Below are 137,381 nucleotides of genomic sequence, written 5' to 3'. Positions count from 1 at the left end.
GTGGCACTCTACATTAAGGAGGAATACACATCCTCATCAAGCAGCACAGAGTCAGAGGAGGGGTGCTCTGAAGACCTCTGGGTTAGAATACAAGGCAGTTGAGGGGAAAGAGACTTAATGGTGGGGGTCGACTACAGACCTCCCAACCAAGGAGAAGAGCTTGACCAGGAATTCTTAAGTCAGCTCACGAAGGTAGTTGGGTCAAAGGACGTGGTCATCATGGGGGACCTAAACTTTCCAGACATCTGCTGGGAAGAGCAGTCAGCCAGGTCTGACTCCTCACATAGGTTCCTAGCCAGAGTGCAGGACCTCCATCTAACCCAGGGGGTGCACAGCCCCACCGAGGGAGATGCCTTGTTGACCTGGTGCTGGCCACGGGAGACGACCTGGTGCAGGGGCTGCGGGTGCTTGACCACCTGGGTGACAGCAATCATCGCCTGCTGGGAGTCACCATCCAGCGCAAGGTGGCAAAGGCCGGCAGCAAGGCAGCAGCCCTAGATTTCAAGAGGGCGGACTTCAATGAACTAAAGAGGATAGTCAGGGAGGCACTGAGGTCCCAGAGGGGAGGGGAGCCAGGTGTCCAAAGAGAGTGGTCGCCCCTTAAGGAGATGATCCTCCAAGCCCAAAGGGAGGTAATCCCAACATGTATCAAAGGGGGCAGGAGGGTGCAAAAGCCCCCATGGCTCACCAAAAGCATCCAGGAATGTCTCCTAGCTAAAAGGGAGACATACACCCAATGGAAGGGAGGGGCCATCACCAGGGAGGACTATACTCTGGTTGCTTGGGGATGCAGGGGGGCGGTCAGGAAGGCCAAGGTGGAGATGGAAGTGGGGCTAGCAACTGTGGCATTGTTGCCTACACAGTCAGACGGATTGCAGATTGGCTGAAGGGTCACACTCAGAGGGTGGTGGTGGACGGGTCATATTCGACCTGGGGGGAGGTGGGCAGCGGAGTCCCCCAGGGCTCGGTCCTTGGGCCCGCGCTGTTCCATTTCTTTATCAGCAATTTGGATGACAGGGTGAAAAAGCAACCTGTTCAAATTCGCTGATGATACAAAAATTTGGGGTGAGGTGAGCATGCTAGTAGGGAGGAAAGACTGCAGCAAGACCCAGACAGGTTGCAGGGGTGGCCTAGCAAAAAGAGGATGCACTTCAACACTGACAAGTGAAGGTGCTGCACTTGAGCAGTAGTAACCAGCAGCTCACTTATAATATGGGAAACTCCCTTCTTGAGAGCACGGAGGCAGAAAGGGATCTTGGGAGTCATTATTGACTCCAAGATGAACATGGGCAGACAATGTGAGGTCACAGCTGGCAGGGCTAACCGCACCTTGTCCTGCATCCACAGACGCATCTCGAGCAGGTCCAGGGAGGCGATCCTCCCCCTCTATGCGGCACTGGTCAGGCCGCAGCTGGAGGACTGCATCCTGTTCTGTGTGCTCCACTTCAGGAGGGATGTGGGCAACCTGGAGAGGGTCCAGAGGAGGGCCGCCCACATGATCCAGGGACTACAGGGCAGACCCTACAATGAGAGACTGTGGGACCTGAACCTGTTCAGCCTTCACAAGAGAAGGCTGAGGGGGGACCTGGTGACCGTCTATAAACTCACGAGGGGGGACCAGAAGGGTTTGGGGGAGACGCTGTTTCCCCTAGCGCCCCCTGGCATAACAAGGAATAACGGCCATAAATTGTTGGAGAGGAGGTTTAGATTAGACATCTGTAAGAAATACTTCCCACTCAGGGTGGCTAGGATCTGGAACCAACTTCCAAGGGAAGTGGTGCTGGCTCCTACCCTGGGGGTCTTGAAGAGGAGGCTTGATGCCTACCTAGCTGGCATCATTTGAGCCCAGTTTTTTTTCTCCTGCCCAGGCAGGGGGTCAGACTTGAAGATCTACAAGGTCCCTCTGACCCGACTTCTGTGATTCTATGAAATTATTTACACACTTGCACACGGTGTACTGGGGATCCCATGTACACTGCCCCTGGCGGGGTGTCTCAAGGAGCGGAACAGTCTGTGTCTCTGCACATGGTCTATGGACACTCCCTGGTGCTGGTATCCAGCTCCGTGCTCCTGGGGTCTCTGGGCATCAGGCAGCGGCTCCTTCTCTGCAGTCCTTGCAAAGACAGCCTTCCCCTGCCTTTCACCCCCTTCTCCAGCTCAGCAGGGAGCAGTGTCTGAGCTGCAGGCTGTAGCAACTCTCCTACCTCACAGCCTGGCAAACACAGCCCCTCCCTGGGCTTTTCCTGCCCCTGGAGCCCCTCACCCCTCAGGGAAAACAGGGAAAACTCTCTCTCGCTCTCGCTCTCTCTCCCTCCCGCAGGAAAACTGCTCCCCACTTTTATCCAAGCGTCTCAGCCAATCCCAGCCCAGAGCCCTTTCTGGGCTTTTGTTAATGGCTCTCTTTCAAAACTTTGCTAGGGTTACATCACCCCTCCCATTTCCAACCGGGCTGCCTCCAAAGAGCTTCACTTGCCCTGAGAGCCTACAGTGTCCCTGCTGGGACGAACTCTCTCTCTCGGCCAGGCAGCTCTCTCCAGTCTTTCAGGTGTGTCCATTTTTTAAATGCTGCTACATATTAAATAGAATATGGTTTATATGTTTGTACTGGATCCCAGAGAGTTTCACTTAGTGGCCCAAAGCTAAGAACAGGAGAGAAGAGCTGTATTTAAATTTTCTAACATGCAGCATCAAAGCCCAGGACAGAGAGGCATAAATGCACTTCAGTCCTAAAACCACTTCCTAATTACTTGCATTAGAAACACAAATGCTTTCTGGATCACTTCTAATACTGGCCCCCCTCCGTTTCTTTCCTGGCCTCTTCTAGATTCTTCCTATACTCCCTCTTCTACCTCCTCTTCCTATACTTCTTCTTCTACCTCCTGCTGCTGCTTTGGTTCCAGGCCTCTCAGCTCTTGCAAGGCTTCATTTTTAACACGCAATAGTTTGATTTCTCCTTCTTTTGCCTGGAGTTCTTCTTTTAGCATTTGCATTTCCTTTTGGTGATCCAACTGCATCTGTTTTATCTTCATTTCTTGCTCCTCTGCATACTTCCTCTTCAGATGTTTCATTTCCTCCTGAAGCTTTTTCTCAGCAAATTCATACTTCTCATTCATGAAGCACATGCCACCGTTCTCCCGCACTGTCTTCTCTATCAGCAGCAGCAGGTCACTGACCTGGGTCTCTTGCTCCTGTCCAGTGGCTCGGTTGTTGAATGCACACAAACTTTGTGAGCATCTCCTGAATGCCAGCCCCCCCGACTCCATTAAATATTCTTCCAGGCCAGCACCGTCCAGATTATCCTTGTGGGTGAACAGCAGGATCATGTATCTCAGGGCTTTGTCTCCAAAAATATTTTATATTCTTTGCACTGCTTCTCATTCTTCCATGGTGTAGCGGCGCAGTGGCACCACCAGCACTATAGCATGAGGGCCTGGGGAGGAAACCAAGATACAGTGGCTGATCTCACCATAAATTTCCTCTGCAGGTTTATCTGTGTCGAAAATGCCAGGGGTATCGACGACAACAACTTTCTTCTGTCTCCAGAGCCTTTCCTTCTTGCTGCATGCCTGGGTGACCGACTTTGCTGAAAGACCGGACTCAAACACTTTCTGACCTAGGATGGTGTTTCCTGTGGCACTTTAGCCTGCACCAGTTTTGCCAACTAGAACTAGCTCTGAGTCCACTGTGTATCATCCACCATTTCTTGGGTCTGTTGGAGACCAATTTAGCTGTCACATCAGTGCATGGCACAGGAAATACAGAGATGGGTGGCTTCTAATGTCTACACTTTATGGTAGTAAACATATTTTAATTAACTTGCTTTAAAATAACACACTTCAGGACTAAGGGGCACATTCAGTTACTAAATTTGGACTTATTTTGAAAGTGAAGTAAGGCTGTTGGCCTTGTCCAAGTCACAGCAAGATAGTTAGCAGTGGTTGTCAGCAGTGAGTCAAAGGTAAGGTAGATACACACCTTTATAAACTAATGTCACATGGCGGGGACCCAGGAGCAGCCGTGATCTCTCCTGGTGCCCACTACCGAGCCAAATGGGTGTCCTTGCACCCTCGTTATCTCCACCCGCCATGACTTTGATGGTGAAAGTATTATAATGGAGGCTGCCTCTTACCCCCTTGGACACGGTACCCCCTGGGCGTGTTCCCGCCGGTACCCTGTCTGCCGCTGATTCTGGGTACTCCCGTCATGGGCTACGTGTGGCTCCTACCACCCCTAATACCACTCCCCAAGCCTCTAGGATGGCCCGGACGTTGTTAAGTCTACTATCTCTTCTTGGTGGCCCTCTCCGGGCTTCTACCCATACGCTCGCCCTCTCCGGGCTCCTTGTTCCTGTGAGCCCTCCCTCAGGCTTCCCAATGCACTCACCCTCTCCAGGGGCTTCCCAATGTGTCCACTCGTGATTCCCGCGATTGAGGGTCAGGTGGCCTTAGCCATGCCTGGCCTCCAGACCCCCTTCCCGGGTCCTATGCCCACTGGGCTCCTCCCAATGCTGCCTCACTGGGGCTGGGATTGGGACACCCCCAAAACATGGCACCCTCTGTGGTGCCAGGAATCCCCCCATGCTACTGGGGAGCTCCCCTGAGGCCCCCTCCAACCCCTACAGCCTCACCCAGTCCTCTGGTTGTTACAATAACCAAAACCATAGGCTAATCAGCTGTGACACAAAAACCCAACTCAAACACTAGCCTCCTGGCTTAAAATGTAAACCCTAAGTTCTCTGGCTCATCATTATCTCCATCCCTGCCAGGGCTCCTCTGCCTGGTATCCTCACCCATGGAGCTGCTCAGGTCATCAGGCCTCCCACCTCTGCCTATTCCCGGCAGAGCTCTCTCCTTCATGGCTGCCAGAAGGGAACTGCCCCCTTGGCCTCAGCCTAGGCTGTTTATAAAGGCTAGGCCCTGCCCCCTTTCGGTCAGCTGACCTCCGGGGTTGCCCCGACAACCCACACCTCTCCTTCTTTAGGAGCAGGGCACTTCAATGCCCTGCAACAACTAACTAAATAAGAGAGAGATGGAGAGCACAAGCTGCCAGGGACTGAAGCTCTCTTCCAAGTCACCAGCACATGCTGTTCCCAAAACAGAGCCCCCAGGTTTGCATTTGCTGCAGTCTCCAGTCACCGGAGACCCAAGACTAGAACTGAAATGTGGTTCCACATAACACAGATAAACCTGCAGAGGAAATGTGGTTCCATCCTTAGCACTGTTCAACATCTTCATCAGTGATTTGGACAAGGGGGTAAAAAGCACCTGTTCAAATTTGCTGATGACACTAAGATGTGGGGGGACATGGGCACACTGGAAGGATGCAACAGGCTACAATCAGACCTAGACAGGTTACAAGGGTGGGCGGACGAGAATAGGATGGGCTTCAACACAGAAAAGTGCAAGGTGCTGCACCTGGGGAGGAACAACCGGGACCATACCTACAGGCTGGGGAACTCCCCTCTTGTCAGCACGGAGGCGGAAAGGGATCTTGGGGTCATCATTGACTCCAAGATTAACATGGGCCGGCAGTGTGGGGACGCGGTCAGGAAGGCCGACCGCACCTTGTCCTGCATCCACAGATGCATCTCGAGCAGGTTCAGAGAGGTGATCCTCCCCCTCTGTGCGGCACTGGTCAGGCCGCAGCTGGAGTACTGCGTCCAGTTCTGGGCACCGCACTTCAGGAGGGATGTGGACAGCATGGAGAGGGTCCGGAGGAGGCCACTCGTATGATCAGGGGACAGCAGGGCAGGCCCTATGAGGAGAGGCTACGGGACCTGAACCCTGAACCCCTCAGCCTCCACAAGAGAAGGCTGATGGGGATCTAGTGGCCTGTTACAGACTAGTCTGAGGGGACCAGCAGGCATTGGGGGAGTCCCTGTTCCCCCCGAGCACTGCCAGGAGTGACCAGGAATAGCGGTCACAAGCTGGCAGAGGGGAGGTTTAGGCTAGATATCAGGAGGCGCTACTTCACGGTCAGGGCGGCTAGAGTCTGGAACCAGCTTCCAAGAGAAGTGGTGCTGGTCCCTACCCTGGGGGTGTTTAAGAGGAGGTTAGATGCACACCTTGCTGGGGTCGTGTGACCCCAGTACTCTTTCCTGCCATGGCAGGGGGGTCAGACTGGATGATCTGCTCAGGTCCTTTCTGGCCCTAGAAACTATGAAACTATGAAACTATAACTGTGCACTGGCTGTGGGAAGATGGCCCAGAGAATACCTGGTTTATTCGTCCTGCCCCAGTACCCACCTACAGCCCTTAGAGTCCAAGGGACTAAGTAGTTAAAAAAGGCAAACCCAAACCTTTACCAAACCTCCTCCCTAATCCCATCATGTGAACATTGGCCCAGCCCTGCTCAGCTCAGCTCCCCCCAGCCCAGCACTACAGCTCTGCGGGCAGCTCCAGTGCAGTCTGAGGGGAGGTTGCGGTGGTGGCAATGGTGTGGGCCACGATCTAGGCAGCTCATGCTCAGTTATTATTTTGACAGGCTGCCCAAATCATCCTGGGAAATGTAATCAGGAGAGGGGCAGTGGTGGCTTCAATGGCTGATTTCACAACTGCACCTCAGGGAACTTGTATGGAAAGAAGAAAGAGTATTTCAGTTGTCTGAGCACTTTGCCATTGCCACATCAGCGACCTGATGCAAACCGTCATCGTACAAGAGCCAGCTGCCCCTCAAAATGATGTCACCTGATCAAAGTAGGAGATTAGATTGGTCAGGCCAGACCTGCCTGCAACAAACCTGTGCTGGCTGTTCCTCAGGATGTTGCCCTCGGCCAGCTTATCCAGAAGGGTCTCCTTGATAATTTAGGGGCCCCAAGGGCTGGATCCATCCTGTGGGCCATATTTTGCTCTAGGGTGTAATCTGTCAGGACCAGCTGACTTGAAGGTGTCCTGCCTCTCAAGGTGAACCTTTACTAAATCAGTGCCAATGCTCGGTATAAATATGCCCTCACCCTGCCCATCCCATGTCTTGCTAGTCAGGGCAGTCCCATTGGACTGATAAAAGACCATCATTAAGTACCCATTCAGCAGAGTGGACTTTTTATTAATTCGAATTAAAGGACCCGGATCCAGACCCGGACCTTACTTTTGTGTTTAATCTGGCAACAGAGATCCTGACCAGCCACAGCCTGTAGTTTTGTCTGTCTGGAAGCCAAATGGGCCCAAGTGTTGGGTAGCACAGTGAGTCATGACACCTGCACCTTAACTGAGTAGCCACAAAAGCGAAAGAGACTGTCATTTCTGGGAAATGGTCTGAAGAGAAAACACATGCTGCTTCTGCTGGCTGGGACTCAGCCGCTTCTACCACATGCCGCTTGGGTAAAACACAACAACGAGGTCACCAGCTGAAGAGAGTGCACTACCAGAAAACTTTACTAGGGGTTGCATGGTGATGATAAAGTGAATCTTTATTTTCTTGACCTAAAAACACTACTATAGATACCAGGGTCAGAGCACAGTGACTATTTACTGTGGTGCTACTGGTTTTATAGGAAAGCAAAGTTTATTGTGCTAAGAAATAGGCCGGAGGGGAATGTACGGTATAAATTTCCACCTATCCCCACGAACAATGTAAGGGTGTGTGGAGCAGAGCAGTGGGAAGTGTGGCACCATCAGCGAGGGCTAATGCAGGGCATGTCGAGACTGGAAAACCCAGGAGAGCTGCTGAGAAACATACCCCCCCCCCCCCCCCGCTGCTGCCTCTCAGCATGTCCTGGGACAAGGAACTAGGCAGGAACAGCTAAGGCAGAGACATGGCCAAGACAGCGGAGGGGTTTTGCAGGGTGATTTCTTTCACTGGACCACCTGCACAGCTGGAACAAGGCTGGACAAGCTTTTGAATGCAAGTCTTTCTTCATCAATCAGTTGCAATGCAGCACACGAGGTCTGTGTGAGTCAGCAGCGATCGGATCTGGCTTCAGATCCAGCCGTTTCAGATGGCCGTGATCCAATCCAGAGCTCCAGATCGAGGTGCCACTTCGAAGCCGCTTCAGAGATCTGGCTATATGTTATAATGGGGGATGAATTAAATATCTATAACTTTGTTATTTTAGCTCCAATTTGGGTGCCCCTTGTAGGGGTGGCAGCCCCTGCTGAGAGCAGGAAGCACGCCGTGTTTCCAGAAGATCGGTGCAGGGATTTGGGAGGAACTGCACCCCGAATTCTTGAAAGCAAAACTCCTGTCACGTCTATATGTTACACCACAGGGGGATGAAAACTGCAGGGGTAGTGGCCCCTGGGGAGGCCAAAAAGCCTGCCACGTTTCAAGAAGACCAGTGCAGGGGTTTGGGGAGAACAGCACCCCAAGCTGCTGGCAGGCAAAACTCGTCATGTGGGCGGATGCTTGGGCAACTGCGTCTGTCTTGGGGAACAGGGGGGTGAAATGTACTGCAGGCCTGGGCGCTGGGCCCTGCCAGGACGTGAAGCCTGCCAGCTGTGTGTGTCTCGCTGGGGGATCTGTCATCCGAGGCCCTGCACCCCAAGCTGCTGACAGGCAAAACCCGTGATGTGGGTAGGTGACACTGTGTGTGTGTTAAGGTGCGCCCTTTCTGGCACTGGGGCCTCTGTACAACACGGCAGTGTGCCCCAGTGAGGCCTCCTCCTCCCCTACAGCCCCATGCCCAGTCCTCCGCTTTACGTGACAACAGGTACAAGAACTTCGCTGGCTCAACACCAGTAGCATCAGCAGCAGCATCAAGGGCACCCACACGGAGCTGTCACAGAGCCTGTCGTTTTATAAAGGAATTGACAGCAAGACACAAAGATGTTGTGTTGTGTTGGACATATGATGTTATTCATGGAGTGTGAAGGCTTACCTTGTGTTTTTATGTCTGTATGTGTATTAGGAAAATAAAGGAGTACTTAAGAAAAATGTATCTTTGGAAGCTTTAGGGTTGAAAACCCCTTTGTGAGGCTGAGGCAGTACCTGCAGGTGGTCCTGGATGGAAGGAGTAGGAAAGAAGCCAGAGGCTGGCCCCCCGCAATGCTGGCAAGGAAGCCAGTCAGCAAAAATGGAAATGGAGGCGTCAGGGGGGAGGGACCGGCTAAGGTGGGGAATAGGGAGGAAAGGGGGTTGTAGCAGCGCAGGTGAAAGTGCAGAGGAGCCTGGGGTGTCAGAAGTCCAGCAGGCCGCAGTGTGCCAGATTTCCCTGTGTATATTGGGTCCATGAGTTTCTGGACCTCGGCGGCTGACGAAGTGCAGTTCACAGGCCCGGCTCTGAGAAGTGGCTTGTACATTCAGACAAGCACCTAACCTCATCACCAGAACTGAAGCCAACTTCCTACAGCTCACAGCACAAAACCTGCCAGCTATCTCCAGGACCCCAGAAACTGCACACCAGAACCTATCAAAGGCAACAAAACCCAACTACCTGTGGGGGCACATTCCCCACCAAAAAACCACTCTGTCTCCAGTCTCTCGGGCCTGATCCTGAAAGGGGACAAATTACGATGCAAACCAAGAGGAAATGGGTGCAGACGGAGTGAGGAGGGTGGCACTCAGTCCGTCTCAGGTGGAGCTTGGGGAAGCCCAGCAGCGGGAGTTCACCTTTAGGAACACCAACTGCTCCACCAACGTAGGATCCAGCAGCGGCGGTGTGGTGTGACAAGATCCCCAGAGATGCTGAGCACCCTCTCACTTGGAACACTGGGCGGTGGACAGGACACGTGTTGCTGAGCAACCGTGGCCAGATCCGACCACGTCTGCCTGCGGTAGCTCAGTGTGCCAAGGGGCGCAGTCCAGTGGCTCCGCCTCCTCAGTGAGATAGGTAGCCACCAAAGCCCGAGGCTGGGGTCTGGTGCGTTTGGACCTCAGCATTGAAGCCATGGCCATGACCCACATTGGCAGTGGCTGGTGTGGAAGAGGCTGGTTGGTGCTGGTGCCGGTGCTGGTGCTGGTGCTGGTGCTGGTGCTGGAATAGTGTATAGGTTCACCGATGGTTATACTATAACAGAGATGATGGTCTCTGTTATGGCTGCAGTTGGGATGTGGGTGTTGTGGGCTCAGTGTTTAGGGCCTGGACACAGCAACATGGAAGGTCAAGGGTGGAGAGTCAAGGGCTGGGGGTTATAGACCAGAGCTAGGAGCCAGGAGCTGATATCCTGGGACAAGGAACTGGAAACCAGAGCTAAAGGACTCAGTGTCAAGCAGGCAGCAGGGGCCAGGCTGCAAAGCAGAAACAAGGTGAAGTATAAGATGAAACACTAGGACACAGGGAGACAAGGAACCAGAAAGCCAGGGCTTTCGAGAGAGGAAGATCTGCTTTTTCGGGCAGCTTCCTGAGCACTAAAAGGGCTGCAGCTCATCTTTCAGCCACTGCACCCATGCACTTAGCTGCGGGCAGCGGAGGGGGAACTGGGCAGCGAGTGCCCATCTTCCCAGGGCGGTCAGGGGGGCTGAGCCCTCTGCTTGCTGCCCTGGCCACTAACAGTCTGCAAAGGCAGAAACAGGCAGGGTGGCACCTTGGGGACCAGCTGGCTGAGACAGGCACGACTACCCCTCTCTCCCCTCCAAAGGGGACATGGAGTCATGGCTCAGCTGTGAAAGAAGATGCAAGCACCTGGCATAAGTTCACGCAGGGGGTGGGATGACCAGAAGTGGGGTTCTGGCTGTCCAGCAGGGGTGTGATGCGTGGAGCTGTTTGCTGCCCCCAAGGTTTAGTCCTGAGTATTAAATCATAGCACATCTGCACCAATTACTAATAAAATATATCTTTGACTAAAATATTTTGAGGTTAAGAGGGAAATCGAGAAAACTTTTATTTTAAAAGTTCAAAGATTTCTTTTAAAATTGTGAAATAGGTGCCACTTCTGCAGACTACATGGTCTCTTGAGGTCCCTTTCATTTCTGTATGAAAAACTGAATTAAAGGGCATACATTACACACCTGTTGAATGTGAGGGGACATTTACACTGGGAAGGAAGGGGATTTTGATACACCAGATAAAACTGGAAATGAGTCTGAAGCAACGTGGGTTACTATGTTTTTAAATAAACTTGCCAAATAAGAAAGGACACGAGCTATTAATGTGGTACAAAACCAAAGCATAATAAAAATATGGGTAAATACAAACTTAGGATAAGCTTTAAACATTTCTATTTTGGTAGCAAGTTTTTAGTTTTGGATACCCACTGTTTTATGTTGTATAACTATTAGGTTTATATTCATTTTTACTGGTGTATATTGTATTATTATAATTTCTGTATTGATTTTTATTGTTTCATATGGATATTGTCTGGTTTAGGCCTGTGTTTGGAAGTGAACCAAAGCCATGTCAAGTATCCATTTTATAAGTTAAGCCTCCATCTTCTGTAGCAGGCCTCCACTGAATGGCCTGTAACAACTGGGCCATTACCTCGCATTGATTCATCCAGGAGCCATGGACCTCACCCAGGAACAGAGACAAGATGAGCCTTTGAAAGATAAAAGACCCTGCAGAACCAGCAGCTCTCACCATTACAGACACATCCCTGCATGGAGCACACATGCTCAGTATGCCAGGGGCTGACCCTTGTCTGGGCATGCCTCCTGTCACTAGGGTCACACAAGGTCTGCCCCTATAAAAAGGGGCAGTGAAGACAGACCCAGTGGGATGCTCTCTCCATCCGGACCAGCACCATGCCACACCACCTATCCACCCAGAGCCCCTGCCAGTGACCCCCCTCTGGACTACATCTACTGGACAAGGACCCCCGTTGTCCAAATTGCTGATAAAGAGATTGAACAGCATGGGCCCAAGGACCAAGCCCTGTGGGACTCCGCTGCCCACTTCCCCACAGGTCGAATATGACCAATCCACCACCACCCTCTGAGTGCAACCCTTCAGCCAATCTGCAATCCATCTGGCTGTGTAGGCATCAATGCCACAGTCCCCTAGTTTTTTAATGAGGATGGGGTGGGAGGTATGTGTGTAAATTAGTGACTACACATATAAATACATATATAGATGTCATTGTGTGTGTGTGGTATATGAATTAGTAATCCACGTATGTGTATTGGATGTGCAGGTGCTGGTAACTGGTAACTGATTCTGTCTCAATTTGGTGTGTGTAGCATGTACAGGCTTAAACTGGTGATAGGTGTGCATGAACCTAGACTAGTTATTTTGAATGTGTGTGTATCTGAGTTGCTAGTGTGCGTGGTGTGTGTCTGTGTGTATATATATGGCATTGTGTGCATGATATACAAATTAGTGATCTGTGTCTAACTTCTGGGGTGTATAGTGGATGAGCTTGAATTGGTAATAGGTATGCATGTGTCTGAGCTGGTAGTGTGTGTGTGTATGCACCTAATTGATTTGTGTGTTTGCATATGTGCAATTGTACACCACACCCTCCTGTCTAACAGCGCAATATTGAGAGTCTGAGTGTTGGCCTGACCCCTCAGGGCAACACCTTCATGCGACAATGAACAGCCTTCCTGCAACCTCAGCAAATATTTATGGTTGACCTAGGAGCTTAGGTGAATGGTGCATGATGTGCCTGGGGGGAGATAATGAAGGTATTAGTGAGGGTGTTAATCTGATGAGGGAGAAGGCAACACTACTGAATGATCCTCATGTCTTCCTTGTGCTTTCACATCAGCAGGCCTGTGAGCTGAAAACCAAACCATGGTGCTGGTTACAATGGCGAGTGCTTCTGCTTCTCTGCAAGGTACAGTCCTCACTGCCTTTGTGTAAAGTCTGTGTGCGGTGTCTGCAGATACTTGATTACATCCGTGATGCTGAGTTTATAAGATCCTGTGCATCCCTTTACTGAGCCACAGGCCTGGAATGACTAGCCAGGTGACAGTGGATTCTCTGAGAAAGTGCTAGGCCATAGGGACTTAGGGATTCTTGCCAGTGAAAGATCTGAGAAAACAATAATTTCTCATTCTTTTCATAATTTTCTATGGAAGGTCTTTAAATTAACTCTCTCCCCTCCAGTGCACATGTTTAGCACTTCCCTCTGAGAATGGGGCTCCCCCAAGTCCACATAGCCAGTGTTCCTGTGTGGAACAGATCCCCCGATAGCTGCTCAGCACAGAACAAGGATTCAGTATAGCCTGCTCCATGCCATGTCCTATAGCCAGAGAGCAGAGGCTGGTGCTGCTTTTCTGAATGGCACTGTGCCTAAAACGTGCATACAGTGGATGCGTCTACATGTGCATTAACGTGCTTTAGTTAGTTTGCATTAAATCTAGTACCTCTGGTGCCTGTACACGAGTGCCAAGGCTGCCCCCACATGCTGGCATTCTAGCGTGTTGGAGCAGACTTGATTAATCTGCTCTCCTGCCCCCTCCCCGAGCAAGCGTATAAATGCCCTACATTGTGAGGTACTAGGAAAATGCACATTAGCCTGTCTTAATGTACATTAACTAAAGAGCATGACTAAGTGACACTTAATGTGCATTGGCCTATTTTTATGTGCATTAACTAAATTGCATGGTTTCTAGTGATGGTTTAATGCGCGTCAAAATAGGAAAATGAGTATTAATGTCAGAGTTGATATTCAAGGGCGGTCTAAGAAGGCCAGAATAGAGACTGCTCTTTGAAACCAAGTTCTTTTATGAAAATGTCCACATGCATCTCAGATGCAGACTGCAGTAAGGACTGAGCACCCCCACAACCAGCCAGCTTTGGTAGAAGCTGAATATCAGGTCGCACACACTTCTCTAGTGGAGGGGGTGCAGTTAACCCAGGCTTTTTGACTTTGATGGTCACCATATGGGGCTAGGAAAGAAACGTAGCCCTTTTTATTGCTATGGGTGGCTTCTTTCCCCCTTCCTCATTAGCGTTAGGATCTTCTGCAGCATACACAGCATCTAAAAGCTCTCTAACCTGAATTAAATGTTTCACAGCAATTCTGAGACTGTTCCTGGCAAACCCAATGGTTATTACAGCATTGAAAATGCTATCAAGTCATATTTCCTGGCAAAGTTCCTGAATTCTTTCATTTATGTCTTCATCTAACCAAGTAAGACATTCGTGGGCTTCTTGACCCCCAAGTCTAATACGCACCCCCAGCAAAGGTCAAAAAGTCTCTTCCTCAAGCAGTGTTTCATTATGCCATAAGCAGAAACACAAACAAGAGACTTCCTAAAGACTTTGTGTTCACGCAATGTAACAGCTTGTGTTGCTTGAATGGATAGATGTCTTCTGAACTCTTCAGGTTCATCAGGTCTTTGTTCTCTGCAAAAGCATACACCTCCTTCTTGTGTACTGGTACGTAGGTTTTCTGGAGTCATTAAAAAAGCTTCATCTAACTGCAAACGAGTTCAAGTAAAGGACTTGGTTAGTTAGCTGCTGTTTAATCAGTCCTTAGCTACTTCCAAACACACACATGCCACGGAGTGAACCCACACTTGGACACCTTGTTGGACCTAGTGCTGGCCACGGGTGACGACCTGGTGAGGGGGCTGCGGGTGCTCGACCACCTCGGCGACAGCGATCGTCGCCTGCTGGAATTCACCATCCAGCGCAAGGTGGCAAAGGCCTGCAGCAAGGCAGCAGCCCTAGATTTTAGGAGGGCAAACTTCAATGAGCTAAGGAGGATATTTGGAGAAGCCCTGAGGTCCCAGAGGGGAGGGGAGCTGGGTGTCCAAGGAGAGTGGTCGCTCCTTAAGGAGACGATCCTCCAAGCCCAAAGGGAGGTAATCCCAACGAGGATCAAGGGGAGCAGGAGAGCACACGAGCCTCCATGGCTCACCAAAAGCATCCAGAAATGTCTCCTTGCTAAAAGGAGGCTTACACCCAGTGGAAAGAAGGGGTCATCACCAGGGAGGGCTATTCTGTAGTTGCTCGGGGATGTAGGGGGCAGTTAGGAAGGCCAAGGCAGAGATGGAGCTGGGACTGGCTTCCCAGATTAAGGACAATAAGAAGTCCTTCTTTAAATACATAGAGGGTAAAAAGAAGGTCCCGGGTAATGTGGGGCCCTTGCAGGACGACATGGGAAACTTGGTCGTCACACCAGACGGCAAAGCTAACATGTTTAACGATTTCTTTGCCTCCGTCTTCCTAAGTAGGGACCAGAACAGCCACCTCTCTGCTGGGCCCCCCTCAGGCCCCGGGGGACGCGCACCTGGGCCACGGGTTAGCGAGGATTTAGTTAGGGAGCTTCTGGAGGGGTTGGACGTATTCAAGTCAGCCGGTCCGGATGATCTCCACCCTAGAGTTCTAAAGGAACTGGCCGAGGTCATTGCAAGTCCCCTGGCACAACTTTATAAGCACTCGTGGTGCTCTGGTGAGGTACTGGAGGACTGGAAGAGGGCCAACGTGGTCCCCATCTTCAAAAAAGGCAGGAGGGAGGACCCGGGAAACTATAGGCTGGTTAGTCTTACCTCGATCCTAGGCAAGCTGTTTGAGAAAATTATGCTGGCACACATCCAGGAGGGGCCAGCGGGGGACTGCATGCTTCGGGGCAACCAACATGGGTTCATCAGTGGCAGGTCCTGTCAGACCAACCTGGTGGCCTTTTACGATCGGATCACCAGATCATTAGACGCAGGGGTAGCAGTGGATATAGTCTTCCTGGACTTCCGGAAGGCTTTCGACACTGTCTCTCACCCCATTCTCATTAAGAAAATGGGGGGCTGTGGTGTAGACACCCACACAGTCAAATGGGTCACCAGCTGGCTGGAGTGCCACACCCAGAGAGTGGTAGTGGATGGGTCCTTCTCAACCTGGAAGGACGTGGGCAGCAGGGTCCCCCAGGGCTCGGTCCTCGGGCCCGCACTGTTCAACATCTTCATCAGCGATTTGGACGAGGGGGTAAAAAGCACCCGTTCAAATTTGCTGATGACAGTAAGATATGGGGGGACGTGGGCACACTGGAAGGATGCAACAGGCTACAATCAGACCTGGACAGGTTACAAGGGTGGGCGGACGAGAATAGGATGGGATTCAACACAGACAAGTGCAAGGTGCTGCACCTGGGGAGGAACAACCGGGACCATGCCTACAGGTTGGGGAACTCCCCTCTTGTCAGCACGGAGGCGGAAATGGATCTGGGGGTCATCATTGACTCCAAGATTAACATGGGCCGGCAGTGTGGGGACACGGTCAGGAAGGCCAACCGCACCTTGTCCTGCACCCACAGATGCATCTCGAGCAGGTCCAAGGAGGTGATCCTCCCCCTCTATGCAGCACTGGTCAGGCCGCAGCTGGAGGACTGCGTCCAGTTCTGGGCGCCGCACTTCAGGAGAGATGTGGACAGCATGGAGAGGGTCCAGAGGAGGCCACTCACATGATCAGGGGGCAGCAGGGCAGGCCCTATGAGGAGAGGCTACGGGACCTGAACCTGTTTAGCCTCCACAAGAGAAGGCTGAGGGGGGATCTTGTGGCCTGTTATAAACTAGTCAGGGGGGATCAGCAGGCATTGGGGGAGCCACTGTTTCCCCGAGCACTGCCAGGAGTGACCAGGAATAACGGTCACAAGCTGGCAGAGGGTAGGTTTAGGTTAGATATCAGGAGGTGCGACTTCACGGTCAGGGGGGCTAGGGTCTGGATCCAGCTTCCAAGAGAAGTGGTGCAGGCTCCTACCCTGGGGGTGTTTAAGAGGAGGTTAGATGAACATCTTGCTGGGGTCATTTGACCCCAGTACTCTTTCCTGCCATGGCAGGGGGTCGGACTAGATGATCTGCTCAGGTCCCTTCCGACCCTAGAAACTATGAAACTATGAAACACTGAAAACCCAAGTGCCCCACAAACATGCTCCAAGTCTTTTACCGGTCTCTCCTCTGCAATGACCTCTACTTCGCATGCAGGCTCTTGCACAAAGACACCTTCTTCCAAATTTTCAGTGTCTGCTTCGAGGGTCTGGGCCTCCTCCATCTGCCTGCACATTCGATCTTCCCGAACAGGGTCAGGCATCTCAAAAAGTCTTTGGGCAAGGGGCCGTGTCTCCTCCTCAAAACTATTTCTATGGTAACACTTTCTATAAAGCCGTCTCGGGGTTGTAGTGAGTGGGCCTACAGGCATTGTGAAAGAATCCATATCTGCCCCTGCTTGCCTTAGCACGGTCTCAGATAAACAGAGTGGTCGTTTGGGAAAGCAGACAGACCTGGTGGGGTTCCTGCCCAAATCCCACCCCCCCAACTCATTCCAATTGGTTCAGCATCGTTCTTGGGAGGTCTGAGGCCTCTGAAACCTCTGCCAATTGGTTGGGGGTGGTGGGGCAGGTTGTTAGAGGGGTCACACCACCACCCTGCCACCCCATAGACCAGGCCTGTGCTCCGGCGGGGGGCTAGATCAGTCTGGGCCCTGATAGGCCATAACTACACCACACGATCTAGGGCGGTTCTTGCAGCCTGAGGGGTTGGGCCTTGGGGGTCTGCATGGGCTGTCCTTCTGATGTCATGGACCATGTGGTGCTGGTGTCACACACCACATGACTGGGGTTGAGATGGAGTTGTTGATGCCACACACCACTTGACTGGAGGTGGGGGCAGAGTTGCTGATGTCACATCCCATTCAGCTCTGTTCAGGGCGGCGCTGATCCCAATCTCCCCAAGCAAGGCCAGCTCATGGATGGCCTTCTGTTGCTCCACCACCCTCTCGAGCATCAGGTATGAGGACTCCCACCGAGTCTTCACATCCTGCATGATCCTGTGCTGCAGGATGCTCAGCTCTGCCTGTTTCTCCTGCAGCATCTTGCCCTGCTTGATGCTGCAGTGGAAGTAGCCCGCCTCCTTCCTGCATTTCTAAATCAGCTGGCTTGTAGCAGTAGTGGTGGCAGTGCCATCACCAGCAGCCCTGTCCCCCTCCAAGGCATCTCTCGCTATTAGATGCAGCCTGTGTGCCACACAGCGGATGCCAACAAAGTTGGCATCATGGACAGCCTTCACCATATTGGCCCCATTGTCGGTGACCGTGAGCCCGTGGGTGAGCTCAGTCCTGCCCAATGAGACACCCCTGCACCATACTGCTCATGGCCCCCATGATCTCCCTTGCCATGTGGGACTCATCCAGCACCTTGGCTTGCAGTAGAGCCCACCGATGCCCTGACTGAGTGCACCAGTGCCCCGTGAGGGAGAGGTAGGCATGATCGCCACCCCGGCTGCTCCAGATGTTGCAGGTGAAGTGCAAGGCTACCTGCAGCCCTGCCTCGTGCAGCTCCACCCTCAAGTACTCCCTGCACGCCTCGTACAGGGAGGGCACCACCGCCCTGCTAGAGGTGAAGTGTGCGGGCACTTTGTAAAATGGGGGAAGAATTGCTATGAACTGCCTGAACCCTGGTCGCTCAACTCGGGAAAAGGGCTGGGTACCCAGAGCAAGCATCTCCCCAGTGCTCTGGGTGATCTCACACAACTTGGAGACATGCCCCCCTTTCTGACCGCCTTTCCCCCACTGGTCCAGGGTGGCCTGCCTCTGCTTTGGGGAAAAGGGGGCTTTGGAGCGAGCGGGGGACGTCCCTTTTGGCACGCTCGCACTGCAGCCAGGCTGAGCAGGAAGAAGGGCAAGGGGATGGTGCGTCCTCAGATGCAGCAGCATGGCTGTGGTGGAGAAGGGCCTCACCTCCTTGCCACGGCTCATGTGCCTTTGACAGCGCTGGCAGATGGCAAACCTGGGATCATCCGCCACCTCAAAATGATCGCACACTACACTACTCCCCTGCTTCTGGGTTTGTTTGCGAGGATCCTGCCCTTTCCCCTTCTCAGCAGGCTGAGGCTCAACAGGAGGAGGAGCTGCCTCAGCCGAGCCACTTGCCTCCACAACCTCAGCCTCCTCCGAGGTGCTGCTTTCCGGAGGAGACCTGGGTCTAGGGGAAACGTGAGGGGTGTGGAGCACTAACTCTGATTCCCCCTCAGTCCCCAGAATTACCTGAGCCAGGACGCTCAGCATCCCTGGCTCCAGCTCCAGCTCCTCCTCCGGCAGGGGGAGGCTCACACTGAGAGCTGACGCTGGGGTGGAGGAGGCAGTGATGCCGCTGCTGGTGCCCACTTCTGGACTGAGCGGAGGTGGTGCAGGCGCAGGGACGTCAGGTGCAGACACTGCTCCCACCGCCTCGCTTCCGCTGGCAGCACCGGTGTCGGGGCTGCTCGGGAAGAGAATACGTCTGTGCTTGGGACGGGGGACTTGCAGCCTCCTCTCCCTCCTCTGCCAGAAGACCTGGCACCTGCCTTTCCAGCACGCTTCATATTGATCTTTCCTGGGCTGCAAAAGGTCTGTGTGTAGGTGTGAATGCTTTTGTATTGTGTGTTTTATTCCCTCTGTTGTGTGCGTGCACTGGCCTCTTCTTTGATTGTTTGCTTCAGTGTTAAGGCTTATGTAAAAAGTGTGCGCTCTCTGTCTGTCTGTCTGTCTTCTTCTGCTATGAATATCTGACTTTTTTCTATATTGTGGGTCTCTGTCTGTGTATGGATGTGTGTGCGTGCATGTGTGCAATTAATCTGTGTCTCCCTGCACAGTGATAGATCACACTGGCTGGGAAAACACACCTTTCTTTTTCAGTTTCCCCCCCAAAAAGAGCAAATATAAATTCAAGGAAATAAATTGAACTGTAATACTAATAATAATTGAATAGAAGAGCTAAACTAAGCTGAGCTAAATCCTACCCACTCCTTCATAACAAGGAAAAGGAGCAGGCAAGTCTCAGCCTGAGCGTCCTCGCTCACACAGCTGCCGACAGGGAACAAGCTGTGAAAAGGCACAGAAGGGCGCCAGACAAAGGCGTTTATGCTGTTTCTAGTCCCACCCCTCAGACGCTGTCATTGGAAAGGTAGCCCGGGAGAAAGCCTTCTCACTGGCTGCCTACAGATGCCAGTCTTCCCCCCCTTCTTTTCCCTCCCCCCTCCCACTCTCCACCCCTCCCAGGAAGTGCACCAGGCCCAACCCACGGGAACACAGCAAGGGGACTATCAGCAGTGGGTCTGCTCCCATTGCTCTGATAGACCTTATGGACTGATGCCCAGCAAAAGGAATGACAAGAGGCAATGTCTTCAGGCCTGCGGCACTAAATTCAGCGGACACAGTCAGCAGAAGAGTGTTGGTTTATTAATCAGGAGCAACTCCACAACAGAAAAAAAACCAGCACTGGGGAAGAGAACAGACACTACTAAGAGTAAGGACTGAGTACAACCGAATGAACAACATGCTAGTTACACGAAGGAAAGAAACCTTGGAAACGTGGTTTTTATTCTGGCAGCATCAATTTGTACAACTTTGTCCACATGAAACCAGGGAGATGCCAGAAAGTGAATGCTGCAAAACCCATTGCAAAATGGTTAAGGTGCAACAGAGAAGCAAAACCCTCTGATCCAGCTCCTCATCACCTACAGGATGTTGCACCATTTTTTCCAAAAGGGCTTCTCCCTGTCATACATAGCTTCAGTGTAACACGGTGTTGTGCCGTTTGCCTTCACAACATCGTCAAGCTTCTTAATCAGCTCAAAAACCTGATCTTCCCTTTCTTTTCCTTCTGCTTTATTGTTAAAGGCAATGCACCGGTTCTCATGATTTTCAACCAGAGGTTGAAATGCTTCATCACTCGTCTTTAAGAAATCTTCTAGTGATTCCTCTAGATCCTCTTTTCGAGTGAATAGGACTATCATGTAATTTTTTGCAACAAGGTGGAAAGTTTCTAGTATAATCTTAACTGCCTCCTTTTCCTCCCGGGTGAAACGATTCAGCTGCATAACAAAAATAAAGGCATGAATCCCTGGTGAGAGGAGAGTCACGCACTTTTCAATTTCATTGACAGTATTTTTATTGTCTTTGTCAGGGTTAAAAAGCCCAGGAGTATCAACAACTATGATGCGCCTCCCTTTAAACTCTGCCTCTCCTTTTTTACATTTTGTGGTTACTGCACGTGCCTGAAGTCTGGAATAAAACCACTTCTTGCCAAGGATGGTGTTTCCAGTGGCGCTCTTCCCATTCCCAGTTCTACCAACGAGGACAATTCTCAGTGGAGATTCTCCTAGGAACAAATTCAAGACAGGAGGCTCTGTTATACAGAGGGCTGCTGCAATAGTGAATGCATCCATTCATGAACACCTTGTCGCAATTCAACTCAGGACTGAGCCTGGCCTCATTTTCTACGCTGATTGCTTGTCATTCACAAACCAGATAAAGAAGAGCTCTAGAAAAGTTCAGAAATAGATTTGGAAACAGAAGCTGTGCAAGGGGCATGTGTAACATTCATAGGATTGCAGAATCATAGAAAAGTTGGGTTGAAAGGTTCCCGGGAGGTCATGGCTAGTCCAACCTCCTGTGAAGATAGAATCGCCCCTTCTTAAATCATCCTGCACAGGTGTCTGCATATCCTCTTCTTACAACTGCCTGAATAAACATCTCATGCAGCCACCAAGAGCCATGCCCCAGACTTCAAAAACACCCTTTCACTTGCCCCAGGTAAAGCACGGAGGCGAGGGCACTGCCGATGTCCTTGCATTGCAGAGACAGGAAGTAGAGAGATCCAAGGGAGAGGACAAGGATGCCACTACAAAGGCAGGCCAACCACCACCACCCCCACTCCGTCCATGCCAGTCTGACCAGGGGAGAACTCCCTTCCTGCCCCCAGTGCAGCATTGATCTGACCCTGAGCAGTGAGGCAAGACCCTCTAGCCAGGACCCTTTGCTCCAAGTAGGATCATTGGTACAGCCCAGTTGACATCCTCAGCCCTAGCTGCAGGCAACACCTAACAGTTCTGAGGAAGGGGGAAAGAAGACACCCATAGCAATAAAAAAGGATAAATTTATTTCCAAGCCCCGTATGGTGACCATCAAAGTCCAAAAGCCTGGGTTAACTGGACCCCCTCCAATAGAGAAGTGTGTGCGACCTGATATTCAGCTTCTACCGTTGCTGGCTGGTCATGGGGGTGCTCAGTCCCTACTGCAGTCTGCATCTGAGATGCATGTGGACATTGTCATAAAAGAGCTTGGTTTCAAAGAGCAGTCGCAATTCTGGTCTTCTTAGAGAGCCCTTGAATATCAACTCTGACATTCAGAGTGTACGTCTCCACGTGCACTTTAATACTCATTTGCCTCTTTTAATGCACATTAAACCATCACTAAAAAACATGCAATTTAGTTAATGCACATTAAAATAGGCCAATGCACATTAAGTGTCACTTAGTCATGCTCTTTAGTTAATGTACATTAAGACAGGCTAATGTGCATTTTCCTAGTACCTCACAATGTAGGGCATTTATACGCTTGCTCGGGGAGGGGGCAGGAGAGCAGATTAATCAAGTCTGCTCCAACACACTAGAATGCCAGCATGTGGGGGCAGCCTTGGCACTCGTGTACAGGCACCAGAGGTACTAGATTTAATGCAAACTAACTAAAGCACGTTAATGCACATGTAGACGCATCCACTGTATGCACGTTTTAGGCACAGTGCCATTCAGAAAAGCAGCACCAGCCTCTGCTCTCTGGCTATAGGACATGGCATGGAGCAGGCTATACTGAATCCTTGTTCTGTGCTGAGCAGCTATCGGGGGATCTGTTCCACGCAGGAACACTGGCTATGTGGACTTGGGGGAGCCCCATTCTCAGAGGGAAGTGCTAAGCATGTGCACCGGAGGGGAGAGAGTTAATTTAAAAACCTTCATAGAAAATTATGAAAAGAATGAGAAATTATTGTTTTCTCAGATCTTTCACTGGCAAGAGTCCCTATGTCCCTACGGCCTAGCACTTTCTCAGAGAATCCACTGTCACCTGGCTAGTCATTCCAGGCCTGTGGCTCAGTAAAGGGATGCACAGGATCTTATAAACTCAGCATCATGGATGTAATCAAGTATCTGTGAAGATACCGCATACAGACTTTACACAAAGCTGGTGAGGACTGTACCTTGCAGAGAAGCAGAAGCACTCCCCATTGTAACCAGCACCGTGGTTTGGTTTTCAGCTCACAGGCCTGCTGATGTGAAAGCACAAGGAAGACATGAGGATCATTCAGTAGTGTTGCCTTCTCCCTCATCAGATTAACACCCTCACTAATACCTTCATTATCTCCCCCCAAGCACATCGGGCACCAGTCACCTAAGCTCCTAGGTCAACCATAAATATTTGGTAAGTTGGCAGGAAGGCTGTTCATTGTCGCATGAAGGTGTTGCCCTGAGGGGTCAGGCCAACACTCAGACTCTCAATATTGTGCTGTTAGACAGCAGGGTGTGGTGTATAATTGCACATACACAAACACACAAATCAATTAGGTGCATACACACATACACTAACAGCTCGGGCACATACACATTCAAACCAGCCTAGGCACATGCATAGCTATTACCAATTCAAGCACATCCACTATACACCCCAGAAGTTAGACACAGCTCACTAGTTTGTATATCATGCGCACAATGCCATGCATATATACAGACAGACACACACCACTCACGCTAGCAACTCAGATACAGACACATTCAAAATAACTAGTCTAGGTTCATGCACACCTATCACCAGTTTAAGCCTGTACATGCTACACACACCAAATTGAGACAGAATCAGTTACCAGTTACCAGCACCTGCACATCCAATACACATACGTGGATTACTAATTCATATACCACACACACACAATGACATCTATATATGTATCTATATGTGTGTATTCACTAATTTACACACATACCTCCCACCCCATCCTCATTAAAAACTAGGCTACTGTGGCATTGATGCCTACACAGCCAGATGGATTGCAGATTGGCTGGAGGGTCATACTCAGAGGGTGGTGGTGGATGGGTCATATTCGACCTGTGGGGAAGTGGGCAGCAGAGTTCCCCAGGGCTCGGTCCTTGGGCCCGCGCTGTTCAATTTCGTTATCAGCGATATGGACAACAGGGTGAAAAGCAACCTGTTTAAATTTGCTGATAGTGGGTGCAGGAGCTGAAGTCCACTTGAAGTCCAGGAGGAGAGAGAAACAGAGACAGAGAGAGTCCAAATTGTAGGAGAAGGTATGCAGGTAATATCTAGCTATCCAGGCTGGAAAGGGGTCCTTGTCCAGTAGGTGTTGTCCAGAGGGGGGTCACTGGCAGGGGCTCTGGGTTGGATAGGTGGTGTGGCATGGTGCTGGTCCGGATGGAGAGAGCATCCCACTGGGTCTGTCTTCACTGCCCCTTTTTATAGGGGCAGACCTTGTGTGACCCTAGTGACAGGAGGCATGCTCAGGCAAGGGTCAGCCCCTGGCATACTGAGCATGTGTGCTCCATGCAGGGAAGTGTCTGTAATGGTGAGAGCTGCTGGTTCTGCAGGGTCTTTTGTCTTTCAAATGCTTGTCTTGTCTCTGTTCCTGGGTGAGGTCCATGGCTCCTGGATGAATCAATGCGAGGTAATGGCCCAGTTGTTACAGGCCATTCAGTAGAGGCCTGCTACCATTGTATTTCCATCATGCCCAATCATTCTCATTCATTGGGGAACCAATTTACATGGGAGGGGTATAATGAATCGTATTGTTGCAACATGGGATGCCCAGACAGAGGACAGAAGATGGAGGCTTGACATATAAAATGGAAACTTGACATGGCTTTGGTTCACTTACAAACACAGGCCTAAACCAGACAATTTCCGTATGAAACAATAAAAATCAATACAAAAATTATAATAATACAATATACAACAATAAAAATTAATAGAAACCTAATAATTATACAACATAAAACAATGGATATCCAAAACTAAAGACTTGCTACCAAAATAGAAATGTTTAAACCTTACTCTAAGTTTGTGCTCACTTATACTCATCTATAGGAAACAGAGAGGGAGAAAAAAGTCAGAAACGGTTGGGGAAGGGGAGGAAATGCAAAATAAAAAACTGGGGGTTTTGCTACACAGGACACTGTGTGCAACATATTTCTTTATCTGCCAGGGGAATATCTGTGTCCCAGGGTCATTGCACCTGGAAATGTGAGGGGCAGTGGTAAGGTTCCCCTTAGACATCCAATAACTTGTTCCCAATTTTCCTTCTTTTGCCCTGAGGGAAGTTTGTATTTACCCATATTTTTATTATGCTTTGGTTTTGTACCACATTAATAGCTCGTGTCCTTTCTTATTTGGCAAGTTTATTTAAAAACATAGTAACCCACGTTGCTTCAGACTCATTTCCAGTTTTATCTGGTGTATCAAAATCCCCTTCCTTCCCAGTGTAAACGTCCCTTCACATTCAACAGGTGTATAACGTATGCCCTTTAATTCAGTATTTCATACAGAAATGAAAGGGACCTCAAGAGACCATGCAGTCTGCAGAATTGGCACCTATTTCACAATTTTAAAAGAAATCTTTGAACTTTTAAAATAAAAGTTTTCTCGATTTCCCTCTTAACCTCAAAATATTTTAGTCAAAGATATATGTTATTAGTAATTGGTGCAGATGTGCTATGATTTAATACTCAGGACTAAACCTTGGGGGCAGCAAACAGCTCCACGCATCACACCCCTGCTGGACAGCCAGAACCCCACTTCTGGTCATCCCACCCCCTGCGTGAACTTATGCCAGGTGCTTGCATCTTCTTTCACAGCTGAGCCATGACTCCATGTCCCCTTTGGAGGGGAGAGAGGGGTAGTCGTGCCTGTCTCAGCCAGCTGGTCCCCAAGGTGCCACCCTGCCTGTTTCTGCCTTTGCAGACTGTTAGTGGCCAGGGCAGCAAGCAGAGGGCTCAGCCCCCCTGACCGCCCTGGGAAGATGGGCACTCGCTGCCCAGTTCCCCCTCCGCTGCCCGCAGCTAAGTGCATGGGTGCAGTGGCTGAAAGATGAGCTGCAGCCCTTTTAGTGCTCAGGAAGCTGCCCGAAAAAGCAGATCTTCCTCTCTCGACAGCCCTGGCTTTCTGGTTCCTTGTCTCCCTGTGTCCTAGTGTTTCATCTTGGATGCTTATCTTGCTGGGATCCTATGAGCCCAGCTGACTTCCTGCCCTTTGGGCAGGGGGCTGGACTCGATGATCTCCCGAGGTCGCTTCCAGCCCTAATGTCTATGAAATAATGTCTATGAAATCTTATACTTCACCTTGTTTCTGCTTTGCAGCCTGGCCCCTGCTGTCTGCTTGACACCGAGTCCTTTAGCTCTGGTTTCCAGTTCCTGGTCCCAGGATATCAGCTCCTGGCTCCTCGCTCTGGTCTGTAACCCCCAGCCCTTGACCCCCCACCCTTGACCTTCCATGTTCCTGTGTCCAGGCCCCTAAACACTGAGCCCACAACACCCACATCCCAACTGCAGCCATAACAGAGACCATCATCAGTGCCCAGAGGTGTTACACAGAGAAGGAAATCTGCCTGCTACGTGCCGTTTCCATCCATATCTCACTTGAGCATTAAATGGAGATGCTCTGTGCCACAGCTGAAGATGCATAAATGAACGATACCTTGGTGCTGCCTTCTCAGCTCGGAGGACAAGCACGTCTCCCCCCTGCAGCTTCCTCAGGTCCCCGCAAGGGCTGTCACCCTCACGAGTGATATATATTAGTGCTAATGCACACACTTTTTCCTCTGAGGTGTTTCTGTGTCCCTGCTGGGACACTGGCAGACAGTGAAACAGAAAGAAGGCTCTCAGCCTCTCAGCCCGTGTGCAGCTCTGTGCACGGGGTGGAGCAGTTCCTCACGCAGTGGGCCTTAGAAATGGTACAGATCATGGGTCCGTACCCATCCCCGATCAGCAGCTGCCGCCACAGAGGAAACCTTTTGTGTGTGAAAGTGCACAGCTGTGCTGCACATGCAGCTGTGCCCAGCTGCCCCCCACACTGCCTGCCCCCTCCCAGTCTCCCCTGGCCCCACAGTACCCGGCACATTCCTCTGCTCCACCCTATCTCCCTTCTTCCAGACAGCGGGGGCTGCTGTCTGCCCAGGCTTCTTGGCATGGCCCAAACAGAGCCCAGGAGAGCTGAAAGAAAAGATCTGCAAAATTAGCAACGCAGGAAGGAGGGGAGGATAAAGAGAGACCTGCTGGGGGAGGCAGGGGGAGGGGAACTACAGCTGAGTAAGGCATGAGCAAAGAGAGGCAAAGGGAGAAATGAAGTACTGGGGGCAGAATTCAGGGGTAGGCCTGCTGCCTCTGCCAATAGAGGGTGGGTGGGCAACATCCTGGCACCCCAACCCTAACCCTTCCCTGCCCCATGTTGACTTCAAGAGCAAATGGGATGCTTCTCTTGCTGGGATCCTAGGACCCCAGCTGACTTCCTGCTCTTTGGGCAGGGGGCTGGACTCGATGATCTCCCGAGGTCCCTTCCAGCCCTAATGTCTATGAAATCTATGAAATCTATGGCTCAGCCACCCCACTTCTCTTTGGCGTGCCCTGGGAGGCACAGCACCTTCACCCCCCATCTCTGTTATGAAGCAGAGTGGTACATGTCTTCAATTTCCCAGCATGTGTGCCTGCTTGCTGCATGCCTATGTCATACACAGTGGGCCTTGAAGGAAACTTTTTTCACAAACAGGCTTTTAGAAATCAGTTAACCCTTGCTGTTCCCCTGGACCATTATTCTAATGCACATCTACTTTACCTTCAAGCCAGTTCCCAAAAGAAAACCTCTAAATATCATTTTCTAGCCATCACCAGGCACTCCTTGCCCCTCCTCTCCTGTGAGCAATGGGTTTGAAGTAGCATAGGGGCATGAGAGAATGGGAGAAGGGAACAAAGCTGAGGGCTTTGGGGTCACATTCCATTCCCTTCTGGTCATCTAAAGGGATTTTGTGGGATCATCTCAGGGGTACATGCACACATACTAAGTTGACTTAAAATAAGGCGACTTAACTAAGTCATCTCAACTAAGTCAACTTAAGTTAAGCCACGTCGAAGCATATATATAGCTCCTTGACATGAAGGCAGCCATCTTGTGAGCTAAGTCAACTTAATACCCACACAGTCAATTGGGTCGCCAACTGGTTGGAGGGCTGCACATAGAGAGTGATGGTGGATGGGTCATTTTCAACCTGGAGGGAGGTGGGCAGTGGGGTCCCACAGGGCTCGGTCCTCGGGCCCGCACTGTTCAACATCTTCATCAGTGACCTGGACAAGGGGGTAAAAAGCACCTGCTCAAATTTGCTGATGACAGTAAGATGTGGGGGGACGTGGGCACACTAGAAGGGAGCAATAGGCTACAATCAGACCTAGACAGGTTACAAAGGCGGATGAGAATAGGATGGGTTTCAACACCGACAAGTGCAAAGTGATGCACCTCGGGAGGAACAACCGGCACCATACCTACAGCTTGGGGAGCTCCCTTCTTGTGAGCACAGAGGTGAAAAAGGATCTTGGATTCATCATTGACTCCAAGATGAACATGGGCCTGCAGTGTGGGGACGCGGTCAGGAAGGCCAACCGCACCTTGTCCTGCATCCACAGATGCATCTCGAGCAGGTCCAGGGAGGTGATCCTCCCCCTCTGTGCGGCACTGGTCAGGCCGCAGCTGGAGGACTGCGTCCAGTTCTGGGCGCCACACTAAACATGGAAAGGATCCAGAGGAGGCCACTCATATGATTAGGAGGCAGCAGGTCTCCAGCTGCGGCCTGACCAGTGCCGCATAGAGGGGGAGGATCACCTCTTTGGACCTGCTCGAGATGCATCTGTGGATGCACGCCAAGGTGCGGTTGGCCTTCCTGACCGCGTCCCCGCACTGCCGGCCCATGTTCATCTTGGAGTCAATGATGACCCCCAGATCCCTTTCCGCCTCCGTGCTGACAAGAGGGGAGTTCCCCAACCTGTAGGTATGGTGCTGGTTGTTCCTCCCTAGGTGCAGCACCTTGCACTTGTCTGTGTTGAAACCCATCCTATTCTCGTCCGCCCACCCTTGTAACCTGTCTAGGTCTGATTGTAGCCTGTTGCATCCTTCCAATGTGCCCACGTCCCCCCACATCTTAGTGTCATCAGCAAATTTGAACAGGGTGCTTTTTACCCCCTCGGCCAAATCGCTGATGAAGATGTTGAACAGTGCGGGCCCGAGGACCGAGCCCTGCGGGACCCCACTGCCCACGTCCTTCCAGGTTGAGAAGGACCCATCCACCACCACCCTCTGGGTGTGGCCCTCCAGCCGGTTGGTGACCCATTTGACTGTGTGGGTGTCTACACCACAGCCCCCAGTTTCTTCATGAGAACAGGGTGAGAGACAGTGTCTTAACTGTCAGAAAGTTAGTACATGTGTACGCACCCCCGCTCAGCATTTTGTCACTTACCACTGGGGGAATTCTGTCCCTGGATGTGTGGATGACAATGGGCAACTTTGGACACACAGACTAGGTATGCACAGTAGTAGCCAAGATACTTACACCTGCCCCTTAAGGGGACGCAGCAGCTATGGATGCTGAACAGGCACTCAAGGAAAACTCATGACTACCAACTTTAGACTCAGGAGTGGAGGAGGGCTGAAAGAGAGCCACCTCCTGTGTTCCCCCCTGCCAGTAGCTGGGGAACTAACTTGGAAAGAGAGAGGCCCTGACTTCTAGGTCCTCCCTTGCCCAGAGGAGTTTGAGCCTAGATCACTTTGGCTTCCCAGCCCAGCACTCAGACCCCTACACTGCTTTACCCAAGCCCTTCTCTGGCCGCACTTGGGACTGACTCCCTAGACAAACACAAGCCTGGGGCAATGTAGGAGATATGTTGGCATAGGTGGAAGAAAGCAAGCAAGAGGGGGAATGGTTATGTGGTGGCTACTGGTCTAGGATGACAGGGGCTCTGGGCTCTGACCTGCTGGCCTGTGAGGAGCTACCAAAGGGCTTGTGTCTGCTGGCAGCGTACGACAGGTTTTCTTTGAGTGGCTTCTCATTCGTAACTGAGGGAACTGTAGGAACGTCAGCTGGCAGCGTCCCCAGGAGACCACATCTAGTCCAGCCCGCAGCTCCAGGCAGGGTCCTCTTTATCTAAACCGTCCCAGCCAAGTTGTGTTTATCTAAACCTCTTTATCTAAACCATCCCAACCAAGCTGTCAAGGTTGTCTAACCTGCTCTCAAACATTTCTGAGCATGGAGATCCCGCAGCCTCGCTGCACCGCCTGTTCCGGTGCTGCACCCACCTCAGAAGGAGAAAATTCTTCATGCTATCCGATCTGCAGTTTCATGCCAATGCTCATAGCCAGAGAGACTAGTCTATCAGCATCCTTCATAAAACCACCTTCCAGGTATTTAAATACTTATTAAATCCACCCTCCAGCTTCCTTCTCCAAACTTACAGCCCAGGTCTTTCAATGTTTCCTCATCAGTCGTGTTTCCTAGACATGTAATCAGTTCTGTCACTCTCCTCCTGACTCTTTCCAATCTGTCCACGGCTTCCTGGAAATGCAGTGTCCAAAACTGGACACAGGACTCTGGACGATGGCTCCAGAGCTGAATAGAGCAGAAGAATCACTGCCCCTGAGCTGCAAGTCATGCTCCAGCTGACACAACCCCGGCTGAGAGAAGACCAAGATGGCTATACAGGAGACCAGAGGGCCCCTGGAGCAGAGGAGCCACGTGAGTTATCACAAGGATGCACCTAGCTCCCCTCCTTTGGACTGTGTAAATGAGGTTACTTGGGGCACAAGTATTTAGTGTTCTCATCGGTCCCAGAGACACCCCTCTTTTCCCCCAAGAATGGGGGAGTGCGCATTCCCAGTGGGCCCATGAAGGAGAGTGAAAATTTATTATACCACAAATGTTCTGGTTTGATACAAAAGCAGCAGCAAATTAACAAATGCTTCATGGTCTCTCTGGTGTGCTGTAAAAAGCAAAACAAAGGGATTGAATCCATTCACAGTGTTTTTATTTATCTTATCCAAATGTGAGGTTCAATGAGATGCTGTGATATAGGGCAGTGGGAGTCAGAGGGCTACAACGCAATGATATTCTGTGCATGAGTATGCATGAAGTACACACTGTTACAAGAATCCCATGAGCTAGGCTGATCACTCTTAGCTGAACCAGGCGTCATACCACGAAACAATCCCCCTCCATCCTCTCCTCACTGTATTGAACATATATTTTACAACTGTTATACATTTTATAAGGATCCATGTAAACATAAAACAGCAAGATGTCCACATACAACAGCACGCTGCCCTGAGTGCCCTGAATACCCGGTAGGGGAGAGCTGCTGCCCTGTCCCTTTGTTTTCTCAGGTGCTCTTTCACCTCTTCCCCAAGGATTCGGCACTTCTCCTCCTGGTCTCTCGTTTCAGAATGGAGGACCAGCTCTGCCCTGGCATACAGCTCGCTGGTGTAATGAGTGTTTCCGTTCTTCTGCACCATCCTCTCCACCACCTCGAGCAGCTCTCTCACCTGCGCGGCCTGCTCCGCTCCCACTGCTTTGTTGTTGAAAGCGCAGTATCGGTCTCCGCACTGTCGGATCAGGCTGCACAGGTCCCTGTTCTTCGAGTAGCGCACGTACTCTCTCAGGGAGCTGTCCCCTAAGTCCTCCTTCCGGGTGAAGAGGACAATCATGAACTTCATGGCCTGGCCCCCAAAAATCTCTTGCACTCGTCTTGCAGCCGCGTGGTCCTCCTCCGTGTAGCGGCCCAGCTGGGTCACCAGCACCAGGGCGTGGGGGCCCGGGGCGGAGAGCAGGAGGCAGCGAGCGATCTCTCTGGAGGCCTCTGCGCCGTGGCCGACTGGGTCGAAAATGGCCGCGGTGTCAGTGACAAGGAGACGCTTCCCGTTCCAGGCTGCTCTGCCGTTCCTGCACGTCCTGGTCACGGTCTGCGCTCCCAGCTTGGACTCGAACGCAGCCCGGCCCAGGAGGGTGTTGCCTGTGGCGCTTTTCCCTGCTCCGGTTTTGCCGACAAGGATGAACCTCAGCTCTGGCTGCTCACAGCTGCGCCAGCCTACATAGGGCAGGATTTGCAGCGTCACTTTGGGGATAACGGCATGAAACCGAGGGGAAGGGATGGCTGTCCCATGGCTGCGTCCAGGACAGGGATGCCTGGACTGCAATCCAGGTTCACTAAACCATCTCCCCTCCCCATTCCTCACTGCCTCTGTTACAACAGAGCTGCAACTTTTGCTGTCATTCAGGCAGAAAGTCCCTTACTATTTGAGAGGTGGCTCAGGTTACCTTCACTGGGCCTGACCGGAGTCATAGTCCCGCGGTCCCTGCCTGGGTCATTCGAGCTGGGCTCCCCTAGCTACAGTGCTATTCCTGGGGTGGCTGCAGGGCTGAGTCCAGCCTGACTGTTCTTGGCTTTCCCCAAGAGCCTCCCAATTTCACGTGTCTCCCTGGGCTCCTGAGTGGATGCCCGGGTCCCTGCAGACACACAAACCCCTCCTGGTTCCTCTGAGCTCAGCAAGCCCCAGTCTGGGCCCAGCTGAGACCACAGAGAACAGGCCTGTCTGGGACATCTCAGCCCAGTGTCCCTTTGAAGGCTGCATGTGTGGGAGAAGAGCGGCAGGGACGAGGCACAACAAGGTGCGTGTCATGAACAGAGTGAACGCAGCGTTTTCCTTGACTGCTGGATCCAGCACGTTGCTCCCACCCTCCCTGCTGTGTTGTTGCTCCCTTCTCCCTCCATCCCAGTGACTGGAGTCTCGACTGTTTAGAGAAGAAGGAGCACATGGACCTTTCCCTACGTCACAGGAAACCTGGAATGAGAACTGTGGCAGAAGGAAGGGTCGATAATCCCAGATTTGCGCCTTACCACAGAGGGCTTCTTCGTCTTCCATTTGGTCTCTGGGAGTATTTTGCTGAAATATTTGTAAAAAACAGGGAGAGATAATTAGCCAGGCTGTTTTGAAGTCAGGTGAAAGGCAAGGTGGATGCTTTGAAGTCAGGTGAAAGGAAAGTCAAGTGAAAGGCAAGAGTTGCAACTTATGTACTAACTGAATCAGAGATGCATAAGCTTGCATAACCAACCATTCGCTTTAACAGACTCTAGCTCGTGCATCACTGATTCAGTTAGAAAAACAGGATCAATTCTTCATCTAAAGGTACGAAGTGGAGAATATCAAAGACGATCTAAATCCAGCACACACCACCTTGAATACCTGTGTGCAGTATAGGCTGTCCTTCTGCTCAGACATCGAGGAGGATTTTGTGGGAAGATCTGAAGGAGTTCTCCATGAGCACGTCTACACGGGATGCGTACTGAGCACTGGCCTAGTAATACTGTGCAGTAGCGTGTCATGGCAAAAACCATGCTAATAGCCAACTGGGCAGTGTTATTAGGCTAATGCTCAGTAAGCACCACTGAATAACCATGTGCCAGTGCTAATGTGCAGTAACTTTAGGTACTGCACGTTTAGCGCTTTAGTAAGAAAGTACTAAACTAAATATGCAGTATCTAAGGCACATTAGTGAACGTGTAGATGTGCCCCATGTGTCTTTACCCTGGTTGCATGCTCAGCCTTCCTGCTTCATTGTTTAAATGTGGAAGGCTGCTGGCATGCAAATGCCTATTGAAGACCCAAAGAGGGCACTTGCCTGGCACTGGTAGATAAGGGTTGAAATCAGAGGTCCTGGATACATGGAGGGCCAAGGGCCTTGCCCCCCACCCCCCCTGCCACCCTTGGGAAGAGGGCTGTCACCTGAAATGCATAAAACTTTCCACGTGTCCATCATCTTGTGCCCCCCTTCTCCCCACCCCTCTCCAGGAAAAATAAGAGTCGGCACCTATGGTTGAAAAGGCCCCTGGCTCAGAAGGGCCTGGATAACTGCTCTAACTGCAAGGCAAAGGGTAGAAGGCAGCCGTCACCACCGCCTTGAGCTGAGCCGGATGACAGCAGCAGGAATACGGTATTTTCCAAGTAAAGTGAGAAGGGTGGGACCTAAAAAGCTATAGAAACATGTCTGCATGTATCTATTGGATGACTGCACAGTCCGGTGGGTGGAGAATTGGCTGGAGGGTCGCACCCAGAGAGTTGTGGTGGATGGGTCAGTTTCGACCTGGAGGGGTGTGGGCAGTGGGGTCCCGCAGGGCTCGGTCCTTGGACCGATACTCTTTAATGTCTTCATCAGCGACTTGGACGAGGGAGTGAAATGTACTCTGTCCAAGTTTGCAGATGACACTAAGCTATGGGGCGAAGTGGACACGCCAGAGGGCAGGGAGCAGCTGCACGCAGACCTGGACAGGTTAGACAAGTGGGCAGAAAACAACAGAATGCAGTTCAACAAGGAGAAATGCAAAGTGCTGCATCTAGGGAGGAAAAATGTCCAGCACACCTACAGCCTAGGAAATGACCTGCTGGGTGGCACGGAGGTGGAGAGGGATCTTGGAGTCCTAGTGGACTCCAAGATGAACATGAGTCGGCAGTGTGACGAAACCATCAGAAAAGCCAATGGCACTTTATCGTGCATCAGCAGATGCATGACAAATAGGTCCAAGGAGGTGATACTTCCCCTCTATCGGGCGCTGGTCAGACCGCAGCTGGAGTACTGCGTGCAATTCTGGGCGCCGCACTTCACGAAGGATGCGGATAACCTGGAGAGGGTCCAGAGAAGGGCCACTCGTATGGTTAAGGGCCTGCAGGCCAAGCCCTACGAGGAGAGACTAGAGGAACTGGACCTTTTCAGCCTCCGCAAGAGAAGGTTGAGAGGCGACCTGGTGGCTGCCTATAAGTTCATCAGGGGGGCACAGAAGGGAATTGGTGAGTATTTATTCACCAAGGCCCCCCCGGGGGTTACAAGAAATAATGGCCACAAGCTAGAAGAGAGCAGATTTAGATTGGATATTAGGAGGAACTTCTTCACAGTTCGAGTGGCCGAGGTCTGGAACGGGCTCCCAAGGGAGGTGGTGCTCTCCCCTACCCTGGGGGTCTTCAAGCGAAGGCTAGATGTGTATCTAGCTGGGGTAATGTAGGCCCAGCACTCTTTCCTGCTTATGCAGGGGGTCGGACTCGATGATCTATTGAGGTCCCTTCCGACCCTAGCATCTATGAATCTATGAATCTATGAATTCCAAACCTGCCTAATTCTGTACTGCTAATTCCATGCCTGGGACTGCGAATTAGTGCTGGGGACACACAGGGGAGGTCAGGTCTCTTCTGCTGCCTACGTGCAACACTGACACTGGTGCCTTCTTCTGAAAAATGATATTTTAACTTTTTTTTTCCCCTGTTATCAGTAAAAAATTTAAAAATTTTTAAAAAGGCTTTTACTGCTTCAGCAAATGTGTTGTATCTATATGTCTATAGTAAGTCATATTCTTGTAGCCTTACTGTGCCGCTCTCTCCAGTGTCCAGTCACTTTCCTTGTGGCTATTGGGTATATTAGACCTGGCACAGACAGATCTTTTGCATTCCTGCCTGGCAGGATCCATCTATGGTAGCGGTTCTCAACAGTTTTAGACTTCAGGGACTCCTCAGAAAGTGCCAGCTCTTCATTTGCATTGCAGACGACAGGACAAGGAGCAATGGGCTCAAGCTGCAGCAGGGGAAGTTGAGGTTGGATATTAGGAAAAACTGTCTCACTTGAAAGAGTAGTAAAGCACGGGAACAAGTTACCCAGAGAGGTGGTGGACTCTCTATCCTTGGAGATGTTTAAGACCCAGCTAAACAAAGCCCTGGCTGGGATGATGTGGCTGGGGCTGGTCCTGCTTGGAGCAGGGGGTTGGACTCGATGTGACTCCCGAGGTCCCTTCCTGCCCTCCTTTTCCCCAATTCTATGATTCCCCTATATTAGCACTAAAGCTGCTGTTGCGGGGGGTTATCAGCTGTTGTGTGCTGCTGGGTGAAACTGGAGCAGTGACAGTGCTACCGATCAACACAAGCTTCAGGAAACAGGGGCTACTAATCACCATCAGGTTTTTAATAATTGCACCGCCTGTACTTCCACATCTGCTCTGCCGTCTACCACCTGCCTCATTCTCCTTTTCAGACATTTAGCAACTGCAAAAGCCAGTTTCTCTCAAGCTTTTTCTCAACAAAAGCCAGAAAAAAGCTCATAGAAAATTCTCGGTTCCACAAGCTTGTTTTAAGCATGGAAGCAAATGTAATCAAACACACAAGTGAATCTAAATACCTTTGCCAGGCTTTTCTAGCTCAGAGTACAAGACTCTGCCTTCTTCCTTCACTGTCTGCTGCTGCCTCCGAGTCTGCGCTGTCCCCTAGACGGCCGGCACGATAATATGATGTGAACTGAAATGGCGTCTTTTCATAAAATGGTCTCCGCTTAGCTCTGTATCGAGTTTGTGTGCAGAAAGAGAAAGAACAACGCATCCGTTTTCTGTAGCCGTGTCACATGGGCTGGAGGAGAGGAGGCAGAGAGGCGACACATGACTGCACCAACGAAAAACTGCCTGAGAAGCGAAGAGTCCTCAGGAAGTGTAAGGACAGCTGGGTTTTTAGTTCTTCATTTGGTTTCATGCTCTAAAGACCTGACTCCCGTTCCTGGAAGAGCTGCACATTGTGTATCATCTGGCTACCCTGTGCCAGTCCCTGCACACAGAGTCTGGCTTCAGCTGGTATGTGCCGACACCGGTCAATGCCGTAGCAAAGCCTTAGCGTGAGCAGTGTATGCGCTAATCAGTGCTTGGACTAACCAGGACTGCAGTGAGACCCCCAAATGCTTCTCGTCTTTATGGAGACCAAAGTAAAGTGTGGGTTTTCTCCAGGATCCCTGCACTCCCCTTGGCACGGCAAGTCCTGAAACACCTGACCATCTCCCCGGGAAAAGCCAAACGAAGGACAGCCCAGATTCACACTACTGGACTGGTAATCGTGTTTTGGAGCATTTGATGCAGCGAAGGGGGTGGACTGCTGCCCTCGGCCTGGACCTCGCTATCTTCCATCTCTCTGGTTTCCTGTTATTTCTTAGTTGGGGGTGGGAGGGTTTCCATTTCCTCCCCTATGTCTACAGCCCCTTCTCTTTCTTTTAACTGTTATTTCTTGGCACTCCTGTTGCATGATACTCTAAAAGAGAAGTGCGTTAGACTGCTGATTTATGGCTGTTATTCAGGGTGTGCATGCCCAGAGGCTGATTCCCAGCTGTGCCATTGCGAAGCATGAAAGAGACCTAGCAGGGGCTGGGACCCTGGCCCGCTATTTTGTTCGGGGAGGATGGAGCAGGCCTCACTGTCCATGAGAGGGTCCGGGGATAAAGACTTTCTAAGTTATCACCATGCAAGCTTACACATGGTTACACAAGGACCAAGGTTACCTTGCTCTCATCCTCCTGGTCCCATGTACCTCCCCCTCTGGGCTGCCCAAAGGCCAGCTCAGCTTGTCAGTAGCTTGTCGGATGATGACAAACACTAGCAGAGACGAGGATATCTTTGGAGGTATCTTATCTTGGACCAGCTGCAGAGTTGGGATAGAGATCAACAGGCTTTTACACGTTCTTCTGCAGCTCTGCTTCTCCATGCACGGTGCATTTCCCACCCCAGGGTGCAATGTGGCTCTTGGAAAGTCCTGTCAGGTACATCCACCTTTTGCCAGGAAGGGATGGTGCTTCAACTGCTCATCCCGGTTCTTGCTGGTCACAGATAAGCAGCAGAGATTTCGAGTCTTATGCTGAAGACACTTATCTTCTGCTGCACCTTCTGCACCCCCACGCCCACACTCACCCCCCCACACACCCCTCCACTTCCTGTAGCATTCAGAGCAGCTCACGTAGCAAAGATTAGTGGCTGTTCGGTAGCAGCAGCCCAGCCCCCTGCCTGTACGTGGATGGGAGTTTCCACCACCACATCACTATCTCTATTTTTTTTTCATTTTCACACCAGTTTAATCCAGGGTTCATGTAAAGCTGTTGTTAAAAAGGAGAAGTAAAAGGAAATCAGAAGAGCCTGGTCTTTTCTGTGCAAGGCCAGCTGCTTGGAGCATGAGGAGGGAACTGGAAACACCGGAGAAGCTGAAGGTGAAGCACTGATCTGGTCTCCCAGCTGGAGCAGCTCCCTAAAGGTAGCGTGAGGAAGGGGAGAGGGATTGTGGGGCAGAGACAATGTACTGAACTGTCTAGAAAGCCAAATTGGATGAAAGTACAGCTGCATAACCAGGACTGCTTTGGGTCCCCACTACAGAAACTGGAGAGAGTCCAGCGCAGGAGAATGAAAAGGGTTAGGGGTCTGGGGCACGGGACTTGTGAGAAGAAGCTGAGGGAGCTGGGTTTACTGAGTCTGGAGATGGAGTTGGAGAAGACTGAGGGGGGATTTGATAGCAGCCTTCACCTCCCTGAAGGGGGGTTGCAAAGAGGATGGAAAACTCAGGTGGGAAGGGACCTCGGGAGGTCACATGTAGTGCAACCCCCGCTCAGAGCAGGACCAGCCCCAAGTACATCATCCCAGCCAAGGCTTTGTCTACCCAGGTCTTAAACACCTCCAAGGATGGAGACTTCACCACCTCTTCAGGTAACCTATTCCAGTGCTTTACTACCCTCCTCAGAAAAAAGTTTTTCTTAATAACCAACCTCAACTTCCCTTGCTGCAGCTTGAGCCCATTGCTCCTTGTCCTGTCGTCTGCCCCCACTGAGACCAGCCCAGCTCCATCCTCTTTGCAGCTCCCCTGCAGGGAGGTGACGGCTGCTGTTCAATCCCCCTCGGTCTCCCCTTCTCCAGACTAAATCAGCCCAGGTCCCTCAGCCTCTCCTCACCAGTCCGGGGAAGTTGAGGTCCCTTCCCACCTGAATTGCCCATCCTCTTTGCAACTCCCCTTCAGGGAGTTGAAGGCTGCTATCAATGGATTTAATGCAAACTGTAAAAATATCAAAACAGGGCACTTATTCTGGAAGTCATGAGACCATACAGAGACCTGCAAAGAAGGGTACTAAAGGCATACATAAATGACAATTTGGAGCAAAGAGGTAGAGAATTATGGTATTGAACTGGCTAGAAACTCTCTTAGAAATGAAAGCACAGCTAAAGACCAGGGAGGCTGCGAGCCAAAACCCCCGATGGCTCGGGCTGGGGGACGCACAAAGGGACTGCAAGGCCATTCTTCTCTCAGGCCAGCCCTCGATCTACTGCAATGAGTATGCCAGGGCTCGGTCCTGGGGCCCGCACTGTTCAACTTCTTCATCAGCGATTTGGACGATGGGGTGAAAAGCAACCTGTTTAAATTTGCTGATGATACCAAAATCTGGGGGGAGGTGAGCATGCTAGTAGGGAGGGAAAGACTGCAGCAAGATCTGGATAGGTTACAGGAGTGGGCTGACATAAACAGGATGCGTTTCAATACTGACAAGTGCAGGGTGCTGCACGTAGGCAGTAGAAATCAGCAGCACACTTATTGACTGGGAAACTCCCTGCTTGAGAGCACAGAGGCAGAAAGGGACCTTGGAGTCATTACTGACTCCAAGATGAACATGGGCCGACAATGCGAGGTCACGGTTGGCAGGGCTAACCGCACCTTGTCCTCCATCCACAGGTGCATCTCGAGCAGGTCCAGGGAGGTGATCCTCCCCCTCTGTGCGGCACTGGTCAGGCCGCAGCTGGAGTACTGCGTCCAGTTCTGGGCGCCGCACTTCAGGAGGGATGTGGCCAGCATGGAGAGGGTCCAGAGGAGGCCACTCGCATGATCGGGGGCAGCAGGGCAGGCCCTACGGGGAGAGGCTGCGGGACCTGAACCTGTTCAGCCTCCACAAGAGAAGGCTGAGGGGGGACCTGGTGACTGTCTATAAACTCACGAGGGGGGACCAGAAGGGTTTGGGGGAGACCTTGTTTCCCCAGCGCCCCCCCGCATAACAAGGAATAACGGCCACAAGTTGTCGGAGAGGAGGTTTAGATCAGACATCCGTAACAACTTCCCGGTCAGGGCGGCTAGGAGCTGGAACCAGGCGCTGGCTCCTACCCTGGGGGGCTTTAAGAAGAGGCTGGATGCCTACCAGGCTGGACTCATTTGAGCCCAGTTTTTCTCCTGCCCGGGCAGGGGTCGGACTTGAAGATCTACAAGGTCCCTCCGACCCGACTGCTGTGAGTCTGTGACAGGGAGATGTTGGGGGCTCACAGGAAGACAGGAAGCAGCTCTCAGTCTTCGCTGTGCTGTCCAGATCCTGTGTTTCTGTCTGCTTGCAGTTTTAGATGCAAGACTTAGATAACTGAAGCAGCGCTTTCAATAATTATGTTGGGAATCATTTGAGTTGATCTAGTTAACTTTAAGTATCTGAATCTATTTTTCTAGTTTGCTATTTTATCTTCTTTAGATGATCAGGTAACATTGGGAAATATCAGTTACAAGGTACAGCCGTCTACACGTTGCAGGAAATCATGCATTTTGAAAAGCAAATCGCACCTTTACTTGGATTCTTGGATTCCCATTTAGTGATAGTTACTGGACGGGAACTACAAGCACAGAGCTCAGTTAAAAGTAACACCATCGCCTCCTATCAGCTTCTACACTCACGCAGCAGGGACCAGGAGGGAGATTTTCAAAGGAGCAATAGTCAGGTTGGGGTTTAATTCTCCCTGGCATTCAGTGACGGGCAGATGTCTTATTTGTGCATTCAAAATCCCCATTGTCTTCTATCCTTCGGTAAAATGCCAGGCACTTTTATGGCCTTGTATAAATACACACTTGCAAGAAGAATTGCTGGGAGATCTTTGAATGTGCGTCTAAGGATCTAAGGTGAATTTTTTTGTGGTTGAATCTGCTGTTTGCAGCTGATCTTATGCCCGCAATATAGTGGCATGACTCTGACCCGTGCCAGCAGTTTGGACGTCCTGTGGTGAGAAAAAGGACGTCCAAACTGCTGGCATGGACCAGAGTCATGTTGGGGAAGAATCCAAGCGCCGCAGCAAAAACCTCCCTGTCGCTTGCACAGACACGATGCAGCACACGGGGACTGGCATTGGCATTTAGCTGCCGGTACATTAAGCAATTTTGTCCATTTTACAGGAGAAAGCTCCGTAACGTCTTTTATCTTGGGAAAGAAATGTCCACTTATGACTCCCTGGGACAAACAGAGTGGGTAAGTGTCAGGGGCAGGCACACCCAGAGGGTCCTGAAGCTTGATTGTTCCCTTTTGCCCCATGACCTAGTGGTTAGAGCACATATCCAGGATTGGAACCACCACAGCTGAGCGAGAGAGCATTTCACACACCCCACGTACCAGAAAAGTGCCCTCCCCGCCAATCTGCAGGCTCTTCGGGGTGAGGATTGCCTCCCCTGCTCCGCTGGAGCTGAACTATTGGTTGGGCAGGAGCGTAGGGTGCCTGTCGCCAGAAGCAGCCAGCCCCTTGGAGGGCCCTGCTGCCAGGTGAGGAAAAAGCCTTGCACCCACGTTCAGCTCGTTTGCAGGCCCTCCGGCAATGCAGGGCTGGTGGAGGCACTGGATCCCCGGTGAAAGGACGGTGACAGCAGGGAAGGGGTAATAGCCTGGTGGGAAGGAAGACGTGGGCCGTGCATGCTTCCTTTATCCAAGAGGCTGGACCTTCCTCCTGGGACCTCTCCAATATATTATAACAAACTCCTTTCTGGCCTCACAATGGCAGGACACTGCTAGTGCCCTCGTTCCCCTGCTTCACCTGGGGCAAGTGAAAGGGTGCGTGTGATATGTTGGGCGTTGGTAGCCGCGTGCGTGGGCTGTTTGTGCGGGTTTCAGACATCTTAGATAAGAACTTGTCGAGCACGGTCTAGAGCAGGAAGGTGCTGCCCTGAGCGGGGGGCTGGATTACATGTGACCTCCTGAGGTCCTTTCTAATGCAGGTTTCCTCTGACTTTGCACGCACAATGGGAGACGTCCCATCTGCATGTACAAAACACAGCTCAGCCGGAGTTATGCAGCTGTAGCAGGTGCCCCTGTAGCAAACTGGAGCTCAGTCCCTGTCCTGATGCAAAAGGTGTGTGAAAACGCGAGGGAAGAACACGCCGGACAGGACTGTCAGGTTGGCAGCAGCCGTGCTGCGTAGCGATGGGTTGTATCGCTCTCCTCCGGAGGCCGTGAGGCTGCCCGCTTTCAAAATCCACCAGCAGTTCATTTCACAGACCGCACTTGCTCTGAAGCAACCAGGCTTAGGCCAGAGGGGAGGGTCGCCCCGATTGCATCTAGGTAGATGACTTTGCGGCGCGATAACAAACTGTCACTTTATTATCTGTATTGCAGTAGTCAGGATCGGGGCCCCACGGTGCGGGGTGTGCACACATAACGGGAGAGAAGCCCTGCTCCAAAGAGCCTGAGATAATTAAAGGCACCAGGCAACAAGTGAGTGACGCACGGTGGGCGGGAAGGGGCAGAAGGGACGACGGTGACAGCCGTGCCATCGTGTCACCAGACGGCCCAGTGAGGCATGGCTCAGAGCTTCCTCTTACACAACGATGTGCCTAAGTAACACAGCACAGCCCAGCGATCCCTGTCCAAAATGAGTCTGTCGTTGCGTACTCTGAGCATCAAGGCCTCGAATAACACTGTTTATTTCCTATATTTCAGGGCAAGATGGAAGGGAAGCAAGCCAGAGAAGAAGGGGCTTTCAGTGGTAAGACAGTCACCCGAAGCGCCACATTATCACTGCTGTAGTTTGCTCACCTGGAGGAGGGATGGTCTGCCAGGTTTAGGGTTTACATGCCCCGTGGCTGCAAAAAACCCCAGCTCCCATACAGCACGAGGACACAACGGTGGCATTGCAACAGCTGGCATCTGCATCCCTCGATGCCGGTGCAGTTGTCACCTCTGCCTGTTCCAGTGATTCAAAACCAGGGACATTCAGTCTGTGGGGGTGCCAGGAGATCCTTCCGGGGTGCCCCGGGGTCCCACACAATAGCAGCACTGCGAGGTGTTCAAACACCTGCACACGCTTCCCATGATGAACCCAGGGCCTGCGAATGGGCATCCACGGGGTCAAACACCTCCTGCCCTGCTCCGCTTCTGAGCTCTTTGCAACAGAAGATTTGCTCTAGTCATTTTGGGGGTCATTCAGAATTGTATACAATTCCCGCTAATCGCTCCTGCCTGTGCGAGATGTTGTGACCATCAGGCTTGTTCCCATCCCGCAGGTGCCCGCAGCAGCTCCGAGCTGAGAATCATCCTCGCTGGCAAAAGCGGCTCTGGGAGAAGCGCGACTGGAAACACCCTCCTTGGGAGGAACCAGTTCAGGTCCCAACTTGGGGCAAAGGCAGTAACCACCGAGTGTGAAAAAGGGCAAGGTGAGCACAGGGGACAGGGAATCGCAGTGATCGACACCCCGGACCTGTTCAACCCCCGCGCCTGCGGTGCAGGAACCTACCGAGAAATCAGGCGCTGCATCGCGCTCTCCCACCCGGGCCCCCACGCGGTGCTGCTGGTGACCCAGCTGGGCCGCTACACTGAGGAGGACAAGGAGGCCGTGAAGCGTGTCCAGGAGGTGTTTGGGATGGAGGTCCTGAGGCACACGATCGTCTTGTTCACCCGGAAAGAAGACTTGGGGGGTGACGCCGTGAGGGACTATGTGAGATATTCAAAGAACAAAGACCTCCGGGCCCTGATCTATACATGCGGAGAGCGATACTGCGCCTTCAACAACAAAGCGACCGAGGCAGAACGGGACAAGCAGGTCACTGAGCTGATAGGCAAGATCCAGAGGATGGTCCAGGAGAATGGAGATAGCTTTTATGTCAACGAGATGTATCTGGAGTCCAGCTTAACCGAAGAGAGAGTGAGGTACCACATGGGAAGATATAAGGGAGTCAGGGAACAGGTGAATCCACGCATCTCTAAAAAATGTCTATGGATTTTTTTGGCCATTGTGGCTCTCTTTGTTATTTTTGTCATTGTCTGTGTTTTAATCTCTAGAGGTTAATCGTGTGTCATCTCAGGTCTCCAGCCAGCATCACCCCAACATTACTATGGTTAATCGTGTTTATTGTGCTAATGCTTCAGAGCCAACCAACCAGATGCCCGCTGTGCTTCATCTCTGTAACACCCTTGTACCAGACACGATTACGGTGATAAAATATACTGCAGAACAGTTGAACTTTTCTGGGCCAGGTTCTCCCCTCCCTTCAGCTGGGTTTACAAAAGTCGTATCTCCTTTGCAGGAAAGAAGGCTGCAGCGGGGTGGTGGGTGAGGTGACAGCAGATTTCCCCGAGACTAAGGGCTGCCGCAGCGATGACGGGGAACAGCCGCTGTCCCTTGCCACGGAGGGCAGGGCAGGAGAGGGGGCTCGATCAACAGCACAGGGAATTTTCTATGATTTTCTGTGAGTCTGTGAATTCAGATGAAGTCTGAGGAAAAAAATCTCATGTGTGTCAGAGCAGCAGGACAGTGGCACGAGCTGCTTGGGGAGGTGTGGAGGGTCCAAGGAGAGGCTGGACGGGCACCGGTGTGGGCTGGGTTCGGAGCAGGGGTCCGTGCATTTCTCCAGGGATTTGAACTGGGTGACCCTAGCCACGTGGGGTCTTCACGGATTTAAACAGAGTAATGCAGAGTTAATAGCGACGTCAGTCAGGCTGTGCAGTAATGCCTCTTAGTTCGCTTCTGGCCTGTACTCCGGATTTACAGCCAGGGGGCAGGCAGCAGCATTTGACCCTTTGCAGAGAGCTGTGCAATCTCTTCACTCACCCCCTCACATCACAACAGCTCTGCAACACCTAACACGGCCTCACAGTCACTAAGAAAAAGACCCCAGCACCCCCTAGCCCCAACCTGGGCAGCTCCATGGATCTCACTGGGAACTAATGAGACCCTTGGCACATGGCTCCTTTCGATCGGCTGATGTGGGAGTGTTGCTCATGCTAGGCTGTAGTAAAGTGAAGGCAGTGCAAAGGCCCTTGGGAGGTGCAGGCTTCGCCGACCACTACATGTCCTGATAAAAAATGCAGTGAGCAAAAAAGCACTGATTCACAGCAAGAAACCAGAGCTGAGCAACTTGGGGAGTCCGCCAGGAGCACACTTCCTCTCCTCCGTGCCTCTTGTCTCTGGAGCTTGGTCCATCATCTGCCGGTCCATTATCAGCTGCTTCCTGCAGCCCTTTGCACGGGAAACACAAATAACTGCTGCCCCGGTGCTTGCAGGGGCTGAGCATCACTGGGGAGTGGCGGTGCCCCTGGCACGCTTCGCAGGACGGTACCAGCTGTGAGGCTGCAAAACCCGCCTCGCTCTCCCAACCCTCCTTTCCCCCCAGGACTCCAGGTAACCATTTCCTCAGCCCCACCAGGCCACCAGCAGAGCAAAGGCCAGTCTGGGGGGGACAGGGTCCTGGGCAGTGGTAGCTGCCACGGTGGCCTGGTGACACGGGCACCTGGTCCGCCCAGAGCAGAGGCCCAGTCTGCCACCGCGTGCCCGTGGTCTCGCGGGTCGAGGAGGAACATGGAGGCGCTGCAGGGTGCCGGCCCAGATCCCCCCCCCCCCCCCGTGCTGTGGTCTCTGGCCACCTCTTCCCTGCCATCGATGCTGGGGATAACCGAGGACACGGAGCCGTGGCCAGGCCCAGGCGGGAGCGCTGCAGCGGGTCGCGTGGAGCAGCGCGTGTGCCGGCGCTCTCAGGTCGGTCCCGCGTCCGGACCGCGCACACTCACCCGACGGGCTCGGCTCTTTCTCAAGCTGATTTTATTGATGTGGCTTTGCAAAGCACAGAGCATTAGTCTCGAGCACCAGACAGCAGCAAGTCTGGTCCCACGACCCCGGCACGGCCGTGCCCTCCGGCCTGCCGCGGTGAGGAACAAGGCGGGGGGAGACTGGCGGGACCCAGACAAAGATATTTGCTTCTGCTCCATCTCATGCCGGGAAACCAGGGCACGTCTGTGCCAGCCACCGGGCACAACCTGGAGGGGAATCTGGTTTCCATTTTGACTGAGCTCCAAAGCTCAGCGGGCAGGGAAAGGCTCCTGTTTGGGCTGCTCCCTGGCTGTGCCGTGGGAGACCCGGAGGCCCCGGTGGCAGGGCAGCAAGGGCAGTGATTAATGTTTGCTCAGCCCCTTGCCCCCCTTCTCATCGGGGGCAGCCGGGGGGCTTCGCAGCATGAGGTTGGAGTAGCAGCCGGTGCAGTAGCTGGCCACGGTCTCTCGCGCCTTGGCCCTGCGCTTCCCCGCTGCGGGCCGCCGGTCCTCCTTCCTGGCCCTGGTGCTCAGCAGCCCCTCTGCAGGGGGCCCTGCCTGCAGGGAGATGGAGGGGTGAGCCATGGGGCCGCGGCACCTGCCACTCGCTGCATGCCGGGGCAGGGTGGGAGGGCGACAGCCTGCGGCATTGGGACGCGGCACTGTGGGGAGAGGCAGGTGACCGGCACGTGAGCCTGGAGCCAGGCACTCTCGGCGTCTCACCCGGGCTCTGTTGCCTGACCTGCGACTCCTCGGTGCCTCAGTTTCCCTCCCAGAAGAGGGCTCGGTGGCTATTCTTTGACAGGCTTCAACCCTAAAAAGCTGCAGCCAGCGCCGCGTTTACGCTGCTCCCTAGGGTTAGCCTCCAGCCCAGCTGCGGTGCAAGCCTGAAAGCTGAATCTCTGGCTGTGGTCCACCCCGGCCCCCTAAACCTCTGTCCGCAGTGGGCGTGCGACTCCCCAGGGAGCTGGTGGCAAGGCCACCTCCCAGCTCCCTCTTCCCAGGTCCAGCCCATCTGCAGCTCCCTTGCTCCTCGGCAGCCACCACGGCACGTGCGTGAGTCTCACTGCGAGCAGAGGGTCAACGCCAGCGGGAGTAAGGAGCTGCTCCTACTTACGCCATCGGTGTGGCCCAGTGCCGCTCCTGGCGCAGGAGGACGACGGAGGGGAGGAAGACGACTGTGCCCCACTGGGAAGTGGAGGGGAGCCAGCATGAGCGGGGCAGGAGCTGGTGGGGCACGAGGGCCACGGTGGAGGGCAGGGGCTGGCTGCCTATCAGTGTGGGGGAGTCAGGACATGGACAGGCTTCCTTAATGGTTACGGGGCACGGAGCCAACTCCTGTCCCCTTCCAGCACTTCCCCGGAGTACGGCCCCAGCCCCTCTCCCCGGGCTCGTCCTCCGGCTGCCCGGCCTGGCTTGCCAAGAGCAGCCAGTGCATCACGTCTTTTCTGATGCCCTAGATAAGGGACAGGGTTTCTTTGCTCCCGCCCGCCTCGCCGCTCACCGCACCGAGCCTCTCGCGGAGGATTCGGGTTTTCTTGTGGGTCTGGGTCCCCGAGACGTCTGGACATCTCTCCTCTGGCGCTGATCCTACGGGGCAGAGAGAGACGTGCTGTGACCGCGGCTGGTCACGTATTTTCCCTGCAGGGGAAGGATTTTCCGGTATCGGCCACGTCTCCACGGCCTTGAGTCATGTTGTGACAGCCCTGAGCCCCCTCGCAGCACTTGGGAGCTGGCTCTTTCATTTTGTCTCATGAGAGCCCTAAAATCCTAGAAAAACAGAGCTGGAAGAGGCCAATAGAGGCCTTTCAGTCCAGCTCCCCTGCTGCCCAAGACAGGATTATGCCTGTCCCGCCATCGCAGCCGACGATGGAGACTCTCCATCCACGACCTCCCTCGGTGTCTGTCCCAGGGCTGACCCACCCTCAGCGCGAGACAGCTCTTCCCACCTCTAACCAAAATCCTCCCCGTTGAAATGTTAGTCCATTATTTCCCGTGTCCGCTGTGGACACCTTCCTTTTGTTGCCTGCCTCATCTCCCTTCCCAAACAGACCAGGTTTGGGTGGGCGCATGTCATATGGGCTTTCTAGCCCTCCCCATATGAGAAGTCCCTCGTCGCAGGCGAGAAGCACCCAGAGCTGTCTCGTGGAGACGTGAAGGATACTGTCGGTGCATTCGCTGACTCCTCTGCTCCCATAAACACCAGGACTCATTGTGCCCTGTGCTAATTATTAACCTTGGCTTCATGCGGGTCAATATTGACAGTGCATCGCCAGTCAATGTGTCCTGAAGGTCACCGCTGCTGAAGCCACGGGGCAGATTCAGACGCGAGTCACCAAGGTGCAGGCTGAGAAACTCTGCCAAAGGGTGCAGGGTGTGGCGGGGGGGGCCCCAAAGCAGCTTTTGTGCTGAGGTGTGGGTGCAGGGGTGGCTATCACGTAGCCCACCGCCCGTGGAGACAACAGGCCCTGGCATGCGGTGCTATAGCTATCCCATTGCTGTGGCCAGGCGGCATGATTAGGACCCCCTGGAGAGTCACCAGCTTTCGTGGAGTGACCTGGGGGTGACACTCACCCCACCCCAGGCCTCTGCATGGCCCCACCCCACACCTTACCTTGGGGGTGCTCAGGGGGCCGTAGCAGCCGGAGCAGGGGACATGGGATTCGAGCCCAGTTGGCTTTGCCCCCATCACCTCCCCACCGACTTCCAGCAGGAGGTCGCGATGCTGTGGAAGGAGAGCAGAAGGGCTGGGCCTTGCTTGCACAGCTCATGTCCTGCCAGCGAGGAGCCCTTGACAGGGGACCCACCTCTCCCTAGGTGCCCTGCAGCCTCGCACCCAGACCCAAAGCTTCCTGCTGGGTCGTCTCCAGGGTGCTGGCAGGTGAGACATGCACCACGCTCGTGTAGCGCAGACAGCGGGATGGAGGAGGGGGTTCCTCTAGCGGGACTGTAAGGCCCTATGGGAGCCAGCAGCAGGCGGGAGGATGGGGCCTGAAAGCCTGGTTCATGCCAGTGGGGAGGGCATGGGCCGGCTGATTAGCAGTGGGCATCTGGCATCCGAGCCCCTGGGTGGTGACCAGCAGTGCAGCCCCCAAGCCCCTGGCATAGAAGCGTGAGTGTTTCCTCCGAGTGTCTCTGACGTGCCCCTAGCCACTGTCCATTTTCTCCCCTGCGCAGCCCCAGGCTGGGGTGCTCGGGGGGTCCCCATGCCCTTCCTGCTGAGACACCTACCCCCCCAGGAACACCCCTTCCCCTCTCCCTGCATCGCTGACCCAGCTTCCCAAGGGCTCCGGGTGCATGTGCCCCCTCTCCACCCGAGCACGCAGGGAAGGGGCTTCGCTGCTCCCTTCTGGAGTCACGGCCCCCTCCTCCCGCCCCAGCACCAACGGTACCTGGAGGTGCTCAGCAGGTTTCAAGCTGAACATGTGCACGGAGCCAGGCCTGAACTGCTTTCTGGTGGGTTTGGGTTTCCGAGTCCCATTGAGTTCCCTCCTCTGCCTGTGTAGTTCCCCCTGAAGCTCCAGAAAGAAACAATGAGAGACCTTGCTCCACCAGGTAACACCGAGGTGGGCTCGGGGTGAGGGCTGGGTGCTTGGAGAGGGGTGGGTTCATGAAGTTTGTTAGTGCATCAATAGTGACACAGCTCTCCTCTGGGCTAAACCCCTACACAGGGTTAATTATCAGTGAATCCGGGTCAGAATAGCAGGTTTTGAGGCTCCAGAGGTTTCTGCTGTAGTCTGATGTGATTTAATGCATTTATTAGTGACCTGGATGCCAGAAGAGAGAGCTTCCCAATCTAGTTTGCAGATGGCACAAGATTGGGAAGGACTGAAAACGCTTTGGAGGAAAGGAGTAGAATTCAAAAGGATCTGGACAGGTTGGAGAGCTGGACTAGACAAGACAGGAGAAAGTTCAGGGCAGATAAATGCAAGGCGCTGCACCTCTGGAAGAACAGCCCAATGTGCAGGATGGGAGAGAACAGGCTCTTAACTCGCGATGGAGCACGGCCCTCCCAACCTGGGGAGTGTCCTAGGCAGAGATGCTGATTTTTCTTTGCTGGAATAGAAGCATGTAGACACTGCTCTAATGGCTGCCAAGGTGTCTCTGCCCCAGGAAAGCAGAGGGGACAGAGCCCCGTGTTAGTCCGCTCACAGCTGCAGTGGCTTTTGGCTGAGCACGTATCCTGCAGAAGCAGCCGAGCTGGCTTAGGGAAGTTTGCTGACTGCAATCTGTCATACTTCAGTGAGAAAACTGCGCTGGCGCATTTAAAGGAACTTCTATAAATAACTATGAACAGTGAAGAAGTAAAAATCTCAATACTGCCCTTGCAAGGGGCTGGGGCCTAGCCTCGTTTGCTACCCTGCCACACCAAGAAGTTTCGGCTGCCTCTCCCAGACGGTCTCCTGGGATGGCGCGCTTCCTAGATGTGCTGTTTCCAGGAAGGTTTGCTCCGTGCCTCCATGTCGGCCGTGACTCTGGAAAACCTTTTTTCCTACATTTTTGTAGGAAGCCACTGCTGGGGAAATATAATATGGTATTGCCCGCAGTTCTGGCCAAGCTTTCTATTTTAAGAAGGATGTGGAGAAGCTAGACAGGGTCTAGGGGCAGGAGACAAAAGTGACCCAGGTGGTGGAAGGCAGTTGTATGAGGAGAGCTTAAAAAAATTGGGCACGATGAGCTTGCAGAAAAGGTAACTTTTCTGCAACAGGGCAGGGAGTATGACAGAAATCTTTGCATATCTGAAGGGCTGCCCTAAAGAAGAGGGAGAATAACTGTTCCCCCTTGCTGCAGAAGGCAGGATGTGAAGCAATGCCTTCAAACTGCAGCAGTGTAGATGTAGATTCAATCCCTGGGAAAAATGCCTTGCAGTTTGGGTCTCTGCAGGCTTTCAGGAGGTGGCTGCTCATGCTTTGAGCAGGGATAGGGTAGCAGTAGCATTCCTGCATTCGTGCAAGGTGCGATGGCTTTTGAGGTCCCTTCCAAGCGGATGCTCCTATGAGAGGGTATGTTGCGGGGTTATGGCTGTGGGTGGGGCTGTCTCTGCTCTGTCCGTCTGGTGTCCCAGCCTGGGCAGTACCAGGCTAAGAACCGGTGGCAGAAGGGGTTGAAGCACAGCAGACCCCCCCGTGCCCTTCCTCCCGAGACACCTCCACATCCCCTGTCCCCCTGCACGTGCTGTAGCTGCATCGCTGCTGCAGCCTCCCAAGCAGGCCAGGCATTGGGCACCGCCACGCTCTCTGCACCCATCACGCAGGGAAGGGGCTTCATCGCATGGCTTTTGTTCTGGCACGCGCCGTCTCCTCCCGCTCACCTCCGGCTGTGTGTTGAGGGGCTTAGTAGGCTTCTGAATGAAAGGGCTAAAGCGGCCACGCTCTGTGGTCCTATTAGCTGATACGGCTCTGTAGAGTGTCCTTCTCTTTCGGACATTGGACTCTGAATCCTGCAGAAGGAGACCATTGGAGACTGAACAGTCACCATGCTGGGGTCGCTTGGTCTGCGAGGTCCCTTCCAGCCCCTAATAAACTGTGAAACTATTAAACTGGAGACCCATCTCAGTGCGGTCACTGGGTAACTGTGGGGGCAGGGGCAGCAGGGCACTGGGGTGGGCTCATGGGGTGATCTTGAGTGTCGGTGACAACACGTCTCAGCCCTGTTCCCCTCCCATGCACCCTGTCCCGGCAGGAGCCCCGGTGCCCTCTCTGGGAGCGCAGGCTCTGGCTGCACCGCGGGCTCAGACTGGAAGGACGCTGGCCCCTCGGCTCTCCCTCCACGTTTCAGACAGAACAAGGTTTGCTGCCTGGTTGCTCATCGGAGCTCACAGCTTTCTGCGCACCGGCTCTGCTGTACCTGGGGGTCCTCGGGTGCTGGGGAAAGGTCCTTGCTGTACAGGGAGTGACAAGAACCAACCGACCCCAGTTCCTTGGGTTGTGGGCTGGGTCCCCACCATCCCTGCCTTTCCCTCCTGGCTGGGTGCTGCAAAGGAGGAGGGGCGCAGGCTGCCCTGAGGAACCTCAGAGCCCCGAGGACAGCAAAGGGCACCTGGGGCTGGGGAGAGCTGGGGTGCAAGGGCACCGTGGTGGGGTGGCTCTACATCAGCAAGGATGCTTCTCACTTGTGGTATCTGTGCTGTAGTCTGCAATCCAGCCCCTGGTTTTAGGTCTGTGTGACACCAACCATGTAGCTGAAAGGTAGTGCAGCTGCTGTGCAAAGATAGCATCACTGGCCACTTAAAGGGGAGGCCTCACACTTCCCAGAGGACGCACAACAGTCCAGGAGAGCCCTGACCTCGACAACAGGTCTGACCCAGACAGAAGCTCCCATAGGGAGGAGACTCCAGGAGGGATTCTCCAGTGCCTCTGGGCCTAGCGTCACCAGTATTTATTTGATTTTGTATGTATTTCATTCCTATGCCGCCCTTCCCAACGAGGGCTTAGGGTGGCTTGCAATAAAAAAAGAGAGATCACTTGCAAACAGAGCAAAACAACTGGAAAAGGAGCTAAAACATCCAGACAAGCAGTGACAGCCTGAACAACGGCTCGTCCTAATTTTTTTGGTCAATGCCTGCCTTGCAGCACTTCTGAAAGTCATCCAGGCTCGGGTTCTGGCCAAGGACGTCCCAGAGCGGAGGGGCGACTGCAGAGAGGAGCCTCCCCTGTGTTTGCATCAAGCAACCAATGATGCAGCAAAGGGACATGCCCACACCCCGGAGCGTGCAGCAGGGGAGCAGGCCTCTGCCTGGGGGGTCTGCGAGACTCCAGCTGCAGCCTGGCCTGAGGCCTGTCATGGGCCACTTCTGCGCTCTCCCAGTCCCTGCAGCTTAGAGCTGGAGATGCCCAGTGTGGGATTTGGGGGGTTCACACATAGGCTGGGCAGATATCTGTCTGGGGTGGTTTAGGGCTGGGACTAGAGGGCCCCCAGCATCCTTTCCAACCTCAGGGTCTAGGCTTATCTAAGCAAAGCCACCCTGAGCCTGGTCCGAGTCCTGTGGAAACTGCTGGGAGCCCTGCACAAGGACGGCTTGTGAAGAGCTCGCCCCTTGGGTTGGGGCGTGGGGGCGGCTGTCCCCCTGCCAGGCCGCTTTGTTCGTACTCGGGTTTGCACTGGCACCAGCTTGGTGGTTGTGTGTTGTTCACTTGCACCTCAAGTCTCCCATTTCCCAGACCCTGATCTACAGCGTCCAGCTTCTTTCTCTAAAGCCCCTGCTATACACTACATATATCGCGCTATAAAGTGCGCAATAAAGTGAACCGCGCAATAAAGTTAGACTGGCCACATCTGCAAATGAATTATCACAGGATACAAATGACTGTCCAGCTATCAAAAGAGCCAACCAGCTATAATGTTAGTGCTTGAAAATGTGTAACAGCTCTCTAGCTGGTTTCTACCCAGCTGACGTGTAGCTGGGCCCTAATCGTTTCGTGGTCGGCCCTGTCTGAGGTGCACCCAGCGCTTGGCTGCCTGCCCCGTCCTCTACTCACGTTTCCCAGAATAGAAAAGCAGCCAGAACAGGGCCTTCTGAGCTTGCGTTTTGTCATGCTGCTGCGTCCCTCCTGTGACCATTGACCCTGGGGATAGAAACAATTTGGCATGAGGGACGGGCCTGACCGTTATCACCAGAGCTCGTTAGCGGAGGGCGTTCATCATCGCTCACGAATTCCACGAGCCCCTTGTCTGCAGACGAGATGAGACCGCCGAGTGCTAAGGGGGCTGGGGAGCCTGCAGGGCTCGTCTTTGATTGTCCGAGCAGCGTCGGAGGTCAGGACAGGGTCCGAGGACCGCGCGCAGTGCCGGAGCACTGAAACAGGGGCCGGGGTGTTAGTTTGCAAAATTGTCCAGGAGCTAAAGCGTGCCTGATCTCAGGACAGGACCCGTGGCAGGGTCCTGCAGGCCAGGACAGAGGCGTCAGCGGCAAACAAAACCTGCCAAGTGCAAACAGCTAAAGCCCCTTGGGGTGCGAGACAGGGCTTGTTAAATCTGACCCCACTGCCTCCCCCCAAAAGCAGCTCTTGGCTGAGTCCATGAAGAAGGGTTTGCCTGTTGCACAAGTTTGGCAATAGACCCCTGCCCTGCAAACCCCCAGCCACTGCCAAAGGTCGCACAAATATGTGAGCAGAGCCCCCCCGCCCACCGGGGATGGCCCTGGGTGGGGAGAGGGCGAGGGAGAACTTCAGCCAATCGCTGGTGAAGCACTGGACAGCCCACGATCTGGACGTGCTGTCCAACAGGCCCGGTCAGCACCACCCCCTCGCCCAGCACCTCCATCCCTCCCCGGCCTGGGGACGTGCGGGGCAGCTTGCAACCTGGGAAGCCCCTCGCGTAGCGGGGAGCAGGGTGGGGCCAAGCTGCAGATACGAGGGCGCTGTTTTGGGAGGGGCAGGGGTACTATCAGGCAGTCTGGGGGGGGGCATGGGGCAGTTGTCCCCCTCCCTCCACTCTTCCCATAATCCTCTCACTGGCTGCAAACGTCCCCATCTCTAACAAATCTCTGCTGGGCGCCTTCTCCCTGGCACCGAGCTGTCCCAGGGTCAAGCAGGAGCCGGTTGCGTTTGGTGATCTCTCTTATGGGACCCGTGCTGTAGCAGGGAGCTCCGTTGTCAGTGAAGCCATGGCAGGAGGTTTCAAGCAGGCTTGCACAGGCAAGGAGAGATTTTGGACACAGCTGCAGGCACCAGATGCCCTTCTCCAGGGCTGGGACATAAGCAGGTACAGCCCCAGCTCCATGCCAGGTGACAGACTTGGGGATAGCCCCACTGCAGCAGTGGAAGTGGTCGCTGGGACAGGGCAGGGGCAGCAAACCCACAGCAGAGAGGCGCGAGCAGAAGCGGAAACAGGACTGCCCCCAGGCCGAGGCCTGCGACGGACGGTCGCATCTGCCCCGGGGGCAGGGGCACACGCAGCACGAGCCTGCTGATATCAGAGGAACAGGGGCATCGGGCCGAGGGCCTCCCCGCCATGCTGCAAGTGCAGGTCAGAGCTAGACGGGGCATCGGGCTGCACGGACCAGCCCTTCAGTCCGGCCCTCGGCCCGCGGAGCATCGGCCCCTGCGGTCCAGAGAGGATCGCATCACAGGAGCGAGCCACGGGGCAGGGGCCAGCACGCCGCAGACAGGCACGGGGGCACACGCACGAGCACTGCGAGGAGCAGCCGGGGCTTCGCCTCTTCTGCATCTCGAAGCACCCCGCTCCCTGCGCCCGGTGCCTGGCAAGAGCACCCACCACCCACCTCCCCCTCCCCACCCACAAACCTCCTCCTCGACTCCACCAGGCGTCGCCGGGGCATCCGTCCCGTCGGTGCCGGCCACCACCACGAAGACCAACGCAGCCGCCAGCCCCCATAGCAGCCAGGGCCTCATCCTGCAGCGCTGGAGGTGCGGGGAGGGCAGGGGGGTGGCGGGGAAGAGGAGCTCAGCTTCTCCTGCGGTCTCACGGGCTGCTGTCCCGGGGAACGATGGCACCGCTTCTGCACCGCTGACCCCTGCGCAGACCTTGACTGCTGGCGTTAGCCCCCGCACACCACCGCAGGGCACGCCTCGGCCGTGCCTCTCGTTACACATTGACCTCCCGCTCCCGACATGCGGCCGAACAGTCTGGCCTGCTAGAGAGATACAGGACAGCTCTGCCGGCAGGAGATGCAGGGGGGTTAGACTGAAAACCTGGCTGCTGTTAGAGGGGGTCAGGAAGGGAAACGGAGGAGCAGGTGAAGCAGGGCCCCCCCGCCGTCCCAGTGAAGTGCCCCTCTCCCTCGAGGTGCCTGCCCGGGCCTCTTCTTGCAATAATGGCACAAGGATTGCTGCACGTAGGCAAGCAAACCTAGCTCGCAGCCCCAGCCAGAGTCGAAGCAATGAGGTGAGCCGCAGGCAAGGCCCTGGGGGGTGTTGAACCTTTATGATATGCCCAGGTCACCTTCACAGGGTTTCCTCTACAGCCAGGCGTGCTAGAAACAATCTTTTAAAAAAAAAAAAAATGAACCCTGAGATCCCCTCCTATTCACGTGGCTCTGGGTCCTGCAGCTTTAAGGAAGTCACCAAGAGTCACGATAAAGTCACAAGAGTTAGCAACAGCACATTTGTTGCCAGGTCAAAACGCACTTTCACGCACACATGCACAAGGACCCTCGTGATAAATGGTGACGAAGGTGGGCATCGGCACAAGCACACAGACCTTCTGCAAGTCGGTTCGCTTCAGGAGAGGATCCGTCAGCTCTGCCATAGCCTGCTCCAGATCGGAGACCTGGAGCTTAAGCACGGGTCAGGTTTGAGTGGGGTTTGCAGACTGCCGGGCTGAGTCTGCCCAGGAAGAAGAGCTTAGCGATTTTATACACAGCAGGTCAGCGCAGTGCATTTCAGAAAAGCAAGAATCGATTCCCTGAGCTCAGGTGTGAGAAGTAACAGGGTTTGGTGATATTCTAAGTTGTAAAATTTCCCCTTGAAAATTTTCAAAAGCAGGTTGGACAGAGACTTGGCTGGGATGGCTTAGTCAAAAGGATCCTGCCTTCACTAGATGGTCTCATGACGCCCCTTCCAGCACTATTCTCCTATGATCTTTTATTGGACAAACTGTAGAGTTGGGGGAGAAATTAAACAAGCTGTCAGGCACAAAGTGCCCTTCCTCAGGTCTTGGAAAGGAGCTGGCACAGTCTAAGTTACTGACCCCAAGCCCAGCACCCTGCTACAGCAGGGAACTGCACCATGCCATTTGTAGACCCTGGTGAAACCCCATCATAAAGCCAATTCACTTGTTCAGCCCCTAGCTCAGGGTCTACAGGGAGCACAGCACTGATGTGGAGCATGCATTTCTTGCTCCTGAGCTGTCTCCCTTCCCTGCAGGTTCCCCCACTGCCCCATTACACATCCTGGCTGGGTCACTGATCATCGCTCTTTTTTGTGAGTTCAGCTGTACCTCCCTGCAAGGAGCTAAGACTTGGCTCGCCAGCACCACCTGCTGCCGCTCTAACCATAAGGAAGTAGCAGCTTTGCAAGAAAATAGGAATGCACTAAATGGAGTTGACTATTTAGTTGGGTCTCAGCTGGCTCAGCAGCACCATGGTCCTGATCCAGAGCCCACTGACATCAAGGGAAGGGCTTCTTCAGTGCTGCGGAGGAACACAGTGAGGCCTCACCTGGAGTAGTGTCCAATCTGGGGCACCATAATTCACAAAGATGTAGGCAAAGTGAAAAGAATCCAGCATAAAGGGACAAAAATGATTAGAGGTTTTGGAAACTTGACTTACAAGGCAAAGCAGAAAAAGGTAGAATTATTCAGTGTGGAGAAGAGAAGACTGAGGCGGGGAGTATCGTGACCAGCTTGGGGCACCGTAGTTCAGGAAAGATGTGGCCCAACGAGGGAGAGCCCAGCAGAGAAAAAGACAAGTAAACAGACCTAGAAAACACGACCTGTGAAGAAAGACTGGAAGCACAGTGCTTGTTTGATCTAGAGAAGCCAAGAACGAGGGGGTATCATCATACTTCAAATAGGTAAAATTACTATATAGGGGAAGATTAGAAATTATTCTGCATGGCAGAAATTGAACAGCGCAGGCCCAAGGACCGAGCCCTGGGGGACTCCGCTGCCCACTTCCCCCCCAGGTCAAATATGACCCGTCCCCCACCGCCCTCTGAGTGCGGCCCTCCAGCCAATCTGCAATCCATCCGACTGTGTAGGCATCAGTGCCACAGTTGCCCAATTTTTTAATGAGGATGGGGTGGGAGACGGTGTCAGAGGCCTTGCTGAAGTCCAGAAAGACTACGTCCACAGCGACACCTGCATCCAGGGCTTTTGTGACCTGATCATAAAAGGCAATCAGGTTGGTCTGACATGACCTGCCCCTAATGAAACCGTGCTGGTTGCCCTTGAGCATCATCCCTGAAGCCGGCCCATCACAGATGTGCTCCATGATGATCTTCTCAAAGAGTTTCCCTAGGATTGAGGTAAGACTGATGGGCCTATAGTTGCCCAGGTCCTCCCTCCTCCCTTTTTTAAAGATGGGGGCCACATTGGCCCCCAATCATCTGGCACCTGGCCCAAGCACCACAAGCGCTCATAAAGCTGTGCCAAGGGCCCTGCAATAACCCCAGCTAGCTCCCTCAACACCCTGGGGTGGAGAGCATCTGGACCCACTGATTTGAACACATCCAGCCCCTCCAGAAGCTCTCTAACCTGGTCCTCCCCAACCCCAAGTCATCATGGACTCCAGATGCTGACACAGACACCCTGAATAAACTAGCAGGAGGGTGAAGGTGCCAAGCAGGTAAAATAGAAAAAGTTACAGGTGTCCCTGCCTTAACATAAAGCAGATGTAAAACAAGATGTTAAGGAAGTGGACTGGTGGCCTCCATTCTTGGCTGCCTGCTAGGAGGAAAGGGTGAAGCAAAACCATCCCCAATGTTTCAGCTCTCCTGCAATCCTGTTGCATCCCCAGATCCCAAACCATGGGGCAAGAGCCAGATTTGGCCCCATAGCCCCCTCTATCCCATGCAAGCCAAGCCACACAAGCTGCTAACCACGTCAGGGCCCAGTTATATGGAATGGGGACACCTGCCCCCCCCAGCTCCCCAAGGGCACATAGCAGCCCCTGTCCTGAATGGAGGTAGACAGTGGCCCATAGAAGCCCCTTCCCCACTGCCTGGAGAACTGGGGCCAGGCTAAAGGGTTCCTGTGACCTCCTCAGGGCAATCTCTGAACCTGAAGACTATTTAGCTTGCCAGCACAAGATGCCACCTTACCAGTGGCCTTGGCTTCACGTGTGAAGCACATGCACAAGTGCTTTGCTGAATCAAGGTCTTCGTTTCTTTTCTAATCACTCTCTTCTTCAGACCGGCCATGAGGGAGGGAGCAAAGTCTTAGTCCCCATGTGAGGCCACCACTGTTCTTACTGTGCACACTCCTTTAACAACATGTTCACCCCATTAGGGCCCCAAATGGCTACTCCTTTCAGGCCACTGCTGCCTTCCCTACAACCATATGTAGCCGAGAAGAAAGTGAGGTGAAAATTAAAATCGGTGTATGCCGATCCCTTCCTAGATGTCCACCACCAAATCTCCACGTCCGTCAGGCTGCCGGCACCTCTGGGCAGGAACCATGCTGTATACACCATCACAAAATAATCAAAGAAACCATATATACGCTATTATTTGCCTATAATAACGTGTGTTGGGCAGGTGAGCCTAATTTAGACCATAGTTCTCTGAGCCGATGCTATTTGCCAGACTGAGTTCAAGTTTGGTTTTGACTCCTTGGGGCTGGGACCATGTCTTTTTTCCAGTACTGAATGAATAAAAAAAAAGTACACTGTTCACACTCAGTAAATAGTAAAGACCACTGCATTTGGGAACAAACTGTATTTCAGATTTACCAAGGGAAAAAACAAAACACCAAAACAAAATGTTGCAGAGAGGTCAATCATAAATATGTGAAATAAGCAGAACACTCCTGGTCACCCAGTGATTTTAATCCTTTAAATTAAATTACATTATAAATTAGTCTTTTAATCTTAGAGAACACTCGGGCAAAAAGAAAAAAAACAAAACACAAAAACAATAATGTGGAGCAGCTGTGATCCAACCCACAATCCCAAAGGTATTGTAACTCAAAGTGCCCCGGCCATAAAGAGTCTGTAGTCCTAGATCATACATATATATGTGAAATCACATTAAAAAAATAATATTACACTGGTTTATGCTCAGGTTGCAAAGTCCAGCATTTAAAAACCTAACACATGGCAGAGCTATTGTATCCTGTGCAGCTTTAATTCAAACTCCACTGCATGCCAGTCAACCTGTGGCTTAGTCATGGATGTGCCTTTTACTGTTCCTCCAAAAAACACTCAAATTTGACTATCTCCCTACCAGTTTCCAAGTCCCTGCTCCAAAGTATGGAGGCCCGAAAGCTTCTAACTTGAAAAGGCTATGCAAGTTTTGTTTTTTAAATATGGGCAAAGCAAAGACTTTTCCCTAAATATCATTCTTGAAACTGGATTTATTTTTTCTGCAACTTTCCCCAAATACTAGTCCAAGGCAGATACCCAGTATTTAAAAAAAAAAACACATTAGCCTAGATGGTTAAAATCTCATAAAGATATAAGCAACTGATAACAAAGATATAAGCAACTGATAACAGGGCCTTATAATGGAAAGGACGTATAAAAAATCTGTTTTATACGTAAAAAAATGTGCAGTGTAAAAAGCTCCAGTTCATTTTGACTTTACATTGCAACTTAGGAATTATGACGCTGAATCAAATGGGGGATCACAGAATCACAGAGAACGAGGGTTGGAAGAGACCTCAGGTCACAACCCCCTGCCCCAAGCAGGACCAGCCCCAACTGCATCATCCCAGCCAGGGCTTTGTCTGCCTGGGTCTTAAACACCTCCAAGTGTGGAGACTGCACCACCTCTAAATGCCGGAAGGACAATTATAGAGTGGAAATTCTCTGTGGCCATAGGGGACAGGACTAGGACTAACAAGCTGCAACAGAGGACATTTAGGTTGGTGATAGAAGGAACTTTCTGACTATGAGGGTGGCCAGACATTAGGCTGCCTAGAGCAGTAGTGGTATCTCCATCCTTGGAAATTTTCAAAAGCAGGATGAATAGACATCTAGCTGGGCCGGTTTAGTCAGGGATGATCCTGGCTTAAGCAGGGGACTGGCCAAGATGACCTTGGGAGGTCCCTTATAGCCCTGCTTCCCCTTCATCCTATGACCTAATGCCAGTACGATTCATTCCTACGAGGACTCCCTATTTCACCACATTGGGATGTAATATAATTCTAGAGAACAGCAATCATGCAAGAATTAACAAAAAGGGTTAAAAAAAAAAAAAACCCTGCTTCAAGCAGGTCACAAAATAATTGGGATTGCACAGGACTTGGGGGAGGGGGAATTAAAGACTCACACACACGCACACAAACACCCACTGGAGAAATCTTGGTCTTGGGTCCTTTTCCAGTGTACGACTGTATGTTTTGCAACTGCTTCTTAATACTCTCGCCTCGCTGATAATAACCACACCTCAGCCCACAAAACACCTTTTCTCTCAACACAAACTTGTTGCCATTTGGGCACCTGCACCTAATACTGTACCTGGGCGTGCACTTTGGGAAAACTGAGACACCCATCTCGTCGTGCCCCAGCAGGATAGCCAGGAGTCCCTAGAGCCCCGTGAGATCTAGGCCTCATTATACAAGCACTCAGTGAAACAGTCCCTGCCTTGAAGAGCTTACAATCTAAGCAGAAAAAGGTAAAGGGTGTGTAGCAACCCACCATGAGGATCGAGAGTACCGGAGAATTAGGTCTCACCTGGAAAACGCAATCAGGGAGCAGCTGGACTGATTTTTCTAAGCCAACGTCAACAACTCGGCCTCTGCACTACTTTTTCCCCCCCTCAATCTAAACTTCTGTCTCCAGTACGAGAGTGTTTAAAAAAAAGGAGGTAGAGCAAAGTATGGCCAACTGTGTGATGGATTCATTCGTGAAATTTAAGGCTAGAAGGAGCAAACATGATCCAGCCTGACCTCCAATACCACACAGGTCAAAGGATTTCGCTCCTGCACCGAATCCAATAACGTGCCCCTGCCAGCAGCATTATCTGCCAGGAAGACATCTCGTCTGGATCTGCAATCATCAGGAAAGAGAGATGCCGTAACTTCCCGTGGGGACTTGTGCCAATGGTTAATCAACCTTAGTGTTACCAGCTTGTACCGTATGCCTAATTTGAATGCAACAGGTTTCAGCTTCCAGTTGTTGGCTCTCATTCAGCAGCTCTCCGATGAGTTAAAGAGCATTTTAGCACCTGGCAGTCTGTCTCCACAGAGGTTTCCAAAAGCAATGCCAGTACAATTACCTAACAGTCACCAGAGACCCGATACCTCCCACCCCCTATAAACTACTACCCACATATGCTTCACAATCACCACATGCTGGGACCAGACCCTATTCACTCACCTGAGCCATTTATTAGCCATATGCAGAGCAAGTCTGACTTAGATAAATGGCTTTCAAACTTCCTGGAGTCACAAAATCCTTTCATATCACTTCTCCTGCTGCAGAAGCCCTGCCGCGGGCAGTGTGAGCCAACGCAGAGCCAGGCAACCCAAGCCAGCCCACCTCCACCACCATTACCCCAGGTCTCTTTGCATAAGCCCTGGTGAGTCCTAAAATCCCACGGTTTCACAGAACTTAGTTTGAAAGCCACTGAAGCAGTCTCTCCAGTCAGGAGTCTGGTCCCCCCATGCTGGGCACTGGATACACACAGACTATATCCCGGTCCCTGTCCCAAAAAGTTTAGAGTCTCACTGAGAGCAGACACCATTCACCAGGGTGCCCAAGACAGAATAAGCAAGGCTCTAAAATAAAAATGGGTTATTGCTGGTTTGAACCTACAAAGAGCAGTGTGATGCCCTGTCTGAGAATAAGGAGACATGGGGCTAGAAACAGCCTCATCAATCCTATTCCCAGCTATCACAGCATCCAATTAAATAATCCTTTTCACAGATGTATCCAGTTGCATCTTAAAAACAGGTAGACCTTTTGTCCCCGCTACTCCTAGCAGAAACCTGTTCCAGGGCCTCACTGCCCCGATAGTTAGAAACCTACTTATTTCTGGGCTACATTTGGTCATGGCCAGTTTATACCACTTATTTTTGTGCCAACGTTATCTTTTAGTTTAAGCAGCTCATTTCCCCAAGCCCTGAGGTTTGCCTTCTCATCAGAGAAAGTCAACAGGTAAAGATCTGGTCCTCATCTGGGAAAGACAGAGTCCAGAAGATCCTCCATCCATGCCACCAAGCAGTCTGGGAGATGAGCAGAGTCTCAGCACCGCTCGAGAGCTGTTAGGCTGAGAAATTTCCAACAGGAGCTTATTTGATTTCTAACAATCACAGGGTGCGATTAAACCGTGTCACATCCAACGGTGCGATCGTGTCACATGCGTCACATCCAACCGCCTAGGGCAGGGGGGACCGCCCTAGATCTACATGACCATGCACACCGACTAATCCTTATTTAGTCTCCTTCTCCCAAGCTATTTAAACAACACTTGAAATGGCACAATTCATTGACTAAGTCAGCAGGGGCCCAGTCATCATTTCATCTCCTACAGCCAAATTCTGCTCAGACATAAGGAAGGGGAAAAGTCACAGTCGAACGGTGACTGGTGTCAATTCAAACAGAATAGGATGCTAATTCTGGAGTAACCACCAGCATTGCCTGGAAATTAATCTGGATTTACAAAAAAGAGTTAACTAAGCAGAACTTGGCCCCAGCAGATGATGAGTCAAGGGATGTCTTGTGTATCCCAGTGTTGCCCCATTCATGGGCAATCTTAATGCTCTCTCAGCTTTCCTAGCATGCCTGCCACCACGGTTTCCAAGCCCCATCCAGGTCAAGAGAGCTCAGCACAGGCGTGTGTCCCAACTCAGGCAGTGGCACAAGCAAGGGCGAGGTCCCCACCTGGTGTGAGCTGCTCCACAGGCACGCTCGGTGGGGCTGCCGTGTACCATGCACAGAGCTGGCTCCTGCAGGGGAGCAGAGCAAGCGAGACCTGGCTTGAGCAGATGCCTTCCCCTTCCAGCTTCTCCTGTTACCCACCCTCATGGCATAGATGGGGCACTCCTTTTGTACACCCTCCAGCCCCGGCAGCGCACAACTGTCGTTCCGCTGCAGGGAAATGCAGCAACTCCCGATTTATGCCGGCCTGAAAGAGACCCGACCCGCACGTCCAGCGCCAGTTACACTCATTGGCCAATTGCACCTATTTCCGGATGGGCTCGTGCCCGAAAGGTGAGCTGCACCAGTGCCTCTATTGCACGCTTACTTCTGGCTGGGCTGGGCCAAGCCAGCGGCCTTCAGCTTCTGTGCCGTGTGGGTCCGCTGGTGGGCAAGGAGGTTGGACATGTTGCTGAAGGCCTTGCCGCACTGGCCACAGGGGTACGGGCGCTCCCCGGTGTGGATGCGCTGGTGCTTGGTGAGGTCGTGCTTCATGCTGAAGCTCTTCCCGCAGTGGGTGCAAGAGTAAGGGCGCTCGCCCGTGTGCGTGCGCCAGTGCGTGTACAAGTTGGAGAGCTGCCGGAAGCCCTTCCCGCAGTCGCTGCACACGTACGGCTTCTCCCCCGTGTGCACCCGCCGGTGCGTCTTCAGCTGCTGGCTCTGCCCAAAGCTCTTCCCGCACTCCCCGCACACGTACGGCCGCTCGCCGGTGTGGATGCGCTGGTGGATGACCAGCTTCTGCTTGTCCTTGAAGCTGCGGTCGCACTGGGTGCAGGCGAACGGGCGCTCCTCTGTGTGGATCCGCTGGTGCCGCACCATCACCTGCTTGACAGCAAAGCTGCGGCCACAGAGGTCACAGGCGAAGGGGCGCTCGCCGGTGTGGATGCGCTGGTGCTTGATGAGGTTGGAGACGTGGGTGAAGCTCTGGGCGCACTCTGGGCACTGATAGGGACGCTCCCCGGTGTGCGTGCGCTGGTGCCTGGTCAGGTACTGCTTCTGCCGGAAGCCCTTCCCGCACTCGGGGCACCGGTGGGGCTTGTCGCTTATGGGGTCTCTGCTTTCCGCTTCCGCCCCGGGCACCAGCCCCGCAGGGCTTGGCTCACACAGCGGGCACAGGCTGGGTCCCACTCGGCCTCCAGGTCCCAGACGGGTGCTGGGGACTTCCCCCGAGCACCGTGCGCACCACCGTGCGGGGGCTGGCTCGCTTTCCCGCAACTCGTACAGGTCCGTGGAGACGCCCTGCAGCGCGGGGCTGGGGGCAGCGCCCGCTTTCCACCCCTCCAGAAACACCTGGTGCATCTGCAGCGTCCTTGAAACCTCCTCGGGTTGCTGCCCCTTGGACTTGCCCCGGGAGCCGCCATCTGCAGGAGAGAACCAGAGGTCGTGCTTGGGAGGGGGATCGCGCCGGACAGGGCTAAACCTCACCTTTCCCCAGACGCCAGGTATGCCTTTCTGAAGGCACGTGCTCCCACAGCCCCTACCAGGGAGTGGAGGACTTGGGGTCACAGCCAGGGAAGCAAACCAGGCCGCTCATCTTTGGGAAACACAACCACAAAGCAGGGGCTCACCCTGGTCTGATGAGAGTTGCTCCTCTCTGGTTATTGCCCCATACCCCTCACGTACTCCCGACCACCACCAAATAAATGTGTTGTACGAGTGGAGAGCAAACACAGCAGCCGCAGAGACCCCCAAGGGAACTGCGTTAGGTTTACGGCTCAGCGGCTCCGTTCCCAAATCAGCGAGAGAGTACTACACGACACCGGAAAGACAGAAGACGGAGGGGGAAAGGGAGCTTGGCTGGAAACGGGCCGGCAGGGGAAGGAAGCTGGACAGGCTCCTGCTGATTGCAAAAAAACCCTGCTGGGGGGAGCTGAAGGCACAGGGAGGCTGGGATAGTCGCTGCCCTTGCGGGGCAGGGGGTGGAGGGAGCTGCTCTGGCGTCGCTCACCCGGGCAGGGGCTCTCCCGCACCGCAGAGCACCGCTGGGGGCTGGCCCGTGGCTCCTCCGATCGGCTCCTGTCCCCACTGTCCCCTGCGGGGAAAACAACCCAGATGCTTTTACCCAGAACAGGCGTTCGCTGGTAGCGCACGGCGGGATCACAAGAGGAGCTGGGAAGGAGAGAGACTGCTTACAGGGGCCTTGGCCAAGACAACCCCGAAGCCCAGCGATTAAAGGCTGAGCAGGCCGGTCTCCCCAGATCTGCAGCCCCGAGTGCAAAGAGCAGTGTCCCTCCGACCTGGCAGGGACAGCGCTACCCAGACAGAGAGCAGGGGAGAACTGTGTGCGGGTATCCAAGGGGTTTTGTGCCTCAGGGATGTGCCAAAGGAAGCAACTCAGTCAGCTTGCAGAGAGCAACATGGGCCACCCCCTGTCCTGACAGCCTCCAAGAGAAGCAGAGGGAAATCTTAACCCCGGTCACAAACCGCAGTGAAACAGGAGTGGGCACCAGGCGCCTGAAATGAAACAGGGAGGTGCTGGGACAGGGCTGCCAAGATGCAACCACGGGCTGCCGGGACGCTAGAGAGCCTGGGACAGGCTACGGAGGCTGGGCTCACCTGCACAGGGCCGCTCAGGGCTCTCCCACACCACTGACCACTGCTGGACGTTGCCCCACGGCTGGCGATGCTGCTCCCCCGCTCCACCGGCAACCTCATCACCTGGCAGACAGAAGAGAGAGGGTCCAGAGCACGTGTTGCAAGCCGCTAACGACAGGACACTGCTCTTATGCCCCGGCAGCAGGGAAGGAGATGTATATACCCCCAGGCAGCGTGCAACCCCTGACCCCAGACCTCCCCAGCAGCGGAGCAGGAAAGCCCTGCTGGGGGAAGCAAGCAGCCAGAGGCAGAGCCAGGCTGGACGGTGAAGGGCTGCAGGTTTCCACGGACTCTGACAACGGTGCCGTCCCTCCTCCAGTCGGGGATGTCACCCAGGGAACTGCCCTGCCTTAGCCCACCACCACGAGGAGGGAACGGCATACCCTCAAACGCCGAGTCCTGAAGGATTTGGCTGTCTAAGGAGCAAGAGAGACAAGACCCTTGCAAGTGTTTTTGGGGCTCAGTTACAGCAAACGTGGGCATGATCAGTCCTCTCGGACCCGCGCGCTGGCAGCACCGCGGGAGTCGCGGATGCCGCCGTCACTCACCCAGGCAGGAGCTCCCGGGGCTCTCCCATCCCGCAGAGCGCTGCCGGGGACTGCCCTCTGGGAAGTGGCACTGCTCCTCCGGCCCGCTCCTGCCCACGGCGTCCCCTGCAGGGAAAACAACCCGGATGCTCTCACCCAGGAAGGGGAAAGCTGTCATCCCCCCCCGCCATGGGACCGGACCGAGACAGCTCCACATCCCTCCCGGGGACGACGCTGCACCGTCCTGTCAGCACAGTGCCCAGGGATCTGCCCGCTACCAGGAGGACGGGTGGGCATCCTACTCTGGGGAGCGAGCGGTCACCTCAAGGACAGCAGTGGGAGGAAAAAAGCCCCAAAAACAAACTTTGTTGGGGCCCTGGCTAACAGTACCATGAAGCCCCTCAGCTCGAAGAGACAAAGTCTCCTTTAAACTTTGCTCCAAGCATTTAGATCAGCTTCTTAACATTACACGGCTATTACTAGCCAGGGTGCAGGGGGGCTGAGAAAACGCTGCGAGGTTGCTCCACAGTCTCCGAGGACTCTGAAAGCCGAGGGGAAGGGAAGGCAGACAGGCCGGCTGCGAAGCCAGAGACCTGCTGAAAGAAACCAGGGAAGAAGTGGGAGGCCGCGAGAGCACGACCGGTCTCCAGCCCTCCCGCAGAGAGCCTGGCAGTGCCAAGGTGCTACTCACCGGGGATGGGGCTGTCAGGCCCTTCCCAGACCAGGGGCCCCCGCGGCGTGTAGATCCAGGGCTCTTCTCCACGCTCCATCCGGTATAAGATGTCAGGCTTTGGGCCAGGGTAGCCTGATAGTTGAGAGAGACAAGAAACCGTTGGCTCAGCTGCCGCACGAACATTTAGACATCGCGCCGGTTCCTAACTATTGCTGGAACGATCCCGCCTCCGAGCCCCGAGACGCAGTCCAGCGCTGCCAAGGGCAGCGACCAAGAGGACAGATGCTGGTGGACCGAAGACATCTGGGAAAGCCTCACACGGAGTAACACAGCTCAGCTCCCGAGAAGGACCCTGGGCTGCTGTACAGATATTGTCCTTAGTGCAAGCTCTTCGAGAAACCAGCATGTGAAAGAAAACGTTGGGGTGAACACGACAGCCGCTGCTCAGGCGGCAGATGTGCTCCAAGGGCACCGGGTCTGCCACCATCCGCCCTCGCAGCAGCTCCTGGGGCTCTCCCCTCACCCCAGAGCTCTGCTATGGGCCTTCCCCTTGACCCTCCAAATCCGCCGGGCAGCGATCGCACAGGTATTGCTGCCAAGCAGCGGCGGCAGCCTCTGGCACCCGCTCCCATTGAGAGGGCGCATTGTCGGGCAGCGGGGCTGCTCCTTTCTAGTCGAGGCGGAGGGCGCGTCTACATGGGGACACGGCGGAAAGGGAAAGCACATCAGTTAAGCTGCATTAATCTCCTGTGGGGACCTTCACTGTGGCATACGGGGGAATTAGTTTGATTTAGGTCACTTCAGCAAATCGTGTGTGTGCGGTGCTACCGGCCCCGCTGGGGCCTGCATCTCCAGCTCCTTTTCCACCTTGGTGGCCTGCTACTCCGAAGGACACCCAATGCCCTTGGCTAGTCAGGCCAGGTCTGCTTCCACCCAGTTCCTGGGATCCGCACCTTATAGACCTGCATCTGGTCCTCCGGCCAGAAAGCCTTCACCTGGGCTGTTGCACGTAAGAATATAAGAACTGGCACGTACCGAGTCAGACCGCAGGTTCGTCTTGCCCCGCACCCTGGGTCACACAGGGGCAGACAGTGAACCAGATACGACCAGGGGGTTTTCCCCCGCTCTCCGTCCCCCTCTCACTTGCAACCTCCAGCATTTAAGGTCTAGGAGCTTTTAATTCGAGGCTGCAGCCCTAACTCCTGTGCTCAATAGCTACGGATGCCCTTTTCCTCCAAGACCGCATGCAATCCCTTTTTGAACCTGGCTAAACTGTCAGCTATCACCGCATCCAGCAGCAACGATTTCCACCCTCTAGTTACACGCTGTGGGAAAAAGAACTTCCTTGCGCTAGTTTTAAACTGACGACCTACCCGTTTCATTTTGTGACCTCTCGTTTTCATATTGTGAGAGAGTAAATAAGAAATCTCTATTGACTTTCTCTTCACTGCTTAGCGTTTTTTAAACCCTTCACATATCCTCACTCAAACGTCTTTTCTCTAAACTGAACGAGCCTGGCTTCTTTAGTCTCTCCTCACACACCGCTCAGCTTCCTTGTCGCCCTTCTCTAGTTCTTCTATACCTTGCTGGCGGTGCGGGGACCCGACCTGGGCACAGGATTCAAGGATTTATAACGGGGTGAGATGATACTTTCCATTTTGTTCACATTGATGGTTCTTGCTGTGGCGGGCCAGTAGGGGGTGCTCCTGTGTTGAGCCTCCCACCTCACCATGCCCGTCCACCTTCTGGACTCCACATGTCTCTCCAGGGGCGCCTGAGCGCTGGCAGACCCGCTCTCAAGCCCCACCGCAGAGTCCAGGGGTAACGAGCGCCGCCACCACCCCGAGAAGGGACTGTCTCGGCCCTGTGTCCTCAGGGAAACACAGGCCTAATAGTCCTATGGGTACTCGACCCAGTACAGGCACTTGGGGCACTTCCCCATGTCAGGGGGCAAAAAGGAAAGTCTCCCTTAATCTGCAGACCTAAGGGGCCTCCTAAGCATAATTTAGACCCACCCCTCAGTAAGTCTCCCTCATCGGTCACAAAGGAGAACTTTATTGATTACAGGGGGTAGGGTGAAAACAGGGTACACGATAGAACAATATCGTAGAAATCCCACAGAGCAAACAGTCTGGCGGAGGTAGCCTTTTGACCACACATCTGAGTTGCTGTCAGCTAGATATCTACCCAGATCTCGAGCAGCTTACTCACAAGCATCGTCCCGAGGCTGGTGGAGATCCCCTCTGGAGGCAGGCCGTTCCTCGCTCATGAGTTATGGGGGAGAGAGCCAGTTTCAGATGGTAAAGCTCCTTTCTAAGTCTGAGTCCCCGCATGGCCGCTGCCCCCTCCTCCTGGGCAGTCGTAACTTATATAGCGCCTGTGACCTCATTCACCTGGTCCAATGGAGGCTGGCACCTGTTGGCTGTCGGTCAACCAATTTGAAATGCATCACTAGTTGCCGGGCAGACTCTAGCCCACCAGGTCGAAGCCCTTCACCCGGGTAGGTGAGACCAGTCCCATGGGCAGAGGGAGCAGGTCCCCCTCCCTCAGGACTGCAGCCAGCTCAGGTGACCTAAAGGGACAGGGTAAGGGTGCATCTCCTCTGCTGGGCCCATCCTGATCACATTGTCACAGAGCAGAGATTTTGGGGAGAAACAAAGGTGGCTTCCTGCCACACCTGCATCAGCATTTCCATCGGCTTCCAGGCCTCTCGAATCAAGTTCTGTCCAGCTTCTGCGGTCCCCAGAGAGAAGCCTGGATCCTTCCACCATAATCCGTCCCAGCTCCTGGGGCAGACACCATTTCTGCATTAGAAACTCAAATTCCCCAAGCTCTCATTTTCTAAGACTGAAAATAAAGCCTGGGATTTCCCCTAGCTCAAAACTTAAATCCTCCCACATTTAAGTCTGGCCCCTCCCTTGAGCTGGTCTATGAACTACCCTACCTTTGCTAATTCCTTTCGTCTCCAGCATGATGGGCCCCCTCTACAAGAGACTGCGAGGAGGGGGGCAAGTGCCCAGTGCAGGGGTGGGAAAGAAGGGAGGGCAGCAAAAAGGCAAGCTGAATTTTTAACATGCAAAGGAAGAAGACAGGAAGGAACCGTTTTTAGTACAGCCGAGCGGTATTTGTACCAGGAAACCAGTTTCCCTGCAGTGCAAGTTAGCTGTGAAAAATCCTGCGCACTTCAAAGGGTTCAATTTAGAGAGCACAGATTTTTGCGGTCAGGAAAACTGACAAATTCTCAAGCAAAGAGATTACCACTGGTTTTTAATTTGACTGGCTCGTAAACAAAAGATGTCAATCACGACTTAAACCATTTAAAAGTGCCACTTAAAAGACAGCAGGTCGGGGAGCCCTGAGAAAGGGAAGTATTTTCAAATTCACTAAGCCCATAGCATGCAGGCGACGTGCGATTCATATGCTTTAACGCCAAAAAGGGGCTAATTAACTCATCTAGTCTGACCGCCTGCGTTATGCACACCGGGAATTTCACCCGCATGCTCCCGCTGCCAGGCCAAAAACTTGCATTTGGCCAAGGGCCCTCCCGAACGGGCAGCCAGGCAAGACCTGGACACGTCGGGGGACGGAGACTCTGCCCTTGCTCCTTGAGAGTTTGCTCCAGTAGCCGGTCCCAGTCCTTGCATAAAAGGTGCGCCCAATTTCTGGTTCAAGTTTGCCTGGCTCCCGCTCCCAGCGGCTGGTTCTCGGCTTGCACCTTTCCCTGCTGGATTATGTGGCTTTGACGAATCAAACTGCCCCCCAGTCTTCTTTTTCGCTGGAGCAGAGTATCAGCTTGTCAGTCTCTCAGCACAGGGCATTTTGCTTTTGCTTTTCAATGTTTTCTCTGCGAGTCTTTCCAAGTCCTCTCCAATTTTCCCATTACCCATTCTCCTGTCAAACAGGGGCCAGGCCTGCGTGTGCCGTGCTCCCGTTCTAGTCTCAACGTTTCCTCTCCACGTGCATCACCAAGGCCGTGTCTCTTCCTGCTCCTCGCTTTCTACCTCCAAGGATCACATCAGCTTTTCCCCCTCCTCACAGCAGCACACGAGACTCATTCAGCGGCTATGACGGCTCAGTCCCTTGCGCACCCACTGATTTCTAGGGCACAAGTCCCTATTTTGTAGGCTGGGCTCTGCCTTGGTCACTCCTCAAAAAACATTATCAGCGGTGGTTTCCTGTTGACGCCCGCGTCGCTGATCAGCACGTTGAACACGGCCAGGCGAAGTCGCTCAGGCCCAAAGTTGCTCAGCACCCAAAATTTGTAACTGCCGTTTGCTTCTCGGAAACACCGAGCGCCGTCGGCGCGAACGCCTTGTTGCTCAGAGCCGAGGGCAGCCCCTCTCTTAGCTGCGGGTAGGCAAGCGACCAGGCAAAGAGTTAGCAGCGGCCTGAGCAAAACCCAGGGCTCCTTACCCAGAGAGAGCAGCATGTCGTAGGTCTCCGTCATCACCGCCTGGTAGAGCGCCTTCTGCCAGCCCGCAAACACGTCCCACTCCTCCCGGGAGAAGTAGACGGCCACGTCCTCAAAGGTCACCGGCACCTGCAAGCACGAGCGGTCACCGTGCGCCTGCCGCCCGCGGCACCGTGCCCCACCCACCACCTGCAGAGCTGCTGTGCCCTCCCCGAGAGGGGCACCCTCCCAGCTGTGCCGCCCTGGTGCCGGGCACCCAGCGCCCAGGAGCCGGGCACCCAGCCCAGCTGTGCCGCCCCGGCGCCGGGCACCCAGCGCCCTGGAGCCGGGCACCCTCCCAGCTGTGCCGCCCTGGTGCCGGGCACCCAGCGCCCAGGAGCCGGGCACCCAGCCCAGCTGTGCCGCCCTGGTGCCGGGCACCCTCCCAGCTGCACCGCCCCGACGCCGGGGACCTAGCGCCCCGGAGCCAGGCACCCAGCGCCCTGAGCGGGGCACCCTCCCAGCTGCGCCACCCCGGCGCCGGGCACCCAGCGCCCTGAGCGGGGCACCCTCCCAGCTGCGCCACCCCGGCGCTGGGCACCCAGCGCCCCGGCACCAGGCACCCAGCGCCCCGGCACCGGGCACCCAGCGCCCTGGAGCCGGGCACCCTCCCAGCTGCGCCACCCCGGCGCCAGGCACCCAGCCCAGCTGTGCCACCCCGGCGCCAGGCACCCAGCGCCCCGAGCGGAGCACCCTCCCAGCTGCGCCGCCCCGGCGCCGGGCACCCAGCCCAGCTGTGCCACCCCCGAGCCGGGCACCCAGCCCAGCTGTGCCCCCCCGAGCCGGGCACCCAGCGCCCCAAGCGGAGCACCCTCCCAGCTGCGCCGCCCCGGCGCCGGGCACCCAGCCCAGCTGTGCCACCCCGGCGCCGGGCACCCAGCACCCCAAGCGGGGCACCCAGCCCAGCTGCGCCGCCCCGGCGCCGGGCACCCAGCCCCCCAAGCGGGACACCCTCCCAGCTGTGCCACCCCGGCGCCGGGCACCCAGCCCCCCAAGCGGGGCACCCTCCCAGCTGCGCCGCCCCGGGCTGCGCGCGGCCGCTCCTACCCGGGCCATGGGGCCGCGCTGCCGGCCGCGCCGGAGCGACTCCGGGGCTGCCCCCCCCGGGCGCCGCTGCCCGCAGCAGCCGGATCCATTCATTGCACGGGCGCGGGGCATGCCGGGAGCCGGAGGCGGGCACACGAGCGTGCACACGGGCCGCGCGAAGCCGCCGCCGCCCCCTGCCGGCGGGGGGGGGGGGCAGGCCCCGGAGCCGCCGCCAGGCGCGGCCCCAGCCCCCGAGGCCGGAGCGGCGGGCGGCCGGGGCTCCCCGCGCAGCGCTGCCTGGGTCGGTCTCCAAGGCGCAGCGCGCGGCGCGGCCCGCCCCCCGCCGCCGCGAGCACGTGAGCTCGGCGCTGGGCGGCCGCGGCGCTCCGGACCCGGCGGCGGGGGCAGGGGAGAGCCGGCGCCGCCGGCCCGCGCGGGACGGGCGCGCACTGACACCCTTGGCGCCGCGGGACGCGGGCCTGTTGCGGGCAGCCCCGGGGCCGGGGCGGTGTCAGCAAGGCCGCCTCGGGCGGGTTTGGACGGGGCTGGCCCTGCCCCGGGCGGGGTGGGAATAGATGACCCCGGAGCGCGTCGGTGACCGGTCCTGTTAAGGTTTTCATCCCACCTGGAACATCTTTGCACGCTCGAGCTGACTCTGAGGGGGAACCCTAATAGGCCCAAATTTCCCGGCACGGTTCGTTATCTTCATACCCTCAGCTGGACTTTTCTTTTCCTTACACAAACCAGTGCTACATATCTTTAATTTCTCATTGTAAGCATTGCTACATGCCCGGAGTGCCCGTGGTCTCCCCTTCCTGCTCAGCACCCTGGGGCCAGCTAGAGCGAGCCTGGCAGTGCGCATCTCCGCCTGCGGGTTTGGGCCCAGAGCGGGGCCTGCGCAAGGTCAGCGCTGCCGTCCAGCATCGCAGGCCTGCGGGAGGGCTGCCTGGGAGCAGAGAAGAGAGACGAGCTGCATTTCCTCACTGCACTGCCAGTGAAAGCAGGGGACAAGCTCCGCATTCAACCCCCAGGACACGGCGAGACAGCCGAGCGCCTTCCTCGACGCTGCGACGGGACCCCGGGGAAGTGCACCCACCATCTTACCGCCGGCGCGCTCCCACGTGCGGCCGGGAGATGGAGAGCGCCGCGGCCAGAGGAGTGAACAGGGGGAGTCCTGGAGAAGTCCTCCCCCCCGCGAGCCCTGGCCTCCAGTGGCCGCGAGATGGCACCAAGGAGATGGCCGCGGTGCCCCTTTCCTCCTCCACCTGCCCCTTCATGTCTGCCTGGGAAACCAAGGCCGGAGAAACCAAGGCCGGCCACGTTCCTCTAGCGCAGCCGGCTACCGCACCGCGCGCTGCTCCAGCATCCCTCCCCGAGTCCGATATTTAAAGGCAAGGGGCTGGAGTCGAGCACGGCCAGCTGCGCTAGACGCGCACGCCGAGACTAACAACCCCGTCCGACTGCCAGCGCGTCCAGCTGGGATGCGCGGGAGCTTGTGCACGCAGCCGGTCGCCAGCACCCGGTACCCCCGTGTCCCCTTTGCACTTGCCCGGCTTCAGCTCCCGGCCGCTGGCTCTTGTCCGGTGTTTCTCTACTGAGTTGAAGAGTACTTCGGTGCCTGGTATTTTCTCTCCCCGTGCATCATAACCCAGGCGCCCGAAAACCTTGCCAAGAGACTCGGCAGGAGGGGCCGTGTCAGGCGTGCGGTCAGGCCGTGTTGACCCGGTGCCGAGCTGAAGCCCGAGCCACCCTCTGCAGCCCCCCGTGCGCGCGCAGCCACAGGGCACGACCCGAGCCGAGGAAGCAGGCCCCCTCTAAGGCAGGCGGAGACCCCGGTGCATGTCTCCGGGACCAGCACCGAGACGCAGGGGTTTGACTGCGCGGCTCCCAGCACCTCCCGCCCATCCAGGCAATTTCCCAAACCCCTGCCCTCAGCCCGACACGGTCACCAGAGAGCAGACCCCCGCCCCCACCCCCACCGCCGCAGGGAGCACTCTCTTGGCACGAGTCACAGTCCAAACACTGCAGTGGCCACCATGATCAGTGCTGATCATTCAGATCAGAGCAACAGATGGGGACTCGGGGGCTGGGCTCCGACACCCTCGTGCTCCGGTCCCTGCCCCGCAGAGCTCAGACTTGCGTTACCCCACGCATCATCCGCCGCGGGGTCGGCGTGCCCAGGGCAGTCCAGCGACACACTCGATGCTCGTTCATCCACGTCTGCCCGTCCGGTTTCTGCAGGGAGTGGAGGCTCGCATCCCACTCTGGGCAGTCAGACTCCGGCCGTCTCGTCTCCTGCCACGGGAGGGTCACACGCCCGAGCATCCCTGCTCTGGTCCCCCAGCTCACCCGGGACAGGCACGGCAGAGAGCAGCCGTCCCAGAGCGGACCGGGAGCCAAGCAGCTGGCCCTTCACGCCCAGCTCTCCAGAGGACCTGTGGACCTTGAGTGCTGGGCCCCTTGGCAAAGCCTGCCCCACGCATGGGCGCAGGGGCTCGGAGCCCTGGGCCTGCGGGCGTTAAACAGGAAGAAACCCAGAGCGTGCAGGGAATGCTGCTCTTGCTGGGCTCCTATGACCCCAGCTGCCTTCCTGCCCTTTGGGCAGGGGGCTGGACTCGATGATCTCCCGAGGTCCCTTCCAGCCCTGGTGTCTATGAAATCTATGTAATCGAGAGTTGAGGGACCTGGAGAAACCCACTGGGATTGGCTTGCGGCATTTTTAACCGGGAGGCTGTTGCTGTGCCCGGTGCCCTGACCAGCTCCTCGGAGCATGTCCCTCTGCCCTCCATCATCTCTGCTTTCCTATAATGAGCTTGGGCCAGCTGCTTGTGCCCCCTGCACTTCCCTCTGCTCAGACACCGACAGCCGGGGGGCTCCGGGCCCGCAGGCCCCTGCGCGGGTCTGACCCCGAGAGCTTTGGGCGACGGACCTCACGGGGCGGCTGAGCAAGACCCCAGCTCGGGGCAGACCGCACCCGGGGGCAGAGGGGCTCCGCTTTGCCCTCCCCAGCGGGTCACAGAGCATGCCCGGCGACCGGCGTGTGCCCTGAGGGACTCGGACGGAGGCCTGAGCTGCAGGCAGCCACATCACATAAACCCTTGCACACGTCTAACAAGCTGCATCTTAACCGCAGTCCGGGCTCTCCCCTCGCCATTCCCTGCGGAGCCTCTTCCAGGACCTCGTTCCCCTGCTTCCGGCTGAAACGGGTTCATCACTTCCTGGGCCGATGTCACCGTCACCTTAAAGACCTTCTCCCCCTCCCTGCAGGGAGGATTTTGGTCCTGGAGATACCAGGGATGCAAGCACTGTGCGGTTAGGTAGCGTTAGATCAAAAGCTCTCCCTTGCACCCGCTCCACTCAGCTCCCCGAGGGCAGATGTGACTACTGTAGCGCTGCCACGTTACGGCACCTCTGCAGAAGAAAACTGCATGATGCCCAAGGCATCCAAAAACCACGGTCTCCGTGCGAGCAGCACTCGTTCCCCACAACACCCGTGCCCAAGATGCCGCGGACACCCGCCCCGCCAGTGCCCTCGCTCCCGGCTGGGCTGGGCCGGCCTGGCCACATGAACCTCGGCACCGCGTGTGTCCTCTGATGGGCGATGAGGCTCTTGCCGCGCTGGGCACAGGGGCAGGGCCTCTCGCCTGTGTGCACGCGCTGGTGTTTGGCGAGGTCCTGCTTCTGGCTGAAGCCCTTGGCACACGCAGCACAGGGGTACGGACGCTCCCCGGTGTGCGTGCGCTGGTGCTTGGCCAGGTCCTGCTTCTGGCTGAAGCTCTTGGCACAGTCTCGGCACGGGTAGGGCCTCTCGCCCGTGTGCACACGCTCGTGCTCGGCCAGGTCGTGCTCGAGGCCGAAGCTCTTCCCGCAGTGGGTGCAAGCATAGGGGCGCTCGCCGGCGCGCGTGTGCCAGTGCGTGTAGAGGTTGGAGAGCTGCCGGAAGCCCTTCCCGCGCTCGGGGCACCGGTGCGGCTTCTCCGCCGTGGGCCCGCTGCCCCGCGGCTCGCACCGAGGGCACAGGCTGCTCCCAGGCCCTGGGAGTTTCCCCGAGCACCGCTGACACCCCTGGGCAGGGGCTAGCTCGCCCACTTCCGTGGGGGCTCCCCGCAACTCGGGGCTAGGGACGGTGCCCCCGTCCCATCCCTCCAGAAACATCTGGGGCAGCTGCAGGGTCCTTGAAGCCTCCTCCTCCTGCTGCTCCTCCGCCTTGCTCCGGGGGCCGCCGGCTGCCGGAGAAGACACAGAGGTCACTGCCTGCGAAAGCACCCGAATCCCCCAGCAGCAGCACGGGGCCAAGCTGGCCCCACACCCGTGCCCAGCACAGGCACCTGGCTCTGGGGAGGGGAGAAGGGCTTGGGCTGTGCAGCCCCCACCGCCTCCCTCTGTAGCACAGGCGGGTGCAAGAGCTGCGGTCCTCGTCGCCCACCTGGGCGCGGGCTCTCCCACGCTGCAGAGCACTGCCGGGGGCTGGCTCCTAGCCCTCGGCATCGCTCCTCCGATCCGCTCCTGTCCCCAACGTCGCCTGCAGAGAAAACAACCCAGAGGCTCTTTTCCAGAGAGGGGCATGCCTCCCCCCCGCCCCCGTGGGACCCGAGCTCCCAGCCCCTCCTGCAGGGGACGTCCCACCGGGGCGCACGGCGGGACAGGACGGGGACCCTGCTGCGGGCCACGAGCGGTCCCCGGAAGAGCCCAGCAGGACTGCACAAAGCGGGGAGTGTGTCTAGCTTTGCAAGGACCCCGGCTAGCAGCCCCCCTCCACCCTGCACGGGGCGGTTGAACATAGCAGCTCCCCCTAATTTCAGCTCCAAGCATGAAGAAGAGTGGCCTCTCCAACCCTGCAGGGACATCGCAACCAGGGGAGATGGGAGATAGGCACCGAGCGGGGCAATTTCATGCATTTCATCACAATAACCAGGGTCTGGCAGGGAACCTGAAACCTCAGGGGAAAGACCTGGTGCTGGAAGGGAGGCTGGGAAAAATAACCCCATCAAAGGAATTAGGGGAAGGAAGGGGAGCATGACCAGCCTCCGGCTCTTCACGAGCATTGGCACTGCCACTACTCATCGGGTGTGGGGCTGCCTGGGCTCTCCCACACCACGGGGCTCTGCGGGGTGCAGACCCACGGCTCTTCCCCCCGCTCCATCCGGTAGAGGATGTCCGGCTTCGGGCCTGCGTAGCCTGTTAGTGGGGGGAGACAAGGAGGCACTGAGGCTGGTCACTGCACAAGTCACTCAGCCGCGGTGGCAACTGGTCCTTCAGCCTCTAGCTCTCCAGATGTGCTGCGGATTAGGGTTACGGTTAGGGTTAGGGGGTGACTGAGAGCACAGGTGCAAACCAGCCAGCTGCTCCGGGAAAGAAACCGCGCGTGCAATACCACCGCGCAGAGGATCCCAGCGCAGAGAAGGGCTACAAGCAGCAACGATGCCGTGCAAGGTGGGGGGACCGCAGAGAAGAAGGCCGTGACAAGGACACGGTGCAAGACGCACAGAGCACCTTCCGATGAGGACGACTGGACTACGCCTGAGGAGAGGAAGTCTGCAGGAAATCTTTAATAAAAATCAATAAAACAGAGAAACATGGCCAACTGGGAATGAAGGAAGCCCCTGTAAAAAATAACCATGGAAACCGAGGTGAGAATAGCTGGAAAACATCAGCGTGCCCACACTGGCCTCCATCGGTCGCTCAGCACCCGTGGGCACAAAGGGAATTAGCTAACGCTGTAAAGCACCGAGGCTGGAGACCTGTGTTACGATAAGCAAGCCAAGGACGCTTTGCAGCAGGAAACCGGGCTTCCCTGGAGCAGCTGTTGCAAAGACGCCAGCCTAGAAGCCACAGATTTTTGTGGTCGAGGCGACTGCCGGCTGCCCAGACAAAAAAGGAGGCCTCTGTTTTGAACTGGCTCATCGGCTCAAGCTTTTGCCGCTATTCGAACCTTTAGGGGGGCAGAAGAGGCAAGAAGGGATTTGGGCTATTTTCAAAATCATGACCTTCGTGGTGTGTTTCAGGTTTAATGCAGGTTCACAGATTTCAGCACCGAAAGGGACTGCTTTTAGCTCGTGTCGTCTGACACCCCTCGGGACGGAGGGCAGAGAAGTTCATCCCATCTCACCAGTGCCAAGGCCGATAACCTGAATTTGCCTACGACACCTTCCAGGCAGGCAAAGACATCAGAAAAAGGAGAATCCCCCACCGCCCCTGGGAGCTTGTTTCCAAAATGCACACCTCGTTCCTCATTCAGATGTGCCTGACTCCAGCTTCCAGCCACTTTCCTGGTTTGCACTTCGCCGACGGGAGCAGAGGCCCCCCCAGTGCGAGCCCGCGCCCCCCACGCTAGTGCCTGCCTTATGTAAATCTAACCATCCCTTGGTTTTTTCGGGGGGAGGGCTGGACAAATATGCTGAGCCACGGGGCATATTTCTCCCAGCCTCTGAATATTTTCTCTAGCTCTTGTCAGCGCCTTCTGCACTTTCTCTGCCGTTTTCCATAAAAAGCGGACAACAGACGTGGGTGCGGTACGTTCCAGTACCAGTCTCACCCAGGCCACATCTCCTCCGATTCACGTCCCCGCTGTTCATACCTCCAAGGATCGCAGCGGCCGCCCCAGCACTCAGCGCCGCGACAGCAGCACGGCAGACTCTCGCGCTCAGTTATTCAGGTGCTGCAACCACTACGTCTCTTCTGTGCCATCTGCTTGCCGGGCCAGTCTGTAGGCTTGGCACCGTCTCCTTCGCTCCTGTGTCGGACCCTGTATCCTGCTGGGTTAAGATGCCTTTTGTTTGAATGGATCCTGCTTGTCAAGTGATTGCTTTGTTTCTCTGCCCTTTACCCCCCGCCACCCTCCACAAGCGGCATCTTCATCCTGGTGGCTGAGGAGTGTGTCAAATAACACGAGCCCCTGCAGAATCCTATTCGAAATACCAAGCCGATCCTTTGCCTGTCTAGTGCGTGTTGATCAATACTGCATAGGGCTAAGCTTTAAATCAGAGTTGCACTGCAGACAGACTTCTGCAAGGCATTTGATTTATATCTATGCAGTCACCTTTGGCAAGCAAGCCTGTAACCTCACCAAAAAAATGAGATCAAGTTTGCTTTCATGAGCCCTGTATTCCCTAAACCAAGCTGACCAATATTAATGGTATATCCCTGCCCTTTACCTGTTAAGTCCCATTATCAGCTTTCCCATGGTGTTGCCTGGGATTGATGCCAAGATAACTGATCTATAGGGCCCCAAATCGTGTTGCCGGGAGCATCACCGCATCTCCACAGCGCTCCACGGTATAGTAAACACGAGTTACCAGCGGTGCAGGGATTCCCTCGCCCGGCCTTTTCAGGAGTGCTGGCTCTCCAGGTCTGCCAGCCTAAAAACCAAAAAACTGTATCCCTGAGAGTTTAATTGCCAACAGGCTGGAAGGACCATCGCCAGCCTCACCTGATACAAATGCATGGTCCAACTCCTTTCCAAATGCAGAACAGAAGAAGCTATTTAGCACTTGTGCCTTTTCTGTATGACTACCTCCAGTTGCATCGTCCCCATCTAGGAACAGGGCTATTGGGATTTCACTTGATACTAACGTACTTGAAACCTTCTTATTGTCCTGTCAACCATGGATTCCCCACACAGGTGATTTCTTCACTTATCAATTTTCCATCTTCCATAACTTCTCCTCCAGAAAAAAATCTGAGATCTGCTGCTGGCTTGCAACCTACTCCCCTCCCGGTGCCATTTGTCACACTCCGATTGTTCCTTCTAATTGCGGCCTCCTGTCCTCTGTTAATCAGGATGGGCCTGTAGCCAACAGGTCTCCTCTTTCTCGCCTCTGGATTTCGCAGCTCGTGAGTGCCAGCAGGTCCTCCCTGACGCCACGCTGGGCACGTTGACCCATCTGCAGGGTAGTCGGTTGGAAAGCCTGCGGAGGAAGCTGCTCCCTGGACACGGCCCACAGCTCTCGCGACACCCTCCTTGAAGGTCCCCATCTGCCGCGATGCCTGGATGAAGGTTAAGCCAGGCACATGCTGGGCCTAATCCCTGGGGACTGGATCATGGCCATAAAAGAACAGACGTCCCACGTGAAGACTGCGGTGATGCCTTGCTCACTCCCTTAGCAAAGAGCAGCCGTGCCCACCGGTCCACAGGCTCTGGGCAAGGTAATGCCTCCCTGTTTTATCATCTATTGCACACGTGTAAGTCCACAGTGCTGATTTGCACCTGTAGGAGTCCTGGCCATGCTAAGCCGTAGTTACGCTAAGCTATAGTCAAGCTAAGGCACCGCAAAGGACCTTGAGAGTAGCTGGCTGCTGGATGACCGGATAAAAGCCGCAGCAAGTGAAAACACTGCTTCACAGCAAGACACAGGAGCTGAACAACGTGAGGAGCGAAAAGTTAGAGCTTGCTGGGGAAGTGGAGACAAGGAGAGAGGAGCTGGACTCAGCAGGTGAGATGGAGAAGCCCCAACTCGGCAGGGAGTGCGCTCTCGACGCCTGAACATGGCAGGCGGGAGCTGCAGCTGGCAAGGGATGAGCTGCAAGCGGCTGCACTTGGCAAAGAGATGAGCCAAGAGAGACATCTTTACAGAGACGAGTGCTGGCACGGGGTGGGGGCATCTAGGTTATCAACACAGGCGGTGCGAGACTCGCCCTTCGTAGTGACTTGGGGGGGTGGGATGCACATCATGCATCGCTTACCGCTCTCGGCGCCGTTTGGCTGATTGCCGTACAGACCGGCTAGCTGCCGTCCTAAGAGACCGCCAGCCCCTCTGAGCTTTCGCCGCCGGACACGAGTATGAGTCGTTCTTTCTGCATCGCACCTGAGCTCCAGGTAGCTGGCGGCAGGCAACAGCCTCCGAGAGCAAGCGGGACGCCCACAGCGACGGCCGGCAGGAGGCCGACCGGGAACACTCTCAGAACAACGTCCCCTTTTTGCAGGTCCCACCAAAACGTTTGCCGAGCGGTGACGTGCCAGGAGATTAACCGAACGCTGTGTCCAAAGCTCTTTCCCTTCCTCAAGGGGGGAAAAACTGCATCTGCTTCTGGCTCCAGCTATCAGAAAGATGGTTACCAGCTGGAAGAAGTTTAGAGAAGAGAAACAAAAATGGCCAAGGCATGGTTTGAACGACAATCAGAAGAGCACAACGTGAAGAGTGCACGGCGGGAATGGCCGAGGGAAGAGTCTGCTAGTACCCGAGAGGCCCGACACCAAGGACAAGGCGCCACGCCTAACGAGTTGGGAGGCCATCTCTTCCTGACCCAAACTGAACCCGCAGGTCTTGGCTCCATGGATGGCCAAATCTTCTGCCAAGCCCAGGAACCTGGCCCACGCAGTAAGAGAATTCTTAGCTATTTTTGTGGATTTTGGCATCTTCCATTTTGGACAAAGAATGTCTTTCATGCAAAAGCCTAGCTAACTTTATCCCAACTACAGAGCTGGTCCAACAGAAGATCTCACCCTAAAAAAAATCCTTTCCCCTCACATAATTGCTGCACCATCACGGCTTCAGCATCACTCTGACACAGGCATAGCTATTTTCAGACACAGCTCTGCCCTCGCTCTGTCTACAGTCGCACAAATAAGACCACACAATCTTATAAGCAGTGACGATAAGAGGGAAGATCCCCCGGCACAGCTTCGGTGGCAAACGACTTTGTGTTTCTACGTCCTTAAAAACACACTCAGTTACTGCACATGCCTGTGGACCTTTCCTCTGCCTGGGCACCTCTCAGGTTGTACAATGAGATAAGGTCCTTTCAGCTTCACTTCTGGCTCCCTTTCTTCCTGGTCTGCTCCGCATCAAGGCACTGCTACCTTTGCCTGGGGTTGCACTGGGTGCAAACGCTAAGGGAAGGTGGCATAGTGGTGGGCCTTAGAGTCAGGGGAGCTGAGTTTTCTTCCCTGCTCTTCTGCTGACTATTTGCACAACCTGGGGAAAGTCACTCAGGAGGGTTATTTTCAGAAGTACCCATCTATTCTGGGAACTGGGCCAGAGACCCAAAGTCTGGTTCCCAAAACTGCCAAATGGCGCTGGGGTTGCAGATGCTCAAACCAGTAACCTCCTCACTCCTGTTTCCTTGCAAACACTCTGCTGGCTTCAGATCTGTCCCTGCCTTTGCCGGGGATGGCGGTTTATCAATGGACTGCAACCCACCAAGAGACACTCCTGGGCAAATAGTCTGCAGAGGCCTGAGCAAGAGAAAGAAAGGGCTCCTTACCCAGAGAAAGCAGCGTGCCGTAGCTCTCCATCATCACGTCCCGGTACAGCGCCTTCTGCCAGCCCGCAAACACGTCCCACTCCTCCCGGGAGAAGTAGACGGCCACGTCCCCAAAGGTCACCGGCACCTGCGAGCGCGAGCGGTCAGCACCTGCTGTCCGAGTTTGCTGGGGGAAATGCCCCCTCCCTCCCTTTCAAGTCCCAGGCACCGCTTAAGCCTCAGCTAAGCCCGAGCTGGCGGCGCGATGCACAGTGACTCTCAGCAGACTTGCGCGTCTCAACAGCATGCGCTCAGCACCAAGTGCAGGCTGCGGCCAGCAAGCTCTGCGCTGCCTGGGCCAAGACAGAGCCGCCAGCACAGCACAGCACAGCACAGCACAGGGCTGCTGTATGCCCCTTGCCCTGCTCCTCCGCCGTGCCCTGGGGTGAGGGTAGGGTCTCTGGCCCACCCCGCCAGGGACACGCTGGGGCCCGACTCCGTCTGTACGCAGCTGTCTCGCGGTTGCTGCAAACCCGCGCAGCCCCTCGGACAGCAGAGAATCAGGGAGCGGCTGCGTTTATATGGGAGGAGACCTGGAGTGGCCGCACCAGTGTCACGCCGCAGGATCTGGCCCGCAGGAGACTCCTAGTCCAGGGGTATCGGTGAGGAAGCACCTTGGTGTCAAGGAGGTGCTGGACTCAAATCCGCCCAGAGCCTAGACGCCAGACGAGCTGCAGAAGGAACTGGTAACTCGGCTGCACGTGAAAGGTGGATGTCGTTTGGCCTTCGATACAGTATTTCATCCCGTTCTCAGGAATAAATGAAGAGGCTGTGACAAGGACGTTTACACGGTCCGGTGGGTGGCAAATTGGCTTGGGGGGGTCGCACCCAGGGAGTGGTAGCAGACGGGTCGGTGTCGACCTGGAAGGAGGTGGGCAGTGGGGTCCCGCAGGGCTCGGGCCTCGGCCCTGTACTCTTCAATGTCTTCATCGGTGACCTGGACGCGGGGGTGACGTGCACTCTGTCCACGTTTGCGGACCATACTGAATTGTGGGGTGACGTGCACACCCCCGAGGGCAGGGAACGATCGCAGGCGGACCTGGACAGGGCAGAGAAGCGGGCAGTGCACAGCAGGATGCAGCACAACGGGGACCCGGGCAGAGCGCTCCCAGCACCACGGACGCAGAAAGGGATCTCGGCGGCATCGTGGGCGAGGAGAGACCGAGGGACGTCTTCAGCCTCCGCAAGAGACGGCTGAGAGGGATCCTGCGGCCGCCCGCAGGTTCACGAGGGGGTGCTCACGCTGCCTCGCGGGTAACAAGGAGCAACGGTCACAACCTGAGGGAGAGCAGAGCTGGGCTGGACGTCAGGAAACGCTCCTTCACGGCGAGGCGGCCAACGTTTGGACGTGGGGTGCCCTCCCCTCCCGCGGGGTCTTCAGGAGGAGGCGGGCAGGCGCCCGGGGGCTCTCCTGCGCCGGCGGGCGCGGGACTCGAGGCTGCCGGCCCGCGAGGGGCCGGGGCAGCGCGGGCCGCGGCAGAGGCGGGCGGCTCCGGACGGGACTCGCCCGGGGGCGGCACTCCCGCCCGCGTCCGGGGCGCCGCCCTCGCGGGGGTCTCCCGGGGGCCGCAGGCGGGGCCCAGAGCGCGCCCGCGGCCTGACGCGGCCGGGCCCGGGGGCTCCGCAGAGGGGCGGGGGGCTGCCCCCGGACGCGCAGCCGGCGCGGGGGGAGCTGGGGGCCGGCACCGGGCTGCGCACCCCCCCGCCCCGCCCCGCCCGTCGCAGCACTGCTGCGGGCCGGCGGAGACCCGGCGGGCGGGGGCGGGGGCGGGGGCGGCCGGGCTGCGGCCAGCGCCCCGGGGGGAGGCTTCAAAGCACCCGAAAGCCTGTAGCAGGAAGTGGGGGCGGGGGGGGTCCCTGCGGCAGCCTGGGGAGCCCCCGGAGCCGAGCACGGCCATCGCCGCACCGTGGGAAGCCCCCGAGCCCGCCCTCCGGCACCGGCTCCGACGGCGAGGGGGCATCCTCGCCCCGGGCTCCCCCCCGGCCGTGCCCCCGGCCCCGCTCAGCAGCGACCGCCGCCCCCGCCCTCCGAGCGCGTGTCCGAGCCCTTTCCGCATCGGGGCCCCGTCCCCTGGCGCGGAGCTGCCGCCCCGGAGCCGCTGCGGCCGGTAGGCCCACCCCCGGCTGAGCGCGCCCGGCTCGCTGAGCTCGCAGGCAGGGAACAGGCAACGGGCAGAGCCGCTTGGCACACCGAGGTTTAATCCGGCTGAGCGAGGCGGTGCAGAGAGCAGGGGGCGCGGTGACAGCCACCGCACCAGCAGGACACGGCGCAGCCCCGCTCCCCGCTGCCGCACGCTGCTGGCGGGGGAGCCGCGCCTGCCAGCCCCGGCAAGAGCGCGGGGCCGGGGGGAGCGGGGCGCCGAGTCCGAGCGCCCTGGGACGACGCGCGTGAGGGCAGGGCTGGGTGCGGTAAGGTGCCAGGCGGGGAGGGGGCTGGAAGGCAGGCGTGAGGTTAAGCCCCTTCTCCAAAGGCTCCAGGCGCTGCCCAGAGCAGACCAGAGGCCGCGCGGCCCCGTCGGCGATGGCAGCCAAGTCACGGGCCGTGGTGGAAAAATGCAGCTGTGGCGACGTGCAGAGGAGACCGCGGACAAGGGGGCTCGTCGGGGTGACAGACACGGCCTCCGGGGCCAGACCAGCACTCACCGCCACCCCCGGAGAACTCAGCACGCAAGTACCACAATCTGCCTGATAAGCCCAAGACCACCGTGTCCGAGCTGCTGAGAGCACGTGGCAGGAGGCTTTGAGCTGTGGGGGCAGAGCCCAGGCACCCGGGAATCGGCGCGCCGGGTGCTGGCCGCGCGCTCCGGGGCTGGCGCGCTCCAAGCCCTGCCGTCAAAGCGGGGCTAAGCTGAGCGAGTGAGGATGAGTCCGCACTCACTGCCCAGACGGGTCCCTGCCCTCCCTCTCCTCCCTGTCCCAGGTGCCCGCCGTGGGGCCAGGCAGTGGCTCCCGCTGTCCTCGCGGGCAGCCGGAGGGCCAAGGGCCGACACGGAGCGCAGCCGCCCGCCACGTGCGCCCGGCAGCCGTGTGCCGGGCTCTCCTCCTCCGGGACAGCTTGGGGCAGATGTCGGGGAAGACGGCCACCCGTGCGCCGCCCCAGACCAGCGGCTCCACGTGCTTCCTCACCGCCCGCAGCACGGCCGCCTTGTCCGCCAAGCGCAGCAGCCGGAAGACGAGCGCCCGGGGCCGGGTGGTGGCAGCGGGGTCCCAGCGCGTCCCGCCAGGCACACGGCGCGCGCTCTCGATCTCCAGGGCCGGGGCATCAGCGGGCAGCCCCAGCATCCCGGGCAAGGCCGTCTGTAGGAAGGCAATGGCGTCCCCACCCTCCGCGCCCTCGGGCAGCCCCAGCAGCCTCAGGTTGTTGCGCCGGGCGCGGGTCTCCAGCGCGCGACAACGGTGCTCCAGCCGCCTGAGGGTCTTGCTCAGGCCCTGGCTGCCTTTCCGGAGGGCGGTGGCCTCCCGGGCCCAGCCCCGGGCCTCCTGCTCCAGCCGCGCCATGCGGCGCCGCATGCTCGAGACGTCCCTGCAGAGGGTGGCGACGTCCTCGGAGATTCGGTCCAGCTTCTCCGAGAGGACGGCTCGGAAGTGACCGGCCTCCGCCTGGAAGACCCGCGGCGTGTGGCTCTCGCAGCTGCAGGACTCGCTGGGGGCGTTGGTGGGGCACTGCCTCTTGGGGGACGTGCCCCACTCCGCCTCCGTCTGCTGCTCGGAGGCATCAGGACGGCGGGAGCTGGACCTCGGGGGCCGAGCAGCACCCCCCTGGGCTGCAAGGCAGAGAACAGAAAGCTCCGAGCATGCACAGCAAACCCACGACCGTCCCCGTGTCTCCCGTGCTGTCCATCCCAGCCCCACGCGACCAGGAATCCCTGCCCGCATTGCTGCGGCACCTCCGGAGAGAGCGGGAGCAGGGCAAAGGGGCAGTTCAGGCCCCTGCCCACTCCGATAGCACCACACAGCGACGAGGACCCTGAGCAGCTGCTGGAGCACCGTGTGCGCCACGTTGACGCTGCCCCAGGAGACAGGCGGCGGATGGTTAACGTCACCCAGCACCCCCACGCAGCGGTCAGGACAGGCAGCGAAGGGGGCGAGAGACAACTGTGCTGCAGAGGAAGGTACAAAGCGCTGGACCTGGGGTTGCCTCCTACCTGCCCTGTGAGTATTATGTAATTCCTTGAAATTGTATTTGTATTCCCTTTGTGAGACCTCAGATGGGGTCCTTTTTAAATCTGTTTGATATTGCCTGTTTTCCAGTGAAACGTTACAAAACCCTGCCCTGTTGGCTGTTGCCCTGCAGCCAGCTCCCCGTAGCGGTTGCTTCGGCCTCTAGCTGCTCCCTCTCCTATTGCCATCCCACGCTCCTCTGCCTGCAGACCTTCCCTGCTGTACTTTTCCTCTTATCAAAACAGGGTCCCTCGAGGCCTGTTACAAGGGATCATGACCGTCTTTGTGGCTTGTTGACCTCCACTCCTGCCAAGTCCCAGGGATCTAGTAACGGCACCAGAGCCCCAGTTTCTATCCGACCTCTCCCAGCATCTCCAAGCGCTGCGCTGGGGCTGCAGCTCAGGACGGACTCGCTCAACCTTTTCCTCGACGGCTCCCATCCGCCAGCGGACCGGGCCAAACCTCGGAGCTGAGCAGATCACAAGCCAAGAACCTGCACAGCGCAAGTCTGCACCTTGGTTTAGGGGTGAGTTCAGGCTACAGCAGTACCCTCAGGCTCCTAAATGCAGGCCCAATTCAGAGGGGCACGGGCACTGGGAACGCAGCGCCGGGGACAATCAAGGCACTCACGCAGAGGTGCAGTTTCAGACCTGCTGCAGGAGCAAAGCGATGCCCTCACCTGCAGGATGCGGTCTCTTTGAGCCCTTCCCCGGTCTCCTGAGACACCGGACCTGAGCGCCGCTGGCAGACGAGCAACTGGCTTCGTTTCCAGGCGGTCTCTCGGCACAGGCTGCTGAGCTGTAGCGAGGGGCGTCCGCAGGGCCCGCTCCTGATGGGAGCAATGCAGAGGAAGTCCACATTACAGACAGGCCCCACCTCCCCATGAGCGCGACGCGACCGACAGTCACCACCGGCTCCAAAAAAGCCTTATTCCCGCAGGAAACCGTTTGCCTAGAGGACACCGCTGTTTTCTGTCCAGCCAAAGGCAGCGTCCAGAGGAGCAAGCGTCCCGGCAGCTGAACAGCCAGTGTCTGCCCGGGCCAAAGGTTTGCTCTTTTCTGCAGAGCAGAAGTTCAGGGAAAGGGGGTTACCGGGAGCCGTAGCGATGTTCTGCCAAGGACCCAATCGTGCTGTTCCCGGGGAGCTCCCAGGAAAGCCCGGTGTCCTCCGGCACATGGGAATTCACCGGCTGAAGCCTGGCCGTCTGTACCGGGTTACCCTCACAGGGGGTAGGGTGGTTGGAGCAGGGGATCTAATAGGGTCATAGAAAATCAGGCTGGAAGGGAACAGCTAACCCAGCCCCCTGCTGAAACCATCCCAACCAAGTGTCTGTCCAACTGCTCTTGAAAACTTCCGAGGATGGAGACTCCACAGCTGCTCCATGCAGCCTGTTTCAGTGCTGGACCACCCTCAGGGTCAGAAAGTCCCTCCTCATCTCCAGCCTCAGTTTCCCCTTCTGCAGCTCGAGTCCATTGCTCCTTGTCCTGTCCCCTACCGTCACAAAGAAAAGCCCATCTCCATCATCGCCCTTCAGGGGTTTGCAGAGTACAAATTGCCCCTCACTCCCCCCTTCTCCTGACTAAGTCACCCCTTCAGCCTGTCCTCATCACTCTTGCTTCCCAGGCCCCAAATAATTTTTGTTACTCTGAACTGGTATCGTCCACCTGGAAGTGCAGGGCCCAGCACTTCCTCCCCAGTGAAAATACAGGGGAAGAATCACTTCCCTTGAACACATCCTCAGGGGTTACCCCACGGACATGTCTCTGGTGGGGACAGTCAACATTATATATGACAAGGCAGAATTAGACAAAGATGACCCGTGCTGGACAGGCCGTGCCAACCCCCAGCCAGGGCAATGCCACTCTTCTCTAGCCTGGGTGGAAATCTCAGCCTGTTTGTCCAGACACTGGTCTCGCCAGGGCAAGAAACCCACTTGCAGCCACATCCTCTGAGGGCCAGGGTCACATGGGAACCCGGCTCCGGCTCTGGCTCCGGCTCCGGCTCCGGCTCTGGTCATGAGTGTTTCTGCACTGGCTGCCTCTCCCCTGGGGCTGTCATCCTCCCTTCTCAACAGATTGGAGGATTGGACCAAAAGAAATCTCATGAGGTCCAATGAGGACAAGTGCAAAGTCCTGCACTTAGGGCAGAACAGTCCTACGCACCGGGACAGTTTGGGGGCCGCCCGGCTGGGGAGCAGCTCTGCAAAAAAGGACCTGGGGTGACCGCGGACAAGAAGACGGAGATGAGCCGGCAGTGCGCCCTTGGTGCCAAGAAGGCGACCGGCATCCTGGGTGCATCGGCGGGAGCGGTGCCAGCAGATGGAGGGCAGTGATCCTTCCCCTCTATCCAGCACTGGGGAGGCCACATCTGGAGTCCTGTGTCCAGTTTTGGGCCCCCCACAACAGAAAGGATGTGCAAAAAATTGGAGAGAGTCCAGTGGAGGGCAGCAACAATGTTTTGGTGGCTGGGGGACGGGACTGGTGAGGAAAGACTATGGGAACTGGGCTGATTTAGTCTAGGGAAAAGGAGGCTGAAGAGCAGCCTTCAGCTCGCTGCAGGGGCTGGAAAGAGGATGGGGCCCAAGCAGAGCGCAGGGGTGCGACTGGCTGCTCAGGGGGACCCAGCGCCTCCCTCGGGCTGTAACCTGCTTCGGCTGCACACGGTTTTCCACCTTCCTCTCCCCCGAGGGCAGAGGCATCCCTGCAGCGTGTACCCCACGCACTCATCCTGCCCACGGCTCCGGCCCACCCTGACAGCGCGGGGCGTGCTGCTGGCGCAGGCGCGGAGGCGCAGCCTCTCGACGCTCCTTGCAGTCCCGAAGTGGGAGCTGCACGAGAGCCGCTCGCCCTCGCCAGCGGGGTCCCGGGCCTGCTGCCCGCGCTCTCCCGGGCCCCGCCGCGGCGAGCAGACGGGCCGCGGCCTGGGGCGTGGGAGGGAGACGGCCCCGCGGCGCGGATCTCCTCGAGGCATCCCAGCTGGGAGGTCTCCCTCGTCGCTTCTGCCGAGGCAGAGAAGATCGCCGCTCTCTCGCCCACGCGCGGCCGTGGTCCATCTCGTCGTGGACCTCCCCGCCCCTGGCTCCCGGCTCCCCCACCGCATGCCGGGGCTCCCTGACGCTTCCTCTGCTAGCCCCGCCACACCCGGGCCCGTTTCTAGCCCTAGAGATCCCATGCGTTGTCCCTGAGACCCCCCCTCTGGTGCCCCAGCCTGAGCCTTGTGCTTGAGCAAACGCTGGAAGTATCACGACGCCCCTTTGTACATCCGTGGTGCACCCACATCTTGAACGCTGTGCCCGGGTCTGGCCCCCGCACCGCAGAAAGGAGAGAGAAGAAGTAAAGCAGGTGCAGAAAAGGGCTCCAAGGATGCTGAGGGCTATGGAGGGGCTTCCCTAGGAGAAGAGACTAACGGGCCAGGCCTGGTCCGTTTAGGTAAGAGAGGCCTGAGGGGGGACAAGAAAGGGGTTTACAGAGTATTCAGCGGTGAAGAGAAAGTCATTAGGGATTTATTGCTGACTGTCTCTCACCGGGCGAGACCGGAGGGTGACACAAAATTAAAGGATCGGTTTAAAATGAACCCCGGGCAGGTCTCTGCCACCCAGCGCGGCGTTCAAGTGGGGGCTCGTCTCCGCCAGATGTGCTGGGAGCAGAGAGCCCGGCCCGATTCACAAAGGGACTGGACACGTTTTGGAGGAAAAGGGCATCGGCAGCTATTTAAGTGCAGGCGTGGGGGGGCACAGCCCCTCTGCCAGGGGGTTGCTGGACCTTCGGTGCTGGAGGCTGCAAGGGGGAGAGAAACCCCGATCGGCCCAGGTCGCTCTCCCTTCCAGCCTCCGCCGGCCGCCCATGTGCGACACGGGACAGGGCACGGTGGCGTGGGGTCTGACCCAGCACATGGCAGCTGACGTTAGGATGCCCGTGGCTACAGGAAGCTCTGCCTCACCCCTGCAGGCAGGGCCCTCCACCCCCGCCGTTGACGCTTGCTCATCCCCAGTTGCACCCGGGCTGAGCGCCGGCAGCTCCCCTAGGCCTTTCGTGCCCTGCGTGGACACCGAGCCCCTCCTGGGCTGCCCTGCCTTGCACGCGGGTGCCCGGAGCCGGCTCCTCCAGCAGCCAGCCCGTCCTCTCACCCCCTCTGACCGGCTCAGCTCCTGGTCCTCCGCGCCAGAGCCACGGGGGCTGTGCACAGCAGCGTCCTCCACCCGGCTCTTCGGGCCCTCGCTTGCGGCTGCCTCTGTTTTAAGCAAAGCACGAAGCAGCTCAAAAGCTGGCTGCTACGGGGCAAGGCTGGTCACTCCCCAGCTCCTGTGGCTGGCGCGGGCAGCGGGAGGATGCTCTGCAGGGCCGCCGTGCTCCCGGGGTCACGGGAGCCATTTCCATTTCGGAGGAGGCCTGGCTCTCTGGGCACGGGGCGCCGCCTGGAAGAAGGGGCTAGCGGGCAGCAGCGTCGGCGTTTGGGGGGTGACCAGCGTTGCTCGCACGCCAGCGCACGTTGCCTCTGGGACGGGCTTCAGGGGAGCTTCCCTCGTGCCAGCCCCGCTCGCCCCGAGCCACTGCGCCCCTCGCGGGGGTATCTGCTCCCCCTGCGCGGGGCTGGAGGGCACCCTGCAGCTCGCCTGGTCCAAGCCCTGCCTGGATGCGGGATGTCCCCAGCAGGGCTTCTCCAGCCTCCTCTGCAAGAGATCCCACTTCTCCCCGGGCAGCAAGGACGGTCCAAGCTAAACATACGCTGCTGCTATTCGCAGCCGTGGCTACGGGTCCGGCTGTCTGCGCCACGGGAGAGCGGTTGTCCCCCCGCTTCTCTAAGGCGGCTGTCACGTCCCCGCTTAATTGCTTTTTCCCCGAGCTAAATGTTCCCAGCGATCTCAGCCTGCCCTGGCCCACTCTCCGCAGCGCTGCGACGCGCGCGTTTCCACGCGGCCCGCGTGCTGCTGCTGCGGCTCCAGCTCCGGAGCATCCTTCAGGGTCTCCCCGACCCCTCCAGAAATCAGAGCCCAGCGAATAATGCAGGGAGGTCTTAGGGCCATCCTACCCCGTACGAGCTTCCTATTGCAGCCAGGCTGGGCCTGCTATTCAGCGTCCACACCTGGGCGTGCGACAGCACACCCCCTCGGCCTTACCTTCTGCCCGCGGGGCCCACGTCTCGGGCTCCGGCACATCACCATTGCTGGAGCCCGAACATCCCTCGCTCGCAAGGTCCCTGGGGCAGTTTTCCAGGCCGTGCAGGGGGGCTGCGTCTGCGGTAAAACAAGGTGCACAAAACCAGCCTGGGCTCAGGGGCGGGAGAGGCTCCATCCACCCCCCGCCCCTGCAGACGCGCCGCTTTTCCCCTCCCGTGCAGCCCCGTTGGCCCCCACCCCATTCGTTAACACGCTCCCGTGAGCCCCCCGGGCCCTACAGCGGCCCCGAGCAGAGCCACCGAGGGAGCCTGGGACAGGATGAGGGCGCCGGCTCACCTTCGTGGCACCGGCTCCACGTCCCGGTCCCGGGGCTGCGGGGGCCGGGCTCCGTCTCGGCGCTGCCGGCGGAGGGGGTGCTGGAGGCGCGGGGTCTGCAGACGGGCACCTCCGTCCGGCAGCTCATCCTGCCTCCTGCGCTCGCTCCCCAGGGCCACGGCGCTGCCCTCCACGGCTCCACGTCCACCTGGGCCAGGCTGGCTCGTAAGGGGCCAGCTGCTGCGTTGGGGCATCTGGGCTGGGGCGCAGGGATGTCCTTGAGGCAGTTCTCCAGGCCCCGGAGCGGTGGCGTGTCCTCCGTGGCTGCTCCTGCGTCAGCCAGGGGCGAGTCAGCCCCCACCTTGCACCTCCGAGCTTCCCTTGCATCTTGCCAGCCCCCCGAAGGACCCCAGCCTCGCCGGCCTGCTCTCCAGCCGCGCGCGGAAGGGAAATGAGACTCCACCACCACGGGGGCCGGGGCCACAAGACACGGGGACGAGCGTCCTCCAGCCTACCCAACGGGAGACGCCTGCACCGCAGTTACAGGAGGGGGAATAGGCCCTTCGGAGCAACGAACATGGTTTCGACAGTCCGCTAATCAAGCTAGCCTTTGCTTTGCAAGGTTGCCGTCTGTTTGTTGCTCCTGGTAGCTCCCGCTTCTCTGCAGGCAGCTTTTAACTCATTGCAACACTGGTTTTTGGTGCAATCTTAAACTGGAAAATCCACCCCTAGGCCCCCAGCCTATTAGCAAAGCTTGTAGGTTCTTTGTTACCTGGAGAAAAATATGTGCTGGGCTATGTGGGATGCCCCCCTTTTGCAAATCCTAGGTCTGCCCATGGCAGCATCTATCCTGTGCGTCCTAAGGACGTGCGCTCAGCCCCGCCGAGAGCCAAAGAGAGCGGAGCCGAACAGCTGGAGGGAGGAAGCCACGGGCAATGTGGAGCGGAGCAGGCCAGGGTCAGATCCACGCTCCTGGGAGGTGCCGAGAAAGGCACGACCGCTGCGAGCGTTGCAAAGGACCTTTTGTTCCCTCCCCGCTCGGACTGGCACGCCTCACTGATAGCAGGAGCAGCTGCTGCTCTGATGGCCTAATACCGGAGAAAGGCAGAGGACAGGCGAACATGGACGAGCAGCTGCCCCGGGCCCCTGTGCTGCAGGCTGGGAGCGCTGAACTGCCCCGCGCGTCGCGACAGACGCCCCGCGCTTCCTGGGCCCCGCGCTGCGCGAAGGATGCAGACCTATTCATAGATTCATAGATTCACAGATTCATAGATGCTAGGGTCGGAAGGGACCTCAATAGATCATCGAGTCCGACCCCCTGCATAAGCAGGAAAGAGTGCTGGGCCTACATTACCCCAGCTAGATACACATCCAGCCTTCGCTTGAAGACCCCCAGGGGAGGGGAGAGCACCACCTCCCTTGGGAGCCCGTTCCAGACCTCGGCCACTCGAACTGTGAAGAAGTTCCTCCTAATATCCAATCTAAATCTGCTCTCTTCTAGCTTGTGGCCATTATTTCTTGTAACCCCCGGGGGGGCCTTGGTGAATAAGTACTCACCAATTCCCTTCTGTGCCCCCCTGACGAACTTATAGGCAGCCACCAGGTCGCCTCTCAACCTTCTCTTGCGGAGGCTGAAAAGGTCCAGTTTCTCTAGTCTCTCCTCGTAGGGCTTGGCCTGCAGGCCCTTAACCATACGAGTGGCCCTTCTCTGGACCCTCTCCAGGTTATCCGCATCCTTCGTGAAGTGCGGCGCCCAGAATTGCACGCAGTACTCCAGCTGCGGTCTGACCAGCGCCCGATAGAGGGGAAGTATCACCTCCTTGGACCTATTTGTCATGCATCTGCTGATGCACGATAAGTGCCATTGGCTTTTCTGATGGTTTCGTCACACTGCCGACTCATGTTCATCTTGGAGTCCACTAGGACTCCAAGATCCCTTTCCACTTCCGTGCCACCCAGCAGGTCATTTCCTAGGCTGTAGGTGTGCTGGACATTTTTCCTCCCTAGATGCAGCACTTTGCATTTCTCCTTGTTGAACTGCATTCTGTTGTTTTCTGCCCACTTGTCTAACCTGTCCAGGTCTGCTTGCAGCTGCTCCCTGCCCTCCGGCGTGTCCACTTTGCCCCATAGCTTAGTGTCATCTGCAAACTTGGACAGAGTACATTTCACCCCCTCGTCCAAGTCGCTGATGAAGACATTAAAGAGTATCGGTCCAAGGACCGAGCCCTGCGGGACCCCACTGCCCACACCCCTCCAGGTCGAAACCGACCCATCCACCACGACTCTCTGGGTGCGACCCTCCAGCCAATTCTCCACCCACCGGACTGTGCAGTCATCCAAGTCACAGCCCCTTAACTTGTTCACCAGTATGGGGTGGGATACCGTGTCAAAGGCCTTCCTGAAGTCCAAGTATACGACTCAGAGCAACACCGATGACTAGGGGCCCGAGAGGCGAGACTGATGAGGACAGGCGGAGAGAGCTTGGGCTATTTAGTCTGGAGAAGGGAAAAGAAGCTTGGGGGGGAGTTGATTTCATAGATTTCATAGACATTAGGGCTGGAAGGGACCTCGGGAGATCATCAAGTCCAGCCCCCCACCCAAAGGGCAGGAAGTCAGCTGGGGTCATAGGATCCCAGCAAGATAAGCATCCAATTTACTCTTGAAGGTGTTCAATGTAGGTGCTTGAACCACCTCCGATGGCAGACTGTTCCAGACCTTGGGGGCTCGGACAGGAAAGAAATTCTTCCTTATGTCCAGCCTGAAACGGTCTTGCAGGAGTTTGTGACCGTTCGACCTCGTCATCCCTTGGGGCGCTCTGGTGAACACACGTTCCCCCAGATCCTGGTGGTCACCCCTGAGAAACTTATAGGCGGCCATCAGATCACCCCTGAGCCTGCGCTTTTCCAGGCTAAAGAGTCCCATGGCTCTCAGCCTGTCATCGTAAGATCTGTTTTCCTGACCTCTGATCATGCGCGTGGCTCTCCTCTGGACTCTCTCAAGCTTCTCCACATCCTTTTTGAATTGTGGAGCCCAAAACCGGACGCAGTACTCCAGCTGCGGCCTCACCAAGGCCGAGTACAAGGGGAGAATGACGTCCCGGGATTTGCTCGAGAAGCATCTATGGATGCACGCCAGCGTTTTGGTCGCTTTACTAGCCACAGCATCGCATTGCAGGCTCATGTTCATCTTGTGGTCAATGATGACCCCCAAGTCTCTTTCTTCTGTAGTGCTAACCAACGTAGCACTGCCGAGCCTATAAGGAAGCTGCAGGTTTTTCCTCCCAAGGTGGAGGATAATAGTCTGCAACTCCCTGAAGGGTGATGACACGGGGGATGGAGACGTGGCCGTAGGGGACTGGACTAGCAGCAACAGCCTCAAGCTGCAGAAGGGGGAACTGAAGTTCGAGATGAGCTCTGAACGCGGTCCAGCGCTGGAGCAGACGCCGGACAGACACGGGGCTGGCATGCCCTGCAGCCTGCGCAACTAGGTCGGCCGCACGTAACACATGAAGCAGGGCAGCTGAGCCCCGGCGCCTCCCCTGCCCGGTGCCTGGGCGCTCTGAAGGAGCTCCGGCCGCACCCGAGCCCTGCTGCACCACCCGATTGCCCTTTGCCCTCTGGAAGGAAGATCTGGGGACTTTCTAGAGGCTAGCGGGGAAGGAGCTGGAGTGAGCATGCACGTGCCCGGCCAAGGGCAAAACGGAGCGTGCAAGGACATGGCGTGCTTTGGACCCCGGTGCTGCCCAGCACAACACAGCCGTCCACCCACACGCGCTTGGACTGGTGCATCGTCCCCCAGCACGGACTCACCATCCACGTACGAGCGCCAGGCTCCAGCATCCGCTGGCCTCGGCCCCAGGTCTCCTTCCACGCTGCGGGAAGCCAGCTTGCTGGGATAGTGGGGCACTTCTTTCTCAGAGCTGCCCAGGCCGGGGAGACGGGAATGCTCTGGAAGTGCTTCGATCTTAACTAAAGCAACAAAATCGACGTCAGTGCAAGGCTGGGAGAGCTGGGAGGTCCGTGGGGCTGTTGCCCCAGCTCGACCAGGGGCACCCCGCAGAACTCCTCTGCCTGTGAGCAGCGCTGTGCTAAGCCTGCGGCATCCTGGGCTGCATTGGTAGGAGCATTACCAGCAGATCAGGGGCAGTGATTTTTCCTCTCTCTTCTGCACTGGGGAGGCCACATCTGGAGTCCTGTGTCCAGTTTTGGGCCTCCCCCTACAGAAAGGATGTGGGCAAGTTGGAGAGAGTCCAGTGGAGGGCAATGAAAATGATTCAGGCAATGAGAGACAGGACTGGTGGGGAGAGGCTGAGGGAACCGGGGTGGTTTAGTCTGCAGAAGGGGAGACCGAGGGGGATTGAAGAGCAGCCTTCACCTACCTGAAGTGGGGTTCAAAGGAGGATGGACCTGGACTGTTCTCAGGTGACAGGACAAGGAGCAATGGGCTCACGTTGCAGCAAGGGAAGCTGAAGCTGAATATTAGGAAAAACTTTCTCATGATGAGGGTAGTAAAGCACTGGAACAGGCTCCCCAGAGGGGTGGCATCTCCATCCCTGGAGGTTTTGAAGACCTGGCTTGACAAAGCCTTGGCTGGGATGGTGTAGTTGGGGCTGGTCCTGCGTGGAGCAGGGGGTTGGACTAGATGTGACGTCCTGAGCTCCTTCCCAGCCCTCATCGTCTATATTTCTATGACTGCCACCACGGCCCATGGATGGGAGCAGCCCAGGTGGCAGCAGTGGCGTCCCACCCACCGTCCAACCCTCCAGCACCCACAGTGGGTGGGATCCACGTGGTGGAGAAGAGGACATTGCTGCTTCTATGGCCCACTCGGTCCTTTCTAAAGGGTCTCATCTGACCCTGGCCCCACAGTCTCAGTCTTTCCAGGGTCCTGACTGCAGGAGTGGACTGCATGGGGGCGAATCAATCACCACCGCTCTGGGAGCCTGTTCCAGTGCTTCACCACCCCCCAGTGAGAGAGTTTTCCCTAATATAATCTCCAGCCTCAACTTCCCTTGCTGCAGCTTGAGCCCATTGCTCCTTGTCCCGCCGGCTGCCCCCACTGAGACCAGCCCAGCGCCATCCTCTTTGCAGCCCCCCTGCGGGGAGGGGAAGGCTGCTAGTCAACCCCCCTCGGTCTTCTCTTCCGCAGTCTAGATCAGCCCATTTCCCTCAGCCTCTCCCCTTCCGGTGGTGGTGGAGGCCAGGCCCCCCGATGAAAACCCTCTTTACATTCACTGACAGCCATCCCCCTGCCATGCGCAAGGGCCGGCAAAGCCCCTACCAGAAACCCCTGCACCAGGCCGCGCTGCAGCTGTCTGGGGCAGCCCAGCATCGCCGAGCTGACCCAGCTCAACGTTTTCTCGTACCTTCAGTTTTCAGGGGCCGCGTGGCCAGCTCGGGCCCCCCGTGTCCCTCCGGCGTGCCGCCCACCGAGCATCTGCTGGCGGGAGTGCCGCATCGGCTGCGGACGGCCACGGGGATTTCCTTCAGACAGTTCTCCAGGCCCCGGAGCGGGGAGGTCTCGGCACCGAGGTCTGTATGATGAGCACAGGGGAAGCCAGCAGCTCACGGCCTCGGCTCCGTTTCCCCCCGGCCTCGCCCTGGCAAGGCTGCGGGGAGAGCCTGTCTCTGCCTGTCCACTCTGTTTGCCTTGCAGGGGCTTAGGATCAAAGGGAATCGGGCTGGAAGGGACCTCAGGAGGGCACCGGGTCCATCCCTCTGCTCACGGCAGATCCCTGCGTCCGTCCAACCTGCTCTTGAAAACTTCCAAGCGTGGAGACGTCACGACTCCTCCAGGCAGCCTGTGCCAATGCCGGGCCCCTCTCAGAGTCAGTTCCCCGTCTCCAGCCTCAGTTTCCCCTGCTGCAGCTGGAAGCTGGTGCTCCTAGTCAGTCCCTGCAGCCACAGACCCAGGGACACTGAACCCGAGTTCAGCTCCTGTGTCGCTGCTGGGGTGACCTCGGGGATCACCAAAACCCTTTGCTCTGAGCTACAGTTTCCGTGGGCAGGATCAGGTCAAGCCCCTGCCTCTCTGCTAGCCAGCCCTTGCCTTGGGTAGTTTTACCTTTATGGGAGAACTAATGGGGCAGCAGGGGGACTGCCTGAACGCCCAGCCGCATTTATCCCCAAACACTATGGTGCCACCTCTCAAATTGCTTCCCGGCTGGGAAATGCAGGCGTGGACAGGCGTAACATTCATAGCCTTGTGTCCAGCGGGACGGCGGAAGTTGTCAGGATGTGAGGGTCATCTCGGCGTGCTCCTATAACCATAGAGGTGGAGCAAAGCCGTGGTGCTCCAGGGTTAAAGCCGCAGTGCCGTAGCTCGCCGGCACTGCTGTAGCCGCGCCACTGACCTTCTCCCAGTGACCTCCACGCCGTCCCGGGGGGCCGCTGTGCGGGGCTGCGGCGGGGGGGGGCAGACAGGCGGGTGGGCCTGGCGGGGCTGGGCGACGGGGATGTCCTTCAGGCAGTTCTCCAGGCCCCGCAGCGGCGAGCTCTCCGCACCGACGTCTGCTCGGACAAAGCACAACCCCGAGCGCTGGAGGCAGCCAGGGCTTCTCCGGGGCTCTGAGCCGCGGAAACCCCCCCGGAGCACAGGCAAGGACAGACGTAACATTCACACCACCGCAGCCAAGCACCGCTGCCTTTGAAGCCACGCGCGAGGGGCCGGCTGTGGGGGGACGTGGCATGAACAGCCCCCTCCCCAGTGACTTTGTACCCGGCGGGCCCATCAGCGTATTTCTGTGGTGCCAAGAGACCAGAGATCCCGGGCAGCTTGCTCCTCCGTCGCGTCAGCCGTCGGGCCAAGGCTGGGACAGGTGCCCTGGTGCTGCCTGCTCCTCTCCTCCCCTCCCCGGCCCGACGCCTCAGGAGAAACCCGGGCCAGTGCTCCTCGCGTGAGCAGAATCGGGCCCGCGGGCCCGCCCGGGCCGGGGCAAGCAGGGGCTGGGCGGTTAGCACGTGCTGCTGGCACCTCTCCCTTGCACCTGAGCGTGTCAGCCCTGCACACGGCAAGACCCCTACAACAGCGGGTCCCTGGGGAGCCTCGTGCGTGCAGACCGCAATCCCGAGAGGCCCTGCGTGTCTGCGCACGGGTGCCACGGCCCTGGGAGGGACAGGGCTGTGCCCACGCCGGGACTCACCCTCTCCAGGCCACGCTCTCGGCGGGGCGGCCTCGGCTCCGGCCAGGCTGGACAGGCAGGCGCTGGGGACGGGTATTCCCTTCAGACAGTTCACCAGGCCGCGGAGAGGGCTGGTCCCCGGAGCCGGCTCTGCTTGAGAAATAGCACCGGTCCCAGCACAGGTCTGGGCCAGAGCCCCCGACACAGAGCATGCCCTCGGGGACGCCCCCAGGCTCTGTCCCATCTCCTCCAGGGCTCACGCTTGACCCCACGTCCTCACTGCTACAACCCCGTGGCACCCAGGACTGCCCCCGTGAGCCAGCACCGTCCCTACCTTCAGGGTACGAGTGCCAGGGCCCCAGTGGCACCCTCCACGGCGCCTTGTCCCCATCAGGGCTGTGGGTAGAGACGGGGCCGGCCGGAGCACAGGGCCTGCGTGCAGCCGCATGCTCCGCGCATCGCAGCCGGCTCTGCCAGGCGGCATCCTCCGTCCCGGCCTCTGTTTTCACTACAGAAGCAATGGGCATAATATCAGCAGCTGGCACTCCCGAGCTCAGGTTGCTATCAGCAGGGTCCCCGGGCTGCACCGCCGCGGTGAACGGGTGTGAGCGGGCAAGGGCACGTCCAGGCGCGGCACGCATGCCCACAGACTTCCGTGCAAGGTTTGCTCCCGGTGACCAGCCCGAGACTGGCGCGGGTCCGCGGGCCGCACGTGTGCTAATGGGGGGGCCTGTGCGTCCCCTTCGGAGTTCGGCTGCCCCAGCCCAAGCCCTGTTTGCTGCTGGGGCGTTGTTTGATCCGTGGGTACTGTCCCCTGCCTGGGTCCGGGCCTGGCCAGGAGCTCAGGGCAGGGTGGAGGTGCCGGGGGCAGGAGATGGAGAGTCCGGGGGCGGGTGCCAGGTAGCCCCTGCCCTGGGCTGCATCCCCACTCGCCCCAGGCACCGCCTGACTCTGCATGGCCCCACGCAGCGCGTCTCCCACCGTCGCTGCTGCCTTCGCCCGTGCACAGGCCCCGGAGACCTGCTAAATGGGAGCCGGACGTTGGAAGCCAGGCCTGGCTGGGTGAGCCTGCCTGCGGCCCTGTCCCTCTGCCCTGCTGCGAGGGAATCCCTCCGTGCCACGACCCCGCAACGATGCCCCTTCCCGGCTCCTCTCCTCCCCGGGCCGCGTGGGCTCACCGAGCCGGCGTGCTTCTTCCCAGCCGCTGGACGGACCCCGGGGCAGGGAAGGCGCCGTGCTGCCCTCCGTCTTCATTGCACCTGGGAACAAGCCGGACCCTCAGCCCTGCCCCTGCATGGTGGAGACGGCCAGGACAGCATCTCCTGCGCCCCCAGACCCCTGAGGACCCCAGGGCAGCTTCCCTGCCCCGCTCAGCGCACGTCATCTGAGGTCAGCGAGGCTGGGAGCCAGGGGTGGCCCCTGCCCGGCGGCTGGGCGAGCGGGGCGAGCCCTCCCAGCAGGAGGGTGCAGGAGCCGGGATGCACTCCCGTGGTGTCTCGGTTTGGGCAGCAGGGGATTTTCCAGCGGCCACTCCTGTGGTGGGAGTATTGCCAGCCAGCCCCGGACTCACCTTCCCCCCGGCAGCTCCTGCCCCGGGTCTCCGGGCACCGCTCTCCTGCTGCCAGGGCCCGGTGGCTCCCGGGGCCGTGGGGAGCTCCGGAGCCTGTTTCTGTTTCCACTGCAAGAAAGAAGGCAGAGTCAGCAAGGCAGGCTCAGAGCAAAGGTGCATTCCCACCTCGCTCCGCGTCCACCCGGCCTCGCCGGGACAACCGTGCCGCTGGGAGATGGCTCGGATGCGGCGGGCGCTGGACAACAGCCGATCCAGACTCAGCGCGACCCCGGGTGAAACAAGCGCTCTGGTTTAAGCCCACCGTGTGAACCAAAATGGTCACGGAAAGAGAGGAGGTCGTGGGAGCCGGGCAGGGGAAAGAGGTGAAGCCGTGATGTAGGACTCGGACTGTTCCCATGGGAAGGCGTTGAGTCACAGCCCTGCGGACCGAGCGACGCGGGGGGGATACTAGCGCAGGTGTAGGCACGACGGGCGGAGAAGGACTGGAGGCACCGTCAAGACGCTCGCAGAGGCTAGATTTTTTAATGAATCCAAGCACGAGGTGCGCGTTGAACTCTAACGGCTCTGGGACTAATGACACAATATCTCGGGGCTGCTTGGACTACGGTGTGTTTTTTGAACTTCATATATAATCGAGCACGTGAGTGTGTGTTCCAGTGGCTACTGTTTGGTTCTGCTTTGCTCTTAAACAGGATAGAAAAGCACAGACTCACAGGCAACGAGGGCTGGAAGGGACCTCGGGAGGTCACGTCTCGTCCAGCCCCCTGCTCCAAGCAGGACCGGCCCCAGCCCCAGCCACACCGTCCCAGCCAGGGCTCTGTCTTAAACACCTCCAAGGATGGAGAGTCCACAGCCCAGTACTGGGGTGCCACCCCCCAAGCTCCTGGCTCCTCTCTAACCAAAGGAGCATGCGTTGTATTCTGCGTGACGATGCACCGTGTCATCTGCATCCCCTTTTTCAAGGTCCTGGCAGAGCTGCTGTCCCCGGGCCCGTCTCCTGGAGGGTCCGTGCGGGCTTCCCTTGGGGACGGGGACCGTGAGGTCAGACACAGAGCAGCTGCATGGTGGGATGTGCTCCTCCCCTCGGGGACGGGGAGTTCCTGCGCTTTGTCACGGCCGGGATGGGGTTGCAACCATGAGGTCCCTGACCCCAAAGGGGTTGCTCCCATACGTAGCTACACCTTCCTCAAGTGCTGGCCATGCCTGCCTCGGTAACCCCCCGGCAGCGAGCTCCCGAGCGAGACGCCATGGGCGGAGAGCAGTATCCCACTCTACGAGGCACGGAGACATGCGCTCACCCCGCAGGGATGGGCGGCTCTCCCCTGGAGCCGGCGAGGGGGGACGCCGGGGCCCACGGACGAGGATTTCCTTCAGGCAGTTGAGCAGGCCTTGCAAGGGGCTCTCCTCGGCCGGCGCAGCTGCTGGGCACAGACAAACAGTCGCGGCGTGCTCTGCGGAGCCCCCCGAGACGGGCGGCTCCGTCACCAGCACCCGGCGGCAGAGAGACCGGGTCCCACGTCTCGTGTGCTCCTCACCCCGAAGACCCACGCAGCTGAGAGCGTATGCCCGGCCCTGTCTGATCATAGAGAAGTCAGAGGAAGCCTAGGGAAGTGGGGCGAAAGGGAGCTCCAGAGGTCACAGCCTGAGGCATGACCCCCAGACCAGCCCATCCTCTAAACTCTTGGTTAAACTACCACCAGCCCCGACACAGCGCCAGGCGTCACACCCGAACCTGCCCCCGGAGAAGCAGGAGGACCGCGGCAGCCAACTTCCGACTTCTATAAAAGGTTGTTAATATAGGCTCGAGAGATCCCAAGCCAAAGCTGTGCCCCGGTACAGGGGAAAGCAGCCCTCGTTTTCGTGCCCACAAAGGATGCAGATGCAAGAGCCGCAGCCCACCTTCCTGGCACCGTGGTGGGGCCCGCGGCACCGGCAGCCCCCTCGGCTCCCTCTCTCCCTCCGCGCTGCCGGATGAGCTGGGACCACCCTGTCTGTCTCCGGGTAGGTCGCTTGTGGTATCAGGCGTGCCCGCAGCAGCTGGCGCTGGAACAGACACATTTGGGGGGTTCGATGCTGCCTCGCAGCACTGCAAACCCCGCAGGGGCTGGGGCTTCAAAGGGAGGCTTTTTCAGGGGCGCAATTCATCCTGCGGCCCCCAAAATGCAGGCGGCACTTGGCACGGACAGAGGAAACCTCCGGTGACTGGCATCGTGCTGAGGGAAAGCTGCTGGGCTGGGCGCGGGGCACAAACCGAATCTCACGGCTTTGTGCCACCTGCTCTGATGCCATAACACCCTCAGGTCTCCTGACACCACTCTCTGGCTCCCAGGCCCTCGGCAAACACCCGCGATGCAGGAACCGATGGGTCAGCTCTGGAGCAGAGGGAACGTCCATTGCCGGCCTCTACCGCGTTTACTCCTGTCAGCCCAACCTGGTGCCTCCTACCTTGGACACAGGGCAGCAGTGGACATCGTCTTCCTGGACTCTCGGGAGGCCTTCGACACCGTCTCTCACCCCGTTCTCATTGAGAAACGGGGGGCTGCGGTGTCGACACCCGCACGGTCAGATGTGTCCCCAACTGGCGGGAGGGCCGCACCGAGAGAGCGGTGGGGGATGGGTCATGTTCAACCTGGGGGGACGTGGGCAGGGGGGTCCCACAGGGCTCGGCCCTCGGGCCCGCACTGTTCAACATCTTCATCGGTGACTTGGACAAGGGGGTAAAAAGCACCTGTTCACATTTGCTGATGACACTAAGACGTGGGGGGACGTGGGCACACTAGAAGGGTGCAACAGGCTACAATCAGACCTAGAAAGGTTACAGGGGTGGGCAGATGAGAATAGGATGGGATTCAACACTGACGAGTGCACGGTGCTGCACCCGGGGAGGAAGAACTGGCACCATACCTACAGGCTGGGGAACTCCCCCCTTGTCAGTGCAGAGGCAGAAAAGGATCTTGGAGTCATCCTTGATGCCAAGATGAACATGGGCCGGCAGCGTGGGGACGCGGTCAGGAAGGCCGACCGCACCTTGTCCTGCATCCACAGATGCATCTCGAGCAGGTCCAGGGGGGCGATCCTCCCCCTCTGTGCGGCACTGGTCAGGCCGCAGCTGGAGTACTGCGTCCAGGTCTGGGCGCCGCACTTCAGGAGGGATGTGGGCAGCATGGAGAGGGTCCAGAGGAGGCCACTCGCATGGTCAGGGGCAGCAGGGCAGGCCCTATGAGGACAGGCTATGGGACCTGAACCTGTTCAGCCTCCACAAGAGAAGGCTGAGGGGGGATCTAGTGGCCTGCTACAAACTAGTCGGGGGGACCAGCAGGCACTGGGGGAGTCCCTGTTCCCCCGAGCACGGCCAGGAGTGACCAGGAATAACGGTCACAAGCTGGCGGAGGGGAGGTTTAGGTTAGATATCAGGAGGTGCGACTTCACGGTCAGGGCGGCTAGGAGCTGGAACCAGCTTCCAAGAGAAGTGGTGCAGGCTCCTGCCCTGGGGGTCTGTAAGAGGAGGTTAGATGTACACCTTGCTGGGGTCGTTTGGCCCCAGTCCTCTTTCCTGCCAGGGCAGGGGGTCAGACTCGATGATTTGCTCAGGTCCCTTCCGACCCTAGAAACTATGAAACTATGAGACCATGATCCGCCCCCCGGGCACCAAGCCATGATCGCAGAGCTGTGCAAACTGCCTCCAGCCCCACGATCCCCAAGGTCCAGAGGAGCCATCCCACTGCCTCCAGTGGGAGACGGGCCAGGCCCAGCTCTGCCCAGGTGTACCGTACCTTCACCGGGGCATCTCCGCGCCCTCAGCTCCAGGCTCCCCTGCTCCTGCTCCTGCTCCTGCTCCTGCCTGGAGCTGCCATCGCAAGGGCTGCTCTCAGGCGTGCCAGGATGACTTGGCCTCTCCGCAGCAGCCAGGTCCCTCAAACAGTTCTCCAGGCTTCGGAGCGGGGAGCTCTCTGCCATCGCCTCGGTCTTCACAACTGATTCAGGCCATGTATCAGCCCCCGTCCTGCAGCTGTCATTGCTCCCTGAACAGTGCCGGGGCAGGGGGTCAGTGGCTCGTCCTCCAGCAGGGCACAGAGTTTGTCCCTACCTAATTTCCTAATTAGTGACCCGTCTGCAACCACGTCCTGTGCCCCAGGGCCGCCCTCTGAGACCTCACCCGCACCAAGTCGAGCACTGCGGGGGACATAGCATGGGAAGAACATCGTATGGCAACATATGTGTAGTGGTTATTGTGGGCATGCCCCTCAGCCCATGGACAGTAGGGGAAGAGCTGTAACATCATCTAAATGCTGCAGAAGCCCAGACAAACCATCACCTAAACGCTGCACAAGACAACCGTCAACCCTAACACAGCACCAGGCAGCAGACCCACACCCGCCACGGGGGAAGCAGGCGGCCGCGGCGGCCACGGTTGGTAACGCCCAGGCAGAGGCCGTGCCCCTGCTACAGAGGAAGGCAACCCCCCCAGTCCAGTCCGGACCAGGGGGTAAAATTCCTTCCTGCCCCCAGACGTGGTGTCAGTCTGACCCTGAACAGGGGGACAAGCGTCCCACACCCCGTGAGACACTGCCTGTCTTGCACAGCGCGGTAGAAACACCCTTGAGCTCACCGGTGGCTTGCCAGGCCCTTGTCTCCATCTCCAGCCTCTTCTGACCCTTGTCTCCCCGCGTGTCGCGGAGGCAGGTGGGTATCTCCTTCAGGCAGTTCAGCAGACCCCGGAGAGGGCTGTTCGCCATCGGTACAGCTAGGTTCACATCGGGATAAATATTAGCAGGTGTGAAAGCATAAGCAGGACAGGGCAGGGAGATGGGCCTGGATCCAGTTACGTTCAGTTGAGAGCTGGTCTCCTACAGTAAACCCCACTGAATGTCCCAGCCAGGGGGGACCGTGGGGCTGTTTGGGTCCTGTGAGAAACCGCATGGGCTGAGCCACCTCATGGCATCGGTGTGGTCCTCCAGGGATGTCGATGGGTGCAACCCAACAGGGGTAGATTATCTCCAGGTGTGCACACACATGTATTTACCCCACTGTCACTGACATCTGGACCCTATCGTGGGATCAGGAATAGAGAGATGCACGGCTGTCCTGGGGCACGGGGCCCTCATGTCACCACCCGGCCCAGAAGAGCCTGCTCATCTTTACCTAATGGATGAAAGGGGATGGATGAAACCCAAGCCGGCCTGACTTACCCCCGCAGAGGTTTCTCCCCGATTCTCCCAGGGCTCATTCACCACCAAACTAGGAAGAGTTACCCTGGGGTAGGGGTCTGTGCTGCCTGCCGCTACTCCTTCACGCCAGCATCGTGACCTTATGCCCACATCCTCAAGCCTAAACCTTTCCACCACCCTTCAGATGCCCGAGATGGTATCGCACCTACAGCACTGCCCTGGCACGTGCCAAGCTGCCCAGGCAGCTCGTAGCCCCTTGTACCCCAGACCATCACCCCGAGTAGTGCTCCCACGACTCACCTGCATGCAGGCTCCCCGGGGGAGATCCCCGCTCGGTGCCGCTGGTGGACACGGAGCCGGCGGGGGTATCCGGGCGGCCAGGCCAGCTGAGAGCCACGTCCACTGCCCCGCTGTCCAGGCCCGGGGGGTGAGGGGTCTCAGAGGGCTCCTCTGTTTTTACTGCACAGACACGGCCAGGGTCAGCCTGGGCTTGCATGCACGCATCCCGCCAGCCTGACCCGCGGCTCGCCAGGGCGTGCAAGGCCCAGCCTGGCCAGGGGCTTCTGCAACGCGGCTGGGGCGGCAGCGCGCCCTTACCGCCAGCCTGCTCGGTGCTCGTCGCGGCATCGCTGCCCCCGGCAGCCTCGGCTGGGTCTGCAGCGGCCTTGGGGGTCCCGAAGAGGAACTCGGGGATCTCCTTCACCAGCTTCATCAGGGCGCTGAGGTGCAGGCTGCCCCGCGGCTCCCCTGCGTGAGACATGGGGAAGCCCCGCGTGGTGACCCGTCCCCCACCGGATCTGTCCCACACCTGGAAACTTCTTACCTTCCTGGGTGCCCAGGGGGGACCCGTCCTCCTCCACCTGCCCCGGGTCCCCGGGCACATCCGCATCTGGGTAATCCCCTGGGAAAGCCCGTTCTTCTCCTGCAAAGGCAAGGGGCCTTCATGCACGGTTGTGATTTCGTGGACCCCCACTCTGCTTTACAAGGGAACAGGAGGTCTGGCAAAGCTCCCACTCATGCAGCCCAGGAGGCTCAGCTTTGCTGCATCTCTGCATCCTCGAGACTCGGGGCTGCTCTCGCTCCTGCTGCAGGTCGAGGTGCTGCCTCACTCCTGCCCTCTAAGCACCAGGGGCGATGGGCTTGCCTCCTCCCACGCCCAACTCCCAGCCTTGCCAGGGTTTGCAAGGGAAATGCTGTGCCTGCACTGGGGAGCTCACCCCCAACACGTGCTGGTTGTTAACGGTCCCTACTTGCTACCAGAGCAGTGCACAGAGGCAGCGGGGATGGGACCAGCCCCATGGCAACTGTCACCCAGGGGGAACCTTGTCCTTGGGCTGCAGAAGAGCAGGGTCCCTGGTGCTGGTGGTGCTCTGCCCCCCAAGCAGGCTGTCGTGCTCCCAGCCGGAGCAGGAGCACGAGGCTGGAGCAGCTGCAGCCCCATGCTACAGACCCTGTGGCCTCCCCTTCACCCCACCCACTTGCCAAAGGCCCCCCAGGAAACCTCAGCCGTGGACCAGGGGCTCATATTGGGCATCACGTGTGGCCGGATGTGATGCAACGTGATATCACAGGCACTTGCCCAATGATCCGCCTAATCCTCGGCCTCAGAGAGATGCAATGAAGCAGCAAACCCCAGTTAATTGGTCTGTGGGATAATCCCCCGCTGTGGTTTCATTTGCTCTGCAGGCAGCACAGACCCCTTAGCAGCACTGATAACTGGTCGCCCCTGCATGTTCCCCCATTACTTCCCTTGGGCCTGGCGAATTAACCAGCGTTTGCTGCAGCTGCGGGGAGCCCTGGGGGTGGCCCACTTACCTCCATCGCCACTGAGGTCTCTCCCCGCGGCGTCACTGGCAAGCGGCCTCCCCGCCGCTTCCTGAGGGTCAGTCAGGGAGAGGAGAGCCAGGGCGGGGACGGACTGACCTGGTGGGAACGGGACAGACGGGCACGGTGAGCCTTGCCCAGCCGGGCTGGCCAGGGACTCGTCAGCTAGGGAACGACAGCGGCCGGGAGCTGATGTTGCAGAGGACGGAGGTGACACCTATTCTTTGCACCCGACCACACACGGCAGAGCAAAGCCTGCGATCGGACGGTCCCAGCACGGTTTGCTTGCAGCACCGACAGGGCAGCAGGTGGGGACAGGCCAGCCTCCTCCACGCGGGCTGCAGAAAACCAGGGGTTGCCGGGCCCAGGTTTAGCGCCGCTCTGAGCCCGGAGGGGACCTGAAGGCTGCAGCATGGGGAAGGGCTGAGCCGGGTGCTGGGACCCCCAGGCAGGGGCCGCACCGCCTCACCTAGCGAGAGCAGCAGCTGGGCCATCTCCTCCATCACCTCCTTGTGCAGCGCCTGCTGCCAGCCTGCCAGCGTGGCCCACTCCTCGGCCGAGAACCGCACCGCTACGTCCTCGAACGTCACCAGCACCTGGGGGAGACGAGGGGCTGGGTCCAGAGCCTGGGGTGCAGACACCCCCAGGGAGCTGTGCCGCTCGCGCCCCGTGCTCTTATCCCTGCTCCCCAGGCACAGCCGCCACCTGCCGCCACCTGCTGCCACTCAGGTTCACAGTTTCATAGCTGGTCGGGTCGGAGGGGACCTGAGCAGATCATCGAGTCCGACCCCCTGCCATGGCAGGAAAGAGCACTGGGGTCAAATGACCCCAGCAAGATGTTCATCTAACCTCCTCTTAAACACCCCCAGGGTAGGGGCCAGCACCACTTCTCTTGGAAGCTGGTTCCAGCTCCTAGCCGCCCTGACCGTGAAGTCGCGCCTCCTGATATCTAGCCTAAACCTCCCCTCTGCCAGCTTGTGACCGTTATTCCTGGTCACTCCTGGCCGTGCTTGGGGGAACAGGGACTCCCCCAGTGCCTGCTGGTCCCCGCGGACTAGTTTGTAACAGGTCACCAGATCCCCCTCGGCCTTCTCTTGTGGAGGCTGAACAGGTTCAGGTCCCGCAGCCTGTCCTCGTAGGGCCTGCCCTGCTGTCCCCTGATCATGCGAGTGGCCTCCTCGGGACCCTCTCCATGCTGCCCACATCCCTCCTGAAGCGCGGCGCCCAGACCTGGACACAGGACTCCAGCTGCGGCCTGACCAGTGCCACACAGAGGGGGAGGATCACCCCCCTGGACCTGCTCGAGATGCGTCTGTGGATGGAGGACAAGATGCGGTTGGCCTTCCTGACCGCGTCCCCACACTGCCGGCCCATGTTCATCTTGGAGTCAGTGATGACCCCCAGATCCCTTTCCGCCTCCGTGCTGACAAGAGGGGAGTTCCCCAGCCTGTAGGTATGGTGCCGGTCGTTCCTCCCGAGGTGCAGCACCGTGCACTTGTCGGTGTTGAATCCCACCCTATTCTTGTCCGCCCACCCCTGTCTCCTGTCTCCTGTCTAGGTCTGACTATAGCCTATTCCTCCCTTCTTAAAGAGGTTCCCCAGCATCGAGGTAAGACTGACTGGCCTATAGTTCCCAGGTCCTCCTTCCTCCCCTTTTTGAAGATGGGGACCACGCTGGCCTCTTCCAGTCCTCCGGCCCCACACCAGAGCCCACGAGTGCTCGTACAGCCGTGCCGGGGGTCCCGCAAGGACCGCAGCCAATTACCGCACAACTCAGGGGGGGAGATCATCCAGACCCGCTCGCTTGAACGGCCCCGTGCCGCGGCTCAGCTCCCAGGGTCCTGAGAGACCTCTCGCCCGCCTGCTACAAAGAAGGGGCAGAGCAGCAGGATGGAAACCAAGCCCTCTCCCTGCCCCTCCGGGAGCCTCTCTGTCCGCCCCCAGCCCAGCCAGGAAGGGGCAGCGGGAAGAGGTGTGCACGCCTGACGGGCCCTGGAGACCGGTCCTGCCGCACGGCCGCGTGTGCCGCGCCGCCCGGGGTCACGGGAACCAGGCGCCGCACGTTCACCGGCAGCTGGGCTTTTCCCACACCTGCATCCCCAGAGCCGGTCTGAGCTAGGGAGAAGAAACCCCCAGCCCAGCGTACAGAAGCGTGGCCTGACAGAGCCAAGCAGAGGCCTCGGTGTGGGTGCCCACTGCCACAGCGCCGGGGCGCACCGGACCTGGCTGCGGGAGCAAGGAGCCCGGGCCCCGGAGCACGCGACACGGGAGCTGCTACACGGCCAGACCAGGGGTCTGCCTAGCATGCCAGGGGCAGCGGGAGCTGGCCGGAGCCGTCCGCCTGGTATGTGCCCATAACCTATAACCTGTTAAACCTGTAACGCCTGCTCCTGGCTATTGTTTATTGTTTGAGGATTTAGCTACTTTACATCTCGGCGCTGAGGGGCGTTCGGAGAGTCTTTGTTGCACAACAAATGGGCGCATCTCCAGCAGGGGCAAGTAGCGACCTGCAAGGCTGTGACTGGGAAGGGTTGTCCAGGGCCGGCTCTCACGGGCAACCGCATCACAGCATCTGCTTGCAAAATGGGTCGGGTTCAGAGCGGGGGGCTCTAACCTTGGGGAAGGGCTGTCCCAGAAGGTGCATGGCCTTGCAGCTGAGCCCCAGCACCCAGCTACAAGCAGCAAGGCCCGGACGGCCTGGGGAGCGAGACAGGCATTGGGGAGCAATGGGGGGCTCTGGCAGTGCTTCCTGCAGGCACGCAGCTGAGTCCCAGGCAGCTGAGCATACAGACAGACCCTCCATGCGAATGCAATTCCCATGCAAGGAGACTGCATGTGCAGATCCCCTCCCAGCCCAGGGAAGGTGCAGGGGAGAGCACGTGCATTCATCTTATTAGGAGGTGCTAATGAGGAAAGCTGGTTGTCAGGTGCTTTAATTAGGCAGGGACCCCACCTGGCAGGACAGCCCCTAGACAGGCGGATACTTCACAGCACCGTGGAAGCCACCCTGCTCCGGGGTCACATTTCCCTTAGCAAGGAGCCGGCGAACCCCCGGGCCGGGTGCTCACCCGCACCGCGCCGGTCCAAAAGACGGGGGCTGGGATCACAAGTCCGTGACACGACTGGATGCCGGAGACCAGGGAATAAACCCAGACTCAGTACAACCATCCCTTGTCCCTGCTGCCTCATGCCCCCTGCTCCAAGCCGGCTCTGCCCAAGGCCTGGCACAGTCATGGTGTGCTTGCACGCCCCCAGCCGGGCACAGCCCACGGACACGTCCGTGGGGGCACAACGCCGTCTCAGGGCTGACGGGACATAACCTGCTCTGCATTTGCTGGTTGCCTCCCGCCCTGCTCCATGTGTCAGGTGGTTTTAAGCCTCCCCCAGAGGCGCTGGGTGCTGCTGCAGCCCGGGCTGGGGATGGGGCCGATGCCCCTCTGGCACCAACCCCGCAGGGTCCCGGCTGGAGGGTCCTGCCCCTGCGCTCAGGCTCAGCCCGATGCTGCACTGGGGCAGGAAGGGATTTCCCCCCTGCTCAGACTGGTCCGCACTGCAGGGTTTTGCCTTCCCCTGCAGCGGGGGCACGGCCTCGGCCTGGGGTCTCTCGGGCCCCCGTTAACACCCCTTAGGTCCAGATGGCATCGGGCTGTCCCTTGCTCCCACCACCACGGTGAGTTCCTCGCAGCCCCTGCCCAAGATGGGGAGAACCAGCAATGCAAGGGGCTTGTGGGGGTCCACCCCCATTGCAGCTCAGTCTTCCCACGACGTAGCCAATCTTCCAGGGACCCGTGGTAGGTGAAACAGGGCCACGTGGCGTGGCAAAACCCGGGGGTGCCAGGTGCTCCCAGAGATCCCGGTCATCGTGCCCCTCCGCGCAGGGTCCGGCCGGCTGCGCTGCCCCGGCAGAGGGGACGGGGGACCAGACGTGTGCAAGGCGTGTGCTGGGCGCTGCGCGGCTGGGGTGGACGCCCAGCTCACGCCTCTGACGAGGCCGGTCTCTGCTCGCCCCTGCACCTGTCAGCTGTGAATAGCCCGCAGGCTTTGCGCCAGGACCTGCAGCTGCTGCCGGCCCTAGCTGTGTCGCATTTATTTATGCAGCCGTACGAGGGTGAGAAAGGACCGATGCAGGGAGTCAACGCGGCGTCACCTGCTTGCCGAGGTGCAAAAAAGATCCCGGGGGTCCTGCCAGCCGCGTTCCCTCTAAGCCGCGCGGCGCGCGCGGCCGCCCAGGTGCGCTCGTGCCACGGCCGTGCACGTTGCACAGCTTAGAGGGAACGCCGCCTGCCAGGGACCCTCTGTAACACAAAAGGGTATTAGGAGCCCCAGCCAAGGGGAGAGTCCCCATGTGCAAGGCGCTGTACAAATGCAGGGGCCTGCCGACATCCGGAGCACGATTCCCACAAGGAAAACACTCAGGCCACTCCGAGTTTGGTGCTGAGCTAACCGCGACGTGCGGCCTGCCTGCATGACCTGTGCTCAGTCCGGCACAGACCTTCCCGGGGCCACGCTCCCTGCCCCACAGAGCACCCAGATGGCAGAGAAACAAAGGCCGAGTGCCTTGCCCTGCCTGGTGCCCGAGCTGGGAGCAGAAGTCACACGCCTAGGTCCCTCCAGGGTCACCCGGCACCAGGGCTTGTCACACCGGGGGAAAGGACAGGGCCCCTCTGTGCTCAGGGGAGCCGGGTGCAAACTGCAGGCACAGGCTGGCACCTGCTACCGAAATGCACTCGGCTCCTGGCTACCGTGCGGAAAGTCCAGGAAAGCTACGGGGAGGCACTCAGGGGCCCTGGGGAGTGCACGGTGCTTGATGCCATACCGGGGAGACGGAGGAAGCCCTGCGTCGGGGTCCCGACACTATGCACCTTCCCCTGCCAGGGTCCACAAGCGCCGGCAAAATGACATTTGCTCCCGTTGAGTCCCTCGCTGCTCACGGAGCAGGGCTGTCCCGGGCACGGCGTGCCGAGGGGCTGCTTCATGGGCCCCTCGGGGCATCCGCCAGATTCACGAGCCGTTCACACAACTGCGCGCCCTCCGACGTGCCATTAGAAGCTGCGCAACACAAGCCACGAGCCCCGCAAGATCCCACCAGGCAGGGCTAATTAGCTCTAATCACAGTCCCCTGGGCGGTCTCTTAATGGGCGCGGAGGGGGAGAGGAAAGGCTTCCTGCGAAGGAAGTTGTGCAGCAACGGACAAATCCGGGGTAAAAGCCAGCGGGTCGCCCAGGACCAGACTTCGCAAGGGAGCCCTGCGCCCAGCCTGGCACAGCTTGGCACCTGCTACCGAAACGCGCTCAGCTCCTAGCTGCCACGCGGGCGGTCCAGGCGAGCTGCGGGGAGGCACTGGGGGGTCCTCTCCTCCACCCCGAGGAAGACCTGGCCAGGACCCCCCCACCCTGATCAACTCCAGGGCACTCGGCCTCTCCACCCCCGGGAGAGCGCTGGAGCCACGCACGAGCAGAGCCCCGTCTCTGCCCCTGCCCGCCGAGCTCCAGCCAGCGCAGGTGGGCAAGAGGCGACCAGGGTCAAGCTCAAATTCAAAGACACGACCCCCAGGGCCGGACAAGGCCCATCGCCTACGCCCCAGCAGCACCCCCCAGGGCCCCAGCTGAGCCGGCAGCCGAGACCGTGACTGCATCAGCCCCCCGCTCCCATCACAGCACCTCCGATTCAAGGCACCCCAGCTGGCCTCCGAAGCCGAGGCAGCCGAGCCGGACAGAGGCCAGCGCCGGGTTTGCTTCGTGAATTCAGGCAAACTCCTCCCGGGGGTCCAGTGCAAACAGGCCCCGGCTGACCCCCAGCCCATCCTTACCTGGGCAGCATCCGTCCTGTCAGACATTTTGCTTTCCCAGGTGGGAGCCAGGCAGACCCTCGCCTCCTGCTCGCTGCCTGGGCCGGGGGGCTCTGTGCGCCGCACCTCTGCGGGGATGGACCCGCTGCGAGCGGCCAGGCTCCCTCGCCCAGTGCTTCAAACCCGGGCCCCACGACCCTCCGGCGCGGCGCGCCTGGGAGCTGTAGTTCCCTCCGCGTGGAGCCAGCTGGCATCCAGCGAGGGGGACTACAGCCCCCGGCAGCCCGCACGCCGGCTCCCTGGCAGCCAGGGGAGCAGGCCGCCCGCCTCCCCTTCCCCAGGCAGGGCTGTGGCCAGCCACAGGCAGGGGCTCGCTTGCCTGCAAGGGCTCCAGTGCTGCTGCGTGGGGTCCGGCCCAGGCCCCGTCTCCCGCAAGGGATGCTCGAAGGCAGAGCGAGAGACGAGGGGCACGCAGGGGAAGGCACCCCGGCCACCCCACCCAGCCACCGGCCTGCCTACGGCAAGGGGTGCCCCAAGCCTGCCGGACCTGCCCTGCTTCCCGGGGTGACCCGTCTGTCCCCCCGGCCCCCGCGCCGTGCTGCGGCAACAAGCAGAGCCCGCTCCCGCGTGCAGCAAGGGCATCGGGAACCCGCCGGGCCTGGACGAAATCGGCCGCTCCGTCTCGCTGTACCTGGTGCCGCGTTGCGGCCCCGCCAGCCCAGAGCGCGGAGGGAAAGAAAAGCACTTCCCACATCCCGCAAACAAAATGCCGTCTCTGATGCGTGCTGCCCCGGGCCCCGGATAATCCCACAGCACAGCAGCCACAATGACCCCCTCTTGCGAAGCCAGTCTTGCTCCTTGTCCTGCTGGGACAGCTAGGGGACAGTCCAATGGCTCTTTGTTCCCAAACTTTTTAATGACTCTTTTGTCACGTGTATACTTATCTTCGCCACAGCTATTTCTACTGCTACGGGCAGGCTATTTGCATAATAAAGTGTTCACCATTGGGTCGTTATGCAAAACCCTATGTGCACACACTCGGGCTGGCGGACTTTGCTATCACCTTTTCTTCCTGCGCATAGTGGTTTTTATGGTTACAGGCAAATGGAGAGAGAGCGGTGTCAGTGCCTCCTCCAGCCGTGGGGCAGGGAGCCGGACAGAGACCTCTCCAGGCTTGTCCATCCCTACGGTCCATGAGTGTACCCCCGGAAAGGCGTTGTGGGACTGGGAGAGGAGACAGCAGCGTGCCAGGACTGACCAGGTGGGAATTCCCCCCATGGGAAATGCTGTTTTGCCCCCAAAGCAAGCCCGCTGCCTGGGAACACGTGTGTTGAAGAAATTAGCCCAGGGCTTCGTTCAGATATGGCTGCAGGCACTCGCCTGGCTGTCATGCTATGACATACAATGCAATGCAGACACCCCAACATTGCACGGGAGCGAGGATCGTGCCACTGGAGGCATCACAGCCAGGGACCACCAAATGCAACGGTAGGTGGGCAACGAGGGAGTTGGGGCGGGTCCTGCTTGGAGCAGGGGTTGGACCAGACGTGACCTCCTGAGCTCCCTCCCAGCCCTCATTTTCTATGACTTGGGCATGTTCAAGTATATTTGTTATAGTAATAAGAGTTGGGATTCCCATCTACCCCTAGGCTCTGTAACAGCGCTTGAAAAGCACAATGCAATGCGAGCGTGTTACAGAACTGCTATATACCTTGGTAGAGACCGGGTTTAGAGGACATTTTCATCACCAAATTTACCTTGCTGCCATTCTGAGCCTTGTTCAATAGCCAGGAGTTAAACTCCATTTCATGTCAAAAGCCTTGTATCCATGAGGGAACTTGCCCGTGGCCAGAAATCGGTGCAGATGAATTAGTCCTTAAGACTGGTTAACTGTGAGCAGAAGGGGTCCTAGTTTCTCTGAGCCTAAAATAGCAGCAGACCCACATTCGGCACATGCTCACCTCCACCCACGACAATAAGAGAAACTCAGCAACGAGCCGTTTTCTTCGTGCGCGTGGAGCCACGCTAACCAGAGGGAGGACGCGGGCGGGCCTGGGGACAGAGGCTTTGCTGACTCTCGCCAGGGCCAGCCTGGTGCTCGAGAAGACCAGAGGAGCTCTGGCCGAGGCTAGAGCACCGCCCTGCAACAGGGGTGACCGGGGGCCACAGAGCCCCGTGGGATATCGGCAAAACGCAACCTGCCGTGAGTCACGGTGGGTCTGGTACAGATGTTCATTATGGCGCTCTGACCTACAGCGCTGAAGTCCGAGGCCGCATCCATCCAGGGTTATCTTAGAGCAGGGTTTGCCATTTTTATGCAACTGCCTATTGGTCACAGCTGCAGAGCGTCTTCTGTGCAGCTACCGTGCAATAAGTGTAACGGCTGTACCTGGCTGAACCATTTGGTTTAGCTTAGACTTTAATTTGGCTCCAAATGAGTGTTCATCCCCCTACCCCTTTATCATAGAGGCAGGGGTGACTGGGTCCGTATGCCACCCCAGGGAGCCCTGCGCAACTGGGCAAGGCCGGCCCTGAGCTCCTTCCATCCGGAGCTGCCCCTTTATTGCCCAGGAAACTGCTCTGATGCTCCAAAGCCAGAGCATGCTCACTGGAGAGTGCAAGGAGCCGTGCGTCCCGTCGGAGCTGGGTGCAGCGCTCTGGGAGGAGGCCGAGATCCGGAGGCCTGCTGCACCCTGCCAGCCCCAAGCCTCTTGCCCCATTGTTGCCTGAACCCACCTGTGCTAAGACTACTGCTACCCTGCTCTAGTTCCTGGGAGAGTCTGCGCAGTGCTGGCCCCCTGGGAATGCTCAACCTAAACAATACACAACGTGTACAAGCGCCCCCAGAGACGAAAAGCAGTCGAGGTTACACATGGGAGAACCAGCCACCCTGGGCAGATTTCCCAAGGGGCATTATTGATCCAGAAAGGCAGCCCCACATCAGTAGCAGAACCAGCCTTCCTGCTCAGGGCACCAAAACTGCTAGTCATGTCTGTGCCCTGCACTGCACCACCCTGAGCCCTTTTCACAAGCCTTCAGAGCTGCCGACCATGCAAAGACGCTGGACTTTGTAATGAAACCTTGCAGTGATTCTCAGCCAGGTGGACACAGCCCCCTGGGGTGCCCAGAGATCCTTTCAGGGTACTGCAGGATGAAACACGACATTAGCCCCATGAGGTGCGCAAACACGATGCGCAAGGTAAAACCTGAGGATTCATGTAGGAATTGGAAACACTCAGCCCTGCTGTGGGCTTTCTGAGTTCTTTACAACACAAGAATGGCACTATCATTTTTCCGGAGTCAAAAAATGAGTGAAAACCAAGAGTGAATTTCCCAAGGGGAGGCCTCGCCTCTAACAGGGGGTGCCTTGAGTCTACAAAGGCTGAGAACCACCGGTTTAAACAATTCTAAAATTGCACAAAGAAGTTGCACAGAACTCATGAAAACAATCGATTCCAGGATCTATCAGAAAAGTAAGCACCTTTACATAGCTGATACTCAGCACTTAGCAGGTATGGTTAAGATAAATAGCCAAATCAGCTAAATCTAACACAACTGTGGCATGTTCATGCCCCAGGGGTGGTTGTGATGCCCCTTCATGGCCGTATGGCTCCTACCTGGTTCGAACTCTAAAACAGCCCTCCCTTGACAGCTCATCTCCCACACCTTGTTCTTAATAAAGATTAGGGAAGGGAGGCTGCCCACGGGCCTTAGAGTGAGCCTCCATCCATGAGACTCACCAAGTGGTCTCTCCCAGACCCCACTAATCTCTGCTCAGGACTCAAGATAATTGAGCCCCCTCAGCCCATCTGTGCCCCTCCAGAGCACTACAGCTTTAGGGGACAACTGTGTGGCTCCATCCACCCCTACACCATGCCCCAAGCCTCACAGGTATTATCCCTTCCTATTTTCCTTCCACTTAGCCCCTCTCTGGACTCTTGGACTCCTCTGGGTCGCTCCAACCTCTCTCCCTGGGCTCTTCATAGATTTCATAGACATCAGGGCTGGAAGGGACCTCGGGAGATTGAGTCCAGCCCCTGCCCAAAGGGCAGGAAGTCAGCTGGGGTCATAGGATCCCAGCAAGATAAGCATCCAATTTACTCTTGAAGGTGTTCAATGTTGGTGCTTGAACCACCTCCTCTGGCAGACTGTTCCAGACCTTGGGGGCTCGGACAGGAAAGAAATTCTTCCTTATGTCCAGCCTGAAGCGGTCTTGCAGGAGTTTGTGACCGTTCGACCTCGTCATCCCTTGGGGCGCTCTGGTGAACACACGTTCCCCCAGATCCTGGTGGTCACCCCTGAGAAACTTATAGGTGGCCATCAGATCACGCTGAGCCTGCGCTTTTCCAGGCTAAAGAGTCCCATGGCTCTCAGCCTGTCATCGTAAGATCTGTTTTCCTGACCTCTGATCATGCGCATGGCTCTCCTCTGGACTCTCTCAAGCTTCTCCACATCCTTTCCGAATTGTGGAGCCCAAAATTGGACGCAGTACTCCAGCTACGGCCTCACCAAGGCCGAGTACAAGGGGAGAATGACGTCCCGGGATTTGCTCGAGAAGCATCTATGGATGCACGCCAGAGTTTTGGTTGCTTTACTAGCCGCAGCATCGCATTGGAGGCTCATGTTCATCTTGTGGTCAATGATGACCCCCAAGTCTCTTTCTTCTGTAGTGCTAACCAACGTAGCACTGCCGAGCCTATAAGGGTGCTGCAGGTTTTTCCTCCCAAGGTGGAGAACCTTGCATTTTTCGGTGTTAAACACCATGAGGTTCTCGTCCGCCCATTTGCTGAGCTTGTCCAGGTCAGCCTGGATCACCCGCCTATCTTCTGGCGTGGATGCTTTGCCCCAAAGTTTGGTGTCATCGGCAAACTTGGCCAGTCCACTCCTGACTCCAATGTCCACATCATTAATGAAGATGTTGAACAGTATGGGTCCCAGGACAGAGCCTTGAGGGACCCCACTGGTCACAGGGCACCATGGTGAGTGACTGCCATCAATCACAACCCTCTGGGTCCGACCACGAAGCCAATTTCCCAGCCAGCGGATCGTGGTGGAGCCAAGGCCACAACTGGGCAGTTTGGCCAAGAGGTGATCATGGGATACCAGATCAAAAGCTTGGATCCCTGGTTCCTCATTGAGTCACCCTTGGGCTTATGGACCTTCTAATCCCACAGTCAGGTCCTGTCTGGGTTGGTGGACCCTTTAATCCAGTGGTTTGCAACCTATTTGCATGCTCCAGAGCACTTTAATTAGAGCAGCTGAGAGCCGCTCTAATTAAAGCACCCACAGTGTCATGTGTATTCAGCATCCTGCACTTCAAAATGGCAGCGAACTTTAGTCAAAGCATCCCTGCTGCCATTTTGAAATGTGGGGATGATGAACACATGAATCACAGAGGCTGCTGGAGCATGCTAATTAGCACGCTCCAGCAGACTCACAGAAGACTTGATTAATCGAGCCTGCTCCGCGTACAGATTAGCAAGTGTCAGAGAAGAGATCCGTCACGTGTATAGGTGCCCAGTGTGTTGTGTGGGCTGCACCAACACAGCTTACTTCCTGTGTATCCATTAAAAACATGTTTTGTATCTGTTATCCAACCGTAATGTAATACAAACCCATATTATGTAATACCTTCCACATCTACACTGTTAAATGTCTTTACTTTTTTTTAAAAAAAGGTCACATGGGAGTATGTCGATTGGGCTGCATGCAGCCCACAGGCCATAGGTTGAGAACCACTGCTCTAATTCCATGCTCTGCCCCTCTCCCAGCTGATGGACTCCCTGAGCTACCAGCTCGGCCCCGCTCCCAGCTAACGGGATCCCTGAGCTTCCAGCTCAGTGGAAGATGCTTTAAGCCTGCCTCTAGCAGGGTTTAAGGCTTATAACTCAAAACACTACTAAGAATGAAAAATAAAGGCCAGTTGCCTGTATAAAGCCCTTCTCTCTCTGCCCTGGCTAATATTCCCTTGTTCCCAGGCCTACCCAGTTGCTTACCCTAGCTTCCTTGGTCATTTAGGAGCTCTACTGGCAAGACCTCCTCTTCTCATGGCTCCCAGGGCTAGACCACCTGCCCAGCTCAGACCCTGGCCCCCTCTGCTCAGGTGAGTCTCTAACCAGCCCCCATGCCACCTGCCTCTCAGGCAGCTTCTCCCCTTAAAATGGCAGGTGCAATGACATCATAGTGTCATAGTTTCATAGTAGCTAGAGTCGGAAGGGACCTAGGTAGATCATCTAGTCCGACCCCCTGCCTTGGCAGGAAAGAGCCCCGGGGTCAGATGACCCCGGCAAGGTGCTCATCTAACTTCCTTTTAAAAATCCCCAGGCTAGGAGCCTGCACCACTTCCCCTGGAAGCCGGTTCCAGGCCCTAGCCACCCTGACTGTGAAGTAGCACCTCCTAATATCTAATCTAAACCTACCCTCCGCCAGCTTGTGACCGTTATTCCTGGTCACTCCTGGCAGCACACGGGGGAACAGGGACTCCCCCAATACCTGCTGATCCCCCCTGACCAGTCTGTAGCAGGCCACAAGGTCCCCCCTTAGCCTTCTCTTGTGAAGGCTAAACAGGTTCAGGTCCCGTAGCCTCTCCTCATAAGGCCTGCCCTGCTGACCCCTGATCATACGAGTGGCCCTCCTCTGAACTCTTTCCATATCGTCCACGTCCCTCTTGAAGTGTGGTGCCCAGAACTGGACGCAGGACTCCAGCTGCGGCCTGACCAGTGCCGCATAGAGGGGGAGGATCACCTCCCTGGACCTGCTCGAGATGCATCTGTGGATGCATGACAGGGTACGGCTGGCCTTCTTGACTGCCTCCCCACACTGCCGGCCCATGTTCATCGTGGAGTCAATGACGACTCCAAGATCCTTTTCCGTCTCCGTGCTGGCAAGAGGGGAGTTCCCCAACCTGTAAGTGTGGTGCCGGTTCTTCCTCCCCATGTGCAACACCTTGCACTTATCAGTGTTAAACCCCATCCTATTCTCATCCGCCCACCACAGTACCCTGCAACATCAACCTATATCCAAATTGCCCTAGAACCAAGTAAAAGAGTTAAAACCAAGTAAGCAAAGCAGTTTCAATGCCATTGACCACATTATACTAAAGGCTTTCAGAAGAACACCTTCCCCTCCGGCTTCCATTTCACTGCTACTTTCAAAACATCTTTGGGAACCAAACACAAGACTTAAAATAAATGGGAAGTCACATCCCAGACATGGGGTGTAAGGACCCTGGCCCTAGGAGAGTATAACAGGGCAAGGGATGCCCTGTTCCTGAAAGGACAGAAAGTCACCGACCCAGAGAGAGCCAGGGGACAGGAGCCAGGTCATGGACAGGGCAATGGTAATTCTGACTAAACACTGCTGGAAAGACTCGCACACCAGGAGAGGATCAGCACTTACGCGGTGTTCGGCGGCAATAAACAAATATAGCGGGGGCAGTTCAGAGTTCCCGAGGGCACTACAGGAAATGAGAGGATCAGAGATCAAAGCAAGAAGAGAAAGGAGCTCCTTGAAGCCAAAGGAACACTGCAGCCTAAGGATGGACTGACTGGGTGATGGTATAACTGCAGCGGGACAGGATACAAAGAGGTGAGACACATGGGACACTTACCTTTGTTGTCTTTGGACCCAGGGTCGACCCCAGAGAGAGGGATGCAGATGCCTGGAAGAAAAAGAAGGAAATAAAGTCAGACAATTAGCCCTTAGATGACTTGCTGCAGGGCAGGGGAGATGAAGGATCGGTTTAGTTACAAGACGGCAGTTTGTCAGATTTCACAGGGAGCACTAAAATAAAATTAATTCACTTTTACTTTCATAGTCAGGTGGTTAATGACATCATTTCTCGTTGTGGAAATAGCAATATTATCTTTACATCACACAAGGCATGGCAGCCAAGCCCCAAAGCAAAGTCATTCTTTGATCAACCCCGACCTGGCCACAGAGAGCCTTGCACAAGTGTAACCACACTGGGTGGCCATGATGCCCCTAGAGCCCCCTCACTTCCTTAAGGGCTAATCACATGGGCTCCATCCTCCCCATGCCCATGCTTCACAGGTGTTACTCATTCCTCTCTCTGCTGTTCCTAGGAGCCTCTCGGGCTATGGGCCCCTTTGCCCTGTGGACACACTCCTGGACTATCAGCTCCTTGGCCCCCTCAGGTTTCAGCTGTGACCCCCAGCCTTTGGCCCGTCTCTCTGGGCCCTGGCCCTGCTCCTGGACCAGTGAGACCTTTGGGCTCCTTGTCCCTGTTTACCCTCAACCGTCCTGGGGTATGTACCTCCAGGCTCTCTGGCCCTGCTTACTCAGCCCCTCCTGGGCTCAAGCTCCCTCCCTCCTGGGATCACTCCCAGGCCCCTGTTCTCCCTCTAGGTCCTCTTTACCTCCCCTCAGCCCCTTTCTCAAACCCCCAGAGTTGCTTACCCCAGCTCAGACATTACCCAGGATCCTGCTGCCAGGAGCTCCTCCCTCCATGGCCCTCAGGGCTAGACTGCCAGACCAGCTCACACTCTGCGCTTATAATTTCATAGTTTCATAGTTCATAGTTTCTAGGGTCGGAAGGGACCTGAGTAGATCATCAAGTCCAACCCCCTGCCATGGCAGGAAAGAGTACTGGGGTCAGACAACCCCAGCAAGGTGTTCATCTAACCCCCTCTTAAAGACCCCCAGGGTAGAAGCCAGCACCACTTCTCTTGCAAGTTGGTTCCCGACCCTAGCTGCCCTGACTGTGAAGTAGCACCTCCGGATATCTAGCCTAACTCTACCTTCTGCCAGCTTGTGACCGTTTTTCCTGCTTCAAGCCTGGTCCCTCCTGGCCAGGTGGCTCTCTAATTGCGCCCCTGATACCCCTGCAGGCTGCTTCTCATGCCACCTGTCCTCTTCTAAAGTAGCTGGAGCATCAATGCCCACTACACTCCCTAGCACCGCACCAGTGGCTTACTCTGTGACAAGCACCAGGTATCCACATGTAGCAGGGCCCTTACCCTGGTACTAGGATGGAAAGGGGGCCAGGTACCCCCACCCCATACCTTTTTCTCCCTTACCTTTTGTGTGTTTGCCAGTGTCTCTATTCCCTTGTAAAGGCCCCTTTCCCCTGGGTACCTGGGTACAGGGTTCAGCTCCCCTCCTCTTCCTCTTGCTTTCTTCCATCTCATCTCGGTGTCTCTCCTGCCAGTGCCCAGCCTGCGGTGAGAGGGCTCAGGAGGCCATCCCAAGTGAAGAAAAGCTGGGGACCTGCATAGGAAGCAAACTGAGTCTCCCGGGCACTTTTTAGCTGTTTTGCCTTTTGTTGTTCAAGGTGGAGCCCATCACCAAAGGGTGTAGCAAACCCCCTGCAGGACATTCCTTTCAACCAGGACTGGTGCTTTCATTTTGGAGGGTTTCCTTTCCCCTCCTACCCCAGGGGGGAGGATTGTGTCTGTAGGGGCAAAAGAGGTCACGGAAAGGGGGAGACTAAGGGGGGCACCCCAAAATTGAGATTGCACTGTGGGGAACTGGATATTGCAGGGGCTGGAACCTAAGGTCACAGGGAGCGACCGGAGCTGAGCCAGGAGCTTGTGGCCCTGAATAGTGGGCCCCGGACTAGAGGGTGCAGTGAGAGTATAACTGGGATGAGGCCGAGGGGAAGCCTCAGACAAGACAGGGCCCATCTCTTTCAAAAGTATGCCTTGCCTTCCTATAGCCTCCCCTACTCATTTCAGCATCAGGTCATGGTGGGCAAGACTGCTGGATGGGGAGAGGCCAGAGCGTGCAGGCACTAGTAGGCTCCTAGAGGCAGGTACCCTAATGCAGCAACTGCAAGTGGCCTACACCATATTTCCTTTACACATATAAATTGCATCGTTTGGCCCCGGCCTCTGTGGGGTAACCCACTGTACTCCACTGACCTGCACCAGAAATGGGGAAAGGGAAGCCAGCCTCAGACAGCTGCTATTGGGAGCCCTGAAACGACAGGAAGCCGTGAGTTTCAGGTCGATGGTGCCATATTTCCCAGCCCTGAAACAGGCTGTGGGGAGTGGACACTTGGAGCGTCCCCATTGTCGCTGGCTGGGAACCAGCTCACAACTGCTGTGGTCAGAGGTGCTGCACGTCCAGTGCCCTCGTGCAGCCGCAGCCGCAGCTGCCAGAGACAAGCCCACCGGCATCCTCCCAGCACCCTACAGCCCAGGTACCAGGACACATGCACACACACGTGTGCACACACATGCACACACACATGCCCACGCAGCACCTAGGGCCCAGTCACCAAGAAGCGCGAGTGTGCGCACACACACACACACCCGCAGAGCACTCAGGGCCCAGTCACCAAGACGCACACACACGTGCACATACAAATACACACACAAAGCACCTAGGTCCAAGTCACCAAGGAGTGCACACATGCGCATGTACACACACACGCAGAGCCCCCAGGGCCCAGTCACTAAGACATACATGCATACACACACAGACACATGCAGCACCCAGGGCCCTCTCACCAAGACACATGCACGTGCGGGCGCGCACACACAGACACATGCAGCACCCAGGGCCCTCTCACCAAGACACACATGCACATATACACAAATGCAGCACCCAGAGCCCCATCACCAAGATACACACACGTGCACACATGCAGTACCCAGGGCCCAGTCATCAAGACGTGCACACACACACGCACGCGCACATACACGCCGCACCCAGGACCCTTTCACCAAGATGCACATGCGCACACACGCAGCGCCCAGGGCCCAGTCACAAAGATGAGCACACACACACACACACACACATACACACACACACACACACAGCACCCAGGGCTCAATTGCCAGGATACATATGCACACGCACACGCACATGCAGCACCCAGAGCCCAGCCACCAAGAAACACGCGCACTCATGCACATACACACACAGAGCACCCAGGGCCCAGTCACCAAGACACAAACACACTCACGCGCATACATATGCACACACACACGCAGCGTGTAGGGCCCAGTCGCCGAGGCACGCTGCGAGCACAGCCAGCAGCACCAGCCCCCAGTGCTGGCGATGAAGACCAACTCGCAGGATCTCCAATATTACGTTTATTGTACGGGGGTGTACAACTATTATACCCTGCACAGGATTGGGGCCGAAAAGGGATATCGGTCCCCTACACACACAAACACACACACACACTCCCTCATTCGAACCCAGATAGCAGCTGCTGTCATGATTGCAAGAGCACTGGTGTTTGTGTATCGACCTACCCAAGGTGCCGCGGGTCCGTGGTCGAAGGCCAGGCAAAGCTTCTTCGAGGCAACGTCTTTCCAAAGGGGGTCGCCAGCTTGCCCTTTGGTCGGTAGGTTCTGGTGTTGGTCGAAGAAAGAGAGACACCCCTGAGGGTCATGCTCCATGCCTTTTATCCCTCTCTGGAAGACTTCTGTGATCCCCAGCATCATCTAGGCTGCCCAATCCGGGGGTCGCTGTCCCACGGGGGTCTTGAGTACCGCGTGACGGCTGTCAGTCACAGTCCTGGGGGATTCCTCCCAATGGTGCAGTTTTGGGAGTCCACCCTCAGCTTGATGGACTCAATGGCTGTGTCCTTGCAGGTTCCAGGAATCAGTTCTTTGGCTTGATTAGCTTAAAATGGCTTGTCCAATGGAGTTTTGTAACGGTAAATTCCTCTGGCTAGGCAATTAATAGCCAGAGGCTCTTGCTTTGTACTCCCTGCTTGTCATTCAATCCCCTACTGACTCATACATACTTGCAGTTCACTACAGTTTCAATATTACAAGGCTTAGCTAAGGTAGAGTATAAAATAAAATGTAAAGCATAATAAAATGCAAGACACAGGATGCCATGGCAAAAGTGTAGAGGGAATATGTGAACAATAAAATACAGAGATGCATAATAAAATAGAATATAGAAATGAACACAATATTCTTGGATTCATAGCTTGTAAGGCCAAAAGGGACCTCAGAAGATCTTCGGGTCCGGCCCCCTGCACCAAGCAGGAACGATACCTGGGGGTCAGGTGACCCCAGCAAGGTGGCCGTCCAGTCGCCTCTTGAGGATGTCCAGGGTCGGCGATCGTACCGCCTCTGGAGGAAGCTTATTGCACAGTCTGGTCACCCTGATGGTAAAGAAGTTTTCCCAGAGTTGAGCCAGAATTGGTCTTCCAGGAGTTCGTGGCCATCACTCCTGGTCTTCCCCTCGGGCGCCCTGGTGAACAGTTGCTCCCCAAGCCCTTGAAGTGCTCCCCTAGCGTACTGGTCAGCTGCTACCAGGTCCCCTCTCGGCCTTATTTTCCTGAGCCTGAAGAGTCCCAGGTCCCTCAGCCTGTCCTCGCGTGGCTTGCTGTGTACGACACTGATCATACAGGTGGCTTTTCTTTGGACTCTCTCGAGCTTGTCCACATCCTCGTTGAAATGCGGTGCCCAGACCTGGACGCGGTGCTCCAGCTGTGGTCTCACCAGTGCGGAGTACAGTGCAAGAATCACCTCCTTGGTTTTGCTGGAGATGCATCAGTTGATGCATGCCAGAGTATTATTTGCCCTGCTGGCTACAGCATCATGCTGCTGGATCACGTCCGTCCTGTGGTCTGTTATTACCCCCAGGTCCTTTTCATTCATGGGGCTGGTCAGTTTGGTGTGGCCAAGCCTGTAGGCGTGCTGGGGGTTGCTCGTCCCGAGGTGAAGCACTTTACATTTCTCGACACTGAACTTCATCTGGTTCCCATCTCCCCAACTTGCCAGCCTGTCTAGGTCTGCCTGTATCTGTAACCTATCTTCAAGTGTGACCACACTTCCCCATAACCTGGTGTCGTCCACAAACTCGGCCAGTGAACTCTTCAGCCCCCCCATCCAAATCATTAATAAAGATGTTGAAAAGTACCAGACCGAGCACCAACCCCTGTGGGACACTGCTGCTAGGATGACCGCACAAACACCAACACGCGCATGCACGCACACGGGAGCATGGCGGTGGCACGGCGGGAGCAGGCGTCCAAGGGGGGCTGCTCACAGCACTCTAACGAAGCGTGTCGAAGCACGCCTTCCCCAGGACACCGTCACGGCCAGGGTGGGGACGGGTGCCCAAACCATGCATGGGGCAAGAGCCAGGTGCGTGGTCATTTTGATTGAAAGCCAGCTGGGTGGGTGGGGAGCAACGCTGGCGGTGCTCTGTGAGCCAGGACCCCCTGTTCTCAGGGGGGACTCTGTCCCCGGCCCAGGCTGTCGTAGCTAGCTCGCCCTTCCCATGATTGATCAAACTCATCGGGCATCAAGTTGGGGACCTCATCATAGTTTCATAGTTTCTAGGGTCGGAAGGGACCTGAGCAGATCATCTAGTCCGACCCCCTGCCAGGGCAGGAAAGAGTACTGGGGTCAAACGACCCCAGCTAGATGTTCATCCACCCTCCTCTTAAACACCCCCAGGGTAGGAGCCTGCACCACTTCTCTTGGAAGCCTGTTCCAGACCCTAGCCGCCCTGACCGGGAAGTCGCGCCTCCTGATATCTAACCCCTCTGATCATTACCCCATGGTCCTCATCCACGTGGGAACGAACAACACAGCCAGGAGCAACCTGGACCGCATGGAGGCAAAGCTCAAGGAGACAGGGGCACAGGTGCTTTTTCTTCTATCCTTCCAGTGAGCAGATGGCGCCATGAGACACAAATGCTCGAAGCCTGGGGAATAAGCAGGAGGACCTCGCCCTCCTGCTAGCTAGCAAAACCCCAGACCTCATAAGGCCCACAGAAACCTGGTGGGATTCCTACCCCCGACTGGGCAGTGGATATCGAGGGCTACAGGCTGTATAGGCAAGACAGAGCAGGGGAAAGGGGTGGGGCGGTGTAGCACTACACGTGAAAGAGCAATACATGTCCTCAGTGATCGGGATGGGATCAGAGGAGGGGCAAAATGAGGCGCCCTGGGTAAGAATGCAAGGGGGTTACGGGGAAAGCGACTTGATAATGGGTGTCTACTACAGACCGCCTTGCCCGGGGGACAAGCTGGACCGGGAATTCACAGTCAGCTCGTGGAGGCAGTTAACTCAAGGGACGTGGTCATCATGGGTGACCTCAACTACCCAGACATCTGCTGGGAGGAGCAGACCGCTCCCGTAGGTTCCTACCCAGGATACAGGACCTCCACCTAACCCAGGAGGTGCACAGTCCCACCAGGGGAAATGCCCTGCTGGACCTGGTCCTGGCCACGGGCAATGACCCGGTGAGGGGTCTGCGGGTCCTGGGCGACAACAATCATTGCCTGCTGGGATTCACCATCCCGTGCAGAGTGATAAAAGCAAACAGCAAGGCAGAAGTCCTTGACTTCAGGAGGGCCAACCTCTGTAAGCTAAGAAGGTTAGTCAGAGAGGCATTGGGGTCTTGGAGCTTCAATAAGATGGGAGTCTGAGACGGGTGGTTGTTCCTCAGGGAGACGATCCTCCAGGCTCAAAGGGAGTCAGTCCCAATGCACACCAAGGGGGACAGGAGTGCTAAGAAGCCCCCATGGCTTGACAAAGGCACCCAGGGATGCCCAAGGGCTAAAAAGGAGGCATACAAACAGTGGAAGCAAGGGGCTATCACCAAGGAGGATTACTCCTCCGTTGCTCGGGACTGCAGGGAGGCTGCTAGGAAGGCCAAGGCAGAGGTGGAGCCAGGGCTAGCAACCAGAATTAGGGGTAACAAAAAGTCCTTTTTCAAATACATAGGAAGTAAGAAGAAGGCACCAGGTAACGTGGGGCCCCTGCAGGATGGGCCTGGCAGTCTGGTGACTGCAGCAAATGAAAAAGCTGACCTGTTTAACGAATTCTTTGCTTCCATATTCCTGAACAGGGACTGGGACCTCCCCCACTAGGATTACAGACGGACCTAGGGGAGGCACCGCCATGCCTAGGGTCAGGGAAGACCTAGTTAGGGAACTTTTGGAGGGGATGGATGTGTTTAAATCAGCAGGTCCAGATGCTCTTCACCCGAGGGTGCTGATGGAATTGGCAGGGGTCATAGTGGGGCACTGGTCACGAGCACTCGTGGGGCACTGGTCAAGTCCCACAGGATTGGAAAAGGGCCACTGTGGTCCCCATTTACAAGAAGGGGAGAAAGGAGGACCCCAGCAATTATAGACCAGTCAGTCTTACCGCGGTCCTTGGGAAGACCTTTGAGAAAATTAGCCAGGAGCACATCTGCAAGGGCCAAGCAGGGGAGGTAATGCTCAGGGGCAACCAACATGGGTTCACTGAGGGCAGGTTCTGCCCGACTAACCTGGTTTCTTTTTGTGATCAGGTCACAAAGTCCCTGGACGAGGGTGTCAGGGTGGATGTCATCGTCCTGGACTTTAAGAAGGCCTTTAACATGTTTTCCCACATTCTCTTAAAAAACTTGGTGACTGCGGCATTGATGCCTACACAGTCAGATGGGCGGCAAACTGGCTAGACAGTCGGACCCAGAGAGCGGTGGTGGACGGGTCGTTTTCGCCCTGGAGGGACGTGGGCAGTGGGGTCCCCCAGGGCTCGGTCCTCAGGCCTGCACTGTTCAACATCTTCATCAGCGATCGGGATGTGGGGGTGGAAAGCACACTGTCCAAATCCACTGACGACACCAAGTTGTGGGTCAACGTGGGCACACTGGAGGGGAGGGACCGAATCCAGCTAGACCTAGACAGGTTACAGAGGTGGTAGATGAGAATAGGATGCAGTTCAACGCAGACAAGTGCAAGGTGCTGCACCCGGGAAGGAGGAACCAGCAACACACCTGCAGGCTGGCAACACCTTTCTTCTCAACATGGCACAGAAAGGGATCTGGAGTCATTGCTGACTCCAGGATGGACATGAGCCCCCAGTGCAAGGAAGTGGTCAGGAAGGCCGACCGCACCTTGTCCTGCATCCACATATGCATCTCGAGCAGGTCCAGGGAGGTGATCCCCCGCCTCTATGCGGCACTGGTCAGGCCGCAGCTGGAGGACTGCGTCCAGTTCTGGGCTCCGCACTTCAGGAGGGACGTGGACAGCACGGAGAGGGTCCCGAGGAGGCCACTCGCATGGTCAGGGGCAGCAGGGAGGGAGGCCTTATGGGGGGAGGCGACGGGACCTGAACCTGTTCAGCCTCCACGAGGAGGCTGAGGGGGGATCTTGTGGCCTGTTACAAACTGGCCAAGGAGGACCGGCGGGAATTGGGGGAGTCCCTGTTCCCCCGGGCACCTCCCAGGATAACAAGGAATAGCAGCCACAAATTGTTAGAGACGGTTCAGGCTGGGCATCAGGAGACATTACTTTACAGTTAGGGCTGCCAGGTTCTGCAATGGGCTCCCGAGGGAGGTGGTGCTCTCCCCTACCTCGGGGGTCGTCAAGAGGAGGCTGGACAGATATTTGGCTGGGGTGATATGACCCAGCACTCGTTCCTGCCCGGGGAAGGGGGTCGGACCTGATGATCTGTTTAAGTCCCTGCCGACCCTAAGCACCGTGCAACTATGAAACTTCTGGTCCAGACAGGAGCACAGCAGACTTCATGGATGTGATGTTTCTAGGTGAGGGAGTGGTCTAATGTGACCCCTACGTAGGTTGGGGTGTACTCTTGGGGAAGGTAATCAGATCTGTGTACCACTAATAAGCATATAAAACACAAGACGTGCCCTATAGGTCAGACTAATGGTCTGTGTGCACTGGTAACAGTGGTAGAAGTGGAAGCTGGAGAGGGAAATCAGTAAAGCAGGTGTCTCTAGAGCAGGGGTGGGTAATTATTTGGGCTGGAGGGACACTTAGGGAGTTTAGGGGTCAGCACAAACCTGGAACGAAGCTGAGGTGCCAGGGTCATTACTCCCTACTGTTGTTGGGGACTTATCAGTCTGTGTTACACTGAGGGACCATAAATCTCATTAATTGTCAACTGGCCACCCCCCAACCCAAGGTCACAGAGCTTTCCTGAGACAGGCCAACGCAGATCCACCTGATGCAAACCAGCACCCAAATGCACCCCAAAAGGCACAGAAAGCTTTTTTGAAGCCCCACAGCTGAAGTGAAACCAACAGCCACAGCAGATTAAATGAATCCCACCCCCCCTTTCCTCCCAGAGAAGGCTTATTCCTCCAGGCCCAGACGATTTGGGGGTCTGAGCCCTCCTGGCTCGTGCAGCAGGGAGATGCAACCCAGGTGTCCAGGGTTTCCCGGCTGGGAGGTGCAACGCGGGCGCTCTGTGCCATGGGCAGTGCCAGGTTGCGAGCAGCTGCACGGCTCCGGCCCCAGACGGGGGAAAGGGTCCGGACAGAGGACTCATCTTAAGTCCCTTGGCGTCTCCTTTTGCATCTGTGAACGGGAGGCCCAGTCATACAGCCGAGATGCTGGACACAGGATGGCTAGCCGAATGCCTGCAGAGCATTGGGATCGTGTGCGTAGACGGCACCGGCCCCGCGAGGACCAAAGGAGACCCTCACTGTGCAGGGGTTGGGAGGGACAGACTGACGACTGCTTGCACCCGCGGTACGGCAGCTCTTGGACGAGTCATCCAGGCCCAGGCATGCTCTGCAAGGATCCAAGAACGAGGTCTACAGATGGCCCCGCTGTCTGAGGGAGGCCGCCCGCACCACTATGTTGCTCAGAGTTGCAGGGCCGGGATAGGAAGATTATGCACAGCATCAAAGACCACCTGGGATCCAGCTACGACACCCCTGAGCGGCGTCCGCACCACCTCCCCCCATTGATGTGGGGGATGTTGGGGGCGAAGAAGGCCAGAACAGGGTATGTGGCATGTGGGAGCCACTGACCCATGGTCCAAGGGGGCAGGAAGGCATCCAGCGGGGCCTGCTCCCAGGAGCAGCCGTGCAGGAGGGGAGGAAACCAAGGGGCGGCAGTTCTCGTGCAGCCTTCTCCTGGCCGCCCCAAGGTTTTGCATTTGCTGAGCCCCGACGGCTTCCCGCCACCTTCCCTCCTCCTCTTCGTAGCCCCCCAGTGCAAGCAGGGTCTTCCCGCCCTGTCTCCATGTTAACAGTGTTGGTGTCACTGGGCATAACCCTAGGTAACTCAGAGGGATGGAAGACCACTGGTGTCGATGAAGCCCCTCCGCTCTAGGCCCAGGCGAGCCAGGGCCCCCCCCCCCGACTCCTGAACTTTTGTAACCCTTTCTTTGAACTTTTGTAACCTCCTGTAATACTGGAAAACAGGATGAGTAGCAGGCAAGCTGAAACTCCCTAAAACTGTTATCTGTGGAATGCAAGGGCACCGCTCAGAGAGAGAAGGGAGGAGGGAAAGGGGTGGGGGGGGCAGAAAATGACCAGGATATAAATATACACAGTTGCAGGGCTAGGCCCGCGGGATTTGAGACCATACAGTCTCCCTGCGCCTTTTACTCGAGCTCAGATAAACTCTGTCTGCTTCTCCCCCCAGTGTGTTTATTGGCACGACGCACACCGGGCAACGAACCCAATTGTTGCCTCCCTCGGGCACCTTGTGCCGGCAACACCCCTGTCTCCATGTTAACAGGGGGAACAGGTCTAAGCTCCGGAGCGGACACACTCAAAATTTCATTAAACAAGGCACATCTCTATCTCGGGCACCTTTCCCTGCACCCCAGTGCACGCCCCTGCAGGGTTGGGCAGGAGAGGGGAAGGGGACAGTGTCCGGTCAGCCTGGGTTGTGGGCAGTGGTGCCCATAACGCAAGGCCAGAGGAGCTCAGGCTGCAGACCCATGGCCCAATGCCAGGGCAGGGGCACTACTGACCTGGGGAGGGCTCCCGGTCCACAACGGTGAGGAGTTGCTGGGCCAGGGCTTTGGGGATCTGGATAGGCCACCGTGGTGTGGGGTGAAATACAGGCATCCGGGACACTCGCGCGTGCACACACACGGGACCCAGGCATCTGGGACACACAAACACGCGCACACGCAGAATCTGGGCACCCGGGACACACACGCACCTAGGCAAACACAGAACCCAGGTATCTAGGGCATGTGCACACGCACACACACATACACACGCACAACCCAAACATCCCACACATGCACGCACACTCGGCCCCTCCTGGTAATTCTTGGCCACTACTGGTAATTACAGCAACCCATTCCTAACCCCGGGTGTTGTATGTAGTAAAGTCTGGGATCTGCCTGAGATCTCTCACACGGGTATGAACGACCTTTTAGAGAAGCAGGACGTTGGCCTCCCTGCTTTCCCTGCGGCAGGGACGGGTGTGATGTCTGGTATTGTGTCAGGGCTGACAGGACTTTCACCAGGAATTTAGATGATGGATTTGTATGGGGTGGTTTGAATAGGGCTAATCCTGCCTCAGGCAGGGGGTTGGATGAGACGTGTGACCTCCTTCCAGCCCCATTTCTCCGTGATTCGACTATAAAGTCCGAGCGGACACGAAAAGCAGAGCCCTACTAGGTGGTACTCTGAAATCACGAGTAAAGATACTCCTGAAAAAATGTGTAGGAAGCTCACTTGTGGCAAACGTGTGTGTATCTGCTCTCCGAATGCATGGTGGAGGAACGGTGAGCCCAGCAGCATCCCACAGTGCCTTGTGTCTCAATACAAGGGAGCTTTCCCTCCAGCCACCTTCTCTCTACTGCTCCTGGGTTACGGGTGCACCAGAAGACTGTGCTTTGTGCAGAGGCGAAGCCACCATTTCATCAAGATCTCCACCCTTTCCACCTCATAGACCACCCTCGTACCACCACCACCAAAGCCTGACGCTGAGGGACTGCAGAGGGACCCTCTGTGGACATTGCCCCTTAGCCCGGTCAGCGAAGCAAAGAAAGCAATCAATATGTCCAGCAAAACCAGTAACGAGATCAATTTAAACAGAGCAAGAAGCCTGAGAGCAGACATTATACAAGGCCTTAAGATGGATAACCGATCACAGCACGTTCTAGTTTTAGCTTAGGCAGGATAATGGCTGCCCTTAGCTGCAGCTTTTCTTCCGTGCAGACAGTTGTGCTCAGTGTCATAGATAAGCTGTAAAAAACAAAAAAGCAGCCTTGTCTCTGAAGGTCAGAAGCCAAAGTGAAAAGGAAACAGGAGGGGGGACAAGCAGCATTCCCAGGTGGTGAAGAAAGGAGATAAGAAATCCTCCCTTCCAGAACTGCAACTTTCACAACAATAACTCCCAGCTCTCTGGCACCTTCCAAGGCCACCGAAAAGCTGGTGCAGTCAAGTTCCCAAAGTCTCAGGGAGAGAAAGACATTTAAATAAACCAATCGGAGAATGGTGGTTAGAAGAAGACGCATATAAATGTGGGGTATGGACTGGAGGGAAAACTGAAGAGCCCAGTAAAGCCAGGAAGACTTGCTGCCAGTCTGCAGGCTACCCGCCTCCCTCTCCCATACCGTCTCCCCAGGCAGTATTATGGGTCAGTCCCTATCAAGGGGAGCCAGACCTGTGCGAGGGGCTGTCACCCATAAGAAGCTGGGCTGTAGACCTGCCTGCCACCTCTGCTACCAGTGGCCAGCCCACCGGCTCACCTGTGACCCAGGTAACACCTGCCGTTGCCTTGCAGCCATCACACAGCACTGGGTGCATGGTGAAAGTGTGCGGTTTTCTTCCTCTTCCCCCAGACACTCCAGCTTCCAAAGAGCAGGTTTTAGCACTGATAAAGCCAGGGGAAGAGACTCAGGGGAGACTTGGGGGAGAGGCAGACCCCCGCAGCCCCCTCCACAGAAGGCACCTGGGCAGAGCTCTGCATAGAAGAACTGCTCTAGTATTTTTCCATAGTCCAGAAAGAAGTGAAAGCTGACAGCTGGCATTTTCCAAGGGGGGGTTGAGTCTATAAAGCTAGAAAATCACTGCCCTAAGACATGTCTCCCTTTTGGACCCCAGCCTCATGGGTCTTGCAGCATGGATTAGGAAGGTCTTTGCAGCAGGGTTGGAGCCGTGACGGTCCAGGAAACGTGCATGAGACAAGAGAGGCGTGGGAGTGGGGGTTGTACTACCCATTATTGGACTGACTACATCATTGGGAAAGCTGCCAGACCAGCTTTTGGGCACAAGGTGACCCCCCAAAAACTTGTTCAATACCTCCCAGCGATACAGCTGATCTAGTAAAGACATCAGAAAAAAACGCTTGTCTCTTGGAAAAGCCCCTGTAGGCTGGTGTTTTGTCCTCCAGCCAAGACCTCAGCCGTCAGGCACCCTTTGCCTTGCTGCCCATCCCAAAACAGAGATCTGGCTGGGGTGTTACAATCCCAGCACCCATTCCTGACCGGGGCAGGGGGTCGGACTTGATGATCAGTTCAGGTCCCTTCTGGCCCTAGAAACTATGAGACTATGAAAACAATCCTGCGTGCTCGCTACTCCACAACTCAAATGCTCCTGCTGCTGGGACAGGAGGGGATCGTAGGTGAGGGAAGAGTGAGGAAGTCTCCAGACACCTTTCTTTTTGCAAACAGCACAAAAACCTGGCGTTAAACCATCCAAACAGGCAGCAGCCTCCATGCTCCTGTACCTGAGCTGCAATAAAATGTTTAATGAAACTCCAACCCTTCCCCAGTAGGTCCCTGGGCCGCAGACACGGGGGAGGTGTGGAGGTCAGCCGCCAGGCTGGGGATAAGGACTTTGCAAACCCCAGCTGGGAGAGGGCATGGGCACACAATGCACCGGGCCCGGGGTCAGCACGGGGGCCCGGGGACACGGCCACGGAGATGAAGCGTGGGAGCTAGTGGCTAGTAAGGCCAGACTCCGCAGCCTTTGCTGTCCCTGCATTCACCTGGCAGGGCTGCTGCCCCCAGCTCCTGCCAGGGGCCTGACCTGCTGGGAGGGGGCTGTGCGGAGATGTCCCGGCTCAGCCTTGGCTCCTCTGACGCCCCCACTCCCCCCATCCCTCGGGCCTGTTTGGGAACGGTGGAGAAGAGGGTGTGAAAAAAGCTGGGAGGCAGGGGGGCCCTCCCCCACCCCCCTCTTGTGACCCCCCCCTTGCTACAGCTCTGAAACAAACTCCTCTGTGCAACCCCCTTTGACAAGGCAATGAAAAGTTTCCCTAAGGGAGAGAGAAAATACCTTTACAAGGAGCAGCTGGGCAGGGCAGGAAGTGGGGACAGGGCGTGGGTACCCCTGAACCGGGACCCTCCCCCTGCACCCCCTTGCTCTCCTCCAGGCTTATCAGGCTTCCCGGGCAGCCAGCCAAATGCCTGCCGGAGGGACCCTCCCCATCCTCATGATACATCTCCTCTCTGGAAGGACTGGACGGGATGGGGGAAGGGTTGGGATGCTTTGGGTCTCGGATGACAGAGCATCCATTGTCCGAGTCCCCCCTCCTCCCCGGGCTGGGGCAAGACCCTCAAGGCAGGAGCGGGGGAGGTGGGTCTGTCTTTGGGACTGTCTTGTTGTTCCCCCCACAACCACCGACCTGCGGTAACCGCCCCCGCCCCGCATGAAGTGTGAGTGGGACGCCCCATCCTTGCTGGGGACACAGAGACAAATAGGGCAGGGAGCAGAAAGCAGAGCGGCAGATCAGGCAGGGAGCAGACAGCAGAGCAGCAGATTGGAAAGGTGTTCAAGGGGCACTCCGGGAGAGCAAGGAGCTGATATGTGGCCCACCAGCCAAAATAACCGATCTAACTTATAGATTCATAGATTCATAGATGCTAGGGTCGGAAGGGACCTCAATAGATCATCGAGTCCGACCCCCTGCATAAGCAGGAAAGAGTGCTGGGCCTACATTACCCCAGCTAGATACACATCCAGCCTTCGCTTGAAGACCCCCAGGGGAGGGGAGAGCACCACCTCCCTTGGGAGCCCGTTCCAGACCTTGGCCACTCGAACTGTGAAGAAGTTCCTCCTAATATCCAATCTAAATCTGCTCTCTTCTAGCTTGTGGCCATTATTTCTTGTAACCCCCGGGGGCGCCTTGGTGAATAAATACTCACCAATTCCCTTCTGTGCCCCCCTGACGAACTTATAGGCAGCCACCAGGTCGCCTCTCAACCTTCTCTTGCGGAGGCTGAAAAGGTCCAGTTCCTCTAGTCTCTCCTCGTAGGGCTTGGCCTGCAGGCCCTTAACCATACGAGTGGCCCTTCTCTGGACCCTCTCCAGGTTATCCGCATCTTTCTTGAAGTGCGGCGCCCAGAATTGCACGCAGTACTCCAGCTGCGGTCTGACCAGCGCCCGATAGAGGGGAAGTATCACCTCCTTGGACCTATTTGTCATGCATCTGCTGATGCACGATAAAGTGCCATTGGCTTTTCTGATGGTTTCGTCACACTGCCGACTCATGTTCATCTTGGAGTCCACTAGGACTCCAAGATCCCTTTCCACTTCCGTGCCGCCCAGCAGGTCATTTCCTAGGCTGTAGGTGTGCTGGACATTTTTCCTCCCTAGATGCAGCACTTTGCATTTCTCCTTGTTGAACTGCATTCTGTTGTTTTCTGCCCACTTGTCTAATCTGTCCAGGTCTGCTTGCAGCTGCTCCCTGCCCTCCGGCGTGTCCACTTCGCCCCATAGCTTAGTGTCATCTGCAAACTTGGACAGAGTACATTTCACTCCCTCATCCAAGTCGCTGATGAAGACATTAAAGAGTATCGGTCCAAGGACCGAGCCCTGCGGGACCCCACTGCCCACACCCTTCCAGGTCGAAACCGACCCCTCCACCACGACTCTCTGGGTGCGACCCTCCAGCCAATTCTCCACCCACCGGACTGTGCAGTCATCCAAGTCACAGCCCCTCAACTTGTTCACCAGTATGGGGTGGGATACTGTATCAAAGGCCTTCCTGAAGTCCAAGTATACGACATCCACCCCTCCTCCTGCATCGAGGCGCTTTGTGACCTGGTCATAAAAAGAGACTAGATTGGTCAGGCACGATCTGCCTGCCACGAACCCGTGCTGGTTTCCCCTCAGCATAATTTGTCCTGCCGGGCTCTCACAAATGTGAGCCTTGATAATTTTTTCAAAGACTTTGCCAAGGATGGAGGTGAGACTGACTGGCCTATAGTTGCCCGGGTCCTCCTTCCTCCCCTTCTTGAAAATGGGAACCACATTGGCCCTTTTCCAGTCCTCCGGGACTTGACCCGTGCGCGACGAGCGTTCAAATATTCCCGCCAGTGGCTCTGCAATGATGTCGGCCAGTGCCTTCAGTACCCTCGGATGGAGCTCATCCGGGCCTGCCGACTTAAAGGCATCCAGTTCCTCCAAGTGACCCTGCACCACCTCAGGGTC

General features: G+C 56.8%; 6 protein-coding genes and 1 pseudogene across 21 annotated transcripts; 1 reads left to right on the top strand and 6 right to left on the bottom strand.

The window, feature by feature from the left end:
- Positions 1 to 2,858: 2,858 nt before the first annotated feature.
- On the bottom strand, positions 2,859 to 4,205 carry LOC149865229 (GTPase IMAP family member 4 pseudogene; annotated as a pseudogene).
- Positions 4,206 to 20,008: 15,803 nt separating this feature from the next.
- On the bottom strand, positions 20,009 to 26,419 carry LOC149865228 (GTPase IMAP family member 9-like). 2 transcript variants are annotated; one of them, XM_090048142.1, is made up of 3 exons: positions 26,267 to 26,419; positions 22,767 to 22,835; positions 20,009 to 20,891 (listed from the first exon to the last, which is right to left on the bottom strand). In XM_090048142.1, the coding sequence occupies exons 2-3, from the start codon at positions 22,792 to 22,794 to the stop codon at positions 20,248 to 20,250; spliced, it is 672 nt and encodes a 223-aa protein (XP_089904268.1). In that variant the 5' UTR covers positions 22,795 to 22,835; positions 26,267 to 26,419; the 3' UTR covers positions 20,009 to 20,247. The 2 variants fall into 2 exon arrangements, with proteins under 2 accessions (XP_089904268.1, XP_089904269.1); XM_090048143.1 differs by lacking the exon at positions 26,267 to 26,419 and having other exon boundaries at positions 22,767 to 23,367.
- Positions 26,420 to 30,619: 4,200 nt separating this feature from the next.
- LOC149865227 (GTPase IMAP family member 3-like) lies at positions 30,620 to 36,005 on the bottom strand. The gene is made up of 3 exons (XM_090048128.1): positions 35,814 to 36,005; positions 32,497 to 32,542; positions 30,620 to 31,686 (listed from the first exon to the last, which is right to left on the bottom strand). The coding sequence occupies exons 2-3, from the start codon at positions 32,519 to 32,521 to the stop codon at positions 30,779 to 30,781; spliced, it is 933 nt and encodes a 310-aa protein (XP_089904254.1). The 5' UTR covers positions 32,522 to 32,542; positions 35,814 to 36,005; the 3' UTR covers positions 30,620 to 30,778.
- Positions 36,006 to 36,158: 153 nt separating this feature from the next.
- On the top strand, positions 36,159 to 43,675 carry LOC149865226 (GTPase IMAP family member 2-like). Of its 4 annotated transcripts, none has more exons than XM_090048131.1 (6): positions 36,159 to 36,505; positions 37,516 to 37,693; positions 38,097 to 38,139; positions 40,622 to 40,694; positions 42,153 to 42,198; positions 42,716 to 43,675. In XM_090048131.1, exons 4-6 carry the CDS (start codon positions 40,659 to 40,661, stop codon positions 43,495 to 43,497), a joined length of 864 nt encoding a protein of 287 aa, XP_089904257.1. In that variant the 5' UTR covers positions 36,159 to 36,505; positions 37,516 to 37,693; positions 38,097 to 38,139; positions 40,622 to 40,658; the 3' UTR covers positions 43,498 to 43,675. The 4 variants fall into 4 exon arrangements, with proteins under 4 accessions (XP_089904257.1, XP_089904258.1, XP_089904259.1 ...); XM_090048132.1 differs by lacking the exon at positions 38,097 to 38,139 and adding an exon at positions 41,829 to 41,927 and having other exon boundaries at positions 36,160 to 36,505; XM_090048130.1 differs by lacking the exon at positions 38,097 to 38,139 and having other exon boundaries at positions 36,161 to 36,255; positions 36,406 to 36,505.
- Positions 43,676 to 45,229: 1,554 nt separating this feature from the next.
- On the bottom strand, positions 45,230 to 54,882 carry LOC149865225 (uncharacterized). Of its 5 annotated transcripts, none has more exons than XM_090048111.1 (8): positions 54,479 to 54,882; positions 52,712 to 52,798; positions 50,545 to 50,673; positions 48,626 to 48,745; positions 47,848 to 47,958; positions 46,738 to 46,823; positions 46,351 to 46,421; positions 45,230 to 45,791 (listed from the first exon to the last, which is right to left on the bottom strand). In XM_090048111.1, the coding sequence occupies exons 1-8, from the start codon at positions 54,785 to 54,787 to the stop codon at positions 45,628 to 45,630; spliced, it is 1,077 nt and encodes a 358-aa protein (XP_089904237.1). In that variant the 5' UTR covers positions 54,788 to 54,882; the 3' UTR covers positions 45,230 to 45,627. The 5 variants fall into 5 exon arrangements, with proteins under 5 accessions (XP_089904237.1, XP_089904240.1, XP_089904238.1 ...); XM_090048115.1 differs by having other exon boundaries at positions 45,628 to 45,791; positions 46,743 to 46,823; positions 54,479 to 54,875; XM_090048114.1 differs by lacking the exon at positions 50,545 to 50,673 and having other exon boundaries at positions 54,479 to 54,825.
- Positions 54,883 to 58,562: 3,680 nt separating this feature from the next.
- Positions 58,563 to 83,210, bottom strand: LOC149865224 (uncharacterized). The gene is made up of 14 exons (XM_090049830.1): positions 83,057 to 83,210; positions 82,190 to 82,381; positions 77,052 to 77,164; positions 76,413 to 76,509; positions 75,566 to 76,212; positions 74,336 to 74,495; positions 74,132 to 74,221; positions 72,008 to 72,687; positions 70,924 to 71,050; positions 66,529 to 66,642; positions 65,859 to 65,963; positions 65,272 to 65,373; positions 64,664 to 64,747; positions 58,563 to 64,076 (listed from the first exon to the last, which is right to left on the bottom strand). Exons 1-14 carry the CDS (start codon positions 83,208 to 83,210, stop codon positions 63,040 to 63,042), a joined length of 3,702 nt encoding a protein of 1,233 aa, XP_089905956.1. The 3' UTR covers positions 58,563 to 63,039.
- An 8,766-nt stretch (positions 83,211 to 91,976) lies between these two features.
- Positions 91,977 to 114,119, bottom strand: LOC149865223 (KRAB domain-containing protein 3-like). 8 transcript variants are annotated; one of them, XR_016442423.1, is made up of 19 exons: positions 113,312 to 114,114; positions 107,972 to 108,098; positions 107,494 to 107,601; positions 106,502 to 106,600; positions 106,276 to 106,425; positions 105,979 to 106,137; positions 105,120 to 105,254; positions 104,284 to 104,532; positions 102,410 to 102,553; positions 101,809 to 101,931; positions 100,511 to 100,618; positions 100,119 to 100,199; positions 99,275 to 99,448; positions 98,962 to 99,090; positions 98,173 to 98,329; positions 97,186 to 97,353; positions 96,199 to 96,291; positions 95,630 to 95,788; positions 91,977 to 92,150 (listed from the first exon to the last, which is right to left on the bottom strand). XR_016442423.1 is itself a non-coding variant. In XM_090048059.1 (17 exons), the coding sequence occupies exons 1-16, from the start codon at positions 113,336 to 113,338 to the stop codon at positions 97,188 to 97,190; spliced, it is 2,136 nt and encodes a 711-aa protein (XP_089904185.1). In that variant the 5' UTR covers positions 113,339 to 114,116; the 3' UTR covers positions 96,336 to 96,435; positions 97,186 to 97,187. The 8 variants fall into 8 exon arrangements, 2 of the variants coding, with proteins under 2 accessions (XP_089904185.1, XP_089904186.1); XR_016442425.1 differs by having other exon boundaries at positions 101,809 to 101,928; positions 113,312 to 114,109; XR_016442424.1 differs by lacking the exon at positions 96,199 to 96,291 and having other exon boundaries at positions 113,312 to 114,115.
- Positions 114,120 to 137,381: the final 23,262 nt, after the last annotated feature.

The sequence above is a fragment of the Crocodylus siamensis genome, chromosome 5, assembly GCF_052110815.1.
Source record: "Crocodylus siamensis isolate JL-2025a chromosome 5, ASM5211081v1, whole genome shotgun sequence".
In the NCBI taxonomy this organism is placed as follows: Eukaryota; Metazoa; Chordata; order Crocodylia; family Crocodylidae; genus Crocodylus; species Crocodylus siamensis.
The sequence above is the reverse complement of the archived record's forward strand: the minus strand, read 5'-3'. Positions and strand labels throughout refer to the sequence as shown.

Excerpts from the sequence above, each read along its gene's own strand:
- LOC149865228 (XM_090048142.1), bottom strand. The coding sequence starts at position 22,794 with ATGGGGAGTGCTTCTGCTTCTCTGCAAG. Across the intron at positions 20,892-22,766 it reads TGCTTCTGCTTCTCTGCAAG|GAGAATCTCCACTGAGAATT; the intron begins GTACAGTCCTCA and ends ATTTGTTCCTAG.
- LOC149865227 (XM_090048128.1), bottom strand. The coding sequence starts at position 32,521 with ATGGAAGACGAAGAAGCCCTCTGTG. Across the intron at positions 31,687-32,496 it reads AGACGAAGAAGCCCTCTGTG|GCTGGCGCAGCTGTGAGCAG; the intron begins GTAAGGCGCAAA and ends TGCCCTATGTAG.
- LOC149865226 (XM_090048131.1), top strand. The coding sequence starts at position 40,659 with ATGTCCACTTATGACTCCCTGGGACAAACAGAGTGG. Across the intron at positions 40,695-42,152 it reads CCCTGGGACAAACAGAGTGG|GGCAAGATGGAAGGGAAGCA; the intron begins GTAAGTGTCAGG and ends CCTATATTTCAG. Across the intron at positions 42,199-42,715 it reads AGAAGAAGGGGCTTTCAGTG|GTGCCCGCAGCAGCTCCGAG; the intron begins GTAAGACAGTCA and ends CCCATCCCGCAG.
- LOC149865225 (XM_090048111.1), bottom strand. The coding sequence starts at position 54,787 with ATGTGTAACGAGAGGCACGGCCGAGGCGTGCCCTGCGGTGGTGTGCGG. Across the intron at positions 46,824-47,847 it reads GCCCCCTGAGCACCCCCAAG|GATCAGCGCCAGAGGAGAGA; the intron begins GTAAGGTGTGGG and ends TCTGCCCCGTAG. Across the intron at positions 46,422-46,737 it reads TCCGCGAGAGGCTCGGTGCG|TGGGGCACAGTCGTCTTCCT; the intron begins GTGAGCGGCGAG and ends TCCACTTCCCAG.
- LOC149865224 (XM_090049830.1), bottom strand. The coding sequence starts at position 83,210 with ATGGTCCGCAAACGTGGACAGAGTGCACGTCACCCCCGCGTCCAGGTC. Across the intron at positions 76,510-77,051 it reads GCCCAGGCAGCCCCACACCC|GGCGACGTTGGGGACAGGAG; the intron begins GATGAGTAGTGG and ends GTTTTCTCTGCA. Across the intron at positions 64,077-64,663 it reads GCGGGAGAGCCCCTGCCCGG|ATGGCGGCTCCCGGGGCAAG; the intron begins GTGAGCGACGCC and ends TCTCTCCTGCAG.
- LOC149865223 (XM_090048059.1), bottom strand. The coding sequence starts at position 113,338 with ATGTCTGACAGGACGGATGCTGCCCAG. Across the intron at positions 108,099-113,311 it reads ACAGGACGGATGCTGCCCAG|GTGCTGGTGACGTTCGAGGA; the intron begins GTAAGGATGGGC and ends CGTCTCCCCCAG. Across the intron at positions 105,255-105,978 it reads CCCGGGGAGCCTGCATGCAG|CTGTACCGATGGCGAACAGC; the intron begins GTGAGTCGTGGG and ends ATGTGAACCTAG.